General features: G+C 28.0%; 2 protein-coding genes across 2 annotated transcripts; one reads left to right on the top strand and one right to left on the bottom strand.

The window, feature by feature from the left end:
- Positions 1 to 7,986: 7,986 nt before the first annotated feature.
- On the bottom strand, positions 7,987 to 114,141 carry P5CS (Delta[1]-pyrroline-5-carboxylate synthase). Its single transcript, XM_065503402.1, has 12 exons — positions 113,789 to 114,141; positions 80,790 to 80,960; positions 75,031 to 75,174; positions 70,931 to 71,038; positions 70,594 to 70,761; positions 69,121 to 69,309; positions 52,672 to 52,864; positions 47,120 to 47,361; positions 21,908 to 22,165; positions 21,610 to 21,835; positions 12,346 to 12,624; positions 7,987 to 8,334 (listed from the first exon to the last, which is right to left on the bottom strand). Exons 1-12 carry the CDS (start codon positions 113,891 to 113,893, stop codon positions 8,075 to 8,077), a joined length of 2,343 nt encoding a protein of 780 aa, XP_065359474.1. The 5' UTR covers positions 113,894 to 114,141; the 3' UTR covers positions 7,987 to 8,074.
- On the top strand, positions 107,439 to 109,578 carry LOC135954361 (succinate dehydrogenase [ubiquinone] flavoprotein subunit, mitochondrial-like). Its single transcript, XM_065504504.1, has one exon. It carries the CDS (start codon positions 107,445 to 107,447, stop codon positions 109,440 to 109,442), a length of 1,998 nt encoding a protein of 665 aa, XP_065360576.1. The 5' UTR covers positions 107,439 to 107,444; the 3' UTR covers positions 109,443 to 109,578.
- Positions 114,142 to 127,424: the final 13,283 nt, after the last annotated feature.

Here is a 127,424-nt window from a genome sequence, read left to right on the forward strand (position 1 = left end):
AAACGTTATAATGAATAAGGGTGTTTTTATTTTGTTAATTTTTAAAATGTTTATCACATAAAAAGACATGGGTTTTCATGTAGCAATTCCGTTTTGATGGAGTCCATGCTATAGGACCATATAGCATGGAAATACTCATAGGTTTTAGTTTAGTATTTTTTAACGAAACATACTTTTGTTTGAAAGACATGAATTTTACCTTTTAAACAGAAAAATATTTCTGAACATCGCACAGTGGGTTCAATGGTGCCTAAAGTGGCGATTAATTCACAGAAGCCGTAAAATATTATACTTTTTTATTGATGAGTTATTATAAGCACATAAAAATACAGAATTTAAAAAAAAGTTAATTTTGAAAGTATATAATTTCTTAGTAATGAATAATCATAAATACATAAAAACACAGCATTTTAAAAAGTGTTAACCCGTTAAGCGCATTATTGTTTTTTAAAAAAAAAAAAAACCTTAGCTCACAATTAATGCTGTAACTTTGGAATGGAAAGCGATAAATTATTAAATAAAATTGGAAATTAAAGCATACTTAATGTGCTATTAAAAAATTTAAATAATAAATTTATGATGTGTATTTATATTAGTATAAATTTAATTTAAAATCCAATTTTTGTTTTACACAAAATTTTATAAAACTACAAACTTTTTAAAAAAAAGTCACAAAAGAGAATATTATAATTTTTTAGTAAGGAAGAATCATAAATACATAAAAACACAACTTAAAAAAATGGAAGAAAACATTTTTTTAACCTGTTTTGTTTCAGCATATGTTTTTTTAGCAACAGGAGTTCTTTCACTATAACTTAAATAAGTAAAAAACCTCAATAAACCCGCACTATTTTTTTTGGATATATAAGCTGAAATGTCATATTTTAAGAAGATTTAATGAAATTTACCCGATCTCGCCCTGAACTTTTTTAAACTTAATCTATATATCGAAAAACCCCCAATAATGGAGCACTTTAAAAAAAAAAAACATAAAAATATTTGTAAAACATTTATCTGAACAATAAATATTTATTTATGTTCTCAAATACCTGAAGTTGATGGTTCAATTTTAATATTTCTATTTTTAACAGACTTAACAAAAAATATAAGCTCTCGAAATATCAAAATTTTAAATTTTTACCACAGCTCTCAAAATTTATAAAAAATTATTTGACTTTGACCGCTCACCGCCACTAAAGTAAGTTACTCACAACTGTAGGATTTGTAGCGCGATTAGAAGCCAAAATATCAAAAATCCCGGAATAACCAGGGATTTATACAAAACAAATCGGGATTTGTTAAACCCGAAAAATCCCAACTTTTTTGTTCACAAATCCCGGGATTCTATATTTGGTAAACCCAAAAAATCTTGGGATTTTCGGTATTGGCATACCTAATTTTAATATATGTGCCCTTGTTATATTTATTTGTATGTAAAAATTTTAAAATTCACTAATTATTTTAATAAGGCTGCAGGTAAGATAACTTTTAATTGTATAAAATTAAAATTCGTTATGGTTTATGAAGTTTTATTATTTGGAAAAAAGCAAATAAACGAGAACGAAACTTGAAATCGCAAACATGCTTTATGAATTTATGATTAACTAATTCAAGTTTTTGAATTTGTTAATTAATAATGGAACATAAAATTGTTCATGATGGAAGCGCATCTAGAAGTTCAAGAAAAACGCTTATTTTGTAAGAATGTATGTATACTAAAATTGTTTGTTTTAACATTCACATTTTTTGAATATTCAATGACATAAGAGTAAAAATAAGTATGAGTCCAAATATTTGTTTGGTATACCCTACACATTTAACCCACCCACTAATATTTGACATAAATATAAAAATCGGATTTACGTGCATAAATGTTTTACAGATGTCGGTATGGAGATAAAACTTATAGTGTCCAATAACATCATGACACACCAAACAGTTTCTTTGAATAAGCACTTTTACGCTTTTGATCGGATCACAATAGCCACAGCCCCCATATAGGACATTCCCAAAAAATAAAGACAAATACATTAAATTAGAATACAGGTTAATATTTGTTTCACCTTGAGCATGGAACTATAGAGATTAAACTTGACACAACAATTTTCTTTTTACATTATAATCATAAAATATTTAGGGTATCATATAGTCGCACTTCTCGACTCTCTTACTTGCTTCAATTAGAAAGATAAGACAAAATATGCAATGCGCATCAAACACATTTCTAAAGAATGTCATTGTATTATTAAGTAGCAAAATTATAAATACAAGATTCATACAAAATGAAAATCCAACTAAGAGAACACTTCAACTTCTAAATTTTATTCCTCCGTTGTACCCTCACAAATGAAAATAATTTATTGAAATGATAGAAAATGTCATCAAGAACTTCAACACTTGTATTCTGGAGAATTCTTATTAATGACATAGCTTTATTAATTTATCAAAAATGTCCAACGAAATTTATTAAATACAAACTTTGTATATAAGTACATAATCATAAATATATGAGTTTCAAAAATGTTGTGCTGAAAAATATATTTTAATTTCACTTAGAAACTTTGTTTATACTATAATGGAGAAAGTTTTAAAACTTTGTGTGTGTAACTTTGTTGCACCCAATAGGAATAGAAAGACATTTTTTTTTAATAAATAGTTATTATCCGATATCTGGCGAACTATAACAGAGAGCCTCAAAACTTTGCATGATTTAGTTTGCTACCATTGTAAATACAAAACAAGTAAGAGTACTTTATTCGACTGTGCCGGATCTTAAATACGCTCCACTTAAATATACCATATAGACTAATTAATAATCTATCCGAATCACTCATTTTGATGTAAAATGGCATCGATTTGTTAGAGCATATTTTATTGATAATGCATATTTTGTTATATTTTACTTCAAATTGCATATTTATATGCATATTATGTTAATTTGTAATAAAATAAAAATATGTATTATTTCTTGTCGTTAATGGGTAATATATTGGACAATATTGTTATAGAAATAAAGAAGTGGCCACTTAAAATCCGTACGGATTAAAGCCAGCATAACTTTTAAATGAAACAACGTATGTTAACATTTTATACATGAAATGAAAGGTAATTTATTAAGCTTTAAAAAAAATATAACTGTAGGTTTATGTGTCTTTATTGCGAATAAATTTTCTGGCTTTTCTTCTTATGCCTCCCATTAATAGCTGCACAACTTTTCTTCCCACTTCTACCGTTATTCCAACATATTTATTGCACTTTGTTCTCATCAAAATCTGGTTATTTACTGTACCTGCACTCTTTTCCAATTTACGTTTAACAATTGCCCAATATATTTCGATTGGACGAAGATTTGGGCAAATGGTTTAATTTATGTGTTTTGGTATAACATCAATATTATTCTCATTATACCACTTCATAGTTGTATTTGAGTAATGACAACTTGTCACTGAGTAATGACAAAATGGCTAAAACTTTGTATCAGATGTGTGATGTCTTATAAATCACAGCAATCGCTTTTCCAAACTCTCTTTTAATATATAATTCTGAAAATTCTTTAAAAACATTTCTGAAAATCTTGATTCTTCAAACCGTAGCCGGATTGCCTGCCAAATTAATATTTTTGTTCAATTTCAACAAGATCGGTCGAGATCTCTCTGAGTTAGAGGGGGTCAAAATTTGACATTTTGGCCAAGCAGGTGTTTTTTCTTATCCATGTAACTTACATATTACCTATTGTTCTTAGCAAAATGTGTCCCAAATAGTTAATATATATTAGGGTGGCCCTTAATAAACGAAAGTTGGATTTTGGCCATTCTCACCCTCCAGTTTGGTGAACATTAGTAAAAAAAATCATCGTGAAAAAATTTTATGTAAATCGGTTGGGGTTAAGACGTGCCTCAAGCCCTCTGAAGTTTTGAGATTCATTTACAAGGGGATAAAATGCATTTTTTTCAGTTTTTGTAAAAATGTTGCCATTAAAATTTTTTTTTTACAATTTAATATAAAAGAATCGAAATGTGTACGTAATTGTCGTTCTAATGAGACATAAAAACATAAATTGGTCAAAAAATGTTAAGGTTATTAAAAATTCGCCAGGCCATTAACGTGTCTCAGGCAACTAGAACAAGAAAGGTAGGAACAAAATTAACATATAAATATTAAAATTAAAGCTCATTTTTACTTAAACTATGTCCATAATTACTTGTATATGAGTTTTTGCCTTAGTAGGATAGCGCTAACCTATTCTTAGGTATGAACAAAACTCCATTTTCAAATTTTTAAAAATTTTGTTAAACAAATTTCAGAATTTTTTGATCATCTCATTGGGATTTATTAAGAATATAATAGGGAATAAAAATGTGAAAAAATTATGAAAATATCTCTTATAGTTTTTCCGTACCTGCGATTTAAATTTTGAAATTTTCAAGAAAAACAGAGAGCCTCAAAACTTTGCATGATTTAGTTTGCTACCATTGTAAATACAAAACAAGTAAGAGTACTTTATTCGACTGTGCCGGATCTTAAATACGCTCCACTTAAATATACCATATACATATGTAGACTAATTAATAATCTATCCGAATCACTCATTTTGATGTAAAATGGCATCGATTTGTTAGAGCATATTTTATTGATAATGCATATTTTGTTATATTTTACTTCAAATTGCATATTTATATGCATATTATGTTAATTTGTAATAAAATAAAAATATGTATTATTTCTTGTCGTTAATGGGTAATATATTGGACAATATTGTTATAGAAATAAAGAAGTGGCCACTTAAAATCCGTACGGATTAAAGCCAGCATAACTTTTAAATGAAACAACGTATGTTAACATTTTATACATGAAATGAAAGGTAATTTATTAAGCTTTAAAAAAAATATAACTGTAGGTTTATGTGTCTTTATTGCGAATAAATTTTCTGGCTTTTCTTCTTATGCCTCCCATTAATAGCTGCACAACTTTTCTTCCCACTTCTACCGTTATTCCAACATATTTATTGCACTTTGTTCTCATCAAAATCTGGTTATTTACTGTACCTGCACTCTTTTCCAATTTACGTTTAACAATTGCCCAATATATTTCGATTGGACGAAGATTTGGGCAAATGGTTTAATTTATGTGTTTTGGTATAACATCAATATTATTCTCATTATACCACTTCATAGTTGTATTTGAGTAATGACAACTTGTCACTGAGTAATGACAAAATGGCTAAAACTTTGTATCAGATGTGTGATGTCTTATAAATCACAGCAATCGCTTTTCCAAACTCTCTTTTAATATATAATTCTGAAAATTCTTTAAAAACATTTCTGAAAATCTTGATTCTTCAAACCGTAGCCGGATTGCCTGCCAAATTAATATTTTTGTTCAATTCGAACATTTCGAAATCTTTCCAAGAGAAATTCCAAATATTGAAAAATTTGACCTTTGACCTTCACGATTTAAGGGTTAGCGTTTTCCGATTTTATTAAAAGTTCCAGAGTATATTTAGAATTATCTGGACTATAATATTCTGAATAAGTTTTGCTTAAAATTCATAAGACTAAGGAAATAGAGCTCAGTCGCCTAAAATTTGCCAAATAATTGGTTTTTCTCGAAAATTTCAAAATTTAAATCGCAGATACGGAAAATATAAGAGATACTTTCTATAAGAGATAATATAAGAGATAATATTCATTTTTATTCCCTATTATATTCTTAATAAATCCCAATGAGATGATCAATAAATTCTGAAATTTTTAAAAAGTTGAAAATGGAATTTTGAAACTGCCGTTAAAAAAAATTTATTTTTTTGTTCATACCTAAGAATAGGTTAGCGCTATCCTACTAAGGCAAAAACTCATATACAAGTAAATATGGACATAGTTTAAGTAAAAATGAGCTTTAATTTTAATATTTATCAAAATTTCTGTTTTTTATGTCTCATTTACGTACACATTTCGATTCTTTTAAATTAAATTGCAAAAGTAATTTTTTAATGGCAAAATTTTTACAAAAACTGAAAAAAATGCATTTTTTCCCCTTGTAAATGCATCTCAAAACTTCAGAGGGCTTGCGGCACGTCTTAACCCCAATCGATTTACCTAAAAATTTTTCACGATGATTTTTTTACTAATGTTCACCAAACTGGAGGGTGAGAATGGCCAAAATCCAACTTTCGTTTATTAAGGGCCACCCTAATATATATAGGTCTGTCTTCAATCTTTCGAAAAAAAATATTTATAAAAAATAAAACATTTTTAATATTTTTTTTCTGAAATCAAAAACTTTTTTGACTTTTTTTTAAATGCAACTCAAGACATGCAATTTTTGACTTCTTTTTTTGCCAAATCGAACTTTTTTTTTTTTTTTTGCTCAAAAAAAAACTTAGGTCCATTCCTTTAAAATATTTTTGATCGCTTAGTGGGATGCGAGTGGGATATCTATCAAAATAAATGTTTTAACACAAAAATTTTATATCTTGAGTTACAAAACATTTATTTTGATATATGTATATCCCACTCGTATCCCGCTAAGCGACCAAACCCATCTTAAAGGAATAGACCTAAGCTTTCTTTATAAAAAAAATCTAAAAAGTTTCTGATTTTGCCAAAAAAATTGTATATCTTGAGTTACCCACTAAGCGACCAAATAGGACTTAAAGGAAAACAATTATCCCACTCGTATCCCACTAACCGACCAAAAGGGTCTTCAAGAAAAATATATAAACTTTTGTTTGAGTTAAAAATCAAAAATGGTCCATTTGAAAATAAAAAACCAACAAAGTTTTTGATTTTGCAAAAAAAGTAAAAAATTGTTTACTTAATTTTATAACCCTCAATCGATTCTCATTATCCGTCAAATTTTGATTAGTTAGTTTTAACTATCAAAGATCCATCGAAGTCAAATCTATTTTAAGGGCCGGTATACATAATTGGTCATAGCACCCAAATAAGGCCCACTTCCGAAAATCACTCAAAAATATAAATTATTGAAATTTTAAAAGAAAAATGTTTTTGCTCTTTTACTTAGTGTAGGGTCGGGTTTGACCGACCATACTTTCTTACTTGTTTTTTCAGGAGATGGTTTGTAAAGAAAAATTCAAAAATTCGGGGTAAAACTCGGTAATTTTTTTTTCAGCCCAGTCAACTGTAATAAAAAAGCTACCTAAAGTATGCAGTACAAATTTATATATTTTATTTGCAAATAAATAAGAACAGGCAGGTGTATGTGGGTTGGGGAAACTTGAAGAGCTAACATTAGTAAATGCCACCGGGCGAAGCCGGGGCAGTCAACTAGTTACAATATAAAATAAAATTAATCATCCATCCAGAATGAAATCATTTGCAACGACGGGTATACAAAACCTAATGAATTCAAGTATTTACATCAAGTGTAATTCTCTATGAAAACCATAATTTGAAAATTTAGCAAAAATTCAAAATTATTAACAAAAAGGGCAACATTTATTAAAACAATATGACAAGAAATACAAAGATAAAATATTGTGTATATTATTTAGGGTAACAATACACAAGTATCGTTTGATGGTGCTTAATGAAAATGTACAAAATGTTCGAAGTATAAAACATTTTGTAATTTTATTTTCTTATATCTTTGTGTGTCTTAAAAAGATCAAGATACCAGTACAAGTAGAACAATTTAATAAATAAGTAAACCTTAATCAAAGGTGCCCCCAAAGTAATTTTTTTAACAAAAGGGTTTATGTTCCAAAAGTATACAAGGGAACACAACTTGTTAAAAGCTCATGGAAAGTTGTGAACTATTTTTATGAATTTTTTGTTATGTTAAAAAGAAAAGAATATTAAATTAAAATTAAAAAGATGTGCAATCACCCAAGTATTAAAAAGAGCCAACAAAAATATTTTTAATATGTTTGATGTCTTTTGAAAGGCAGTAGGAAATCTTAATAATACTTGTTTTAATTTATAAATAACAAATGTTAATATGAAAATAAAACATGTAAACCAAAAATTTATTTTATAAAAAATCAATTTATTTGCGTATATTTAGGTTATTATAATATAAAAGTTCAAAAAGTTACAGATTTAATTGTCATCACTCAAATGGGCATCGTTTCATGCAGCCAAACACTTTTACCACCCTCTCCAAAATCAGCTGCTGTATGATCTTCACCTCTCAAAATCCATTTGGTAGTCAGCAGTCCTTCTACGCCAACTGGTCCTCTAGCATGGATGCGGGCAGTTGAAATACCGACTTCAGCACCTAAACCAAAACGGAAGCCATCAGCGAAACGTGAGCTGGCGTTATGGAATACACAAGCACTGTCAACCGAATTTAAAAAGTGTTGAGCGGAGGATTCTGTTAATAAAAATATAAAAGAAATGTGATGAATATTAATAAAGTTTTAATAAATTATTTCTAGGTTTTTAACAGTAATTTAATGTGCTTGTATAAAATTACAAAAAAAATCTCTAATTTCGATAAACACCATTTGTTAATCATCAAAGATTAAAACTATATTCGCATAAAATGTATCTAAACTGAGGGTATGTAGAAAGCTTTTCAATAGAGCAAAATGGGATACTTTCAAAAAGGAAAACACAAGGAAAAAAAACGAACTGTGGGTGTGGTTCTGCAGAGATTTAGAAAGAACAACAAAAAGCAACATAATTTTTTGTGATGATCTTGGCCTCTTGGTTTATGTCATCGAAAGCTGAAAGAATCCGAGAATTTAATCTAGTGAAGTTAGCTATTGATATAATCATGGATCAACTCCAACGTAATACGGTCGAAATGAATTATCAAAAGTATTTAACTTTGACAACACCTTGTTGGTTTACAAGAAATATGAGCAATCGGTGATGAATGGACGATGCACAGTGGTATAGAAAAAAAGAGGGAAATAAATCTGTAACTTCTAAACGGCTAGTCTGAAAAGTACTTTTATTCTTTTTAAGTTATCTTAAAAACTTCTAAGAGGATGTATAAAGAGTTTGTGAGTTAAAATTTTTAATACCGAGGGGACGAGATCCATTCAAAATACGCCTATTTTGTATGTAAAATTCAAATTTATGGCAAAAATTCTCAAATCGCATATTCGATATCAAAATATAGTAACCGATTTTAGATGGCCCAATATGTTTTTAATTGTGTTGTAAAGGGTTCCGATAACCCTGACCCTGGTATGGATATTAGAGACAAAAAACTAAAAGTTACCATTTTTGGAATTTTTCACCACTTTTTTGGGAATTGCGGGATTGCTGCTAATAAATTTCAATTTTTTTTTTATTTTTCCATTTTAAATAGAAAAATCTACATACCTGTGAAATTTCATTAAAAACTAGAAAAATGGAGAAAATCGGGAAATATTTGGCACCGCGGTCATCAAAAAACTGAAGTAGTGGGTGGGTAAAAATGTTAAAAATTTAATATTCAAATGCGAATATCTCCTAAGAAGCTATAAGAGATAATTGTTAGCTACGAGAATGTTTTATGTAGTTCTCGACAAGAAGATTCTATATATCGCACTCGTTCAACAATACTGTATTAACTCAAAATTTTAAAATGTTCAGTAGAGGGCAAAAACTGTTTGTGATTACATTTAAAGAGAATTTGAAAATCCGAATACATAATTTTTTTGTATTATTTTATCAACTAAAAATACAACCAAAGTTAAATAAAACAATTTGATAATTTTTAACTTGAATAAAGGCTCAATTCAAAATAATACATTTTTTTATGAAAATATACGATGTATTTCTATTTAAATTTTTGTATTAACTCAAAATAATACCTTTTTGTTGATACAAGGCAGTCACTAATTATCATGAAAATGGTCTCAAATGTGGTTTTCGAGATGAAAGAGTAATCGGAATACGTTGAAATTTTTACAGTAGATAGATATTGATGTTGTTAGTTGATTTCTTGCAAAATGTTAATTTTTGCGATATGTAATTTTTTTGAAATCGGAACACAAACGAAGAAATAGGATCGTTTTTAAAATTGAACATACCCGAGGTCTCCTACTTTGAGGTCTGCACAGTGGGGCAGAATCGAAATTTTTTGAAAATAAATCTGGCATTTCTAAACGGCTGGTCCGCTATGGGGGCTCAAAATTGTTCCTAATATTTGCGATCCTATTAAAATTTTAATACAAATTTTAGTTTTAGAAACTCTATAAATATTTAATATGTAATAAAATCTTCATTTATTAACGACACTCAATGAAATTTTCAACGTTTTTAAGTTTTTCATTCTAAATAACAAAAAGTAAAAAAAACTTGTCAAAAGGTCAAAGGGAATACCGCAATTTCTAAAAATTGGAGCAAAAATTCCAAAAATGGTATTTTTTACAATTTTGCCCATATGGTCCACATTTCCTTCGGGGCTGGGAAAATACTTTAGGGATAAATAGGGAACACATCAGGATTTCCAAAGCCGCTTTCCGTTTTCTGATCCCAGCTTTGGGATTTTAGAACATGTGGGCCAAATTTGAAATTTTGATAAAAAATAGGTCAATTTTCGAAGGACGTAGAGCCGACATGTTCGAAAAATGGGACATGGTTTTTATACAAAAATGTTCTGCGTAAATAAACTTTATAGAAAAACATAAAATTGTTATATAGAGTTAATTCACCTTTTTGTCCAAAAAAACAGAAAAATCTACTGTTTTTTTAATTTTTAAATTGAAAATCGGTTATTTTTGGATTCGTAATCGATATTGCTCTGAAATCTATTGTATGTTATTGGTAATTTAGTTGTCTAACTAACAACAAAAATTCGAGTCCATTCGGTCCAAAAGTGCGCCCTATATTTTTAAAAAAGCAGACCAAGGTATGGCAAAATTTTAAAATTTCAATTTTTAAATGCCTATAACTAGGAAATTATAACAGACAAATAGCACACGCAAGCATGTTTTTTCAAGATCTAGCCGAGCGCTTTCCAAAAATATAAAATTATTTGAAATCGGATGGGAAACAAAAAATGCACGTGTTTAAAAATTTTACATGTCTAAGGACCTGAGTGCCTCACAGTTGAAAATAATTTGATAAGTGGACAATTAATAAGGTTTACAAGTGGTCGAACAAATTTGAAAAATCTGTTTGGCGCAAGGTTATGTGTAAAATATTCCTCAATAAATAAGTTTTATATTGATTGCTCTTATATGTATTACTGTGAGTTTAGAATATACTTATGACCACACTGTGTTACCAAAATTGGCTTATGTTTAAATAACATTTTTAATGTTGTTCACTTGCTAATAATCCTTACTTAAACAAGAAATAACATTGATAATAAAATTCCACATGCACGCCTATTGACATTAAAATTTTACTTGCAAAGACTCAACATTGTATATGACCAGTATCACAAGTTACCGGTACATTTTCATGTAACTGATAGTGCCACATTCCATTTTCCAAAGAGTTTGCAAACATGGACAAGCTGTAAATGAATGTGTGATGATTGGTTGCAGTTTTAATACGGATGAATAAATTGCAATTGAAAATACAATTTGTATCCATTCGTCTATTAATTTTCAATTTGTAACCATATTGAGTATGTAAGTTTCAAATTTGTTGGGCGTGTATTTGTGCTACAATTTCTAATATAACCCAGCAGTTTAGCAAGCAGTAAATGTATTCCTACAGTAATACAGTAATTTTCACAAATTTCTAGTGCTGTGAATTTAACACTTTTAGTGTTAGCACTTTTTTCCACCAAATGAGACCCCCATTTGAGAACCGGATCTTTAGGGGTCCGTATAAAGGTTCTAAGGGGATTGCGAAGAATTCAGGAAACATTATGCTTAAACACTTTATTCTAATTCATTTCCCCATTTTAATTTGTCAGTAAATAATTTTGACAATTTTGATTTATATCTGTCAAAATTATTAATTTCGAAAACTTTGATTTATATATGGGCATTTCATGTCAAGTGAACCAACTTTTGAAATCCATATCTTCCGGTTAGTTATTCAGATACAATTTTTCAACAAGATCGGTCGAGAACTCTCTGAGTTAGAGGGGGTCAAAATTTGACATTTTGGCCAAGCAGGTGTTTTTTCTTATCCGTGTAACTTATTACCTATTGGTAACCTGTGGACCAGGTCTCAGACAGTCGTTTTGTATTCTATATAGAGTCAATTGACTTTCACCTAACTAGTTGCGTAGCTATTTGTGTAACAAGTGGTGACCCTAAATGATAAGCTAAGTCAATAGTTCTAGGCAATCACCTAGTACTGCTGGGATACTATAAATATTATACTGACAGATACTTTATGTCCGTATGTATGTACGTGTGTTTGAATAGGTCTTGTGTGGCTATACATACTAAATTTATAGTTAGTTGTGTTCATCTGTACTCACCATTCTCTGTAACAATAACATCCGTATGACCACTGCCAAATGTGTGTATATGATTAATGGCATCGTCCAGGTCTTTAACGATTTCAATGCAACACTCTAATGCTCCATATTCGTGCTTAAGGCTCTTGGCAGCTGGGGGACCAAAGGTAAGTTTTTGATTAAGTTTTGGTCCCGAATAAATCTTGACCCCTTCATGTTTCAGCATGTTGCACACATCGCTGAAAATGTCGCCGCTCATTAAATCCTCATGAATGAGTAGAGTTTCCATGGCGTTGCAAGCTAAAATGATTCACGAATAAGTGCATTAATAATTTTCACTGCAAAAGTTAGACAAATGTTTATGTAGTAGTTTAACGTATGAATATATGTATGTATTTATGTATGTACATTAGGGTGGCCCCAAAAAATAATTGCGAATTTTACCATATAAAATAAAAGTTTAATTCATTAACATACTGTTTCTCAAAAATTTGGTGGATAAAAATTTCCTTTTTTAAGGTTTTTATAAATTTGTTTCTTATTTCTCGAACAGGAAACGTATGCAATATTGGTGTGAAATGTTGAAAGTATTTTAGTTAAATTAAAATGTTTGTTTTATATTAACGGAAATCTTATGAATATCTTATTCGCATATTTTTATATCCATATTATGATTGTATTGAGCATATAGTTAACATCAGATCGGAAAAGATATAGATTTCGAAAAATTTAAATAAATTTTTAACTGATTTTCGAAAAAATAATTCCATGTCAAAATTTTAAAATAATTAAGTTACAAAAGTTTGAATATTTTTATATAAAGGGAATATAAAAATGCCTTTTCATCCTTTGATCCTGCACACCAAATACTCAACCCAGGACAAATATTTTAAGAAATGGGCTCTTCTTATTTTTCCTCCATGCTAACTGGAACATCCTAATGTACATATGTTAGAATGAAGGAAGATTTGTGTGTTTGTGTAAAAATTGCAATCATAAAACTCTACTTAATATTTCTGGTAAGGGCATATATGATGCGTATGAGTGTAGGTGGTATGATTACCCTGCGTTTTAAAAGGTGAGCTTTGCTCTAGCAATAATGTGCTTCATGTCGAACCTTAATACTATGATCGTTTCTATTTACTTTTGTAATCTAAAGTTAAACTGAAAGGTTTTAATTGGGTCTCTCTACATTTCTTTTCACCTATAAAATCACTAGTTTGATTTCTACATTAAGCGCTGGATAAAACTCTGCATGTAAAATTCGCCAGTTAAAGTCTTGACAGTTGATTATAGGGTTACCAGTGGTAAAACATTCACAACGCTGCAGGGTAGGTGAAACAAAAAATGGTGAACGTGTTTGATAAAATAATTGCAACACTCATACAAACTTAAATGCATTCTTAACTTGTTCATGTTAGTCGTACACACCTAAAGTAAACATAGTATACTAACTATGTAGAGAATTTATCTCCAAGTAAACTACACATATCCCGAAACTCGTTCCACAATCTCTTGTTTGAAACAAAGTATACTACTTAAGTGTACACAGTATGTAAAGAAAGTATGTATATTGATAATATTCTGAATTAGTTGCATAATAATTTTTAAAAAAGTAGACTATATTTCCGTGTCCTTTTCGTTCTTTACAATTAGAAATGTTTCATGAATAGCTGCGAAATGCTTATTTTGCATATCATGAATCACAAACAAATAGACTATCGATTTTATCATATTTGGTAAACATATACTCTTTTGGAGATTTTCATATTTTTTTTTAATTTTGAAAATCCTTCGATTTTTAATTTTGGCAAAATGACAAAAATAGTCAGCGTTGTCACACATAAAATATTGTAATACTAATTTTATTAAAAACTACCAAAACATGTCAAATCATAAATATTTGAGAAATTCTATATCGATTCGTTCTCAAAATTAATAGTTAACTTAAAAGGGTTAAATAATTAATGCGTTATAGAATTTTAATGTTGGTCCAATTGAACCGAAGAGATTGCTGATCATATCATACACACAGAAAAAAGATTCGTTGAAATTCGCTTGCAGTTATTAATAGCCCAATTCACAGTCTTGTGCAAATGGCCTTGCATCATTGTATATACTTTGAATTTTTACTTTACTAACATTGCATAAATTTGCAATACAAATGCACAATATTGTGAATACCGCTAATATGTAATTGTTTTCATGGATAAACTTAAAAATGTGCACCCTATCAAATTTAGATTCCAACAATTGTTAAGTTAGTTAATTATTGTGGTTTGTGTCAAATTCAGCATACATGTTAATATCCAAATATGTATGTATAAGTATTTGACAAATTGGGTGTTCTGAACCGACAGGAAATTGCATTCGGAAATAAATACAAATACTAGAGTGTCCAAAAAAACCGGCAAATTTAACCGAAAAAGTGTGTTTTTGAAAAACCCGGTTTTTACTTTTGTCTTTTAAAAAAACCGGGTAACCGGTTTCGGGTTCTGTCTTCAAAAAAAAAACGGTTAACTGGTTTATATTAAATTTTTATTCAATATGAAAAACGTCTACTTAGATTTATTTTTATTTGTGGACGCTAATAGGAAATATGTTAGGAATTGTGTACTAAATTATCGGAAATTTAATATTTTTGATTCTTCAGGCTCTATCTTTATGCAATTATTTTATGTAAAATAAAACAATATTTATAAAAATGTTATTAAAGTTTTTCAAAAATATGTTTAAATGAGCTTTAGAAAATATATTTCATTAAAACCGGTTAACCGTCTTACAAAAACCGTTTTCTCAAAAAACGGAAAAGTTAAAGAAAACTGAAACCGGTCGTGTTTAAAAATATGAAAAAACTGGTTGACCGGTTTTCAGTTTCGGTTTTGGATACTCTAACAAATACATAGGGGCAATTCCACGAGAATGACAACCACGACTGAAAAAACTTGCGATGTAATATAATTTCGTTCAAGCTATTTGTCTATTTTTCAAAAATATTTATTTCAATTTATATTTATTTATTGAAAAATATGACAAAAATGTTTTTTATTGAATTTTTGCATATATACAAATTTTTCGAATTGAAATTAAATTTTTATTTATGAATAGTTTATAATGAAATTTCACAGTTATTCAGATTTTTTTTTTAAAATAGAAAAAAAAATTGAATTTTGAAATTTATTATAATTCCCAAAAAAGTGATGAAAAAATCCAAAAATGGAAATTTTTAATTTTTGGCTATAATATCCATACCAGGGTCGGGGTTATTGAAACCATTTACAAAATAATTAGAAACATATTGGGCCACCTATATTCGGTTACTATATTTTGATATCGAATATGCGATTTTAGAATTTTTGCCCTAAACTGTAATTGTATATAAATAAAAAATGTTTTTTGAATGAACCTGGTCCCCTCGGTAACAACAATTTTTAATTTGTTTTTTTCATTTAGAATATTTTATGAAAATTTAGCTTTCAGAAAGTATAAATTCCTTATACATCCTCTTAGAATTTTTTGCGATAACTTAAAAAGAAAAATAGTTATTTTTTCCCAAAATATTAGCGAAAAATCGCTTTTTAAAATTTTTTAAATTCAAATGCAAATAACTTTGTACTTAGTCATTATTTTTAAACAAATCTTTTTCCATTTGGCACATACATATGTATGTTGTTAGTCCAATAAAGGAAAACTGGAGAAAATCGGGGAATATTTGATATGGATACGCTGTTATCAAAAAAACTGGATTGGGGTGGGTAAAAATATAGTGCTCAATGAGAAGATTCTATATGTGTAATTTTTGAAATCGGAACACAAACCAAGAAATAGGATCGTTTTAAAAATGTAACATACCCGAGGTTTCCCAATTTGATTATCCTTGGTCGCGCTCCTAGTGGGCCCATGAGGTCCATGTTCAAAACTTAAACTCGACAACACTTCTTCTTTACGCATGTAAAATTTCATTCAAACCAATCTAACCATTTAAAAGTTACAGATTTATTTTCCTTTTTTTTCTATACCACTATGTGTCGCTTACGATAAAATTCGTTTACTGTAAAATGTAAACATTGACTTACGATAAAATCTTGTACCCTATAATTTAGAAGTTATTAACAATTTTGATATTCTGAGAACCCTAAAACATCAGTCGGTCTATAAAATTTTAATTTTTGCAATAAAAAAATAGAAAATGTCGCTTACGATAATTTGGCGCTAAGGGCTCGTAATGGAACATAAAGACCAAATTATTTTTCATTTACTTTTATTTTTGCAAAATATGTTCCACTCACGTACGATATGTATAACAATGACGGTAGTTTGTACCAGGGTAAATTTAATACCAATTTGAGGTCAATATCGTTCGAAGTATTGTGCCTGTATTAATGTTGTGTTCCTTCGCTTTTGGTTTGATGTTTTAACAAAAATTAATCTTCTCGATGGTGGGTAGTAAACTAACCACCAAACCGCAAAGAGTTAAAGTATTAAAATTAATTTTTATATACTTTTGTGACGCACTGTATTTAAGTATGTATGTATGGTAGAGTTTGTAATAAGTAATTGTGTTTGTATCAATAACAATTTCTCTTAAAACTTTGTTGAAAATTGTTAGTTTTTTATTTCACACAAAAACAGCATTCATTCAAAACAGGTGGTAGAACTTTAGCAACATAAACGTAAAATTGCACGCCGTATATATAAAAAGAAATATGCTTGAAAATTGCAAAATAAAGCTCCCTAATGTATGGATGAGATAAATTCATACGAATTTTCAGATTCCCATTAACATATTCCCACATTCTCATACAACTCGTAAATTTATATTTTTTTTTACAAAAATATGGTTATAATGAAAGTTAAACAATTTGACTACACCATTTGCAATATTATCTGAAAGCAATAATTCTGATTAGTATTAAAGAAGAAGCAAAAATCAAATTGGAAATGTTTAGTAATTTCCCATTGATACTACAATAGAATACATCTTGTGGAAAAGGTCTAGCATCATTGCAAATGCTAAATTTTACAATAATCCAATAACAAAATACATACAAAAACCTATACAATTTTGCATTTGCAATGATGCAAGACCATTTTCATAAGATTGTGAATACCACTAATATTTAATTCTGTTTTTGGGTAAATGAAGCAACTCCATATGTTGATGTTCAAGTAATATAACCATTATTTAAAATAAATAATAATTTTCAATACTTCCTTAAAACTGGATCATTTCATTGGGAAAATTGTGCAATGCTTTGTATTTGCGGACGTTATCGCGGACCGTCATAAATGTTTTTACTGACCTCCTTTTGGGTACAATTGATATAATGATATTGAAAGTAATTTTACTCTAACATTTCATTGTTTAGTTGTATATATATTCCTGATATATAAGGACCTTACTTAATAAACATGCTAAGATTCGTTTCAGAAACGGTGTTTTAACAATCTAACTTTTTGGAATGTGTACGAGTATATTAGGGAGGCCCTTATTAAACTTTTTTTCAGATTTTCGGTGCTTCCAAAAAAATTTAAACCAAATGGTGAAAATTTAAACATTTGGAAGATCAACGCAATATTTAAATAAAATTAAAAAATAATGTGAAAAAAAATCTAGACAAAAAAAGCTTTTGTATTTCATTTACTTATAGATGTTCAAATATAAACATTTTCTGGCAGCATTAACGCATTATTACTTGACACCGACAAAAATCATAAAATTCCATGTATATCTGAAATACCAAATTTTACATTTTCAAACATTTTTTTAAACGAAATTTCAAAAACTTAAAAAAATTATGTTCGATTCTGATAACTGCTAAATGAGAATAAAATTAATTTTTAATTTCTAAAACATTTTAACCCTTTTATATCAAGAGTCAAATGTGTTCAAGACAGCAAAGTTATGCTAGCAATATACGTTAGATTAATCGTATTATAAATGGAACAAGTATGACACTAGTTAGGTGTATCATGTTTTCGTACTAACGAAGTATGAAAATCAAAAATTTTCGAAATTTATTTCTTCAACAGCATATTCATATACAGTGGTGGCCAGGAATTTAAGACAAAAATTGTTTGCTAAATTCCATGTGATTGTCAATTATTTTTTCAAATATTTCCACAAATATGTATGCATGAGGACTGTTTTAACACACAAGTGTGTTTTATTCGACTGTGTCAATTCATACATATTCACCATGAACACATAAAATTTTTCTACAACTTGACCAAAAAAATTTGTTTTTAAATAAACATATTTTCTCACATTTATATCATTATAATTTTATTATTATAAAATATTCGGACCAAATTTCGTATTTTTAGTTCCATTAGTTTCGGTCATATCATGTTATTAACAGCGGATGTTCGCTGAGGTGGGTCAACGTATTTCCACATATCTTTGTCCATATATGTTTTACCGATTTTTCCAAACATTTTTCAGAAACTAGAAACATTAATAATAAATTTCATACCCTTAGAGATCCTTTTATTTTGGCTCTATCGCACTTAAAATTCAGTCGATGAAAAAAATTGAAGTATTTATCTTAAATTGGTGGCCACCACTGTATGTATGTTATTTTGTGACACATTTTAAATAATTTATAAAATGCCCACATAGCATATAGGGCTATTCAAATATGAAGAGTTTTTGAGGATCGGTGATTATTTACTCAAACCAAAAATTTTGTTTAAAAATTGGACAAGTTTGGATAGGGCTGGTGGGGACACTGTCCGCTTAAGTGAGTCAAATTTTGCTTTGTACGTTTTTGCATTAAGTTCTCTTTCCAGATCATAAAAAATGTATATAGTCCCGAAGAAAATTTGTTTTCTATAAAAGATAAAATATGTGGACTTTTTTGGGGAAAAAAATTAAAAAACACACGCATACAAAGTTGAAATATATAAAAAAGATGCTTCAACTTTGGATGCGTGTAACTTTTTATAGGGACGAAATAATTGTTATCAGGTTTATTTTATTTTCTTTAAAATTTTATCGCAAATATACGTCATATATAAAAAACAAATTTCGACCTTCAATAGGCTCATCATATATAAAATACGAAAAAAAGATCGAGCCAAATTTAAAAAAAATTAAACTTAAATATATCTTGAATATAACCTATCTGTAGGCATATTTTTTTGTATTTTTCTCAATTTAAATTTCAGCTCATTCGAATCATAAATGGCTTTTTGGCGATTTTTTTTTAAATGTGAGATTTTGAGGGTCCACCCACTGATCCCCATTCCGAACACCTCAGCCGAGTAAATAATACAGCACAACATAGAAGTGTGGACTGGATCATACTATTTTAATAAAAAAATTTGTGTTTTAGCGTCAAAAAATAGTAAAAACAAAAATTGTTAAGGTACAAAGTGATATTTATGTCCTATTTAGAGTGACTAGACACATTCAGAATGCATTGATATGTTTACAAGAGTTATTCAACGTTACCGTAGCTACAAATATTGTTAGTGAAAAATTAGGAGTCCCTGGAAGTTATTCTAAAAAAAGTAAAAAAAAAAAATAAATTTTCTTCCTATATTTAAAAAAAAGCTATTTTTTGGGAAAAAATGTTAACTAAATTTGATTGGTGAACTCTTAGCTATATTATTGCCATATAAGGTTAAGCGCTATCACTAAGTCTGAATTAGCTGTTGGTCAAAAACTGATGACACCATTTTTTTAAGGCCCACCGATTTTCAGAATCTTTTGGGACCTATAAAAAAAATTGGTCACCAAAATGGACAAATTGAGTCACCAAAATGGACAAACGAGTAGAGTCGAACTTATACTGCCATGATGGTGTGTTTTTTGTACTGTTGCACTGTGTAATATGTTAAAATAATTTGTTTACCTTTTAAAGTACAAAAAAATATCGTGCAGTTAAGGGTTAATTTTTTTAAATATCTGTTTGCTAGCTAATACGTATTACAAAAAAATAATTTTTGAACTTGATATTGTCATTATTACATAATTTTACAATATTTATAGTATAATTTGCATGTATTCGAAATTGCTTTCAGCTTTATATTTGACTTCGGGTTAATATGGGTTAAAGATGTCCAAGTAAAAATGTATATTATTTTTGTAATAGTCAAGGGTTAATAGATTTAAAGTTTTTAGTATTTTCTAGTTTAGAGGTGTAACTTTGCTGTAATGGAAAATTTTTACCCCAGTTGTAAAGAGATTTGAACTGTCCTAGAAATTTAAAATTACGATCTCATAAATTAGCAACCCAAAGAATTGGATTTTTTTGCAAGATTATATTTTTAGATGACTAAGAGCCAACTTTAAATATTAATTATATTTAAGTTCTATTTAAATACGAAATTTTTTTTTTTAAATGATACTTAAATACGTTGGCCATTTAAATTCTATTTAAGTTTCTTAAACTACCATATGTTATTGACAGCTGACTTTTGTTGTCTGTTTTTTTACTCTATTGTAACGCTGTAATTTTTTACAGCATCTAGCAAAAACTACACTTCCGATACAGGAAAATTGGGGTTTCTTTTGTGCATTTTCCTACCAATCATTTTAATTGGGCAAAATGTATCAATTTTTGTTTTGGTTGAACAGCTGTTTTATGCAAAACTATCGATAATTTGTTGATATTTAGTAGCGCTATCATAATTTTATCTTATTTAAATAAAAACAAATTATATTGTACTGAAAAACTCAACCTGTATTTCATTTTAAGTAAATATTAACTAAATAAAATTAACTAATAATGATCGAAAATGGGTATAGTTCAATATATAGGGTGGCCCCTAATGTACACATACATATGTACAGAGTATTTGTTGAAGAAAAGTTGACAACTTTTGTGGTTTGTGAAAATTGTTTGAAGTGTTTTGTTGCTTCCATTAAATTGCAATAATTCATTAAAAAACGAGTGTAGTTATCATAAAAGTTTTGAGTGAATAATAAAATTCAAAATATGTATATGTATGAGAGAGAATTTTAATTAGAGAGATGATATGAAAGAAAAACATTAAATCAAGATAATCAAGTAAGTAAGTATACAATGAAAGCAGCGTAAAAAGAAGCACAACACAAATGTGGTAAAATACAGAATCCGTACGAAAAATGTTTATCTTATGTCCCCTAACTTTGGAATTTTTCAATTACTTTAGTTGAATATCGAAAATAAATAATAAAAAAAACGAAGTATGTATGTATGGATGTGTGTGTGTACAAATAAATATTTGTGTTATTGTTGTTGAAGTTTTTGTTATTATTCTTGTAAACAATTTCAATTTCCGATTTATTTCCATTACCTGCAGGATAATCACATTTGGCATCACGGGCTATTTTTAAGGCTTTTTGTATGTCAGCATCCTTATCGATGAATACATGACATACACCCTCAGCGTGTCCCAACACCGGAATATGCACTGATTGTTCTTGAATGTTGCGCACCAAATCAGAAGAACCCCGTGGTATAATCAAATCAATATGATCTTCCATTGACAACAAATCACTGATTTCTTCGCGTGTCGAAACCTGTTAAATAATTGTTAGTTTATTATATTATTGGTTCGAAAAATTCTAGAAAAAAATAATCAAAAAACATACCAAAGATACGGACTTCTCAGCGCCTACAGTTTTTAGAGATTCTTTCACCAATTCCATAAGAGCCTTGTTGCTGTTAGCTGCTTCCTTGCCACCTTTTAAGAGCAAACCGTTAGCCGATGCCATGGCTAGGGCTGCAACCTGTGGCAATGAATCTGGTCTTGACTCAAAAATTACCAATAACACTCCAATGGGAACAGTGACTTGAGTTAAATCTAAGTTTTGTGCTAAACGGGTGCGTCTTAATACACGACCAACATTCTGTAAAAATAATTTAGAAATAGAATTGTTAAGATGAAAATACATACAAATGGAATTAGCTGCAAAATAAATTGTAATTAAAAGATTCATCTTATATAGTAAAATATTAGAAATAACTGAATGAAGCTTGTTTCATGCTTATGCGAATATTAAAAGAAAAGTTTCAAATTATGCCATCGTACCCGAATATGTAATTATACAAAATTTCCCAATAAAAGTTTTCATTGGGTAGTTGAACCAGAAAAATCCAACTTTTGATTAAAACATAAAACTTTTCCCTTAGTAAAATTTCTAATATATATTACTAGTAAAAACATATGTATGTAGGTATTAGTTTATTTTATTTTTTTGATATTTATAAAGTACAATTTACTTTTTTTCTTTATTAATACCCATCGTATTGTTAGCATTATAAATTGTGCATTGAAAAGTAAATAAATTTAAATTCAAATATTTTTTAGTTATTAAAATATATTTGTATGTATGTATCTGAATTAGAAAGTTTAATTTTCTTTTCCATTCATTAAATTGTCCAACAAATCCAATTAAAGATTTGTTGACTTAAAGTTTTTCATTCATCATTTTGTGACTTTTTCATAAATATCATATTTTTATAAATCAATTGTAATTTTTTTGTTAGAAATTTATAATGAAATTTACTTACTTCACTTAACTGATGTAATGACTAAAGTTAAAGTTTTACCCCCTGAACAATCTACATACACACCCTATTATTTTTACAAAATATACTCAAAATCTTTATAAAGTACGAGTATATACTCGTACATGTATATGTAAATATAAATTTATACACTGAATAAAATGGAACTTTAAAAATCAGGGTTGGAAAATAACTTTATACATCGGGGTTAGAATATTTGTACTAAAAAAATTATAATAATAGTTGTTTAAAAGCAGTTGTGTTTTGAGCTTAATTTCAAAAACAAATATTACAAATGGGATTAATGAGAAATAACTGTTACTCCAATTTATTCAAGCATGTAGTATATTTTTGATTCTAATAAATGCTACATTACTATTTAAAATAATTTTTAACGTTTGTATCTTAATGCAATTTAGAAAATAAAGTTTTTGGTCACAAATTGGTCAATTTCAGATATTCAGATATTTTTCAATATTTATATTATAATTTGTATGAATTGTAAATTGCTTTAAAAACTGTACACATATCCCTCGATTTACACGGTAGATGCGTTCCTGAAAAAATCGTGTAAATCGAAATCAAAAATTATGGTATGAGAAACCGTGTAAATCGAAAAAGACCCAAATACGAATAAATTTAAAATTTTGTTTATAAAATTCATTTATTTTAAAGTAAAGTATACATTGTAGTTAAAGCATATAATAAAACAAAATAAATGGAACTAAAAAAAAACATGTCAGTTCATTAAAAAAACTATTTCAAATACATTTCTATTATTTATAATATGTATCAGTCATAACTTTCAATCAATTCTTTATATTGTCTTCCACTACAGATCTTTTAGAAGGCGATATATCACTTTCCTCACTATATAATTTTTCATGGGTTTCTGGTTCGATAGTTATTAAATTGGACATAACATCAGTTCAGATAACATCAGTAGAGATTTGGAAATATAATTTGTAATTAAAACATGTGTTGATTTATTGTTTAAGTCCTTATAAACCTACTTAAAGCCCCTATAAATAGCCCTGTGAAATGTATCTCTGGAATGCGAGGGTTCTTCACTAATATTTTTGTTGTCAGTGCTACTGATTCCGTAACTCCTTCATCGGAATCTTGTCGATTGTTTCGGTAATCATATTTATTAAATCATCATCTATTTTTTTTATTTATTATCAATTCTTCAATATCACCTGCACAAAAGTCCTCCCAATTTATGTGACAATTCCAAGGATTGACAATTTTTCCAATAGATAAATATTTTTGATAATTATAAATACATATGTATTATGTAAATATTTTTGATAACTTACTGTAAATCGAGGGATAGGTGTATTTATGAATTTAGGTTATTATGGGTTAAAGAAGTCCAAGTAAATACATTATAATACAGAAATTATTCACAATAAACAAATTTATTTAATTTATATATTTCAATAATTTTTATTGTAGAGGTCTAAATTAATTAAAGCATATGGGCAATTCCACGAGAATGACGACCACGACTGAAAAAACAAAAACCTTTGTAACTTTTTTTCAGGATGATTTGAATAGGAGAACATTTTAAGGGTAAAAATAATAGTTTAAACTGACTATATTTAATTTTTTTAATTTAATTGGTATGTTTTAGGCTAAAATTGCTGCGAAAACTAAGCGACCAATTAGCATGTAGTATGAAATGAATTTGACTCTGATTTTTTTTGCTATGTATTATCAAATGGTTTATTGAAACCGAATATATATTTTCTATTTATTTTTGTAGTTTTTATATGTATATATTTACAGAATATATCGACCCCTTAGCGCCAAATTATCGTAAGCGACATTTTCAAAATATATAGAATAAAAAGAGGGAAATTGATCTAAATGGTTAGCCCGGTAAAAATGAAATTTAACATGCACACAGAGGAAGTGTGGGTGCGCACAGTTCTCAAATTAGCACACTTCGGGTACGTTAAATTTTTAAAACGATCCTATTTCTTCGTTTGTGTTTCGATATCAAAAAAATTACATATCTCCGTCGAGCACTACAAAAAACCTAGTCATTTGCATTTGAAAATTAAATTTTAACATTTTTACCCAGTCTACTTTAAATATTTCCACATATTCTCCATTTTTCCTTTGTTGGACAAACAAGAAATGTAAGTGTCAAATAATAAAATAATAAAAGAATTGTTTAAAAATACTGACCTAGTTCAAAGTTACTTTTTTGGGTACTGCGGTATTACTGATAACAAATTTAAAAATATGTTTTTATATTATCATTTTTAATAGGAAAATCTATATAAATGTAAAATTTCATTAAAAATATTCATAAGTAAAAATTTAATTTCAATTTGAAAATTTTGTATCTTTGCAAAAACTCAATAGATAGCAATTTTTGTAATTTTTTTCAAAAAAGTATTCCATGAATTTTTTGAATGTCAAAAGCCATATATGTATATTTTTGAAAAGTAGACAAAATTGTCTATCTATTGATATATAACATGTCTATCTTATTTTTTTCGTGGAAAATTAATTAGGGAAAACATTGTTATTTTCATTCATATTAAAAAATTTGGAGACTTAAGGAAGTTGTGTGAAAAAGAAATAATCCCTCAAATATGTATATTATCAGGAGCATGTTAATATAAAAAGTGATGATAAAATTGAGGACACGCTTGCAGAAAGCTACAAAGATGCTGGGATTTGATAAATGTATTTTAACTCGTCGAATGTAACTAACTACTTACTACATGTAACTACTTTTAACTTAATAATTTATATTTTTTGAATTCATTAATATTTAATTGAAATAAACAAATTCAAAACATAAATACATATATATTGAATCAAACTTATTATCGCTTCAAACCAAAATAAACAAGAACAATTTAAATATCGTAAGCGTAAGTCTTGTTCAAAAAAGTAGTAGTATAAAAATATATATCGTAAACGCCATAATTAATGCACAATGCAAACAAACTATAATTTTGTTGCTGCCGTTAAATAGGTTGTACGAAATTATAATATATCGCATCAAAACATTTTTAATTCTATGTATAAATTTCAAAATAATCAAATAAAATCTTCTCCTGTAAAATTTGTGTTTTGTCGCTTACAATAATTTGGCGATAAGGATTCGATATATTGTTTTATTATAAGAGAAAAATCTGTCACTTACGGTATGTCACGTACGATATTGGATTTTATTTACTATAAAATCATCCAAAGATTGTTTTTATTTAAATATGATGGATTGCAAAGGAAAAATATTAGGTTTAGTGTATGAAATTAAATGACAACATAACGCATCTGACGATTCGCATATTTCTACATGTATCTCAAAATTACTTCCCTTTTATGTCTCTTATTTCGCTCGATATTTTGGACAACAATGTTTCGAAAGAACTTATTTGTATAGTTTTAAAATATAGTACCCTCTGAATGAAACATAAAGACCAAATTATTTTTCAGATACTCTCATATTTGCTAAATCTATTCTACTCTATAGCGTACAAATGTCATGTACGTTGACATGGAACTGCCCATATACATCACGTTTAAGCTAATACATTTTAAACTGAAAATAAAATGTTTAAGGACATAGTAAAAATACACCAATAGTTACTAACTATCCTCTAAATAATCTTCTTTGTTTTCTCAGTAAATTTTGGATTTAAATGAGTTTTCAGTGATCGTTAGACTTAAGCCCTTCCATAATTTCAAAAAAACATTTAATTTGGATTTTAATGCTACTGAAATTTTAAGTTACACGGATGTCTTTATTTATTTCGCTAAGTGTATTTTGCTTTTATACGTACATACATTTTGAATGCAACTTTTACAAATAACATTTATTTTTCTAAAAGTATGTAAATACCTTAAATTCTGTTTTTTCGTTCGTACTACTAAAAAATGAAATATTACTCAAAAGGTAAAGTTTAGCATGTACTAGCATCGTTTAACAAGTATTTTCTTTTTAATTTTTGCTACTTGATTCATTTTTTTGTATTTTCTGTATTATTCTTCAAACAATAAGTTATAATTTTTGAATTGCAAACGAACATATACATAGATCGAAATGCCATTAGTTGTAGTAGCAGTAGTATGTGTTTGTACATTCAATGTTGAAGAAATGCAGATTATAAAAGGATTTTTTAGTTCTTTAATAAATTCTGATACATCATAGAAGAATTAATTAAGCATACATTTTTAATTCTTTGGAAAATCTTAACAAAAATATACTATTGCCAAGAAATTAAAATGTATATAGGTAACAGTTTTGCAGAGAATTTGTTACATATTGCAATTATATGAATACTTATGACTATACAAATTACACTATGCTACAGAATATTAAAAATCAAAAGTTATTGCAGACAAAATTATTGTTAAATTTCTTATCATCATTTCTTATTATCATTTATTAACCGATTTAAAATTCTTAAAATGATATGAAAAAAATCTATAAAAGAAAAATGTTTTTGCTCATCATACTTTCTATATTACATGAATTCTAAAAATATTTATCGCTTTCAGCCAGTTTCAGACCGAACTATATAGAACTATCTTCAAAATTGCGATCCTTACTTTGTGCACAAGGTTTACATGGACAGCCAGCCTGGCGGACGGACGGACGGTCATCGTTTAATCGACTCAGAAAGTGATTCTGCATCTGTCGGTATACTTTAAGGTGGGTGTTAGATTAATATTTTTGGGCGTTACAAACATCTGCACAAACGCATAATACCCTCCCCACGTATAATCAACGGTTTTAAAATGTTTGCAATGGGCCCTCCGTCAATACCTTTTGATAGTTCTAAATAAAAAATAAAATACAGTTTTACACGATGCATATCCACGACTCGTGAAAAAATTAATTTTTCCAAATTCTCGTTATCGCCTGCGTAATTATATCAGTTCTTTACTGTTTAACTCTGTTAAGGTGGCCAGAAAATGTTAAATCACCAAAATGTTTGCTTCAAAATTTAGGACGTTATAACTTTCTACCGGATGGCAATTGAGTAATAAAGCATATAACTGTATTATTCCTCCATATCTGCTGAACCGATCGCTTATACAACACTAAATTCAAAAGTTGATATTTGTGTTCAAACAAATTAAAAAACATTTGTACGTTTCTAATTTGAAAGTAAATATCATCTATTTTTCGAAAAATTGTATGGGGGCTAGGAGAAATTTTGAACCGATTCCATAATTTTCAACCAGGTTTGTTTTTTTTTTTTCAAAGGAGTAATTTTTGTAAACTTCATAGTATTATCTTCAATAAATTTAAAGCAAATAGCAAACAAAATTGTGAACAATATTAAATTTGTTTTAGGCTGCTCTCATAAATATCTTAGTTATATAGATATCCAAACCAAATTCAGCAAAACTAAGTTCTATATAAATTTTGTGATGATCGGTGCAAAATTAGTCATAGCTACCATATAGGCCCATGTCCGAAAAACACTTTAACTAGCATAAATCTCTTAAAAAAAATATTGGTATTCTAATAAAACTCAACACAAATAATTTATATATGTATATACGAAATTCATGTCACTAAATTTTATAACGATCGGTAATTAGTCATAGCTCACATATAATGCCTACTTCCGAAAATCATTTAATGAGTATAGATTTCTTAAAAATGTTGGTATTCAAATAAAATTCAACAAAAATATGTTTCATATATACGGAAGTCATGCCACCTAATTTTATTGCAATTGGTCCATAATTAGATTGGTGTAGGGTATCATATGGTCGGGCTTGACCGACTATACTTTCTTACTTGTTTTTAATAAATAATTGTTCGCTGTAATGCAGTGTTATTGCATGATTATGCTTGCATTATATGATTATGATTACATTTTAAATATTAAAATACTTATTATGAATTGACAAAAGAATATTTAATCTCAAAACTAATGACAAATTGAATTAATTTCCTCTGTAAGAAAAATATTATGCAAAATTGCTCTATGATTACAATTACGTAACATGTACATTCGAGTAGCCCTTAAATTTGATTTTTGGAATTTGGGATGCTAACAAAGTAATCGTTTAAATATTATATGAGGAACATTTTAATTAATTTTAATATTTTATTTAAAATAAAAATTAAAAATTTAAAGAAATTTTAAATTAAAAATAGTTTGAAATTAAAATACAAATTACTATTGACATATTTGGGGACCATTTTAAAATTACCCAAATTGCTAGAATGCAATTTTCGCAGCAGCAAAATCGTAAAAATTCGATTAAAAAATCATCCTAATGTACAAATACATATATTGTTTTCTTTATGATAGACTTTAGATTATGAAACTAAAGCCATAATCGAGTTTTAAATGTATCAATTGGTTTTAAAAAAATTGTTTTATGTAAATTTTGTTTTATATACCTTTGATTCATTTACAAAATCTATATGTATATATACATATATATATATATTAGAGTGACAATCAGTTGTATGGAAAAAAATTTTTGTTAAAATTTTGAAGAGTGCCGGGTGGAATATTGTGACACTAGGCCTAAATGTTAAGTGCTGAAAATTTGAGCCAAATCGGGCAACGATTTCTGGACGCGCATCGAGATCAAAGTTCAGATATATGCAAAATTTTACTGTTAATATGGAATAAATAGGTGAAACTCGTTAACTTTCTGCATTGTTTTCAAGAAATATATAGATTTATTTATATTAATGAATATTACATTAAAAAAAAAATTTTGGAAATTAACCCTGTATCTCCTTTGGTTCAAAATGACCCAAAAACTGTATTATCGCCAAAATTAGAGAAAAATGCAAATTTTTCAGTTTTTGAAAAAATTTTGCTACTAAATAAATACTTTTGCAATTGAATGCAAAATAATCGAAATATGCACGTAATTATCGTTGTAATGAAATATAAATGACAAAATTTGATTAAAAAATGTTAAAGTTATTACAAATTCGCCAGACCATTACCGTGTTTCAGGCCAATTGAACAAAAAATTTAGAAAAAAAATTTAGATATTTCGAGAAAAATTAAAATAAAAGCTCATTTTTACTTAAAATATGTCCATATTTACTTGTATATAAGTTTTTGTCTTCGTAGGATACCGTTAACCTATTCGCAGGTATGGCCAAAAAAAATAATTTTTTCAACGGCTGTTTCAAAACTCCATTTTCAAATTTTTAAAAATTTTGTTAAACAAATTTCAGATTTTTTCGATTATCACATTGGGCTTTATTGAGATCAAAATAGGGAACAAATATGAAAAAATTATGTCAATACCTCTTACAGTTTTTCCGTACCTGCGATTGAAATTTTGCGTTTTTCAAGAAAAACTAATTTTTTGTCCATATTTAGGCGAATGAGTCCAATTTCCTTACTGTTATAAATTTTAAGTAAAACCTCTTCATAATATTATAGTCTTTGTAATTTTAAATATATTCTGAAAGTTTTACTGAAATCGGAAAACGATAACCTTTGAATCGTGAAGGTCAAAGGTCAAATTTTTCAATATTTGGAATTTCTTATGAAAAGATAGCGAAATGTTACATATTTTTGGGCCGATTTTCATAAAACTTGAGGAAAATATATATTGGGGTCTAGCATTTACAACAACAGTGCAAAAATGAATTTTAACCTTTAAGAGGACTTGGGGTCAAAATGGTTGTGGTTTTCTTGATTTTAAAAGTTGAGAATAATTTGGACCCCAAGTGCTGCTAAGGGTTAATTTCCATTTTTGTGCTGTTATTTTAAATTCTGGACTTTATGTTATATTTTCCTCAAGTTTCATGAAAATCGGCCCAAAAATATGTAACATTTCGCTATCTTTTCATTAGAAATTCCAAATATTGAAAAATTTGACCTTTGACCTTCACGATTCAAAGGTAATCGTTTTCCGATTTTAGTAAAACTTTCAAAACATATTTAAAATTATAAGGACTATAATATTATGAATAGGTTTTACTTAAAATTTATAACAGTAAGGAAATTGGACTCATTCGCCTAAATATGGACAAAAAATTAGTTTTTCTTGAAAAACGCAAAATTTCAATCGCAGGTACGGAAAAACTGTAAGAGGTATTGACATAATTTTTTCATATTTTTATTCCCTATTTTGATCTCAATAAACCCAATGTGATGATCGAAAAAATCTGAAATTTGTTTAACAAAATTTTTAAAAATTTGAAAATGGAGTTTTGAAACAGCCGTTAAAAAAAAATATTTTTTTTGACCATACCTGCGAATAGGTTAACGATATCCTACGAAGACAAAAACTTATATACAAGTAAATATGGACATATTTTAAGTAAAAATGAGCTTTTATTTTAATTTTTCTCGAAATATATTAATTTTTTTTTCCTAAATTTTTTGTTCAAGTGGCCTGAAACACGTTAATGGTCTGGCGAATTTGTAATAACTTTAACATTTTTTAACCAAATTTTGTCACTTATATCTCATTACAACGATAATTACGTACACATTTCGATTCTTTTGCATTCAATTGCAAAAGTATTTATTTAGTAGCAAAATTTTTAAAATATCTGGAAAATTTGCATTTTTTCCGAATTTTGGCGATAATACAGTTTTTGGGTCATTTTGACACAAAGGAGATGCAGGGTTAACTTCCAAAAAAAATTTTTTAATGTAATATTCATTAATATAAATAAATCTATACATTTCTAGAAAACAATGCAGAAATTTAACGAGTTTCACCTATTTATCCCATATAAATAGTATAATTTTGCATATATCTGAACTTTGACCTCGATGCGCGTCCAGAAATCGTTGGCCGATTTGGCTCAAATTTTCAGCACTTAACATTTAGGCCTAGTGTCACAATATTCCACCCGGCACTCTTTGAAATCTAAAAAAAAAATCGGCTGTCACTCTAATATATATATATATATATATATATATATATATATATATATATATATATATATAAATGGATGTTGATATGTGGGTATGTATGTATGTGTGTATGTATGTTCCGAATGAACTCAAAAACGGCTGGACCGATTTTGATGAAATTTTCGGGAATCTTCAGAATTCCCTAGCGGGTAACAGATTTTGAATTTTCGATCTGCGGGCGGAGGGGCGTGGCAAAATCAAATTTTTACATTATACGGCTAATATTATCTTCAGGACCGATTCAGAATAGCCCAGCGGGCAACACTGTAAAGTTATATTTTTGATATTCAGTCAGTTGGCGGAGAGGTGTTTAAAAATCAAATTTTGACATTATACCGCTAATACCATTATATATAAAAACAGCTGTGTGTGTATATTCCATATGGACTCAAAAACAATTGGATCGATTTTGATATAATTTTTACGGAATATTCAGAAAAGCTAGCAGGTAACACTGTAAAGTCAGATTTTTGACGGAATGGCTTGGCAAAATCAAATTTTTATATTACACCGCTAATGACATAAAAAAATATAATTTTATAATTGTTGATCATCAATTCTTATAGATAGTTTATTTAGTTTCTTATATACAAGCTTACAAGGTCAGTGTTGTTGTTAAAAAAAATAGGAAAAAAAATTTTCGCACCAAAAAAAATTTGTTGACCAAAAAAATATTTTTCAATTCGAGAAATACATACATAATTCTTTTTTTATTTCCAACGTTCACACAATGGCAATTTTCATTTCGTTGGTTAACATCATTCTAAAAATAAATGATTTGTAAAAAAGGAATACATTCCAACACATGTCCGGTACTATAGAAATTATTTTATATTATCAATCGATGATAAACAATTTTGTTTACTCTTGCAATCATTGCTCCCGCTTCCCAATGACGATACGAAGTTCCTTCGTATTTATTTCACTGGAAATGATGTGTGTACATTTGATGCAATACCATTCTGCCGAAACTTTCTCAAAACAATTGTCGGACATCGGAAATGAAAAAGTTCCAATTGATCCCTCCACAAATGAGATTTCATTCCCGGACTTCTGCCAAATGTAAATGAAATTTCAAGACGTTGTCGACAAAGTATTCCCAAGTCTTACAAGCAACTACAACAATTCGGATTGGCTGTGGGAACACGCAATTTTGGAACCAACAAATTATGATGTTAACAAGCTCAATAAGCAAATATAATTAAAACTTGTGAATTGACCAATTATTTAAAAAGTATTATTATTTCATTAAAAATTTATTATTGAAATTTTAATTGGAAGTGCATTTAACGAACCGTTTTTTTTAAATTATTGAATAAATTCTTTTCGAGTACTGTTCAAATAACAGTGTAAATATATGCGTTACAAAAAGTTTTCTAACACTCTTTTTTTTAACAATATTAAGGAATTTAGAAGCAATTTTATACTTAGCAAATTGCGAAATTACAAAACTTTGCATAGCAACGCTTTACAAGTACTTAAATCCTTAGAGGAACTTAATGAAAATATTTAAGAAAATAAGATTACATTGACTTACTACATAAAATAATTTAACACATACAATTTAATACACTGTCAATGGCTGTCAGTGTTATAATAAAATACGAATTAAGTTAATACAACTAAAAATATAACATAATATTTCCCCGAACCAAACATATTTAAGAATAATAATAAGTACGAAGTGGTCAAATATTGTTCAATAGTAGTTGAAACAGCTAAAATCAAAATAACCCAACAAAAAATAAATTTTAAAATACGAAAATATTTTAAAATAGCATCAATATTATAGTTCGACGTTTAACAAATGTAATAATATTTTAGTTCTGCCCCTGCACAGTGGGGCAGAATCAAAATTTTTAGGAAATAAATCTGGAATTTCTAAACGGTTGGGATAAAATTTGATGTGAGCGTAGCGCCAATAGCGCCGCTCCAGGGGCATGTAAAATTTTTAAACAAGTGACACGTGATTAAATATTTTACATGTCGAATGTACCCTACTTTGAGACCCCATATCGCCAGCCCCGACTACGTTCACTTCAAATTTTATCCCGATCTCACCAGCTGTTTAGAAATGGCAAATTTATTTCCAAAAAAATTTGATTCTGCCCCACTGTGACCTGTACGATATAACCACAAAAATCATCTTTATGTTTCTCGCAATTCATTTCAAAATGCCGCTTCCTAAATATATAAAAATATCAATTTATACTTTCTATGAACTCTTGTTATTTTAATATGTTCTTACTGTGTTCACAAGAAAATTTAAATAAATAGAGTTGCACTATTATTTTATGCAGGGGCACCACCAAATAATATATCACCAAAATTATTTATGGGATTATACAATTTCATTTGAAAATATTTTGAATGAACTCATATAACGTCAAAATGTTCTGCGGCTTTAAATAAAGTAAAATATTTTTCACAATAGGGACGAATCGAAAAATTTCGATAAAAAATTTATTTTGGACCTTTACTTTTCGGATTTTGATAATATTTAGTTTCATATTGTTTAATATACCTGAACTAAAACTGCTAATAATTTTATAACTATTAGCCAGTTTTAAAGTTAATGAATCGTAGTTTTATTCTAGAAATCCATTTCTCATCAAAACAGGACATACCATAAAAAATTATCCTTATTCAAAGGATATCACAAAAAAGATATCTTCCATTTTTCAATAATTTTACTTAACATGAGCCATTGCTTAATTAAACCATATATAAAATTCAGAATGGGATCATGGAAGGTTCTCGAGATAATTTAAAATTACTGATATATTTAACAAAATGAATAATATTTAAATTGCTGCGAATATTTTTATAACTAGTTGATCAGTTTTTATAAACTTAGTCGTATATTAATCCTTGAAAGTCGTGAGAAATGCTGTCAAACTATGCATAAAATATTTGTAATGAAATATTTGCGAAATAATTTCGCAAAAGCAGTGATCTGTTCTTTTTGCGAAAAAATGTGAAATAATCTGGCAACCTTATTTTTCAACTACGAAATAACATAAGGAGCACTTTAAAACCAACAGGAGCACATCAAATTTTTCTCATGAAAAAACCATAATTTTTCGCAAATATGAACAGAGTAGAACAGACGCTTCATGTTGGTAAAAACATGATAATGGTATTCTAAGGATGTCATAAGAACAATAATACTCTTGCAAGCTACATAGAATATTTTCTACAAACATTTTACTTAAGATGTATGTATGAATATTTTTACTCAATATATAAAATACAGTGAGGACTCGATTATCCGTGATTCGATTAACCGTTTTTTTCGATTATCTTTAAACAATCAATTTGTGAAAAATGTGAATAAAACGAAAAAGGGGAATTCCCTCTATTGCATACGATGATTCGGAAGCATATACAAAAGTAGATTTTGCTGTTTATGAATGGTTCCGGAAGGAAAGATTTAAAGGAACTCCTATTTCTGGATTAACAGCGAAGAAGAGGTTAAAATATTTCACTAAAAATTAAATAAAAAAGCGACATTGTATTCACAAACTTAATGCAGCAGGAGAAAATTATGCAGCTGATTATATAGCTGCTACAATTTTCGTGGAAAAATTAAATGAATTCATATCAATGAAAAAACTCACCAATGCACTATAGTTCAAAGTATCACTTTTTCCGTGCGAAATTAATAACTATTAAAGTATTCTACTGTTTGATACTAAAATTGGACCATAGGTAGAAATACTTATATTTTCAACAAATTTAAGAAAAAATTAACCCTCTGTCGACCCATCAGGAGAAAAATAAAGTAAATTCATTGCTTTTGATCAGAAAAAAAATTATTTCATATTAGTTTTCAGTCAATTTAGTTGAATCAGTAATTCATTTTGTAAACACATTTGATTCAAAATATTAATTGAAGAATCAAATAAAACTTCGCACAGTGGTATATAAAAAAAGAGGGAAATAAATCTGTAATTTCTAAGTCCTTAGTTAGATTTTAATAAAATTTGACATGCGCAAAGAAGAAGTGTTGACGAGTTTAAATTTTGAATTTTGACCGCATGGGCCCACCAGGGGTGCGACCAGGGGTCCCCCCAGGGGTGCGGGTATGTTCAATTTTTAAAACGATCCTGTTTCTTCGTCTGTGTTTTCTATCATCTGCTTCGAATGTATTAATAGCTTGTGTGCTGTGGATGTCATTGGTAACCTAAGATACAAATCTGAAAGCATATATCACCATTAAGCCATATAGTGTTTTCATTTCGAAAATTATCTTCCTTTCTTCTTCATTTTTGACATTTTACTTTTAAGTAATCGTAGACAAAATGGCGGACTTTTTCATCCAATAATTTCTTACAGCCCTTAGTAATAACAGGAGCACTAATTTTCTTCACAATATATTTAATAATAGCATCATACTTTGTGTCTTTTGGGCGTTATTTTAGCCAAATTTCAAAAAGTTAATTTTTTTTATAGCACAGTAACCTAGAAAAAATTAAATTACTCAGAATGCGCAGTATGAGATAAAGTGAAATGAATTCACAACATTTCAGTATATTTACTTATTTTAATTTCAAGTTTAACAAACGTTAACATTTTTTTAAAAGCTTCTATAAAGTTAAAGTTTTGTAATCAAAACAAATTACTTTAAGGTTATGTTTAAAAATTGTAATTTTTAATATAAAGGGAAATAGTTTCCAAATATTTAGGAAAGCAAAATTAAGTACTTAGACGTCTCGTTGTTTTCCATTTTAAACATTATTTAAATTATTCACACACTTCCCACAATTAACGGTTAAAAGTTACAATATAATATTGATACTATTCAAAATTTTTTAAAAATGTATCGAAACTTTGACTTTGAAGGCATGCTGTCAAGCCGTATTTTGTATTTTACAAGAACCAATTGCGAATTTGTTTGCATTGGAGTTTTAGTAACAGGTTGACAATAAAAAATAATGAATAATAACAACTTCGAAATTGGAATTTCGCACGGAAAAAGTGATACTTTGAACTATAGTGCAATGAGAAAATGGAGATTAAACAGACATTTTTGAAATTGTTTACGTGAGAGCAGTTTGCCTTAATGCTGAAAACGTTATTGTGAAAGTTTGTCCACAAATTGGATGATATTGATCCAACTGATGGATCAGGGTGCAATATAGAGCCGTAAATATCATTATCGAAAAACTATATGTATTAAAAAACTATTTAAAATTGGTACTCAATTAACCGGGAAAATTGATTATCCAGAATGGTCCCGACCATTACAGATAATCGAGGTCTCACTGTATGTTACAATATTTTCATTTATTTGGATATTCTTCGAAAGATTAGGACATTTTTACTAAATTTTTATTATCTCGAGATCCCCTTTTTGTTCCACACAGAATTTTGTATGTGTTGTTAACCATCCAATGCAAAGTGGGGCAGAATCAACATTTTTTTGAAAATAAATCTGGCATTTATAAACGGCTGGTCCGATCGGTATAAAATTTGACGCCGGTGTGGCCCTGCAAATGCTCCATGGGCTGCGCTACGGCGGCTCTCAATCCGATTTTTTGAAATCGGATTTTTGTGCGAAAAAAGTGACACACTTAACTTTTTTTTTAAGAACATATAATAATTTTATATAATTTTTTATTTTTGGAACATGTTCGGAATCTGAACTATTTTTTTTGACAAGTTTTGTTTATACTTTGTTATTTAGAATGACAAGTTTCCTCCCATTATCAGTTATGACGATTCTCTTCTGATATTTTTCGATATTATTAAAATGCATACAAATGCCAATTAATAATCAGATTATGCAATCTAAAAATAAATTAATCTAACTTTAAACCACTTTGATGTATTGACATTATAGATGCTAAACGGGGAATCCCGTTCCCGAAAATCCAGGGGGTTTTCGGGATTTTCTAAATCCCGAAGCCCGGGATTTTTTAATTTTAAATCACGGGGTTTTCGGGATTTTCCAAATCCCGTTTTTCATTAATAAATAGGGGAAATTGTAATTTTTGTGTGAATTTTTCATTCATTTTGACATTCTACATGCCCGAATATCGCAAAGTGATGTTCAGCAAAGTTGTTAAGCTCAACTCCTGCTATAATATAGTTAATAAAGGAAAACGGTATTTTTGGTTTTCGTTGAGTGGGGCTCTAGAAAATCAATTCTTCAACTTTTTTTGTAAGTTATCTACAAAACTCAATTTAAGTCCTCTTCAAATGAAATTGATTTTATCTCAGATGAGGAGGTCGAACAAAATTAAAATATTTCGATTGCTAAAAGGCTAAAAGATATTATTAATAAATGAAAAAACCCCAAATAACAATAAAGAAACCAAATTATAATGTAGATTTTCAACTTGCAAAAGAACAAGAGGAAAATACTTGCAGATTTGTTATAAGTATTTGCAAATGAATTGGACAATGTGAAAGATGTTTTTCGGAAGCAGCATATGTCGAAAACAAAATTCGTTCCAGAATGGCAGATGAAACCATAGATGCAATAGTATTCTTAAGAAGCTATTTAAAATAAATACTTTTTTATACTAAAGTACGGTTTTTCACCAGTATGTCGATTTTTTTCACGAAAAATCGTATAGCAGAAACGCATTCTACGGAAAATTCTAAGAAGAAACCTAGGTCTAAAATCAAATCCTATCGAATTTCGTCTTTTATCCAATGATATTGCAGTATATATATATTTTTTTAATAGTTTTTTTTATTGGATAAAAGACGAAATGCGCAAGGTAGGATTTGATTTTAGACTTATGGTTTCTTAGGGATAATTTCTTAGAATTTTGCGTAGATTGCGTTTCTGCTATACGATTTTTTAAGTTTTGATCGTCCATACAAATCGAACCGGCCTAATGTACATACTTTATTGTTATTTCTTCTTATATAATGTACTCATGCAAGTATTTTATGCTTTTTAGTGTCTAATAAAAATTAATTGCTAAATAAAAAATTTACTTTCAATTGTAAAGACATAATTATGTACGTTTCTTTCTTATAATTTTCGGGATTTTAGATTTCCCGAAAATCCCGAAACCCCGGGTCGGGATTCTTTACCAAATCCCGAACGCCGGGATTTTTAAAAATCAGTCCCGATTATCATCTCTAATTGACATACACAACGTCAGAAAATATCATATTTTGTTATCAAAACAGTGAGTTATTTATGAATAATAAGAAGAAAGTTGTTGCTGGCTGTGTATTGAGAAAATAAATTGGGAGAATTCCGAAAAATCTAATTAAAATTTGTTCAAGTAAATAAAGATCAAATTTCTTAAATGATCCATTTTTTTATGTTTTCCTACGCAGGTATTTTTTATCTGCTATTTGTACCTTATTTGCTAGTTTATGCGGCCATCGACGATCCAAAAACAACATTCGTAGATTAAACATAATTTAATGTTCAAGTCATAAACCCGCCCTTGGAATTGTTACTTACTTAAAAATGTAAGCCAATTCTATCAAATTTTGTTATCTGGAATCATAAATTTGTTTGATTGATGCTAAATTTAACAAATCGTTAAATTTTGATTTCATTTACATAACTTTTCGACGAAGAGCATCTAACATTATGCTAAGCTGAAATCTAAAATCAGTTTTAACGATTGTCATACATTTTTAAAATTCCTCATATACTCCCTAAGCGAAGTATATAAAACGTTTATTTATGTACTTTGTACAAGTACACCCACATATCCATACATAACTGATATACAAATTTAAATTCAGGACTGACAAAGTTAATATTTATACATAACTCTGGACAAGGGTATGTATGGCAAAGTTATTTTAATAAAGATTGTTCATGTTATTGATATTAACGCTTAATAACTCGAATGAATAAAGGCACAAGATAAAAAACATACTACCAAGTTGTAAAAAAATAACTTATTTTTTCTTAGTATTATGAACATTTCCCCAACTTATGTCCATTGTTCGACAAAAGTTTATAATAAGGATGAGAAATGAACGATAAAAACCACTGGCCACAAAAAAATAAACAGATAAAAATCAACCAAATGTCACTTTAGTCAATCTAAATGTTAATAATTGCAAAAATATTAAGTAAACTATTGATACAATAGTTCAATTCTATCTTACTAAATCACATTTGCCCAAAACATAAAATCACAAAGGCATCTGAGAGCATAAATTCGTAGTATAATACATCCATAAATTTAAATACCCTGCAGTCCATGGCACATGTACCCAATAACTTTCGAATATCTATCTAAAGGAGTAGAATAACAGTGCATAGTGTTTCCAAAGTAGAACAGAAACCTGCTCTACTTTGAGAAAAAATAATAACTATTAATAACTATCATATCAAATTCGTTCATAATTAAAACAAGCAAGTCAAGCCCCCCCGACCATATAATAACTGAGTAATTGAGCAAAAACATATTTCTGTTAAAACTTCAAGAATTTATATTCGTGGGTGATTGTCGAAAGTGCGTCTTATATGGAAGCTGACGGACGGACATTTTCTAATCGACTCAGAAAGTGATTATGATCGGTATACTTAAAGATGGGCGTAGACTGATATTTTTGGGCATTAAAAACATCAGCACAAATTTATTTCGAATGAGCTAAAAAAATTAAATGCATTAATTTTGCTCAAAAATTTAATTAATTCATCATGATTTTAAAATTCTACATTACATTTGATTCAAATAAAGAATTTAATTAAAATTTCAATGAATTCATCGACGATTAAAAGAAAAGCAATTGTAGTTAATTTCTCACAGAAGTCGTTAGCAGTAAAAACAGAATACGTTTGTGCAGATGACTGGAAAATATCCACAAATATAACATATATTAAATAAGTCTTTATATCACAACTTCAAAGTAATGCAGACGAATGTTGTAGTCATTGAAAAGTAGAATCAGCCTTATCATGTAAGGCGTAGTCGTTTTACGACAACGACAGTTTCGTACTAGATTAATGAAACAGGTTGAATAATTTCTTTAATCTATTACGAAACTGTCGTTATCGTAAAACGACTACGCCTTACATGATAAGGCTGATTATTCAGTAATTGAAAGTTATTACCAGGGAAACCGGAAATATGCTCTAAAAAAAGCGTTTTAGGCGCTTTAAATATGCAGTAAATACTTTAAAATATGCTCTAAAAATTTAAAAAATATATAAAAACAAACTTTTACATAATTTGTAACCAAAAAAAAATTACTTAAATTTTCAAATAAAAATCGTTGTATATTGGATTTGAAAACATTTTTATACATAGAAAATGTTCTTTCGACATCAATTGATGTTACAGGAGCAAATTTAAAAGATAATATTTCTTTAACACTTAGAACGGTTAAGTTTGAATTAGAACTAAAATTTGATATTTAGATGGAGCTATTATTAAAATAGTGCTTATTTTATATTAAAACAAGTAAGAGAGCTATATTCGGCTGTGCCGTATCTTATATACCCTTAACCTAATTATACTTCAAAATAAAAAATTTAAATATTTTTAGGTGAACAAAAATTTTTTTTCAGTTTTTTAATTTTTTGGAAAAAAATTTTTTTTTTTTTATTTGAACATTTTTTTCAGTTTTTTTATTTTTTGGATAAAAAAATTTCTGTTTTTTAAATCTATTTTTCAATTTTGAATTTTAAACAAAGGAAGTAAAAACCTGTAACACAACAGCGAAAAATAAGTAAGACAAAATTTGTTTTTGATAAACTCAAAATATGCTATTAATCAGTAAAATATGCTCTAAAAACGCAAAATATGATATAAATATGCTCTTAAAACAAATATTTGCAAAAATATGTATTTAAGGGTAAAATATGCAAAAATATGCACTAACAAATCGATGCCAAAATTCTTAAATAGTTCTGAAACGTGTAAATATCTTATCCATGTGCTCATTAGACGCACCAGAAAAAACATGCATTTGCATATTTTGGTTTCCCTGGCTATTACCAAGTTTTTGAGTAACATTTTATTTAATAATCGGATTGTAATTTTTTTTATCTAAACTGAATTACAATGAAAGTCAATAATAAAATGAATTCATTAAAATTTTAATTCAATTAATTTTATGATAGAATAAATGCCTTCATAAATGTTTAATTCATAATGAATTCATTAACTTTATTTAATTTTTTGAGAAAAATTAATGCATTCCAAAAATTATAATGCATTGTCTGTGTGGTTCGAAGTTTAATTAAAAAATGAATAATTCGTTTACAGATCTAATACATAGTTTGTGTTAAGTTGGCATTTCCTATGTTTTAAACTGCAGGGTACATATTAATCCATGTTTGTATAGGTGTTTATATGAATGAATATGCAATATTGTATATTTAAACTGGTCAATACACATCCATACATTTTTTAAATAGAATATTCTATTACTATAAATCAGAATTGCCTACTTAATAGTAATAGAATACACTAAGGTCTGAAAAATATTGATTTATAGGATTTTAGGATTCATAATCGTTAAAGGAATAAGAAAAATAATTTGATGAAATATTGTTTAAATGATATTTACTTGATATAATGCATTATATATCCGTTGTGCAATCTATAGAAATAAGGAAAATTTAAGTCGTTATGACATTACTGATTTCAAACAACGTATCTGAGAGAAGTTTTTTCTCGTTATATCAAAAATAAATATAAATAAAATCCGAATTCTCAATAACATAAGTACGAAGTATGTTTTCAAATGTATATAAAGACTCTTAGACATATCTACGTTTTACAGGATGAAATTACTGAGTGCAAACTGGGTGATATTCTAAGGATCACGAGGGGAATCTGTTGTTTCTTTTTAAAAATCTATTTTCGTTTTTTTAATTATCTACCTGTCCTTAAAAAAAAATTTGATTTGGATGGGCCTTAATTACTTCTCATACAATATTTGATAAAAAAATTGAACAACAAAAACATTGACCTTTCAATCTAACATTGACTTCCAAATTATATATAGAGCTTTTCAAAAATAAATTTTCATTAACATTGACCAATTTTTATTTTTCACGCATTTACGTAAGCCTTCTTTCAGAAACATTTACGAACCCGAAGAATTGTTTTCAATAAGAAAATAACATGAAGACCTTTTGGGAAAAATCATTATATATAAACTTTATTTATTTTTTATTTAAGCTTGAGGTCACTTTCTTATAAATAATTATATTTATTTATTTTCAATATTTCGCTACTCTTTGTGTAGCATCATCAGGAAAATAGTTTAATAAATTAATTATAATAACAAATTGTTTTTTCAATATTTCAATAAAAATTGTCAAAATGAAAAAATTTTAAATATATCAAAACAAAAGATAGAATACATAAGTTAGATATGTCGAATGTAGTTTATAAAATTCCATGCAATGGAAACAATAATGAAACATGTAATAAAGTTTATATAGGTACAACAAAAAATAAACTTAAAACTAGAATAGCAGGACACAAATCAAATCAAAAATACAGAGACATTTCATCACAAAAAACAGCATTATCATCACATTGTGCTAATTTGAATCACTATCCTGACTTTGAAAATATATTAGTTTTGAATACAGAAAATAATTATAAACGTCGTTATATGTTAGAAATGTTACAAATTATAAATGTACCAACAAATCTAAGAATTAATTTTAAGGCGGATACAGATAATGTTGCTCAAAACTACAGACACTTAGTTTATAAAAACAGAAACAGAAGTTAAATATTTTTTGTTCTAAATATTTTTTGAATATTTTTTGTTTGTGTAATATTTAAAATTTTTTCATTTTGACAATTTTTATTGAAATATTGAAAAAACAATTTGTTATTATAATTAATTTATTAAACTATTTTCCTGATGATGCTACACAAAGAGTAGCGAAATATTGAAAATAAATAAATATAATTATTTATAAGAAAGTGACCTCAAGCTTAAATAAAAAATAAATAAAATTAATAATAAAAAAGGTCGAAAAATTAGACATTATCATAATTATATATAAACCTTATTTTAGACGTTTCTAATTTTTTCCTTTCTATAGCAACCATACAACTGTACAAAACGTTTTTGTATTGTATTTTATTTTAAATTTTATCAGAAATATAACTTTTGCGATTCAAAAAAAAAAAAAAAGTTTTGCCAACATAGATGTTTTTGTAGACATTTTCAAGTAATATTTAAGTATGTAAATATAAAATTTCTGGACATTCGGATAAGAACTTAATTTTTGGTTATTTTTCTTATTTCTATTATTTTACTTTCTGAGTCGATTTACAGATGTCCGTTCGTCTGTCTTGCTATCTGTTCATGTAAATTTGTGCGTCAAGTACAGATCGCAATTATAAAGATATTTTTATAAAATTATCTTAGAAGAAAACATATAGTTGTACATGTTTAACCATTTTGAAATTTTTTCAAGTTCTTAAACAAATGTATATGATTGCGGTAATCAAAATATGTTTAAGTTAGCATTCATATAATTGTAGCAATAAAATATATTATTGTAGTAATTAAGTATATGTTTGTGGCAACCATTTTTATTATGTATTACTTCACCATATTGTGTTTTTCTCGGAATATGGTTATCATACAACATATTATGATATAATGACTCATCATGAACATGATTGCCATAAACATATATTTATTTACTACAATCATATATATAATTGCTACAATTATATAAATTATAACTTGATATTATGATTAGTGCAATCATATACATAATTACAGTAACCATACTATAGTTAAATCTTGTAGAAATATTGAAATGGTTATGGTAAAACAATATTTTTTCTCTGGGTAGAGTATTAGATGATTTTAATTGAGTTTTGTAAGATAGCTATCGAAAAATATTATGAAAAACTGATTTTCCAAGGTCCCACTTTATTGACTACAGTGGTGGCCAGCTAATTAGGGACAAAATTGTTTGCTAAATTCCATGTAATTCTCAATTAATTTTTCAAATATTTCAATAAATATATTTGCAAAAGGAATGTTGTAACACACAAGTGTGTTTTATTCAGCAGTGTCAATGCATACATATTTACCACGAACAAATAAAGCTTTTCTACAACTTGACCAAAATTTTATTTTTTAAGTAAACATATTTCCTAACTTTTATATAATTATATTTTTGCATTATTAGAATATATTCAGACCCAATTTCGTATTTTTAACTACATATGTTTCGGCCATATCATGTTATTAACAGCGGATGCTCACAGAGGCGGATCAACATATTTCCACATATTTTTGTCCATGGCGTAATGATTATAAGGTGTATGCGTTACGGCAACAAATACAACAATACAAAAACAAATAACTTTTATAGTGTCAAAAACAACTGACATAATGTATACAAACTACAGCAAAAAAAATTTTGACAAGATTGAAGTTGTAAACAAACTCGAGCAAAAAAATAATCAGCTGTTTGATTAATGTCACCTTGTATATCATTACACCATGTTTTTGTCTATATATGTATATTGTACCGATTTTTCCAAATATTTTTGAGCAACTAAAAATAGTAACACAAAATTTTATATCCCTAGGTCCTTTTTTTTGACACTTTCGCACTTAAAATTCAGTAAATACAAACAATTCAAATATTTGGCCCTAAATAGCTGGACTCCACTGTATGTTGTAGCCGGCGTTGAGCTTAACAACTTTACCTCCGCCGATCACTGACCCCTACCATATCACAGCTCCCATATAAGGCCAACTTCCTAAAATAACTTTAATGTGAATAAATCTCTTAAAAATGTTGGTATCAATATTCAACAGAAATAAGTTTGGCTCATTTACTCATTGAAGGGTCGGGATTGACAGAGTATACTTTCTTACTAGTTTTGTTTGCTTTTATTGTTTTTAAAAAGCATAATACTAAAATATTTCCAATGTGTGTGTATTTTCAGTTTGTCAAATAATTTTTTTCAAAATCAAGTTTTTCCCCGAATGTCATGATAATTGACTAATCGAATCTGGCAACCCTAGCTTTTATATACACATGTATATCGAGCCCTAACAGTGAAAACATCTTAAGTCCATAATAACAAAATTTACAGCATATAAATATATAGGCGAAATGGACTTAATATAATATTGATTTTATTATAAAATTGTAACGGTACTTGGTACAACTATTAAATTTCAACAGATTATACCAACGAACCTATATTATCGGTTTGCATTAAAACAAATATCGGATATATTGTTGGATAAGATATTTTCGATGTTAGGGTCGATACGATTTCAAACAGACTGGCACCAAATATATTAAGGCACACAATACTAGTACTAATGAATAGAACACCATCATACTATTATCCCAAGCTTAAGTGTATTTCATTGTAGTTTAGTTTAGTTTTGTTGTTAGTTGTTGTAGTACTTCAGCCTAGACACTGTCAATACATACATACTAAATATATTTTTGCAAAAGAACTGTAAATGAATGAATTATATTTGATTTTAATTTACCATGCAATAAACAAAATTAAATGCATTAATTTTACCTAATTCACCATGAAGATCTGAATTAAAAAATGTTGAATTCATTCAAAATTAATGCATTAAAAAATTGCAAATTCATTGACTGATTCATGTAAAAACTAATCACTCTTTTACAGCTCCATTTAGAATAACATATGCTAAGTACAGGCTCGGAACCTGGTGGAGGGGGTGGGATATTATATTAGAGGAATTTTCCCACTTCAAAAAAAGTAAAAAAGAAAAATGTAAAATAAATTTTACTTTACTGAACAAATCCCCTTCAAATGGTTGACCGGGATCCGTGCCTTACTAATTATGTATATCCATGTATATTGAACATTACAATAAAAAACAGTGCATTAAAGCATTTTATTGAAACAAAATAAATAGGGTTTAGTATAAAATGTTAAGAACCTAACACAAAAATAATACAAACTTGTCATTATATATTTATATTACTATATACTTTGAAATAGTTGTTATTCTCAAAACAAATGGAAGCTTAAAAGATACAACGAATATGAAGTAATAATAACATATGTATATGAAAACATTACTTTTAGCAATATTTTATATTTGATCTAATGGTATTTTCTTTTGCTAAATATATAGATATCGTATTTGTGATAAATTCAAATTCGTAAATTCATAGAACATTATCCAAAGCAAGATAAATTCCTTAAACTCTTGGAAATTTGTGTTTGTTCTTTAGTCAAATTATACTTATTAAAAAATATCAGTTTTATTGGCTATTTTCTGCAACGCAAAATTAGTCGCCTATTTGTTTTACTTCACGTTTATTATCCTTCTTAAATAAAACTTAAAAGAGTTTTCGAAAAACTTAAATTAATCTCTTACCAGTTTACGTTTTAGGAAAACAATGTTTGGACAACTAAGTAAAAAGAAGAAATAAAAACTTTAACTTGTAGCACTTACTTTATGACTTGCATCCGCAATCTGTTTTAAACCAACTGACAAATTTCTCAATTTGCCTGCGTTTAGGGACAAACGTGACAACAATGGTTTGGCCAAACCATTTCGTTGCGCTTCAGCTAGATCCTTGGCGTTGGCCTCCAATATATACTCTTCCCGGCTTACTAATAAATCAGCCAATGTGTTAACAGCACTGGCTCGTTGCTCTGGTGACAATGCTTGCAACTGACGGCTGCCAATGCGTGCTGCAATAGCAAACCAAAAATCCAAACAACAACACACAGTACAGCACAGTAGTTGTTGTGTGTAACAAAATATTGTTGATAAAGAAGTTCAATATGAAAATAAAAAAAAACAAAAACAAAAGTTTATAACTATTTAGGTTAGACATGATAAATGTAATGCTGATTTTGCACTTAAGATGATATACACTGATAAACTTTCCAAGCTTCAATGATTAACTATTATAAAGGAGAATAGGATAGATAGTACATGATAAAGTTTAATAAAGTGCCTTAAATTATTCTATATTTAGAAAGAAAAGCAATATGCACTCTTGTCCCTTAGAGCATTCAATTAAATCATTTTTATACCCTACACCACCATAGTGCGGAGGGTATAATGCGTTTGTGCAGATGTTTATAACGCCCTAAGTCGAATAAACGATATCCGTCCGTCTGGCTGACCATGTAAATCTTGTGTAAAATTTGGTATCTACATATATTTGTTTGTACCTAAAATCACTTTAACGAGCACAAATCGCTTAAAAATGTTGACATTCACATCAACTTCAACAGAAATAAGTATCATATAGACGTAAATCAGACGACCTAATTCGAACGGTCTATAATTAGCCATAGCTCCCATATAAGGCCAACTTCCGAAATTCATTAATGAAAGTAAATTATTGAATTAAAAAAAATTTACACATTTACTCTTGTACATTTTCATACTTGTTTAAAAATGTTTTTCATTCTTATTTTATTCTTTTTAGATCTCTGAATATTTCGAATTTAAATTCGAATTTTCAAACATATTTTACTATTCTGATACTATATTGAAAATTATTTAAAATTAATGAAATTATGATTTTTTTACATTTCTAGTTCGTAATTGGCCTCAAATTAAATTTAAAGTGTTTTTGTTTGGAATCCTCATGATTTAGAGATTTAACGAACATTAGATCGTATTTTCGAACATATTATTGTATTGTCATCAGGTTTATACATCATCTTGAGATTGAGTTTTGACTAGGGTTTTTAATTTCCCGACCTTTTTTAATGCCAGGGAATGGGGAAGTTTTTTCTACATTTCCGGGTACCCGGCTATTCCCGAAATATATAATGATACTGTAAATTAGGAATATTATAGCCAAATTTCATATATAAACTCAGTGTTATAATTACTAAATATCAGACCTTCGAACTAATTAATAAAATTTGAGCTTAATTCACTAAAATCTTAATTCGTAATTAATGAATGTCAGCCTTTCATTCCATAAATCCATTTCTAATATTTAATTTTTTAGATTCATTCCAAAGCCTTTGTTTAAACTGAATTTTAAAGTTAATTAATAACAGAATTTATTCAAACCTTGAATGATTATATTTTTGTTAAATCAATTCATTTCCAAAATTAATTGAAAAAATTGTCTTAATTTTAAGCCTTTTTGTACTAGATTTGAATCGAAGAACAATTTAATCATTTAATAAATTTTTGAAGCTATTTTGTTATGGATTTGAAGAAAAAATTTAAAGATATTGGAATGATTCAATAAGAAACAAACTCTATAAATAATAAATTCACTTTTTAAATTTTCATACGAAAAACCCCAACTAAATAATAATAATGAGCGGTCTATTATTGCCGAGATATAAGCAAAAAACTGTAAAAAACTTTTCACTGTTTTGATCAATTTTACAAGAACTGGTTTGAAATTCAGTTACAAAATTTGGTCTAAACACAAAAACTAACATAGCAAGTTACAATGAAATAATTTTTATTTAATTCTAATAAGTATAAATAAATAAAGCATAATTTATAATTCACAAATCTATATTTACTGAAATCACAAATTTGTTTAATTTGTTTCTTTAAAAACATTTCGTAACTTAGTTTATAATATTTTATTTCAAATTGTTTCTTTAGGTTAATTATTTACGATTTTATATTTATCCAATTTCTAGAACATTGTTATTTTAAATATTTATATTTATAATTGAAACTTTCCAATATAGCAAAGTTAGAACTAAAACATAAAAATTGTTGTACTCTACTGAAGCGTGACAATTATAAAACTAATATTTTTATTTACATCTTTAACCCATATTAACCAGAAATTAAAAAAATACTATTGATGAAATGAAACTATAAACTAAAATTAATATTTTTAGTAATATCAGTAGCATTTATATCGATTTTTATAAATGAAGTTTAACATTATAATTGTCTAATTGATATGCCAAATTCCTTTAACCTTCACTGGGTCTTCGGCCAAATTTAACCCATTTTGAAATTAAAATTTAATTTGTTCTAAAAGTAATTGGTTGATATTTTTGATTTTTATTTAATTTCAAATGTCAACAATTATGTTAGGTTTTTAGATCGTTTTAGATCGTTGACCCGAAGATCGTTAACGTCAGTAGATTTGAAGATCCTATGAATAAAATCAGTATTAAACAAATATTTTATTTGTTTAATAAGTCCAAAAGAAAAAAGAAATAATTTTTTATTTAATTTAACAGAAAAAAATAAATAATCTTTAAATTAATATTAGAAACTAGGCTCCGAAATATATTTTAAAGAAATAATTTTACTAATTTGTGACTTTGGAAGCATCGAAAATCTAAAAAATTACAAATACTGGTTATTCTTGTAAACATAAATAAACAGGCAGTGTCGTGTGTGGTGAACCTCCAATTAAACGATGTCCGGGAAAAAATTAATAAATTATAAAAAAAATATAATTTGCTCATTTACTCAGCTGTACTTTCTTATTTAGTTTATATTACTGCGATTGTTGTAGCGAAGCTCAAGGGTTAAGATAGTATATTATTAAGTCGAAATATATTTACTTACATCATATATTATACGCACATTTAAAAAAAAATAAAAAAATAATAAAGTTCAAGACAACATTTACACATGTTAAATACATACATATATAAATATTTGAAAATAGTTAAGGCAACTTAAAATTGAATACAAAATATTTGTTCTTTTAATTTTTACTAAAACATATTCACACAAAGTGCGGAGGTGAACTAAAAGTAAATAACAGGCGAAACAGCAAAATGTGCACAATTAAAATACTTTAACATCGAAACTTTATGGAAATGCTGTACGCTATTGACTCACGAAACAATGTTACTAAAGTCACCAACTGAAAATGAAATTTCGAACTAACATTTTGACGGGAAAAATAAAACTCCTCAAATGAGTTTTTTTATGACGGCTATTTAAAACTCTAAGAGTTTCATGCGAACTTTTATTTTTATGTTGAAAAATAACTGTTAACTGTGGAGTTGAGATATTTTTTTTAATATCACCATAGATTATGAATGAGCACGTCAATACGAATCTATTGGTATATAATAGTTGACTCTAATATAGAGAGTTTTTGATTTAAAATTTTCTGGATAAACGTTATTTAGGGTAATTATGAATTAATGAAACGAAAAACTTTTTTTTAGGTTTGAAAATGTTTCATTTTACAAATAGAGACCATAAAATTGCGATCAGATATTAAGAATTTGTAGAAAAAAATTAACCATTTACCATTTTTAGAGGGTGATTTAGAACATACAATTTGTTATTTGACTGGATAGTAGGGTGGTCTATTGTACAGACATCAAAAGTGGACAGTTTTCTAGTTAAACCTCACTTATTCACCCGAAAATAATTCAATTAAACTTCAAGTCACATTGCACAACATAAAATACAACAAGTACTTGCATCCCAACATAAATGAATATTTTAACAATATTCAAATACAAAGCCATGCTCTTGCAGTCTTTATACATACATACATCCATAAGCACATACACATATACAAGGGTATTCAAATTATTCGATTTTTCTCTTGTTCGAATAAAACGAGTAATTCGAATAAGAGATTTGAACTTGTTTGATTAATGAAAAACCACAAATAACGTTAAAGTAAACAATCCAAGTATTGATAATGTTAAAAAAGATTCGAAAACAAAGTCCATCATTAAATTTTCATCAGAAATATTCTGCTCAGATTCCCTCCCGAACATTCTACAAAACAATTGACTAACAACCACAATAGTTTTGGAGATATTTTTTAAAAAAATTGAGCTAGTTGGACATGATCCTGAATTCAAATTCAATATAAACTTTTTTTGGTCGTTGATTAATTCGGGTTTTAAAATGAGTAACTAATTCTTTAGTAAATGAATTACTCACTTTTTATATATTATTTATAACAAATTGTAGTATACCCTCAAGTTCAACGTTGCCGAATCTTTGCTTAATCAAGTGGTCTTAGGGAATTACACAAATCTGTCCAAAGTTTGATATCATTGTCAGTGATCGCGACTAATTTTATCATGGCGTTCGTCTACTTCTTCGTATTCATTACACGGCCGCCCTGTCATGTTTAGACCCTAAAATTTCTGTTTCGAAATCAATTCTAAAATCATTCAGTCTTTTTTTTATTAAATAACAAATATTTTATTCCCTACCTTATATTTTCATTGGTTCAAGTCCTAAGTTAAAAATTTTGAAAGACTTCTTTTTAAGAATTGTAACTTCTTACTGTAATATTTATATATTTATAAAAGGAGCTATCTTTAGCTATTTATCGAATTTTAGAAAGAATTAAATTTTTGTAAGTCTATATTACATATTTAAATTTGGAATTATGAAAAATAGTAATTTTTAAATTGTTCTACTAATTATTCGTAAGAAATTATTCGATTAATTGAACCATCATTACTCGAATGAATACCCTAATATAAACACATGTATGTACAACACAGTGTAAAGAGTACGGTATGTATATTAGGGTGGACCGTATTTTGCTTTCCCGGTCTAAAATGTTACTCCGCCATCTAAAAATCAAATGCTGAACATTTGAGAGAAATCGGATAACGTTTGAAGGTTACACATTTCATTTGAAGTTTAGACCTTGGGAACATCGATAATTAAAAAATAAGGGCCACCCTAATTTATATTTACACATATCCCTACGTGGCTACATAGTTCTATGAAATACAATATTAGAATTAACAACAGCAAAACACTGGAGACTTGTCGCTCAATGGAAATTCAAAACAGAAACAACAACAATGAACTGCATGTCAAAATACAAATACCAAAAACTGGAAAAACGAAACGACCGTCCGACAGAACGAAAAAGTGGACAAGTTACACACAGCTTCATCATGCATTCATTTCAGTAATGCAGCAGCACCAGTTCATTGTGCTCTCAACCGTAACACATCATAGTGTCTTGGACACAAACATTCCAGCTTTCTATATAAAATGTAAGGGGAAAAAATCGACAAGCACAAAATGAAACTTGCACTTACCATTTTCCGCAAGTTCTTCCACAGGAGTGGTGTAGCCCTCAGTTGACTCCGTAAAGAATGTTCCAACTTTTCTACCGCCAATTATAGTTTTAATAGCCTTCTCTTGCATGCCATTACAAATAACAACACTGACACCACGATCCAGTGCCCAAGTAGCAGCCTTAACTTTTGAGTCCATACCACCAGTACCAACCTAAACCAAAAAATAAGAAAAAATAAAAAATACCATGAAAGTACTAGGTTGAAACTAAGATGAAAATAAAATATACATTTTTATATGTAGGCTAATTGAAAATTAAACGAATTATTTTATTTATAACTGCTATATTGTTGCCAAAATTTTTCTGTAAGCTTTAATACAGATTTTCATCTTAGCTTGTGACAAGATAATTTCACATTTTATTGAAATTAAGATTTTCTTAATTTCAAAATAATTAATATACACCCACAAATTTTAAATATCCAAGCTCAAAAATTTACATATCAAGAGAGTATATGCTAACATTCCCGACTATATGATATCCTACACTGGCAAAAGAAAATAGTATATAGTAACTTAGCATAGTTGTTAGATTTATTTCAATACTCTATTAGAAAACAAATGTCATTTATTGTTATGATAAATATTTGTCAAGTATAGACAGGGGCTTATTCATACCAAATTTTATTTATTAAGTTTTTAGTTTGATGATATTATATTGAAATAAATACATTGAATATTTCTGTTAATTTAAAAACATTTATACTATGCTTGTTTATACATATATTATTTCGTAGAAAAACAATAGAAACTAGATAAATATCATGATGGAAAAAAATGTTTGTGCTACAGTGATTAAAATTAATTAAAAAAGAGTATAACTAATTTTTGGGTAAAATTTAAACCTTTTTTAAGATATTGCAATGAACAGCATTCTAAAATTAGACGGCGGTCCCGTTCGATATACTTCACTTACGTATTTCCAAAGCAAACAAAAATACCATGAAATATCAATCTAAAATTTGACTCATATATTTTTAAGAGCAAAAGTGTAATGAAAAAAAGGTAGTTCTAAATTATTTTCTTTTTGGTTTGTGCACAAGTGCTCTACGTTTTACAGTGGGGGAACTGAAAAAAAAGTGGAAATAAATCTGTAACTTCTAAACGGATAGCCGGATTTTAATAATGGCTATAGAGGAGGTGTGAATAAGTTTAAGTTTTGAATTTGAGCTTAAAACACCAAGGGGGTGCCGAACCACAATGCCCCAAAGTGGAGCATCTAGGGTATATCAAAAATTGGTATTTTGTGGTATTTTTTAGTTTTTTGTTGACGGTACCGAAGTTCGGGCTATAAATTCCCTTTGCAAAATATATAAGAACATATTGGGGCATAGAAAAGATGTTTTAATTTTTTGAAAGCAACTATGCGATTAGAGAAAATGTTGTCTATATTTGAAATTTATATAAAACACTGTTCTGTTTCGGAAGGCTCAGGCCCACACAGTAATACCAATTTTTATATTATTTTGTTTTCATAAAAATATAAACATATTAATCATATTTGGATACATTATGAGCAAAACACAGACTAAGGTAGGTAAAAAACTAATATTAATTTTCAAATGCGAAAAACTAGTAGACTAAAAGAGATATAATATCATTGTTTTTTTGTAGATCTCTTCTAGTAGATTTCATATATGGACAATTCCATGTCATCGTACGTGACATTTGTACGCCTATATAGTGGAATAGATTTTGCAAAAATAAGAGTATCTGAAAAATATATTTTAAAAACATAATAAGTTCTTTCGAAATATTATTAACCAAAATATCGAGTGAAATAAAGTTATATCGTACGTGACTAGTGTTTATAAAAAACCGACTTTTTAAAAAACCGGTTTGTCGGTTAACCGAAAATTGGGCTCTTTTAGAAAACCGGTTTTTCGGTTAACCGACATCGAAAAAACCGGTTAAACCGGTTAACCGTCATATATATGTAGAAAACATAAAATGTCCAATACGTATATACAGCTTTAAAATTTGTAGTTTTTAGTAGTCAGGAATGGTTAATATTAAATAACTATAAATATACAAAAGTGGTAAGTCCATTTTATTTTGTAAAAATTTCAAAATTATTATCTCAGTCAAATGGAATTAAGTATAAATATGTTACTAAATATATAATATACTTGTTTTAATTATTGGTTTATTCATTAAATTTTTCTGATATGGAACAGAAAATGTCCCAAAAAAGGACCTATAAGATGCAAACGCACTTCTTCTTAGCTGTGATATATGTGTCTTTATAAATCATACCAAATAATTAATAAAACTCCATTATCAGATTTCAAAATATTTCAAATTATGGATTTTGAAACGTTGTTATTTCTGAAAAGGACTTTGTACACTAAGCTAACGAAATGAATAATAAAATAAAATTTTAAGAACAAAACACACTAATGAAGTCAAATTGATTGAAAGAAGGTTGCACATCAAATTCAACTTGACGTTTGGTAAAATCATCACTAGTTTTTAATGAATCATTATTAAGATTTTGCTAAACTTCTAGAATTCTGCGGAATTTAATTTTTATAGTTTGATTATGTACAATTTATTCTGAAAAAGTTTTTAAGTAAACTCATCGTCCTCTACTATTTAGAATCATTGTAATTCTTAAAAATATCAATCTAAATAGGTTTATATTGTAAATCAGCAGTTTAGGTTTCAAATCAGACCAATAATGTTTGTACAATGAATATAAAAAATGCACAAAACCATGAGATTTCTTAATTTTAAACCTAAATTTTAAAAACCGGTTAACCGAGTGATAAAAACCGGATAAACCGGTTAACCGAAAATCAACATTTTAAATTAACCGGTTCGCAAAAAACCGAGATTTCGAAGAAAAACCGGTTTTTCGGTTAACCGGTTAACCGGTTTATAAACACTATACGTGACATAAAACGGAAGTAATTTTGAGGTACATGTAGAAATATGCGAAAATTTCCGTACACTAAATCAAATATTTTTCCTTTACAATCCGTAATATTTAAATAAAAACTATCTTTGGATGATTTTATAATAAATAAAATGTAATATCGTATGTGACATACCGTACGTGACAGATTTTTCTCATATAGTAAAACAATATATATTCTGCAAATATATGTATACAAAAACTAAAAAAATAAATAGAAAATATATATTCGGTGTCATTAAACAATTTGATAATAGCAAAAAAACAATTACACAGAAAAAAGAAATTCATAATTGGAATGAATTTTGTAATAAATATTATTAATCGAACTTGACTTTTTTTTCCCAAACTTTTTTCATTCAGATTAAGAACATGTTCATAAATATTATAAATTTGTTCATGCCGGAATTTTTTTCATTTTTTGCATAAATTTAATAATATTTTATAATAAATTGCATTATAATGGCATTATCTAATGAATTAATGTAAAAATATTTGCTTAGTAGCCAATATTTTAAGATAAATAAGCAATATCTGAAACTTAAAAAATATCATTGAACATAATAAAATATCCATAAAAATTAAGCATATCATCCCCTTAAAAAAATGTAATCAATTTCGCGCATATTTGCTCATTTTGTGGCTGAAAATCATAAAAATAAATAAAAAAAAAATTTCCAAGGAAAATTTCAAACATTTTTCAAAAACAAAAAAAAATTTAAATGAAATTGAAATTATATTTTTCAAGCCTTCTAGATTTAATTTGATAATATAAAATATGAAAAATCTTAATATTTAAGAAATTATTTATAAATGTTATGAATTGAAATCAATGAAATCAAATCATAATATTTATGTTGAAACTTTTTTCTGTGTAGAGTGAAATTCATTTCATACTACATGCTAATTGGGAGCTTAGTTTTCGCTGCAATCTTAGCCTAAAACATAACAAGTAAAATTAAAAAATTAAATATTGTCAGTCTAAACTATTATTTTTGACCTTAAAATGTTGCTATAAGCTGTAAATACTTTCATATAATATTTTAGTGTTTTCTCCTATTCAAATCATCTTTAAAAAAGTTTTAGGGGTTTTTGTTTTTTCAGTCGTCAATATAACCTATCCCCTAATATAGTAACTACTTAATTTTAAAATTCAAATATATAGAAATCTTCTTAATTAAAAGTCTTTAAATACCTAAAAATCATATAATAAATTTACATGTATATTTAATGTTATAAAAGTATTTCAGCACATCATTGGGAAACTTAATTTTGCTGGTATGAAAAGCTATTGTATTAAGAGAACAATTTCAATAATTAATAAAGTTCCAATTTCCTTTAAGTTACTTATTAATATTGCCACATAATGTGTCAAGAGGTGTGAGTATTGGGAACATATTAATACTAAAATAATACATATTGTAAAATAAAACTTTTAATGGTACGTGTGTTAGGATCGCCTCATTTATATGGCCAACAAAGTTACCGATGTTCCTTCCTATCTATACATACAATTACATTGTAGCTTGTTTAATGAAACAATTCTATCTTGAGCATCATTCAAATTTACTTTAAATTCTGGTACAAAATTTCCCAGCAAATCAATCCATAACGGACTTTTTCTAATTAAATATATGTTTGAGACTTTTATACGGATATAGTTCTAATTCATCCAGAATAATTATTTTTTTAAAAATCTAAAACTTTTGAACAAATTAAAAAAAAAACTACAACCAATATTTTAAGATATTTTATTTTAGGATAAGCTAAACTTTAATCTTATTTACTTATGGCCAGCCTAATATTTGTTACTTGGTATCTCTCTGTATCTATAACTATATTGTAATTTCTCACCCATTGTATAAACTTTGTATGCCCCTATACATTGAGTAATTTACAAAAATGTAATCCCCTACAAATTATGGTTGATTCAATATAGGATACTAATTTCAAAATATTTGTTCTTGGATTGACCGTTGTATAGATTTATTTCTAAAAATAAAATAATGTGTCCTTGATGTATAAATTAAGGTGACATTTGTTTGGAATTTTTTGTATTTTCGATACTCCCAAGGTGTAAAATTGTTGAGGGACTGCAACCTGTTCTAATAACAAACATAACGTACAATTACAGTGATGCCAAATACAAGCTTTTCTTCTCCTTTCACCACCTTTCCTTCTTCAATATAACTCCTTTCCAAAGAAAGTAACACAATTAATATATAGCCATTAAATTCGATTCTAATAAATTCTAAATGAGATTTGACAACTAAAATTTTAATAGTAATACTTATAATCGTTCAGCATAAGAAATTTTGTTTTTAGTCACAAATTTTCTAACATTATTTTTTAAACAAATACTTCGTAGCCTCTTTTCTGATATTAAATTTCAGATTGTTTTTACGCTTTTATATTTGGGCTCAAAATTATCCCAAAAACCAAAAATTATTAAAAATAAATTTATTTCTAAATATACATTTTTGTGCTCGTACTTTACTGAATAGTTAATATTAATAACAAATATTATATGTTTTTACTTTAGTCAGAAATACTGTTCAAATCAATTTCGAATACATACATATTTGCTCAAATTTGCAGCATCGAAAAAGTGCAAAATTTCCAATTTGATGAAACACTTCCTCCACACTTCCACACTTTCGAATACATACATATTTGCTCAAATTTGCAGCATCGAAAAAGTGCAAAAATTCTAATTTGATGAAACACGTCCTCCCCCACCTTATTTTATTAAAAAAGTTGGTTAAAAGCATTCTATTGCATTCAGTTTTCAAAATTTTCCTAGGGATCTTGGATTTGAGTATTCAAAAACCGATGTCGGAAATCGGTTAGTCTGTTTTTTCTGTTTGAAAAAACTGACCGTTTTCGAATATTTGATATTTTCGAATTATTCGGCAGGCAGGTTTTTTGTATCGGTTAACCGTTTTTACAATTAAGAATGTTTTTTAATTTTATTTTTCAAAAATAACAAATTTGTCTAACTTTTTGTACCTTTTTTCTTAACAAAAATCTGGGTTTGTTGGTAAATGTTATGGTGTTACTTACTTTCCTTACCTTTCCAACTATTAATATGAAGTGGAGTAAGCCACCTTTTGGTATTCAAAAGCAGATGAAACTGAACAAATTGTTTCCGACGATTTTCTACAAAAGATTTCTCAATTTTACTCGAAAAATAAAATTCAAATTCTTATGAATGCCGTTACATCGATTAATGCCGAAATTGCTATCTAAATACCCACGCACAGTGACTTAGAAACTTTTTTTTGGAAATAATTTGGTATCTTGGGAACTATTGGAGATATTGTTACGAAATTTCACATGGTTTGAGCAGAGGTAATATCGAGTTTACTTACGTTTGTTCAGCTTCCTAGTGATACTGGGGCCAGTGCGTAGCCCCTCAAACATTTGCTCGATCTTTTTATGTTTTTTTAGATATGGCTGGCCTACGGAGGATCGAATCACATATCAGCTATATTGACGAAAAAATTCAAAATAAAAAAAAACGTACTAAGAGTTATCTGTTCCCTATAAAAAGTTATACGCATCCAAAGTTGGAACTTGTGAGAAGGGCCGTATTTTTTACTTTTTTTCCCAAAAAACCCATATATTTTTTCTTTTGTAGAAAAAATTTTTCTTCGGAACTATATAGAATTTTTATATGATCCGGAAAGATAATTTGCCTCACTTTAGCGGACATATCACCCCCAGACCTATCCAAACTTGGCAAATTTTTTAAAAAAAATTTCGGTTTGAGTAAAAAAATTCGAAAAAGGCAAAGCACGGATGCACAAAAAAGCTCCATATGTTTCTAAAATACTTAATAGGTGTTTTTACTATTACACGGTAAAAAACTCAGTTTTTTTTAACACATTTTGCCAGTTTTAGGAATTTCGGTATTTGAGAATAAAAAATGTCAAAAATGCTAATTCCATTGATTTAAGGAAATTTGAGTCTATATTGGTTCCAAATTCAAATTTTACATTAAGTCAAATTTTATATTTTTATTCGTCGAAAATCACCATATTATATTTTTTTAGTTTTTAAGGTAAATGAAGTCCCAAAATTTTACAAAATTATTCAACTTTACTTTTAATTTTAATTATTAATTTAATTTTATTTTATTAAATATTAATCCTGAAGTCATAATGTTTTCATCAGTATCAAATACTTTTATAAAAAGCCTTTATTTACTCCTCAGAAGTTCCACAAACCTTGCCCCCTTTAACAAATTTGTACGTTTTTTCATACAATGCCGCCATATATAAAAATCATAAAAAGATCGAGCAAAATTAAAAAAAATAATTCAATAAACCTGAATATCTCTTTAACTAATAGAGATAACCTTTATTTAAAATTGCAGCTCATTCGGATAATAAATGGATTTTTGGCGATTTTTTTAATAAATTTGAGATCCGAGGAGACCAATTTTGAGGGGTACGCACTGGCCCCCATTATCGCTAGGAAGCTGAACAAACGTAATTTAACTCGAAAACACCTCAGCTCAAATCGTGTGAAGTTTCGTAACAATATCTCCAGTAGTTTCTAAGATACCGAATTATTTCCAAAAAAAAGTTTCTAAACCATTATGCCATGCCATGAAGTCATACCTGTTGCCTAGGCATTTGGACCTACCCAGGTCAGTATACTTTTTTAAAATAGAGGAAATCTCAAGCTAAAAGAGCCCAAAAGGGTTTTCTGAGTCATTTTCCAGAGCCATTTATAATCAGATATTTTGAATTTTTAAAATTGCTGAGGTTTGATCCGCTAATTCCCCGCCAAGACATAACTTTATATAATAAGGTAATTATTTCTTTATCAGCGCTAGTTAGAATTTTACTAAAACACCTATATTTTTGGGTATTTTTCTACCTATCCGGAGTTAATGGGTTAATATCTAAATTGTTGACAAATAAACCAAATTTAATTTTTTTTATATCATTAAAAGAATATCATTAAATATTTGGACATATTCCAAACTATGTGATATATTTGCTAAATGTACCTACTGAAACCCTGTCCTATGATATCTATATTTTATGAAGTTCTTTTAGATGAAATAGTAGTAAAAGGACTTGATATCACTAGGTCTAATATCAAATCAAAGTTCATTTCTAGGACTAAACATTTTCACTGTATATTATTAAATAGATCAAACTTCATTTTGAGGAGGTGACTGAAATTACGATTTGATTTTGTGTGAAAGTCGAGCCGCACCGAGGTGTATGGGAAAAATATACTACACTATAGAAAAAGTCATGTAGTGGTGCTGTGTCCAAAGGTGTTCCCGTAACATTCACAAGTACATACGACATGTAATACTTACATGTTTCTCAAGCATTTATTATACAAACTTTAATGTAAAATAATACATGTCACGCCACATGAACACTTTTATTAAGATGTCTAGGTGCATGTGTCGGTGTTGTTGTGAAATGTAAAAAAAACATGTAAAACATTTTGAAAATGGGTTATAAAAAGGCTATTGTTGGTCAACACTGATGGTGTTGTGAGTTTAAATTTGTTTTAAAATGTAAAAACATTTTTTCATAAACTGCCTCAAGCAATTATAACAGAACTTTGCGTTTATTTAATTTAACAAATTGATTACTGCAATGATTTTGTTGAAGGACTTAGTGAAGTTTGTATAAAGCAAAATATTTACAAAGAAATATGTAATATTTTTGTATGATGATCACACTCTTGGATTGAATAAAAATAAATGGTTATTAACAGCTCTGCGATTTTCATGCAAGTTATTGTTTTTAGTCAGTAACTTATTTATGAATCAAAAAATTCAAAAAATAAAGATTGCATTGAGTTCTTTTTTTAAGTTATGTTTGTAGTTATTTGTATCAGTGATACATTAGACTGTGCCGAATCTTAAGTACTATTCATCTATAATTAGAACTACATATATTTTTTAGCAAAATACATCATAATAATGGTTATTACAAACATATACATGTTTACTGCAACCATATATATGATTGATACAATCATGTGAATCATTGTAAATAAATCATATTATGGTTACCACAATCATATAAATGATTACTGTGACTATAATATTGTTAAAATAAATTTTAAAAATGTTGAAATGGTTACATAAAATATGCACAACTATATTTTTTTTCTGCTTGTGCAGACTGTCGCACATTGGGTTCGATGGTACACAAAGTGGCGATTAATTCATAGAAATCGTAGTTTTAAAATATAATATTTTTTTAGTGATGAGTTATTATAAGCACACAAAAACACAGCTTTTTAGAAAAAAAATTTTAAAAATAATTTTTTAACCCTTTAAGCGCAATATTGTTTTTTGGAAAAAAAAGACCTTTGTTCAGAATTTATGCAGTAACTTTGGAATGGAAAGCGATAAATTATTGAATAAAATTGAAAATTAAAGCATACTTAATGTGCTATTAAAAAATTAAAAATAATAAATTTATTATATGTATGTATTTACATATAAAAGATTTACTTTTAATAGATTTAATACTAACAATAATCGCTTGAATTGTAAAAATTTCCAATCTTTTCACTTTTTTTAGAAACAGCAATAATTTGCTAACTTTGATCGCTCACTGAAAAGAAAGTAAACAACTTAGTTGATTGATTTTTACATCTAGTGATGTAGAATTTTATCTACGTTTACCCTATACCAAAATTTATTATAAAAACTTTATTTCTAAATTTCAATTAATCGCCACTTTTATACCATTTGAACCCAACGTGTGTCGGTACGAAATCTAAAAATATTTATTAGCACTACTAGCGAAAACGTTTATATATAATCATCTTTTGTTTAAGACTGACCAATTATACCTATATAAATTAATTTATAATGTAATACAATAATAACCTTCTGTACTATTTGGGTGTCACGTTCTGTTAAACCAACTCAAATCGAAATATTCCTTACAACTAAATCAGTACCGCATAAATAATTTAATTTTCAATTCCAACTCGGTTAGAAGAACATACAAATATATTATTACTATATTTCATTACTATCAAAAATATACTAAATACTTAGCAGCACAGTATACTTGAGCTTGTGCTTTTTCATTTGCATGAACAAAAAGTAAAATATTTTAATATTATTTAGTTATTCTCCCCTAAGCGCAATATACTGCTACTAAACTCGTGCAATGCTTATTTAAGGATTGTTGAATTTATTTGTCCATTGGCAGTCAAGCTTTTATTGTGCTGGACACATTTCTTTTGTGGACTTCTAGTTGATTTTCCTTTCATTTCCATTCATGTCGCCGCATTCAAAAGAAAAACAAAATAAAATATTTACGTAGTAAAATCATGATTAAATGAAAATTCGTACAAGTTCTTCTTAATTAACTATAAAATACTGTTGCCACTAGTTATAAAGAAAGACTGTTTTGCATTTATTATTCGTACTTTCTTAAATAACTTTCATTGTCGATGTGTTATACATTTTGAAAAATGTACGGCAATTCTTGGAAACAATTCAGATATCAACAGAATATACAGGCCTGTCACACATTTTGTTCGGAATGGTTACAGTTTCGTAGTTTTTATTCCGATCGATTTCGTTTTAGGTTCTTCAGATTTCGTGAAACTTATTAATTCAAAAAATATTTAATAATTCTATATTTTCGATTTTAATTTGACAATTTTTTTAATTTTAAAACAAAAGTGAAATTTTTGGTACAGAAACTGATTAAAAATTTTAAATAAATAAATAATTACAAAGAAATATCAATTCCACTTTGAAAACTGAAAGTGGTTTCATTCCGAAAGAAATTTTCGTTTTACTTTTTCTGAAGAAGCAAAATGCGGAATTAATTCCACTTTCGATCGGAATGGAATTCTGTGATAGGCCTGATAGTATGTATATGAGTAAAACTGTAGCAAATTACAATATCCTGTTGTCGAAATTGAATTTGCTTAATGCACGATCAAGATCTATTAAAAAGTACATAGAAATTTACAAATTTTACAAACTTTCCGCCAAATAGTACTACCGCAATTATTTATAGGCTTTAATAAAAATGTTCAAAATCTAGAATAATGGTACTACGATATAAGATTATCAAAATTCAACATTTCCCAAGCAATATTAATGATGTGCCAGCATATTGTACTGTGCAAGTTTAATAATCCTAGTAATTGTTAGAACATTAAACGAAACATATTTGGTGTTTATTAATGCGTAAGGGAGAGTCTTTATGGGTCGTCATAACTTAAAATGACATTAAGTAACTAATTTGGGTGAAATATAATTTTGCTTAAAAAATTCAAATGGGACCATAAATCTTCATAGCCATCAAAAAAAATGTATTTTCTCGTTACATCTCTTTTAATTTATTCATTTTGTTGCTGTTGTTTGGTTTTTGATTTCTTTATGAACATGAATGAAAAGGGCCAACTATCGTTGACCGCAAAATTAAGTTATACAAAATTTGTGTGTTTTTTGTGATAAAATTAAAGAAGCAGAACAAAAATCGTATAATAGATTCTAAGCAAGACGGATGTTTGGGTTATTGCGTTTTTCTAACAAAATTATTTATATTTTGCTGGAATATTGTTTGTGAAACTGTTTAGATTTTATTATAATAAGGATAATATTTTTTTATTTTTTGTATTTCAAATTGAATATTTATAGACAAACAATATAATTTTAATGGCGTTCAATATTGACATTGTCATTTATCTGTTTCCTCGTTTAATAGGCAAAAGTTAAAAAAAGTTTTTTTTTTAAGTGAATGCCAATATCTTATTTTTATATACTCATCGCCAAAGGCATACAAATTTATTAAAGTAGATAGGGAACTTAGTGTTCAGAACCCAAGTCTGTTTTCAAAAACTTAATTCATGAAAATATATTTGGTTATTGTATCACGCATATGTACGGAAATAGATTATTTTTTTCAATCCTTAATTTCTATATATTTCCTGCATAGCAACTTTTTGAAGATAACTTAGATACATGTTATAATAGTTTAAAATATTGCATTACATCAAATCTTTCTGATTTTAAATCTGAACTATTTATCGGCCATGTTCTGAAAAACGCAGCTTTTTCAAATTGCTTACGGTTTGAAAAACGCATTTTAGCATGTTCTGAAAACCATTCGATTTGCTGGCGTTTTGCTATGAAAACTATGAAAACATATGTTTTATCGTAACAAAACATAAACAAACAAATAAATTTAAAAAAGCTGTTTTGTGTTTTTTTACTGAGGTTTGAAAACTCCAAATTTTTATCGTTTTCGTTTGTCAGATTTGGCGTTTTGAAATCGATAACGCAATTTTAAAAAACCAGTTTTTTGGTTAACAGGCTTCGAAAAAAACGGTTAACCGATTATTTTATAAATTTAAACAATACATTTTTATATGTAGAAAACATAAAATGTCCAATAAATTTTTTAATAGTCAGGAATGGTTAATATCACAGGGCTACACTACACAATTTTGATGTTTCGTGGTTCCAGTAGTACAAATATGGTCCAAATTTTAAATTCTATGAAGAGGTTTTTTATAAAATATTTAATGATTACTCAAAAACGGTTTGTCCAATATTATTAATGTAAACTTAGAAAAATTTTAATTTACATATTCCTTAATCCGTTTATATATTTCGTTATAATCGGCTCTGTAGATTTGGAGTTATAATAACAAATTTAAGCAAAAACTATATTTTTAAAGGTTATGAAAATCTCAACTATTCTAAGTTTATTTTAATAACATCGGACTAACCCTTTTTCTGTTATCATTAATTATGTGGAGAAATGTCTAAAAAATTTATAATTTTACTTAAAAATTTTAAAAAAGATCTATCCATAGAATTGAAAATGTTTACCATTTTTGTACTAAGGTAGCCATGATTGTTAGTCAAGCCCTTTTTTGCTGTTGACCTGAGTATTTAATAACTTTAAATATGCAAAAGTGCTAAATCCATTTCATTTTGTAAAAATGTTAAAATTATTATTTTAGTCAAATGGAATTGAATATAACTATGTTACTAAATAAATAATACATGTTTTAACTTGTTGTTTATTCATTAAATTTCAACCAAAAAGTGTAAATCATAAATTTTTAAATTAATTATTTGTTAAATTTTTAATTTTTTATTACCTCGACTTTCTGATATAAAACAGAAAATGTTCCAAATCCCAAAAACAGAGCTGTGATTACTTGTCATAACCATAAAAAATAAGTAATAAAACTGCATTAACAGATTTCAAAAATATTTAAAAAATAATGGATTTTAGAACGTCTATTGTCTCTCCTGTAATAATTCTGAAAAGTAACTAATCACGTTTGTACACAAAGCTAACGAAATGATTAATAAAATTAAATTTTAAGAACAAAACATGCTAATGAAGTAAAATTTATTGATAGAATGTATGAACATCGAAGATATGTACATCGAATTCAATTTACCGGTTGGTGAAATCATCACTAGGTTTTTAATGAATCATTACACTATGCACGAAATTGACACTTTTTTTCTGTCAAGAATGGCACATAGTGGCTTAAATTAATTCGGGTACGCCGAATTCGGTGGTACTAACCGTTTTTTAGGTTAGCTTGTATTTTCGAAATGTACCGTTATTTCCAAAATGGAGGAGGTTGCACAACATATATTTGCGTAACTCAAAAACGTTTTAGTTATTGAATAAACTGAAAAAACGAAATTCCGCAATGAAATTACCTTCAAGTATAGCCTAACATGTTTACAATCTTCGCAGTCGTTTTAGAAATATAAATTTTTGGAAAAATTATTTTTTTAGAAAAATTTCGAAATTTTTCGTTCTTAAAACGGCATTAAAGATTGAAAAATTAATATACGCTCTTAATTTAGTTTACAGATTTAGAAAACGAAGTTCCAAATAAAACGAGCTCTAAATAATTAAAATCTGTGCACAACTTTTCATTCTATTCACAAAAAATAATACAAATATCCCTAATATTTTATCAAAATACATAACTCATATTAATTAGCTACATCGTGCAGTGCAGAGTTGTATAGAAAGAATAGAGGAAAATAAATTTAAACCCTTTAAACATGTGCAAAGAAGTGTTGGCGAGTGTAAGGTTTGAATTTTGACCGCATGAGTCCAACAGAGGTGCAGCCAGGGGTCCCCAAAGTAGGACTCGCGTATGATCAATTTTTAAAACGATAATATTTCTTCGTTTGTGTTCCGATTTCAAAAAGCTTATACATATAGAATCTCCTTATCGGGCACTACAAAAAACCTCATCGTGGCTATGAAAATTAAATTATCAACATTTTTACCCACCATACTCCAGTTTTTTGATAACAGCAGGTCCAAATATTTCCCGATTTTCTCCATTTTTCTTTTATTGGACTAACTACAAATGTATATGTCAAACAAAAAAATAATTGTTTACAAATCGTGACTACCTCCAAAGTTATATTCATTTGAATTTAAAAATTTAGAGCGTATATTCATTTCCAATTTTGAATGCCGTTTTAAAACCAAAAATTTCGAAATTGTTCTAAAAAAAGATTAAAAACATGTTAAGCCTTACTTTCAGTTTGTTCAATAAACTAAACTGTTTTTGAGTTACGCGAATATATATTGTCCAACTCCTCCATTTTCGAAATAACGGTATTTCTCGAAAATACGAGCTAACCTAAAAAACGGTTAGCACCACTGAATTCAGCGTACCCGAATTAGTTTAACCCACCGGGTGCCCGGTTTGACAGTTTTTTCAACTGGCACAGTGTTATAATGTGGAATTTAATTTAAATTTGCAAAGTTTTAAGAATGTATGAAGTATCGATGGGAATACAGGAGTATAATTGTTATAATTATTTTATATTTATCATACGCATACGTGATCAATATGATAAAATTATGGAGTTTCCAAAAACCGATTGGTTGCGGTTATCTTCAATTTACAAGAAACATTTGATAATATACCAAAAGTTATATGAAATGCGTTGCTCTTATATTGAAAACTTGTAGAGAATCATTAAATTACATTTTAATATAATTATTTGACAAATGATATTAAAGGGTATTTTTAAACGCTTCCTATCATTTAATTAAATTAAACAAAACAATGATTGTGTGAGAGATCATCGTAATTTTATCTTATTCATGGAATATTACTTGCAAATATCCGTCGCTGCTTCACTGGGTAGCAAACATCCGAAATATCCAATTTTCCATGACATTCAAGCATAAATCAGGCTTAATTTGAACAATGGCATGGGTTTTGAGGGCCGCTATGGTTTGTGGCTTATTCACATAGACTTGTGTTATAAGAAAAACCCAGATGAAAAAAATCTAACAGTTTGAAAAGATTTGAAGTATTAATTTCATAATATACTATGTATTTGTATTAAAGTAATAGCCTCTGATGTAGAAGTATGCTGCGTTTTGTATGCGATGCTTATTTGGAAACATTCCAATGAAGAATTTTAGCAATTCATTTGCAAATACATATTGATACTATCTTATGAGAAATAAACTTATAATTTCATCGTGAGCGCCAGAAAATATCATATTTTTGTTATTTATCAAATAATTATATTAAAAATTTAATTTAATGGTTCTCTAAGAGTTTTCAATATATTTCATAGCATTTTTGCACATTATCAAATGTTTCTAGTATCTAAAAAACTAAACCTGTCGGTTTTAAATTTTTAAAAACCGATTCTGTGGTTTTTAATTTTTTCGGTATTGGAAACTCTTATTTATCACATTGACAACGAATGCATATGATTAATATATGATAATTATAACAAGTATACTCGTATATACGCATACGATATTTAATACAATTTCAAAATGTTTGTGATATTAATGTAAATTTATCATAATTTATGGCAAATTTTGTGACGAATGGTCTATAATTATGCAGGCCTTACAAGCGTACTGCTGCAAATCTGAGACTCATGATACATTTTCTTTAATCCTTTAATAAAAATTGCTTGAAGAGAATAACTACTCCTTCCGAACAGTAACACTTTAATGTTAAAAATAAAAGTAGAAAAAATTGTTTGTTCCTTTTTTAAATAGAATTAAATAAAAATGTTTTTATTTATTTACGAATCCAGCTAGATTGAATAATAAAAAATAAAATCGTTCGTTTGATTTTATTTAATAAGACAAAAACAGATTGAATGAAATTTTACAAGCACCTGTACATATGTATGCATCGCGATGAATGATTTTATGTATAAATATATACATTGAGTAAATGTGGCATTTTGTGAATTCTACGCGGTAGACTCATTTATTTAATACACTGCTGCACTGAGATAAGTTTTAAACATCGAGTTGTGTAATCAGCAAGAGAACGTGCAGCAAGAATAAATATGAAGGAAAAGTGAACAGACAGACGGACAGATAGAGGGACAAAGAAAACAAGAAAGAAATGCACTACATATAGATGGATACAGTAAAAGTTTCAACTATTAAAGTTTGTTGATTATATGTTTGTAGGTATATTTGCTTACCTTAGATTTTTTGCCAAACTCGATGAGACGACTGTCGTTAGATGTGTACGTGTGCATTAATTTGGCGCCATCTTCCCACGGTGGCTTATTGTAAATACCATCGACATCCGACATTAAAATGAGCAAATCCGCTTGCACTTCTGCAGCCAACATGGCAGACAAACTATCGTTATCTTTTATGGCAATTCCCTAAATACAAAAAGAAAATACACGTAAAAGAAATTGAATTTAAACACATACTAAAATATATACATATTCACCTAAAATGCAAAATAACGTATCATCAAAAAATTCGAAATTGATTTTATTATTGATTATGATTCACTACATCGTATTACATATGTACATTTGTACAAAATTTTAAACTTTTACTATCAAAAATAACCACTTTATAACCAAAATTCAAAACGAAGTATCATCAAGTGCACGATTTTCTCAAACAAAATAACGTATAGGTTTGGTAGTTTCCTAATATTTTTTAATAAATTTGTTGGAATTGAATTAATTGAAATAATTAAAATATAAAAAAAAATAAAAAATAAAAAAATATTTAAATCAAAAAATATAAAGGTTATTAATTTCAAAAAAAGGAAAATTACACTCTAATTTTTTTACACTTTTACACAACAAAAACATGAACAAAATTCCACAAAAAAATTATTTTTTTTGGATTTTTTTTCTTGTGTTTAGTGTGTAAAAGTCTAAAAAAATCAGAGTGTAATTTTCCATTTTTTTGAAATGAATACCCTCATAATTTACCTTAAATTTTTATTTTTTCATACAAATTTATATTGATGATACGTTATTTTGGTTTTAGAAAACAAAAATTCAAAATAACGTAAGACACACAGCATAAAATGTGCTTTGAAAAAATTTGTTTGTTTTATAAAATATATTCCTAGTGTCTTTGTAATTCAGATTTGAAAATTGTGTTTCAATATCTCAGGTAGTTTTATTTTTATATCGTTTTTTGCTTCTCCTATAAACTTATGAAAAGTGATGTTACGTTATATTGCATTTTAGGTAACGACATATACATATGACTACAACATATAAAACATGCAAGAATACGTGCATGTAATTACACCTATATACCAATATACAGTATGTGAAAAAAATCGTTTAACAAAAAAAACTAAATTTATATTTCTTTACTTTAAATGTTCTGTATTGTTTTTTGCTAAAACTAAATTACATTTACAAATTGAAAAATTCCCAAAAAAAAAACACTTTATATAGTATAACAGAGACAATACTGACTTTAATTTGCTTATAAATCTTTTATTAGATTCAGATTAAATAAGAAAAAATTTTAAAATATTTCTAAAATAGAATTCAATTGATTTGCTTGACATACTGTATATAAATATTACCAATTAATGCACACAGACCCACTTAACCAAGATTTGTAAAGAAGTAGTAACATTAACTTAAATGTCTACGTGGTAGACAGAGTAAACTTCATATACATACCTTTTTAGAACCCGCGGGAAGATCATCATCTACAATGAACATTGGTGGCGAGACTGCATCGTTTGTATTTATAATTGGTACAATGTTAAGGCTAATTAATTCAGATAGAGTACAAAACAAATTGCTACGTGTCTCTTCGTTATAAAAATCTGGTTTCGTAACAAGAACCTGTAAATAACAGCAAAAGATGACAAATAAATAAATAGAGTAACAACATCAGTAGCAGGACATGAAAGACAAAAAAAATGCTAAAAAATATTGTATAAAAAAATGATGTTGTTATTTAACATTGGATTTGACATCAATGTTTTTATAGCTCTTCATTTTATTTCATTACCTGTGCTATTTTAACACCATACTGTGCAAACATGGCATCATACAACGACATCAGACCAGACTGTCCTACAGCAGCTGCTGCTCTTGGATCCAATAGAAATCCGTCTTCCTATGAATATTAAAATTGATTTATTTGCCCTAAGAATATACAATTTATTAGGGTTATAACTTTTAGCTATTTCTGCAAATTTCCAAAATACAATAGACGGGCCTTGTATCTTTAGAAATAATGCATTCTTTTTTTGCAATGGTAAAACAAAATTCACGCGATTAAAAGCGATGATGTTTTGTACAAATATTATTTTTTTTAATTAGGTAAACTAATAATATTTTCCAAACTATGTACATTAGAGTGCTCCAAGATTGTATGGACGAAAAAAATTTTCTAGGTACAGGCCGTGCCCCACTAGAATTGTTCTATGCATTGTAGAAACACGTTGTGTAAAATATTAGGATGATATGATAATGTTAACTGGTAGCGCAACGACGTTGAAGTTTTGAGGTGCATTTACAAGGGGGAAAAATAAAATTTTTTCAGTTTTTGTAAAAATGTTCCCATTAAATAATTATGTTTGCAAATTAATTTAAAAGAATCGAAATGTGTACGTAATTGTCGTTCTAATAAGATATAAATGACAAAAATTGGCAAAAACTCATATACAAGTATATATGGATATATTTTAAGTAAAAATAAGCTTGTATTTTAATATTTCTCAAAATACCCAGCAAAAACATTTCTTACAAATAAGCCGAAAAATAAGGGGAATTTGACGATTCAACTACTTATTTTTCTACTGTAAGAACTCATTATTTTTGTTCGCGATGTCCCAAAAGTAATCCTTTATATTTTGGCCAGAAATAAGTTGTTTTGTTAGTAGAGTTATTTATAGAATTTTTATTTACACCAAAAAATAAAAATAAAAAAAAATAAGTCGCAGACCCGATTCGAACCTGCAACCTTCTGTTTGGTAGTCTGCCGTTGTGCTCACTACACCACTGCTTAGTTATTTCATTGTGCATCAAATAATGGTTTTCACACAGTAATGCAATATTCTTTTCTGTTTTTCTAAAAATAAACATGTAATAAAAAAAAAATGGGCAAATTGAAAAAAAGTAACAGTTTTTTGTTTTGTTTATTTATTTTGTTTTTTTTAGACTTTACTACTTAAAAAGTAAGTTATTAAAAAAGACATTATTAAAAAGACATTGTAGCATTTGTAAGCGAAGTTTTTGCTGGGTATGTTAATTTTGTTCCTTCATTTCTTGTTCTAGTGGCCTGATACACGTTAATGGCCTGGCGATTTTTTAATAAATTTAACATTTTTTAACCATTTTTTTCGATTCTTTTAAATTAATTTGCTAAAGTAATTATTTAATGACAGAATTTTTACAAAAACAGAAAAAATTGCATCTTCAGCGTCGTTGCGCCACCAGTTTACGTTAGCCTATCATCCTAATATTTTACACAACGTGTTTCTACTATACATAAAAAAATTCTAGTGGGGGGACTGTCAAAATTTGCCATTTTATTATTAGAAAATTTAAAACCGATCGGTTTCAGTTTTTTTCGATTTTGTGATAGTTTATTTTTTATTAAGTATTATAGCAAGGCGTATTAACAAGGTGAGTGCATAAAATCAGCTGTTTCTTAATTCGCTGTGGTTTTATGTACACTATATGTCAAACTTTGTTTATGTTTACATTTGTTATTGTAAATAACATAGTAATATTTTAATTCGCCTTGATTTTGACATTTACCGTACATTTTAACAAAAACAAATTGCCTGTTGTTTTTGCATTGTTGTATTTGTTGCCGGGACGCACTCACCTTGTTAATACGCCTTGTATTATAGAAACAAAATCAGTAGATAATATTGGAAATGCTATACAAATTTATAATTCAATCTTTTTATAACGATGGACCTAGAAACACAAAATTTTGCAGTGCGAATTCAAAAGGGATAATTAATTGTACTATTTCATTATTGTAATGGTACTTTTTGAATATAAAAAATTATATAAATAGTCACTTGAAGTTTTATTGTCAGGAAATACTCGTATGATCAAATGAGTGTGTGTCCTTTTTTATTAAAAGGTTTCCTTAGCAGCCTGCTTCATCATCTGACGCAATTTAAAAACTGTAAAGAAATCTAAAGATATTTTTTTCACACAAATAAATAGTTTCCTTTTCATTTCTAACTTTTGAATTTTTCTACTGAAAACCGAAGATTAATTTTCGGTTTCGGTTTTAGGACTTTGAAAACCGCGGTTTAGGTTTCGGTTAAAACCGAACACGAAACTCTAGTATATATTACATGGCCATTTTATTTTAACATCTTTAATAGAAAATCATAACTAACATTTCTTCGTAAAATTTTTATTGAATCGCGATATCATAGCATATTTTAGATAAGAGATGCTTTAATTAAATATTTTGCTGCAAGTTATTTAGCATATTGTCGTCTTTTATAGTCTCTTAAATTTAATATCATTTACAGCTACAATAATTCCACACCCAAATTTGGATGACATGAGATTTTATTGTATAATTTCAGTTTTTGACACCCTCTTATATTTCTTAAAATTGTCTTTACAATATTTTACGATATTGTTATATTTTTCTAGTTTTAGCTAAAATCTAATATCTATTTCCTAATTAGTAATAAATTCTTATTGTGAGCAGAGAAGCAAGCCGTATCGGCTTGTAATTTTCCATTTTTTTGAAATGAATACCCTTAACTTGGTTTTTGATTTATTTATTTTGTAATTAATTTTTAATAAATAAAAATATTTTTATTTAAAGTAGCTTTTTTGGGTATTTATAAAAAGTAGGAATACTGTTGAGACAAATTGACATGAAAATATTTTATATTTTGCTTAAAAGGCTAACTTTATATTGTTTGAATTCGGCTAAGCCGGTAGAAAACTCGGCGTAGAGCCGGCTAGCCGCCGAAAATTGTTGCTCATAAGCCGCCGCCGAAATTTTTGAATCGGCTTGTTTCTCTGATTGTGAGTTGTTTTGAAGATCTTTGTGTTAAAATGCCGAAAGGAACAGAATTTAATATTTCTGAGAGAAAAAATATATGACTATACATTTTTACTTTTCCTGTCGACATTTTTAACACAAATAGTCTCACTACCGCTCCTAAAGTATTACTACGTACAATTGAAAAACACATAACTCGTATCTGTTTAACAGGAATTATTCAAAAATTTTGGATTAAGAAAAGAATTAAAGCATTTTAGAATTAGCTTTCGGTGCGTGAAGTTGATTTCAAAAATAGGTTTCTAAATTTTTTTTTATTTTTGCGGCCCTAAAAAAGTTATATCCCTAATATATATTTGTATGTAACGATGACGCCATTAACACATATGCATTAGACCAGCTTAAAACCCAAACAAAATAATAATGTGTTTTCACCCCCATAAAATTAAGTTTCATCCTTTCAGAATATTATTTAACAGATTTTTGTAGTTTTTTTTTATTACTTTCAAATTACTCCAGATGTACTATATAGCATTTTGGTATCATAAAAAAAGTCCCTGAGATACGTATGTATTTTTGAATTATCACACAGAATTAATCAACCAGAAGGGAAAATTAACAAATAAAAAAGACAGGTTAAATCGAAAAACCATTAATTTTTTTTATTTTCTATGCTTATAAGGTTTCATCTAAAACAAGTGCCAAACATCGGATAACGTTTAGATGTTGCACATTTTATTCGAATTTTTGGATCAAAGTAGCAATATTTCCAATCAAAAATCGTAAACTGTTAAAATTTGCATTTTCAATACTCTTTAAACATTTATTAGAATTCCTTTCAAAAATTTTGAAAATATAAAATTGAGAAATTAAGATATGCATGACATTTTATGATTTCGTGTTTTAATAACGCTTGTACAAAAAGAAAAAGAGGCAACTGTTAGGCTTAGAATATAAATACCCAATGTGGTATCTTATAATAATCCAATCTTAATTTTTAGGGGGTGACTGGGGTAATTTTAATTCATGAGCTGGTATAATAAACTTGAATACACGTGTTGGACGTTTAACTATATGTGAAACATGAGAATGCTTTTGTGTTTTCTAACTATTACCGCTTTCGAATGATCCTTGGGCGAGAGTGTCTCCCTCATCGACAATGACATTAGCAATTCCTGTGCCAGCTTTTGCTTACCAAATGCCACTGCACCACTGGTAACCATCATCACTTCACGACCTTCTAAATGACATTCTGCCACCTGCAAAAAAGATATTTATTTATACATTGATGATATATATTTAAGTAAGTTTGTAAGTTGTTATTCGCATTTACTAAGGTGGTTATTAAAAGTAATTAATATGAACGTTGTAATTATACGTTAAATAATAAGGTTCACGTTAAACTTTAATATGTATTGAAATATTTGAGAACATATGAGGAGCCGCAGAACAAAATGTACTTTTTTGCATCTTTTCAAAAATTGTTTTTTTGGTATTTTTATAATATTTGGGTTGAAATCTTCCAGAAACAATCAAGTCAGCAAATTTGTTTTAATTTTTTTACTAAGTAAATGGGTTCTAAAAAATTTGTGTTTAACAAAACGTACAGCACTAGTATAAAACGAAAAAATAAATATTATTTAATTTCAATGTGAAATTTGTTTATATATTAGATCAGGATTAAAAGCATTCATTTAAAATGTAATCGTTAAAAAACGCATAAAAAACATACTTTTAAATTTTGTTTTGAACAAAACGTATTTTTTTTCTTTATTTTTTAACAAAAGATTCTTTTTCCGATATTAAAATGATTTTATATCAAACATCCATAAAATTTAATGTGTTGACTTATGGCAGTTAGATGTATCTATTGGTAATTAAGAAACTTGTTACCATTTCCAGGTTAATGCAGTTTTTTAAGGGGGCGAAATAAATAAAAGTCATTTTCCCAAAAATTTTAAATGTGCGAAAAAGTACCTTTTGTTCTGCGGCTCTTCATATGTATGTATATTAATAGCATGCTTTTAAATTATTATTTTTTCTAAACTTTTCTTAATTAAATTTCAACACAATTAAATTAAAACTAATTTAAATTTGGATAATATGCTGTAAAGTTCCACATTTAACATCTAAATGGGTAATTTGACAGATTTTTTATGATTGGCGTCCCACACCCCATGTTTTGATTTCATTCCGAAGAAAACGCCTAACATTAATGCACATTTTATCTGTTCTTGCAGTTTTTTAAAAGCCTTCATTCCCATACAACAATTTTATTAAAATATTTGAAACTGCTTCTCTAAATATGTTTCAAATTTGTAAGAAGAGTATATTACTTCACGAGGTGTTTAATGATAATGCAAAATTAGTGCACTACTTTCCATATTATCTAGTGGTAACTAAATATTAATACATTGCTTTGATAAGCAAAAGCATTAAAGTTAGTGATTATTCAATAAACTTTCATTGTCAATGCATTAGCCAATTTAATGCATTTGTGCCATTCCTGAACAATATTCTAATTTCAATATTCGTGATTTAATCAATCTAAAAATTTCACGTAATATAATAAAAAATTATTTAAATTCAACATTATTTTCCATTATTAAATTTGTTTAAAACTATCAACAATTATAATTATTAATGAAAATTTTATCTGAAGTTGACACATAATTTACTGCACTAAATTGCTTTTGCTCATTTATTTCGAAATCGATACTTAGAAACCAATTAAGTTTATTTAATTTGTTATGTTATTGTTACATTACAAAAATTTTAATTTTGTACAAAATATGTGGTAAAATTTCATAGTGATATGAAATGAATAATTTCATTGAGAGTGCAATGAAGATGAATGTAACATTTTTATTTAAATTGTTTAAAGAATAAAAAATGTGAGGGTACCGTGAAATAACTCCCCACGAAAAAATGAAATAACACCCAACAAATTTTTCATACAACTTGGGAATTATTTCATTATGAAACAACTCCTAACGCATAGGAAGTTATTTCATAATTTTTAGCTGGGAGTTATTTCATAATGCAATAACTGCCAATGAAACAACTCCCAATGAAATTTTTGTTGGGTTTTATTTCATTTTATTATGAGAATTAGGAACTATTTCACTGTATAGGGAGTTATTTCATTTTTGTTAGGTTCTACTTTGCAAAAGCAAAATCTTAACAAGTGGCCGTCAATGCAAAAAACTTTTCTATGCGAAGAAAGTTATTGATACACCCCAGAGGAGGAAACCTTAGCGCCCGGCCAAAGGTCGGCAATGCCAAAAAAATTTCTATGCGAAGCCAGTTTTTTATACACCCCAGAGGGGTGTATAAAAAACTGTATTGTATTGCTGTATTGTATTGCTACGCCATAGGCACGCAATACAAAAAATGTTTGGTAAGCGAAGAATAATTTCACTTTTGTAGTTCTTTATTTCATTGGGAGTTAGATTGCACTAATAAATTGCTTCGGATTTGGAATTATTTCATTTCTATTGGGATTTATTTCATTGGGAGTTATTTCGCTTTTTTGGGACTAATTTTTTTAAAATTATGAAACCGCCGATTATTGGGAGTAATTTCATTTCACACTTTGGCAGTTATTTCATTTTTCAAGTTTGGGAATTATTTCATTTTTGATGAGAATTATTTCATAGGGAGTTATTTAATTTGGGAGCTATTTCACGGTACCAAATGTGAGGTATTTAATCATCAAATTCATTATTATATTGTAGATCTTACTGGAAATACCCAAGTCATTCATTTAAAAAAACGTTTGGCGAAATAATTTATGAACAACTGGTTGATCTTCTAAGCAAAGATCGAAATATTTAGATTTTTTGGCCAAAACAGTTTTTTATGTTTTTCCAGTATTTTTTTTAGATTTCAATCAATAATTTTTAAATTACAAGAGTCAACTCATTATTTCACATCTTTAAAAACGTTTATATTCCTCATTATTTTTAATTTTAATTAAGAAAATATTTAACTTATTTCTAATGTCTAAAAATTGTTATTAATTCTAATTCAAATATGTGATATTGTAAGTAACGAGACGCTTCTTGAGAGTTTTATTTAAAAGTTTTAATTTGCTTTCCAGAAACATAGTTTCAAACAGTTTATGAATTGTTTAGTACAGCATGTATCAACATGGATTGTTTTTTTAGCATTTCCATCATGTTGCTGAGGGTGTTTGTGAAATTGGATTAAATGAACAAGTGTTTCAACTGAAGTTTCTAGTCTATTTAAATTAAACACAGGCGATTGATTTGTTGTTTCCAGAATTAAAATTTTGGTTGAAACTATTTATGGGTTCTGAGCACTGTCTTCAGAACGTTAGCGTGAGAACCATAATTATTTATTTGTTGCAGAGTTTGTGGATAATTTGTAACCGGAAAGTTTGGTATAGGGATAATTTTTATTTTCAGTGCCAGGGAACACATAACTATGAAATATACTGGACACCCTCAGTATGGTTTCCACACTTGCATTATGGATTCCGCCGCAATTACTACATTTATTTTCCCTTGAGACAACTCTAGATTTATGCCCGATAAAGTTCTATATCGAAGTACATTTTTATGGAGTCTAGGTGAAATAATGGACTAATTTCAACAGGTTCTGTCCGTATACTCATTACCAAATTTTATCGAAATATCTTCAAAATTACGACACATCGTTAAAAGGATTCTAAGTTGATCGGTAGAGGCTATTGATGTTGGGCGTTACAAACATCAACATTAGTGTTTATAAAAAACCGACTTTTTAAAAAACCGGTTTGTCTGTTAACCGAAAATTGGCCTTTTTTAAAAACCCGGTTTTTCGGTTAACCGACATCGAAAAAACCGGTTAAACCGGTTAACCGTCATATATGTGTAGAAAACATAAACTGTCCAATAAAGTATACACAACTTTAAAATTTTTAGTTTTTAGTAGCCAGGAATAATTGTTAATATTAAATTACTATAAATATACAAAAGTGCTAAGTCCATTTTATTTTGTAAAAATTTCAAAATTATTATCTCAGTCAAATTGAATTGTTTTAATTATTGTTTTTTCATTAAATTTCAACCAAAAAAGGTAAAATTAATTAAAGATTTGATAATTTTGAAATTTATTATCACCTCGACTTTTTCATATGAAACAGAAAATGTTAAGTCCCAAAAAAGGAACTATAAGATGCAAAAGCACTTCTTCTTAGCTGTGATTATTTGTTATTATAAATCATACCAAATAACTAATAAAACTCCATTATCAGATTTCAAATCATGGATTTTAATATTTCTGAAAAGGACTTTGTACACTAAGCTAACGAAATGATTAATAAAGTAAAATTTTAAGAACAAAACACACGAATGAAGTCAAATTTATTGAAAGAAGGTATGTACATCAAATTCAATTTAACGTTTCGTAAAATCATCACAAAATTTATAATGAATCATTATTAAAATTTAGTTTAACTTGTAGAATTATGCGGAATTTAATTTTTAATAATTTCAATATGTGCAATTTATTCTGAAAAAGTTTTTGAGTAAACTCATCGTCCTCTACTATTTAGAATAATTATAATTTTTAAAAATATTAATCTAAAGAGGTTTGTATTGTAAATCAGCCGTATAGGTTTCAAATCAGACCGAATGTTTGATATAATGTGTACACAATGAATATAAAAAATGAACAAAAACATTAGATTTATTAATTTAAGTCCCAAATTTTAAAAACCGGTTAACCGAGTGATAAAAACCGGATAAACCTGTTAACCGAAAATTAACATTTTAAATTAACCGGTTCGGAAAAACCGAGATTTCAAAGAAAAACCGGGTTTTCGGTTAACCGGTTATCCGGTTTATAAACACTAATCAACATAGACGCATAATACTCTTACTACTATGGTGATGTAGGTTATAACAAAAAAGCGAGTTTTTTTATTGAAAAACTACTAAAAGTGCCTTAGCTTTTCCTTACAAATCAACAACTATTTTCAACAGATTTTGATGAAAACTACTGCAAATACAACTTATATGATGGATAAAAGTAAATGTCAAAACTAAAAAAAAAAAACAAAATTTAATATTTCGCAAATGTACACAACAAAATTTAATAATAAAATTACCAAGTGCCCACCATGCATTTAAATTTTTATAGCGTTTTATATTTTTTCTCCTTACGAATCATTTATACGATATTTCTAGTTTTATTAAAAATGTTGGTAAATATTTCCTGATGAACTGGCGCATAGAAACTAGCTTATCTCCCCAACAATACATTTTAATAAAGTTATTTAAATTAAACTCGGATACCAACACGTTACAATTTTACCCAAAACTATTTTTGTAATCCCGTAAACCAATTTTAATAGAATACAAATAATATTTATGAAAAATATACAAGTTATGTAAATTTAATTAAAAATATTGTTATTAAATGCTTTCAAAAATAAAAAAAAGTGCAAAATTTTATCCATTAAATAAAAATGTATATATAAGAATAACCAGTAAGTTAAAACGATTTGGTTTTTCCAAAATGAATTAGTTTTTGTTTTGGTTAAATGCCATATAAAAATATCAAATCACCCAAAATAATGTTAAAAGCGAGAAAAAAAAAACCAAAAAAAAAAAAATAAAGACGAAAATTTAGCCATTAATTATTGAGAAAATGTTATGAAAATTGTTTCCATTTTTCAGTGGCCAAAATAAATTACATAAATAATTGTGTTAAATTACCGACAAAGCATAAAATAAGAATGAGCATAAAAATAAAACACTTAATAAATTCTTAAATACTTCATAAATTAATCGCTGCGATTACTCGCAACGCAATGGGACTAATATTGCTTGTGTTTTGTAGCGTAATAATGATAACGTTCACTAACCTGCTCAACAATGGAAGCTAGACGACCAAGGGCAAGACCATGATTGTCTTCTCGTGTGATAACAGCACTACCCAGCTTCACAACCAAACGTCGGGCATATTTCAGCTGACTCCTCTCAGAGAATGTGGCTTGTTTGCGTTCAAGACTGAGACGTTTTTCAGGTGGCGTAATCTACAAAAAAAAAGATAAACAAATTATGAAAAAGAACAAACAAATAAACGTTTATAGCTAAATTTAATGGAATAATCATAAGTATGTACATGATGGTAGATGTAGAAAAAAGTACATATTTTCAATCTATTTACATTTTTGCTTTAATACTCTGCGTTGTTTGAGCTTGTAAAATGGACATGACCATTATTTGAAAAGAAATTTTCATCTGTGGCAAAGAATAGCCATGCCAACGTACATAAATAAATCTACAATATTTACATAGTAAAATGGTTTTTAATGCTGTATTTCATTTCATTTTAATGACTGTGTGGTTAAGTTGAGTGGAAACAACGACCAACATTCACTCACCACTCACTCCAACACCTGGACTCACGAACAGGCACAATACTCTTCAAGAACCACAAAAATAAATCCATACGGGTGCAAATATTTTAAAGGTATATTAAATAAAATGAAAAAAGAAATAATGACAATGGTTTAACGCTTATTTATTACCTTGAATAATGAAAAGTTTCTATGTAATAGCAAAACAGAGGATTAAAAGATTTTGCGGAACAACAGCAATCATGTACTTTTGCAAAGAATATTAAAAGTAAATTCTTCATGGATTTAATAAATACTTAAGCACTGAAAACAGATTGCGTGGAAAACGGTTTCAATTATCAGCTTTAATTAAAAATAACTTGTATTTTATTGATATTATTAAACATATTTTAGTGCAACAGAATTTCTATACATATTTATGATACTCGAAGTTAAATCATAACTACATATTATACTTTCAACAAGAGATTATTTAGTAAATTATACTACTAAAATCGTGAGAGAGACAACCGTATTTATTATCTGTATGAATTTTGTCCTAAATTTTGGTGATTGTAACAATTTACAAAATTCGAATAAGAGCAAAAGAAAACTGAATTCGAGATCTTAATTAATGTTTAATAAGTAAAATATATCAAAAACATGAAGTATTATTTTAAACAAAATTCGGAGCAAGTTAAAATTTCAGTACAAGGTCCCTTTTCACACGTTCCCGTACTAAACACATCTAAATCTCAATAGAAACTAAACTATTGGTCGGATTCTAGATAAAATATTGGTCGGATTCTAGATAAAATAGAATACATGTGGGGAGCGGGTATACTTCCCATGGACCATCAAGGAGTAATTTCAGTTTGAAAATGAAAATGGTCCCCAGGGACCTTCTCACCCGACGGAGGTTTTTGTATTTTAATATAAAATATAAAAATTTTCTGATATCACCAACCCATTATGCATAACTCAAATACCAAATTTTACATCCTCTATAAAAATATACCTGATAGTACTGTCACAATATCATCTATATACTCTCCTCCAAGGCTTAATATTAATCGAGATCAGTTTCCTAATTACTTTTCGACATTAGGTCTAAGATTTGTAGCAGCTGGCGATTACAATACCAAACATATATACTGGGGTTATCGCCTTACTATGCCTAGACGGAGACAACAATTGGAAGCAATATCGTACTAGATGTTATAGACTAGATGTTATATATAGTGACCTCAATAAAATTCTAGATCTAATAGACTTCGCTAGGACCCCAGTAACCCCATTTTGGATCTCTCATCAGATCACTTAACTACATTATTCGCACTACAAAAACTTCCAAGCCAATTTGAGAACCAAAGTACTTGTTTCCCTATCAAGTTCCCAAATTGGTTAAAGTTCAAAATGTATGTCAGTTCACACTTGCCACCAAAAATTTTATTGAAAATTACCACGACGTGCAATCCAGGGTTAATATTTTTACTGATACTTTGATCAATACTGGTAAAATATCTATACCTATAGTCTCCTTGGGAAGTTACAGATATTTAAAATGTCCTCTTATAAGAAAAGGGTGCTCAGACCTACATAAATGGCAGAAATCACGTTCTCCGAGTCTGAAGTTTCACTTAACCAATGTCTGCAAAACTAACACCCTACTAAGAAAAAAGAATATAGTCTATGGAAATGTCCTATCGCATACAAAACCCCTATACGTCTCCAAACCGGTGAATGGGCGAAGAACAACACTAAATGGTGGAAACATTTCAAAAATTCTAACAAAAACAAAACACATGTAAAATGTACACTCTTGTACTCACATACAATTTTCTGAAAATAAGCGAACTCACTTAATTTTAAATAAATTCGAAAATAATCCATTGCTTTTTATGATCGATATCTCATTTTGTTCCTATTACATGTGGCTTTGCGATAAAGCAATAAATCTAAACAATTTCTGCCGTTTTCGATTTTTTATGATTATTAAAAAAAAAAAACACGTATCTGTATATATGAAAATGGGGAAAACGTTTTCAACATTCAATCAATCGAAAGAAGAACATTAACTACTCAATTTTATGTACATATATCAAAAAAAGTAAAATTTTGTGAAAATGAGCGAATTCACTTAATTGTGAATAAATTCGAAAAGAATCATTCGATTTTTATCTTCGATATCTCATTTTGTTGCTATTAAACGCTGCTTTGCGACAAAGTAATAAACCTGAACTGCCGTTTTCGATTTTTCATGAGTTTTTTAAAACACAAAAATTTGCTATTTTCACTTAAAAAATATATTTTTTGCTTCAATTTGTTATTATAACTACGAAACTATTGGGCCGATTAAATTGTACCATATTTGTTCTTCTGGAACCACAATCCATCAAAATTGTGTAGTGGTTTAAAAAGCGTCTAAATTCTGTTGCCCTGTGTTATAAGACAAAAATGAATGATCAAGTAATTTTCTGATTTCCTTGTATGGGGACAGGTGTTTCCCATTTTACTTTATGCCTAGTCGTGATATATTAGGACATTATGACAATATGACTGATAAGAGACCTTGTGAATTGACCAAATATATATTGATGGTGGGTAATTGAAAAACTGAATACTAGTAAAAAGCAGAAAATAGATTCACAGAGGATAGCTAAAATAAAAATTACATTCAAAATTTGAAAATTTGACACTTACTAAATACAATCTTTCAAGCAAACTCCCCATCAAATGTACCTTTATTTAAATATAACAGCCAATAGTTGCAAATAATTAAAACTTGATAACTTAAACAAATTTTGAGTTCATTCGTTGTTTAATAAAATAAATTATTGCAAAAGTTTTTGCTTTTTTAAAGTTAACAAAAATAAATTTATTTCCATTTATCATTGTAATATGTTTATTGTACATATTTATAAATGAATTTGTTACACAAATAAATATGTGTGCAACAACTACCTATTAACTTACAATTTATTGTAATTAAAATGTAAATAAATTTAATTTTTTATTATGAAAACACAGACTGTATTTATTTATGGCCATTAAAGTTGAATAGAAAATCATTCATGATAAAATTTATGACTGAAGCAGACAGACATGAACACAGTTTAATAAATGTCTGTAGGTTATTTAAAAAAAAAAATCGTAATGACACACTCAAGTGCTTCGGAAAGAAAAGCTAATTAACAGTGTTAATTTAGTATAAACATTAGGGTTGTCCCGTTTATATGGAAAAATGTAGTTCGGTTTTACAAAATGTTAGTCATAGGACTATTCGTTGGTGAGATGAATCAAAGGAAAGGAAAAATTCATTTTTTTTATATTTTTCCTATTTTCTTTCAAATACATTTGAATACATTGAATACATTTGAATACATTTTCGCAAAAGTTTTTTTCTATTTTTCGAAATTTGTATTACTATTTCGATACTTAACTAGCTGTTCCTATATGAATTTCATCTCAATCAAATACTTATTACATGTTCAACAGCTACGCAATATTGGTATTCAAATACAAAACCTTTTCAAGACCTTTCAAACGGTGTATAATACTTTATGTTTTCATTTTAAAAAACTAAATCTCCTAGTATTAACTAAAATGCGTATTTTTCAAAAGTAAATTTCAGATTAAGATTTTGAAAATTTTGGTTAAAATTTAAACTAAAATGAAAATTCCAATTCGACTATTCCTATAATGTCTATAGGATGGGCCTTTCATATTATACCAAAACTTCATATTATATAATTGGAAAAAATACTAAGAAAGTAAAAAAAAAATCCTTTGATTCATCCTTCTCACCAACGCCACAGTGGATTAAATAAGGTGTTTGCATCTCATAAATGATTTTTGCAAATGATTGAAATTAATCATAAAACAAGTATCGTAAAGTTATTATTATATTTCCAGAAATTATAGTTATTCTGTCATCAGAAGTATTCGATAAATGCGACAGAACACACAACTTTCTACTTTAAAGATTTGGAGATTTGAAATTATACCATATTCAAGGGCGTATTTTTAATATTTATAATTATTTTTTTTAGAATTTTTATACCTTGTTGCAAAGTGTATCGTGTCCAGATTCTATCTTTGTAACGAATTTAGTATATCGTTAGCTTAGTACGCAAACGTAACAAGTCCACTTTTGATTGAAATTAAGATTTTGATGCAGAAAGATAGTAAAACATAAGATACATATTTTGCAATAAAAAAAATTTCGTTATTTTGTTTCTAACGGATGATTTTTCAGTGATACGCAAAAGTGCTAAGTCCACAAAAATAAAATAATAATAAGTAAACGTGCTAAGTCCAGCAATAAACATTGAATATGCTATTTAAATCTACTTTTTCAAAACTATTTGCTATAATACTTTGAATATTAACATTTTTCGATGTAATCACTATAGTGTAGAGATGAGCGATATTTCCATACCACTGTGATTGAAAATCACTGTGATTGAAAAATCACTGGTAACAACAGTTACTGAATATTGCAAGTAACAGGTACATTTAAGTCGTTCTTTTATATTTTTCAACATTCACTGGTAACGTTTTAGAAAAATCACTGGAACAACTGTAGTAACAGGTACTTTAAATATCGTTCTTTTACATTTTTCAACATACTGTTAAATGTCGTTCTTTTATATTATTCAACATTCACTGGTAACGTTTAAAAAAAAATCACTGCTAACAAATGGAGAAAGTAACAGGTACATATTTTAATGTCGTTCTTTTACGTATTTCAACAAACTGTTAAATGTCGTTCTTTATATTTTTCAACATTCACTGGAAACAACAGTTAGAGCATATTTTTAGGCGCATAATTTTATATATCTCCAATACAGTGTATCAAATAAAATGTTAAGTAACATATCAGTTAGTTAGCTTAATTTTGTTATTTTCCTATGTTTTTGGTTAACATAAGAACAGATTTAAGAATGAAAATAATACATAATGATTCTTCTTAACATAAGTATTATTTTGCTTAACATAAACCAAATGTGATCGCAGTCAGTGTTTAAAAGAACAGTGATTTATAAATCACGTTCACTGAGAACGACGTTCTTAAAAAATCACGGGATCGCTCATCTCTACTATAGTGTGGTTACACAATTCACTGTAAAATAAAAAAAAAAACAATTTAGAAGAATGGAAAAAAATGCCGCAGAAGACTTGCAATTTTTAAAAACCACTCTACCAAAGGATTATCATCAATTTTATAACGATTTACCACACGAATAATTTATTTTTTATGTTTAATATTACAAAAGTATAAGATTTTGAGTTATTTTCCTATACAGCAACGAAATAAGACTGTTTTTTGTTATGTATTTAAATAATATAAAATAATAAAATCAATTTGTAAAATACAAAATCATCAAAATCAAAGGAGCAAAGTCCCAAAAATGGCATCAGTTTCTAAAGTCATTTCAATTATTTTATTTTTTCAACTGATACTTAAAGCCAACAGATCATAGGAGAGAACTGCGTTTACAGATCTAAAAAATAATGAAAGCAAAAAAAGATAGAACGTTTTTTATCTCTCCTGTAAAATTAAAAAAATGGGACTTGGCAAGTTTGCGTACTAAGCTAACGATATATTGTTAGCAGATTTGAAATTTATTAATTTAAAATATATAATTTTTTTTAGCTTACCTACGCAAATTTGACTATGATTTTAACTATTGGCGCCGTTTGACGCCGATCTAGTTTTAACATAGAATTAAAGTCTAATCTATTATCTAAAAGACATATCAAAACTAGCTGCCTTTTGGTGCCTATAAACAAATGGCATGCTAAAATGTTGAGCAAATCAGAAATTTAAGAAAAAAAATTATCAACTTTTTTTGATTTAAGTTGCTTTTGATCCGAAAATTACCAAAATTTTCCACTGTTCAACGGCTAGAGTTACGACAAAGATTTTAAGACATTGTGTTTTGTAAACACCCTAATATGCATACATACAATACAACAGAAGTTATATAATTGGACAATTCACAAGGTCCCTTATTGTCATAATGTCCTTATATTTCACAATGGTTTTTATTGTTTTTAAAGCAAAAAATGTCCTAAAATAATACTACTCTGTATTCTAAGTTTATTGTGTTATCGTAACCAACCAGCAGAGACCTGCGCCGAATGCCTAAGAGTCGGTTAAGCCGAGCTGCCGAGTCGTGATATATTAGGACAATATTACTGATAAGAGACCTTGTGAATTGACCTAATATTTTCCATAATTAAAACATATTAATTTTAAAACACCATTAAATTATCATTCATTTAGTATTCAGTACTTATCAAATTTATGGTACTTATTTTGTTTTTTTAATTTGTTAATAATTTTTACAAATATGAGTATAATAGAACCATTTAAATTATGACAGGTTCTTATAAGATAAATATTAAACTTTTTGATTAAAAGTTTATACTAGGAACCATGGAATAAATATAAATAGAAGCGCTACTACCATAAAAAATGTAATTCATGGAATAACAAAATAAATATTAATCATATATGTTTTGTTTTCGATTTTATCTCTAAACTTCGTCTCTAGTTTAACTCTATGCTAAGAATATTAACCGGTTGTCAGATGTAAATACACATTTGTTATTCGTTTAAACAAATGTAGATACTCGAATATATTTGATCATCCTTTCTATAATAGAATTGAAATTGATATTAAAAAGAAGCTTTAAAAGTACTTTTAATAAACCATATATGAAAGTATTTAATTTAAAATACATAAGTAACATTGTTAACTGGCCATATAAAAATACAGAACATTTTAAAGCATTTTTCCATTGAAAAATAAATGAAATTGATTTGTTATGACGACAAAATAATGAAAAAATTACTCAAAAATCAATGGGTTGTAATAGAAACCATTGATACGTCAAACATTAATACCTCTTATACATTTTGCTTGTGTTGTCTATTTGTATCTATTTATAGTACATATATCAATGAATACCTATAAATACTTATGTTGGTCCTTTTACTAAATCGTAAGGATAGGTAAAAATATATTTTTAAAAAAAGTCAACAGTTCTGTAAGAAATACTCGTACATTAGCAGTATTACTTACAGAACTGTTTGCATAATTTAGAGGGATAAAACTACATATTCAAAGATTTTGTAGAGGCTATTTAACAAAATTGGTCCCACATATTTAACGATTTTTTTATTCAGCAACATTTTTGAACAATAATCTTTTGTTGTTAGCTAAACGATTATCGACAAAATCGACAATTGTCAGCAGTTCTGCTGAAATGTGTCTTCTTTGGCAACATTATTTTTTTATCAATATTAAACAATAGCTATGTATATGAAGCATATATGTATTAATAATAATTGTGTGCGAAATTTTAGGTTACTAATCTTTCACCTCTTAAAGTTATAATCATTATAAGTTAAAAAATTATAAATATGCTTTGACAATTAGAAGAGTTATTTCATTAAATTTATATCTGTATCACAGTTTGTACAGTTACGCTGGTTGCTGGGATAGTCTCAGCGTAGACCAGGGACGTTTTTATTTGTCTTAAGACGGAGAATAACTAAAATATAGAGTTTTCTTAAAACTTTATAAGCCGTATAACTTCATTAACTATATTTTACACAGATACACAAAACAAATAATGAGTAACGCCAAATGGTTGGGTGGTGGTCTCCGGCAACAAGCAAGTTAGTCAGTCGTGAAGAGATCTAATTTTAATACAAAACCTTTGTAGATAGTAATTTACTTTTGTTTATTACGAATTCTCTTTAATATATATTTATTTAAAATTTCTCTAAAAAGTTAAAAATGTTCACGGTGCAACGTGTCGGATGATAGTCAATGATTACTTACTGTGACACGTATACGATATGTAGTACAAAATTTAACATGAAGTGTACAAAGAAATCCTTCATAACGGCTGATTGAAAATTTGAAAATCGTAGTTTACAGAAAATAAAAAAAATAATACACACAATATCGATGAAATGTGGGAGGGACACTGTGAGGGTTGGAAAATTTTAGCACGAGTTTTAAATCTTCAGAAAATGAAAGCTAACTTGTACAATGCTTACGGGGACGCGCATTGTCGAACTTTCAAAAATAAACATATAGACATTTCTGGAATATCATAGACTTACAAAAGGTCACAGAGACAATAAGTATATTTTCCATATGCCTAGAAATATACATCCTGGCGATTCAATTGGTTCCCAAGTTATTGATAAAAAGTTAAAGTACTGTATTCGGATGGGTTGAATCATTAAAATCCTTTATCCGAGAATATATGAATGTATATTGCAAATTTACTAATCCGATTCATTATAAAAATTAGAAAATTTATTTGTTGTTTTCAATATAAAATACGAAAGAATATGTTCATTCGCATTTGGTGAAACAGGCAATTTATTTTCTTGTCCAGTTAATAATAAAAACAAATAAAATATATAAAAAAACGGAAGAACTAATATAAAATGTTCATAGCTACTTAGCAAAATTAGAGCGCGTAAGTAGTCCGTTAGCAAATCATATGCACGAAAAATCCAAATAAGTTATTAAAAGAAAAAATCCACATGATATTGTTTAATTTTCCCCGCTTCACACAGCATGTGTCCAAATCCAACCAATTTATAAAAATATAAATAAACGAAACGCACCTATATTTTGTTTCCAAAAACAAATAAAGATGCTTATAAGAATCTTACAATTAAATGTAAATATAATCAGATTTCAATCTAAATACATACATACCTTCAATGTAAATATATTTTTGCAAAATAAAAATATTTAATATAATTTAAAATAAGTTATGTTTAAATTTAGAATTTTTTAGAAATCAAAGCTTGAATTCTGTTATTTTTCGATTCGCATTAAACTATATTTTAATTTCAGCAAAAATATTTATTGGAATTTGATTAAATTGTTCTTATTTTTCCAATTGGGAAGAAATCTAGAAAGCTTTTTGATAACTATTTATAACTTTTTGTTTCTGAAAAATAACTGAAATTTTCTTGGAACAAATATAATTTTTTAAATTTTTATGATTTTAAGATAAACAATTAGGATGTAATTAAAGTGAAAACATTTGCATTACAATATGTTATTGATTTCTTATTTAGGCAAATTATAAAAGAAAATATCAATAATAAAATTCATAAAGCAAAAAAATAAAAAAAAGTAACAAAACATAAACTACTTCATGTACATATGTACGAATTGAAACCTTAAACAGTTTTGAGAACAAAAGTACATTTCATTTTATGGAGAAATTTATTCCAGATATCAAATTATAACTGTTCGTAAAGAAATACAACAACGTAGTTATTTAGGGAGTTTATTTAATTTTAAGAATTACTGAAATAGTACAATTTATAAAAATTATCAAATCAATGCAAGAAGTCATTACTGATCGAAGCCGGTTTTATTACAACAAACAATTTAAAAACTAGGGACTTAGTTTATACCTCGAAATCGACCAGTAGGATTTCAACATATTTTTTTAGTGTTATATTCAGAAAGTTAAAAAAAATGTATATCAAAGTTTTTTTTTCGTTTTTTTAAAAATTGTATTAAATCAATTATTTATATAGCTGAAACCTTATTGTCATGCTGGCAACATTTTTTTTAATATTTCCCTCTCTTTCTTATTGTAAATTAATACTATTCTTCGAAAAACTTCTAATTTAAAAATAATTTGTATGAATATTAATTATTCGTTAGAACATGCAAAGTTAAATGAAGGCAAAAACAAAAAATTCAAAAGCAAATCTATGTAAAATGGCATCTATGCAAAATATTCAAAACCACACATCGATTTTTGATTGATAGAGAATCCGTGTAAATGTCTATTTATTAAGAAACACATTGAAAATTAAACACGTGTACATATACATGTAGTATGTGCATAGAAATATGTGAAAGAACCTAAATATAACAGCAGTTCTGGGTGGATATACCGAATTAGGGATTTTATTGTCAAATATTGCCACCACTGGTTACATAAGTTAGGCGCTAGTTATTTGAACCTACAGAGATTATAAAGAGGCTTTCTAATAGCTGGTCCATAGTAATCAACGCATGGAAATTTTGATACAGGTAATATATAGTCAGTTACCTGCTAACCACATAACTGTTTATTTGGACTAAAGCTATGCTCCCAGTACTCTATTAAATAATATAGACCGACTGTAGATTACTTGGCGTAAGTGAAATAACTAGTCTCTAAAGAATAATACAAAATTGACAAGGTGTAGTAAATCGATAATATTGCAATGTATGCATTATATTGAGTAAATTGAACATAATTATCCGGACCATAAATGTTACATTGAAATATCCATAAGAATTTGTACAAAACTCTGAAAAGTTTTACTAATTTTCGCAAAGCAAGCGCTACGATTTATTGTTATTCCCTGATACCTTATTCGGTTTTTTTATTGATCGATAAAGATAAGAATTCGCCATATAAATGCTCTGTGTGTAAATTGATTTATTTATAAAACACACATGAAAAGTTGTTTATACAAGTAAGGAACCATTTATGGTAAAATCCAAGAAAATTTTAATATTTTAATTTGCCCTGCTAGGCTATCTTCATAAAAAACGTTATTGCCCATTCCAGTTTTTTGCAAATTATTGTTATTGACGCTTGATGGCAAAATGTTTATAACAAGATTAAAATACATAATTAGAAATAAAGCATGAAACAGTTTAAAGGTTAATGTAATTTAAAGTGAACATTTCTTATCAAAATTTAATATTTATGCGATTTTGCAAAAAATTTTAGCTCCGTTTTTGATACCAAAGTTTAATTCACAATAAATAAATTAATAAATCAGTTTATGCATTTTCAATTTGGTAAACAATTCTTAATATTATTCAGCATTATGAACTAATTTGAGTGACAAAATCTATAATTACACTATGCACGAAATTGACACTTTTTTGTCTGTCAAGACGGTCACCCAGCGGCTTAAACTAATTCGGGTACGCTGAATTCAGTGGTGCTAACCATTTTTTTAAGTTAGCTCGAGATATACCATTATTTAAAAAATGGAGGAGGTTGCACAACATACATATATTAGCGTAATACTATGTTCACATTTGCAGAGTTAATCATCTCAAACGTGATTAAGCTCTAATCACTTCAAAATCGAGATGATTATCCATACATTTAAATGATTTGTTAATCACTTCAAATTGACATGATTAAATCTTAATCACTTCATTAATCACGTAGGATCAACTGAACATACCTCAAACTGATGATGATGTAGCATCGGCCACCTTTTAGTGTAGTACCGATAAATAAATTTTGACAGAAGTTTTCTCTTTTTTCCCTAAAAAACCTTAAATAATTCATCAATGTTCACAATTTCATTATAAAAAAGTTTAAAATAATTTGCTAATATCTTTAATAAAGTATTTATTTCCATATTTAATGCCTTAAAGAAATATAAATTTGTTTGTTGTTTTTTTATTTGTCAACTTAATCATTTTAGTGTCAACTTAATCATCTCAAATATAATGTGAACGGCTTTGATTAACTTAATCAAAATTTTGCTTAAACGCGTTTAAAAGCCCAAGTGTGAAAATAGCATAACTCAAAAACAGTTTAGTTTATTGAATAAACTGAAAAAAAAAAAAATATTTTTTAGAAAAATTTCGAAATTTTTAGCTTGAAAAATGCATATACGATCTTAATTTTTATTACACGTTTAGAAAACGAAGTTCCAAATAAAATAAGCTCTGAATAATTAAATTCTGTCCACAACTTTTCATTTTATTCACAAAAAATAATACAAATATCCCTAATATTTTATCAAAATACATAACTCGTAGTAATTAGCTACATCGTGCAGTGCACACAGGTATAGACAAAAAAGAGGGAAATAAATCTAAACCCTTAGTCCGATTTGAATGAAATTTGACATGTGCAAAGAAGAAGTGTTGACGAATTTAAGGTTTGAATTTTGACCGCATGAGTCTACCAGAGATGCGGCCAGGGGTCCTCAAAGTAGGACTCGGGTATGATAAATTTTTAAAACGATCCTCTTTCTTCGTTTGTGTTCCGATTTCAAAAAAAAACTTACACCCATAGAATCTCCTCATCGAGCACTACAAAAAAAACCTCATCGTGGCTATCAGCCATCTCTTATAGCTTCGCAGATATTTGCATTTTAAAATTAAATCAACATTTTTACCCATCATACTCCAGTTTTTTTATAACAGCGGGTCCAAATATTTACCGATTTGCTCATTTTTTCTTTTATTGGACTAACTACAAATGTATATGTCGAACAAAAAAAGAATTGCTTACAAATCGTGACTGATTCCAGATTTGAATTTAAAAATTAAGAGCGTATATGCATTGTCCAATTTTTAAAAACCAAAAATTTCGAAATTTTTCTAAAAAAAAAATTTATATTTCTAAAATGACTGCAAAGATTTAAAACATGTCAAGCCTTACTTAAAGGTAATTTTGTTGCGGAGTTTCGGTTTTATCAGTTTTTAAACCGTTTTTGAGTTACGCGAATATATTTTGTGCAACCTCCTCCATTTTCGAAATAATGGTATATCTCAAAAATACGAGCTAACCTAAAAAACGGTTAGCACCACTGAATTCAGCGTACCCGAATTAGCTTAACCCACTGGATGATTTCTATTTTTTAAAAACGTAAACGGTGTAAATACCAAATCCATAAACTTTTATGCGCTATCGCCATTAAAAAAATTCCAAATTTCACCAAAAAATAATCAATTTTACAAAGAATGATTAATTTTCCAAAAAAAAACCAAATCTGCAAAATATTGAAATTCGTTTATTTCGAAATTAATATTGAAAAAAAATCAGTGTAGGCCTTGACCGACCATATTTTTTTTACTTGTTTATAATACGACTTACTTGTTTTTGAAAAATTTCAAACAATTTTGTATAGAAAGAGGTTCTGTTATAGGCTTTCGAAACCGAAAAACTTTAAAGCCTGCTGAAGAACCAGAATTAGATTTTGCAGTTTTTTTAAAGGAAAAGCAATATCTGGATTGTTAGTGAACTAAAAGTCTAAAATATTCCAATCAAAATTAAACAAAAAAAAGGACATTGAATTCACAAAATTAATGCTCCAGGAGAAAAATCTTCAGCTGATAATATGGCTGTCAGTTGTGCCTTGTTTGTAAGTATGGCAACACTAAATGATTAATGATTAATATCGAAAGCTCTAGAATTCGAATATTCTAGTTTGAAGATCATTGTAGAAATAGAGCTTTCTAGATGGTAAGTGAGAACATCAAACAAGTCAGTACATTATAAAACACTGAGTAACTATTTAAACTGTAGTTGCTGTACATTTTAATAAATAAAGAGTTGTTACAAATTTAAACTATTTGTAATCAAAAGTAGCCGGTTTATTTAAAGGAAATAAAAAGGTTTATTTAAAGGAAATAAAATATTTACCACCTTATTCATAATCAAGTTTTAATTTTATAAAATATTTATAAAAAATAAAATATAAAATTAGTTTTATAAACCTTGAATAAATTCAATAATAATATGAAACAGGCCTTAAATAATGTCTAGTTTCAGTGGCACTCAAAGAAACTATAAATAAAATCTAATTAGATTCGAAATATACAATATATACACAGGAAATAATTAATAGTATAAATCGGTTTCATTGAGTGTTAAAAATTTCCGTGATTAGCCCATATGTTTTTATATTGTCTGCCATTGACAAGAGATAGTATTAATATAAACATGCCCTGCTTAATCATGGTTGACTGCACTAACAAATTTTGTTGTTTATTGTTGTTTTACTTTTTCTACAACATCATAACATTTGACTTGTTTTTCAAAAAGCACAACAGAACCTTTTGTGTCACTTCATCCGTGTATGGTCAGAAAAAGTTATGTTTGTTTTGACGCGAAAAAATACATATTCATACATAGCACTTATGTACATATTTATGTATGTATTTGCTGACGTATCTACATTAGGGTGGTTCCATTTGTATGTAGTCAAAACTAGTTGTCGGTGTCCCCTACTGAAATTAAAGATTAGTTTATTTATGATTCCAGTTCTACGAATTTTGGTTTAGTCATTGTTTATCTGATTTAGAGGTCAAATAAAAATAATATATTAAATGTTTTATATGAATTTAAGTAAATATCACACTTGATCAACATGAGGGTATTAACTAAAAATTTTAAATTTTATAAAAGGAGTCTCATTTCGAATTAAAATCACAAAGTAAAACAAATTTTATTAACGAAACAGTTGTCATAATGTCATAATGTCGTAAAATATTTTTTTAGTTAAAACAAATTCTTGTTGTGCAGCAAACAAAAAAAGTGTTATTTTATGATGAACCATAGTTCTAAAAGTCTTATTAGTTTATAACTTTTTTGTTTGAAACCGAACAAAAATTTGTTTAAACTAAAAAAATATTTTATGACATTATAACAATATGACCTAATAGGAGTCCGTTTGAATCCCCCAAGTAAAAACTCAAAATACAACCAAATTTAAATAAAACAATTTTATTATTTTTAACTTTTGAACAAAGGCTCAAATCAAAATAATAAATTTTTATGAAAATATACTATGCATTTCTATTCCAACTTTTGTACTAACTCAAAATAATATCTTTTTGTTGATATAAAAGTATGTAGTCACTACATTATTATGAAAATGGTCTCAAATGTGGTTTTCGATTTAAAGTCGATGTCTTCCGATCGGGATGAAATTTACACCAATGTTAGACCTACTGGATAGTAATTCAGACACAATTTTTATCGGTCAAGAACTCCCTGAGTTAGAGGGGGTCAAAATTTGACATTATGGCCAAACATGTTATTTTTCTCATCCATGTAACTTATTTTTCTTATTGTTCTTAGCAAAATGTTTAGATAGATATTTCTTCAATCTTTCGAAAAAAAAATAAATTTTTTTTTTACAAAATCAAAAACTTTTATGACTTTTCCGAAATGGTCCCTTTTTTCTTAAAATAAAGCTTGGATTTTTCCTTGAAGACCTATTTGGTCGCATAGTGGGATCAAAATTAATGTTTTGTAACTCAAGATATACAATTTTTGATTTTTTTTTTTTTTTTGGAAAATTCGAACTTTTTTCCAAAATGGTCCCTTTTTAAATTTTTTGTGTATGAATTACTATCCAATAGGTCTAACATTGATGTAAATTTCATCCCGATCGGAAGACATCGATTTTAAAAGTTGGTTCATTTGACATGAAATCCCCCATTTATATTTTAAATGTGTAAAATATTTCTTTCAAATTTAAAACAAGAAATTTTTAATTAATTAGAATTTCATGGTTACATACGCTTCAGAAAATTGTATATAACTACAAAACCTCATAACTACATATTTCCATTGTTATCAGTAAATTGCATTAGATTTTTTAGCATTGTCTGGGTATTTATATAAAAAATATAAATTCGAATGAACAGGGCTGCACACTATTTACTTTAATAGGGGCGATAATAATAAAAAACTAAATATTTATAATAACTTAGCTATAATCCAGGTTAGAAAACAATTTCAAAATTAAAAATTTTTCGCCAGATTTGGCCAGCAAAAATTGAGAACATAGTAATTTATACAAAATCTTAAGTATATCACTAACATAGTTCTGCAGATATAGGACAATAAAATGTTGCTTTGTATAGTAACAAAAGATACAAAAAATCATTTTATTTTATAAAAAATCTCATAAAATAATTTAAATCACAAACTTTTCTCATATCACAATGTATATATTTTTAGTATTAATTTATTTATTAAGAGCAAATCTGATCTTTGTAATCTCTAGTACCAAATATTGGCCTCAAATATATGCTGTATATATTTTTTTCTATTGTTGTTTTCTATCTATTGTTTTGTCATGCAGATTGTTTTTTTATTATGTTCATTAGGGTGGCAGTTGAAATATATATTATTCAGGACATAGTATTCTAAATCCGGCAAGTAATAATTTATATGGAGAAGAAAAACAAAATATCCAATTTTACATATTCATTTGCAAGGCCTGACTTTGAGGCATAAGTTAGTAATAACAAATTCGTGCCTAAAAGATTTTAAAGTCAAAATTTGTATATTATATGTCTATGAATTTAGCTTATAAATATATATTTTATATTAAATTCATAACTTGCATTGTTCATGTTTTTTATCATATTTTTATTAAAATGTATAAATTATATTTCATCAGTATCTCTTATAAAAACATTAAAATTTGAGGTTGTCTACTATTAAATTTAAAACGATTTGAACAATATATTTATTCGAAATATATAAAATTAAATTAATTTACATAAATTTATGTAAGTTTAATTTAGTTAATTTACTATAAAATGCTATAGTTATAAGAAGTTGAACAATGTTTATTTACTTACATACAGTAAAATGGTGTAAGTAATTTTATAAACTATAAAAAATATGAAACTTAGTTTAACCCTTAAATGCATGATTTTTACTTTTATTTTTCTATAAATTATCAAATATTTAGCTGATTTTTATTTATTATAAATATTTAGTTTAGCTATAGTTTGTTTTAGAATTTTTTTTAACTGAAACTTTTCGTATTCCATTTGATTTTTCTGAATTAGAATCTGAATTAGTATCAAGGTTATATTCGTATAAAAAAAATTGGAACTGGAATGTAGACAATTGGCAACAATATGCATTAAAGGCTTAACAAGTTTGGATATTTTTGTTATTTAAATTTACAGATAAATTAAAATTGTTGTGAAAATTTGCAAAGACTTTTTTGGTTTTGTTTTGGCATACTGGTAAAAAATGTCTTATTGTTGCCTTTCGTTGCCTTTCGCGTATATTTTTTGAGTAGTCCTTGCACATATGCTCTATACAGATGATCACGTGCATTTTGTCACAGAAGAGTTTTTACGTTTTTGTGGGTTTAAAATGAGGCTATTGGTCTTCCACGTTTTCTTAATTTTTCTTAATCTAGTATTAGTAGACAGATTTCTGAATTTAACCAATCTCTATAATTTTCAAGAAATAAATTACTTTATAAACTTAACTCAATAGGAAAAGGGAATTTTCGATCGGGAAATCCAGGGGTTTCCTCGAAAATTATTGTCGGGAATTCCCGAGAAAAATTTAAATTTAAAAACGGGATATTTTAAATGAATTAATAAAACTTTAATAGATTTAAAAATAAAATAATTGTTTGATGATGGGCTTGCTCCAAATTTAGAAATATTAGTAGAGGTTTTGAACCTTATTAAGACTACAGTAGAAGCATTAAACTGAAAAGAAACCATTTTGCAGGTAAATGGTTTAAATAAATTCTACGATTTCTGAAGAAATTGTCTGTGCAATAAAATGTAAAGTTAATAAACGACATAACAACATAATGAGCTAAATTATAATATACCAAAGACAATGTTAAAAATTTATGGATAGCATATGTATGAACGCCTATTTGACCACAACATTCCCTCATCTGTTCAAAGCGATTTTAAAAACGAATTAGAATATTCAATCAGTATTGAAAAAGAAAACCCAAAACATTTAAAATCAAATGCTGAACATCGTTTTAAGCGGGAATTAGCTTTATTTGAAGGAAGTAGCTATCGGATAAAAAAATTTAGATTGTCATTATAATAAAGCCAAAACCTGTGGATAATTGAAATGACTCAAATTTATAAAATAATTTTCTTTATTACTTATTTTTCTAGTTGCAAAAAAATTCCCGGGAATTCCCGGGTTTTATAAACCTTTTATAAAATTAAAAATTGATTATGAATAATGGGATGCATTTTTTAAACCCCTAAAGATCGAAATGACCACGATAAAATTTAAATTTACAAAATATAAAGTAATTAAATAATTTATAGATTTTCGGTAATTGTTCGAACTTTTTATTTTTTTATATAATTTAGAAGTAAATTTTTATTTAGGCTTAAGTTCATTTTATTATATTCTTTGAATTATTACAAATAAATTATAATAAAATGAACTTAAGCTTAATTAAAAATTTACTTTCAAATTATAATAATTCCACTTTCAAAATACTTTTAAATTTATAATTTTAAAATGCCTAAATTCAAACATACTTATATCAATGAATTAAAAATCTTTGAGTGTATTAGTACATCAAAATTACAAAGTTTTTTAAAATAAGTTTTGCTACCGATCTAAATATATAATTTCCCCGGAATTTAGAAAATTAGGCAAATAGTGTATATGTATTTTATTTAAGAAATATCAGCGTAAATGAACTCACGACAATGATGATTTATCTGGTTTTGTGAAAATAAAGCATTAGATGATTTAAAATACAATTATTTAAATGTTTTCAAAGCTGAATGGTTTAGAGGTAGTTAGTTATTCGATTTAGCTTAAATTTTCTTTTTAACATGTAAGTTTTCCGTCAAATTTCAAATAATCCTCTCGGGATGTTAGAAAATTCTAAATTGATTTTTCATTGCCACCTTAATGTGACAAATAATATTTTTTTTTTTTTGTTTATTTTCAACAGTCCAGAGCAATTATCAATGTTATTGTCTTGTAAGATAAGAACGAAATTAAAAGCAACTAAATGTAAATAAATGTTTTTGTAGAACATCTACTACATACTATAGAGTGTTCTATATTTTTATTTTATTTGTTTTGTACACATTGACTGAGTGCGAGTATTCATAACATTCATTTTTTGATAACGAAGTGTGAAGTTTTATACCACAGAGGAATACACATAGAACGGAAACTTTTACATATACCAGTGTTTTTTATAATATTGTTAAATTTGTTGTTGTAAATTTTTTATTTGGTTTGAACTACAACTTTTTAAATTCTATTTTTAGATTTGAGAAATATTTTTCATATTTTCTTTATAAAAAACCACCCACCAAAAATATGGGGGTATATTGAGTTTGTTATTCTGTTTATTATTGAAATATTAGTCATACATCCAAAAATATTTAAATTCTGGATCCTTTTAAAATTCAAAGACGATCTAGCTAATACCGTTTCGAAATGTTTGGTATTGAAAATAGGCAAAACAAGTTCAGTATAACCAGAAGTATGAAATTAAATGTGAGACAACATTCGAAAAAAAGTTAGCTTCTTTCAAAAATGTTATGATAATTTCTTTAAATATTGCAAATAATACCATGTAATTTTGCACATATTGTTCATATTATAAAATAAGAAGCTCCGTTGAAAGTGGTAAGAATTGGTACATGATTTTTCCTATAATAAATTTCTTCCCGGAATATGGCTCTATGGTATATAAATGCGTATTGAATAGCATTATCCATACATAATTTTGGAAAAATAATTTCCATTTAAAAAGAACTAACAAAACGATAAAGTCCACTTCCTAAAATAACTTAAATACGCATAAATCACATATAAATTACACACAAATAATCCTAATATATCATTGATTCCACCGTACATCATAAACAAATTTACCTTGGGTCTTCCAATTTTAAGAGTATGTGTCATTTGGACATTTCCATTTTTATTTCTTTAAATTTCGAAAAACTCGTTTCGCGATTTAAATTTTTCGAAATATTAAAAAAATGTAGGTATTATATTGGTATTATGAGTCTTTAACTATTGGATTTTACTGATTTAAGATGTATTGGAAAGATAATTATATCCAGTTTGTAATACATAATTAGAAAAAAAAATAAATTTAAAAAATTCATTCAGATGGAAATTCAAAACTTGTAAATTTTTTAAATTAATCTTAAAACAACTAAATAATTTTTTTATACGACTGAAGGTCATACTGTTTTTATACCCACCATTAAAAAAGATGTAACACATAATAATAAATATCTTTCTACCCACTATAGTGAGGATCAGTCCATAATATGAAAATTTGTACATAGCATGGGGAAAATGTTTTCAATATTCAATCAATCAAATGAAGAACATTAACTACTCAATTTTATGTATATCAAACAAAAAAGTTAAATTTTGTGAAACTGAGCGAATTCACTTAATTGTGAATAAATTCGAAAATAATCCTTTCTTCGATATCTCATTTTGTTGCTAATATACGCGGCTTTACGACAAAGTAATAAACCTGAACAAGTTTTTTTTTCTTGGACCAGCACTCAGGGGATGACCCCTACTCATGCAAAGCATTGTGCTGGAACTAGGAAAATAGGTTATGGGAGGGAGGACAGAGGGAGTAGTGTTTGTGGACATTTGATTTGAATTTTCCTATATTGAATATGACAGGAAAGACTTCAGGAGAAAGCTTATTCCACATACGGACAGTACGGCTAAAGAACGAATTTTCCCTGTAAAAAACTACGGGTTTCGAAAACAAGTTCCCTAATTTCAGCAGAGCACATACCATTGTAGTATCGGTAGAACAGTGAAATACAACCCACATTGCGACGATGTTCCAGTGAGTCAATTGAGCTGGATACCCTACTGTCACCGATAAGCATCTTCGCCCTCTCCTGTACGCGGTCGAGTAACTCCAAAATAGACTTCGAAGCACCTACATGAGAGTTGTATTCCATTTTAGGTCGGATATAAGTGGTGTAAATAGTAAGGAGATCAGATGGAGTGAAGTATTTCTTACACCGTTTTAGAAAACCAAGGCACTTGAATGCTTCTTTCGACACTCGAAAAATGTGTTTTGTCCAGCGGACATCGCACTGAATACTCATGCCTAGAACATCAAGAGTTTCTGATTCCTTAATATTTACACCACCCATAAAAAAAGTTTTGCCGTTTTCGATTTTTCATGAGTTTTTTAAAACACAAAAATTTGCTATTTTCACGTAAAAAATATATTTTTTGCTTCAATTTGTTATTATAACTCCGAAACTACTGAGCCGATTGAAACCCGGATTAAAGGTTATGTAAATTTGAACTTTTTTATGTTTACTTCAATAATATCGGACTAACCGTTTTTGAGTTATCATAAATTATGTGGAGAAACATTTAAAAAAATTCACAATTTTAGAAAAAACAAATTTAAAAAATCTATCCATAGAATTTAAAAATTTTACCATTTTTGTACTACTGGAACCACAATACATCAAAATTGTGAAGTGCTTTAAAAAGCCTCTAAAATTTTTTCGATTTTATTGCCCTGTGTAATTTAGGAAATGTTTTGGTTTTCCTTATTTTTTCATAGCAAATAATCTTTGAATAAAGACGGTAGCGTTCCATATAAAAATCCAAAATATATTATAGTGTTCATGTCACGATGACACTTTTTGTCATAGAACCTGCATCAATAATGAAATTATTTAAAAGTAATACCTATTGGAATTATTTTGAAAATGCCTTATCGATGTTGTTTTTTAAAGCAGAATCTCAAACACATTACAACACATGTTTATAAAAAATACTCAAAAATATTATAGAAAAGTATATTTCCTTTGCATTTTAAAGTAGCGTTAGTGATTTGAATTTAAAACTAAAATATTTGCAACTAAACATAACTAAATTCAAATTTCAAAGATAAAGTTTTTAACACTTTTGAATAAAACGAAATAAATATCTAGCAGACGAAAAGACAAAGCAAAACTTCAATATACATATCTTTTTACCAACTAATACAAACTAAAACTTCCTTAAGGTTATAAGGTTCCTTAAGGTTATAAAAAGATAAAGCATTTCATGCAAGTACATTTATATACATTTTTTTTTATACTATTAAAAAAAAGAACAAAGAAATACCGTACTGATGAAAGTTTACAATCAATGAAATTGCAATATAAAATGAAAAGAAACCTTCTAAAAAAATCAGCAAAAAATTTTAGGAAATTGATTTGCTTATCACTTGAATAAAAGAAACAAATAATAAAATATAAAAATGTTATGGTAACATCTAAAAAACTTTGCAAACCTCACAAGAAAGTATGGTATGCAAGTAAAAAGTGTTTATTTACTTCAACATCACTGAGTTCATAGAAAAAAGACCTACAAGTTTATTATTGTCAAATCTATCAAAAACAAAATAAGTACATTAAATTAAATATGTATGTAAGTACCTATATACTATTATTTCAAAAGTCGGTCATAAATAATATTTAATTGGATTATTCAGTAGTACTTTTGGGTTTAAAATGTATGTATATTCATTAGAGAGCCTCTTTTTTGAACTAGTGGCAGGATTATTGCAGAATATTTTCGAACTAAATCTTTTGTTTATTATTGAGATATTAATACTTAAGGAATTGATTCAGAAACACGACGGAAAACAATTTTTAAATTTTTGGTAAAAAAACATTCAAAAATTATTTTAAAACTGAGTGATTTTCATACAAAAATAGTTAGAACGGTTTTCCGGTCATATTTTTGAATCAGGCCCTTAAACTCAAGCTGTGTTGTTTTTTTTTTATTTGAAAAAAAGGAGAAAACCATTACCGTTTTTGTAAGCATTAATAATATACATATTTATTAATGCTTACAAAAACGAATTGGGATTTATTTTAAGATCCCATTGCTATCCATTAAACAAATTTTGGATTTTAGATCCCCAAAGGAATCCTTTATCAATTCTGTCGCTAATAAATACAGTGCTATTTCATTTCAAGATTTGTTTTATTATCGTTATGTAAAATAATTTACCCAAAAAAGCATTTTGACTAGAATTCAAGTTTAAATCAAGTGTAATTCAAGTCTTGAAATATAGTCAAGTAATTGAATTACAGTTGTATTTCAATAGCATTCTCCAGTAAATAGGAAACATAAATTCAAGCCATATGTGTTTTGTATTCAAGTCAAAGCTTTTGCATTCAAGTCAAATTCCAACAAAATGTTAAAATGCTTGAGTTTTTGGGGCTTTGGTGCTTATTGAGTAAATATTAGGGACATAGTTAATTTCTGGTTTGAAGGTTAAGCTCGATTCGCTGGGGCTTATTTTAATTAGAACATTTAGAGTTTTAGATCATAATGAATTAAGCCCCTCTTTTTCGGCTTTAATTCATTTTCGGTTTGGGGACCAGTTCATAGCTCCAAATGTTTGTCATGATCAGCGAAACAATCATGCAAATGCATTTTCCTGTACGTCCTGTGGAGCCTTGAGTACTGTATTTATCCCTTTCAGACAATTTTTTGATATTTGACATCGATTTGTTAGTGAATATTTTTCCCTCAAGATCATATTTGGCATTTATTAGTTTTAACAGCATATTATTTACATATTTGGAATTTTGCAGCATATTTGCAATTTTCATAATATATTTTGTAATTTTGAGTAAATTTGTTTGCATTTTTCTAATTTTATATTTATTATTTTAAATATTTCTTCATCCATTTTTTCAGTAAGAAATATTTTTAAATGCCTCAACTATAAACACACTATTTGTATTGCTTATATTTAAATTGAATAAAATAAATTTCCAATACAACACAATATATAGATGTAACTAGGTCAAAAATACTTTAAAAAAATAGAAATTTGCTTTCAGGAAAAATTGCAATAACTAGTGTTTCATAGATATAAACGCATTTAAGTAGAAAAAAAATAAAACGAAATAAATTTATATCGGATACAAACATCCTTATTCTTAAGAAACTGAAATTAGCTTTGGATTTCTTCATTTGTTAGTCTCTAATTATGGCAAACTAAATATTATTATTGCCAATTTTCTAGAAAAACTTAGCGGAATAACATGGAATTAATATCCAAAAAAATCTTTTCAGTAGTTAGTTAATACTAAATACATATTGTTTAATCTTTAACTTTAATACGTATTAATCGAAACCACTCTCAAATATATAGATTTTTATGGATTGGTGCAGTTTATTGCTGAAATACCAGTTTTATGTTGTTTTAGTTTTTCAAAAAATATAGTAACTTGCAACAAGTACCTTTCAAAACTTAATTAAAGTGGTTAAATCAGTTTTAGTATCTACATTTTGATATAATCCTTTCCACAATTTAAAACTCAAACGACAGGAGTCAAAAATAAAATAGTATTTATAAAATATGAAAATCCTTAATTGCGTAAATTAACAACAATTAATAGATTACATTAATTTATAAAATAAACGTATTTATTTTCTTCTAATAAAATTGTAGATAGGTCTTTTGTAAATTGTTTTCATATTTATTCAAACCATTCTCTAGTACTTAAGTAAACATTTCGGTCATTTGCAACAGATGGTCATAAATCAAAATATAACTAAATACCCTTTATTTTGGATTTGGGAGATATTTGACATGATTGATATTGGAAAACGATTTGAAGTGTTTATATATGCATAAATATCTAGGTCAGATTATATTTTTTCCAACACTTGACTTGAGTAAACGCAGAACTTCGAATTAATTAAATTTAAGCTTAATTCTCCAAAATCATAAAATTTAAAATACAAAAATACTTTACCCTATAAGCTTTTAAATTATGCTTGAGCACCCATGAAAATAAGGAAAAAACTTTTTTGGGACACACTAATATACATAACAAAACATTTCAGCAATTCATTTATGATTACATTTTTTTTTTAATTCAATCTAATAAAAATTGAATTAAAATATTTTTTCTTCGTTAAGTTTAGTTTTTGTTTAGCTTTTAATCATTTACAAAATTAATTGACAAATATCATGATATAATAAGCAAGGTGAGATCATTTCAACAACAAACACAATATTTCTTGCTGACAAGTGCATAGGTTTTGTCCAAATTGAATTTGTCAAATAAAAAATAAACAAATTTTATTTTAATATCTTTTAGATTTTACTAATGGGATGTTTATTTTTTAAGTTCAATTTTATTGATACTCACCTGATTATTTTTTATCTTTTATTTCTTATTTTTTTTTTAGCAAAATTTTGCTTCAAAATGTTGCTTTTCAGAATTAAAGAGATTTAAATTTTTGTTAGAATTTTTAAATTTTATATTTTTTTGTGTCAACAAACAATATAAATAATCTTTGACAAAACCTTTACCAATGTAAACAAAAAGCATTTGTTATTTTTGCATATTAACTAAAAAACGGCAGTTAAATTTAAATTATATTTGAAAAAGAACAACGGTTTAATAGTGCTTTATCCAAATTTCATTATATGAAATCTTTTTATTCACATTTTCATTCATAAAATAAAATTTATTATTTTTTCAAAATAAATTCAGTTTGACAAAACACAAGTACTTTTATAATAGATAAATAAAAATCAGTTGTGTTGTTGATTTCACCTTACTTAGTGCATCCTGGACAAATATTGTCTAAAGACTTTTTATAATAGATAATAAAGTTATAATTATTGAAATAACTTAAAACTTTCACTGTCATTTTACTCTAAACGATGTTTTTTGAGTTATGAGTGTCTTGTCGCAATTGAGCGATTTGTGTAAGAATTGTATTCGCATTTTTATTTGCCTGTTCTTGCGCACACCATTTGTATGATACAAATGCATTCAACTTCAGTAAAATACTTTTTTAACACGACATTTCTTAAATTTTGCACTCAAAGAAATAACGAAAGAAGAAACCATTTAACATTCAAGAGGCGTGAAGAGTTTAAAAGTATTTTCAGTTTTCTATCATGCGACCAATTTATCGTAATGGGATTTAAAAGAAAAATAAAAACAGGTTAGTATTTTTTAACCGAAATATTCAGACAGTTTAAATTAAAATTACAAATAAATCACGCTCATAATATTCATATACTTGGTCAGACAAAAGTATTAAGTTGTAAAAACTACAAAATGTCAGTACTATTGACAAGGAGTTGATTTTGTAAGGGAGCTATGAACAATGATGAACCGAGAAACCGAGTGTGAAATATATTTATCTCTCTTTTTAAACCACAACCCTTTGATTCATGTTTTGTGATATATTTTTTGTATTATCAAGGCGTATTAACAAGGTGAGTGCATAAAATCAGCTGTTTCTTAATTCGCTGTGGTTTTATGTACACTATATGTCAAACATTATTTATGTTTACATTTGTTATTGTAAATAACATAGTAATATTTTAATTCGCCTTGATTTTGACATTTAACGTACATTTTAACAAAAACAAATTGCCTGTTGTTTTTGCATTGTTGTATTTGTTGCCGGGACGCACTCACCTTGTTAATACGCCTTGTGTATTATGATATATTTTGTGCTTCAAAAAACGTCACCAATTTGTCATATTCAATTTATATTCCAGATTTTGTTTTAGCTTTTAAAAACAATTCATGTTTATAATAAAAAATGTTGTTCGCCAAAAAAGCAACAGCCACTCAAATGTGCTTACGTGGAAAGCCTTTTCTTCCTGCAATAAAGACGAAGTCAGATATTCTACTACGAAAACGACTTCTAACATCAAAATCTAGCGGAACTGGCAAAGAAGGCGCTAAAAAGAAAGATTTATGGAAAGACTATCCAATGATCGACTATAGCTTTGATGCGATTGTCGTTGGTGCCGGCGGGGCTGGTTTACGAGCGGCTTTGGGCTTGGCAAAAAACGGTTTTAAGACAGCTGTGGTAACTAAAATCTTTCCCACACGTTCGCATACTGTGGCAGCCCAAGGAGGTATTAATGCTGCTTTAGGCAATATGGAAGATGATGACTGGCGTTATCATTTTTACGATACGGTTAAAGGATCAGATTGGCTGGGCGATCAAGATGCTATTCATTTCATGTGCAGAGCTGCTCCTCAAGCTGTTATGGAGTTGGAAAATTGGGGAATGCCTTTCTCACGCACAACTGATGGCAAAATTTATCAACGTGCTTTTGGCGGTCAAACCCTTGAATATGGTAAAGGCGGTATGGCACACAGAGCATGTGCTGTTAGTGATCGTACTGGCCATGCCCTAATTCATACACTATATGGCCAGTCGCTTTCTTTTGATTGTCAATATTTTGTAGAATGTTTCGCATTGGATTTGCTATTCGAAAATTGCAAGTGTTGTGGCATTATTGCTTGGAATCTTGAAAATGGCTTGATATATCGGTTTCGTGCTCCGAACACCGTTATTGCTACAGGCGGCAGTGGCCGCACATACTTTTCAACAACAGATGGTCACACCTGTACTGGAGATGGTACGGCAATGATAGCACGAAAAGGCTTGCCACTACAGGACATGGAGTTTGTACAGTTTCATCCCACTGGTATATACGGAGCCGGTTGTCTTATAACAGAAGGCGTTCGAGGAGAAGGCGGATTTTTTCTGAATTCTAAAGGAGAGCGTTTCATGGAACGATATGCGCCAAAGGCGAAAGATCTGGCTTCGCGCGATGTAGTAGCACGCGCCATGACTCTCGAGGTATTGAACGGAAATGGTTGTGGAACTGAAAAAGATCATGTTCACTTGCAACTACACCATTTGCCTCAAGATGTTATTCTTAAAAGACTTCCTGGCATAGTAGTAACTGCGAAAATATTTGCTAATGTCGATGTTCTTAAAGAACCAGTTCCGGTATTACCTACAGTACATTACAATATGGGTGGTATTCCAACCAATTTTAAAGGTCAAGTAATCAGTATTGATGACAACGGTAATGACATTATTATACCTGGCCTGTATGCATGCGGGGAATGCTCTTGTGCATCTGTGCATGGAGCCAATCGGCTTGGAGCTAATTCACTTTTGGATTTGCTGGTCTTTGGCAAAGCTTGTGCAGATACTATTGCTGAGAATAATACACCCGGTGAACCACTGCCTCCACTAAAACAAACAACAGGCGAAGATTCAATAGCCAAGTTGGATAATTTGCGACACAGTAAAGGTAGTATACCACCAGCCATAATACGCTCCAAAATGCAAAAGATCATGACCAAGCATGCAGCTGTTTTTCGCGAAGCTAAACTATTGGTAGAAGGTTGTAATCTAATTCAAGAAACCTACAAGGAATTCCGTGATGTTAAAGTTGTGGATAGAAGTATGATTTGGAATACGGATCTAATGGAAACACTTGAGCTACAAAACCTTCTAACTAATGCCATAGCAACTGTCACTTCAATGGAACATCGCAAAGAATCCAGAGGTGCTCATTCCCGCGAAGATTTTAAAGTTCGCATTGATGAATACGATTATAGCAAAGATATTGTGGGTCAAGAGAAAAAACATTTGGATCAACACTGGCGCAAACATTTACTTATTTGGTGTGATGGTGCCGGAAAGACCACCATCAAATATAGACCAGTTATTGATAATGTGCTCGATGATTCGGTCGATCCTTTACCTCCAGCACCAAGAACCTATTAATAATATCGTTTGTGATTTCCATAGCAGTTAATTATATTTATTTGTTTAATATGATATTTGTTTGTTACTATTTATTGTTTTTTTAACTGTATAACTTAAATTTTGGGAACAATTTCAAGAAAATTAAATACACATTCTATCCATTAACAATGCACTCGAAAAAAATATTTAATATTAGGATACTTTTCACTTATTGTGCTAAAAATAAGTTTCGCTAAATGAAATGTGATTCCGCTTTTCCATAGCATGATTTTTAGAATCTCGCTTTTTGGCACTTGGTCACGTTATGCATAACCAATTACTAGTAAAATTGCTAGTGAATGCTTGTCGTTCTATGGCATGACCAAAAAAGAAAAACAGTTTTTCTTGTTTTTTTCTTTTTTAATTTGTTTGCGTCAAATTCGTAATTGCACCTTTTGTTTATGCTCAGGAATTCACCGCGGAAGAAGAATACTTTGACTTTTCTATTAATGTTCATAGCTCACAGTAGGAGATAAATGTTTAAAAATACACCAAAATTATTACTGGAGCAAAAGTGAACAACTTACTCTTTGACGTCATGACCCCATTCATTGCATAGAAGTAGTTTGGTAATGATTGGCATACAATCTAGTAGTAAGTACATATGAAATTATTTAAAAACTTCAGAATTAATTCATAATAAATTTCATTCAAACCTTGACTTATTAATTCAAATTGAATCGAATTTGAGATAAATAGAACGAGGGTGTGTATAAGTTTGCGATTTTTTCCCGGCTCTTAACTGAAAGATCAACACTTCTCCTGTCAACAGGCATTAGTCAGTTGACTCCTGTCAAAATTTTTACAAGCTGCGTCATTTAGTTAGTGTTTGACACCCATTGATAGCAGACTTGAGGTGAAATTGGAAAAAAAGTGAATTTCGATTGATCACTAAGGATTATTTTTTGCCGAAAAAAACATCACTCAAATAAAGGCTAAGCTTGCTAAATACTATGGGAACTCTGCACCATCAATTTTAGTCGACCGTTCTGGACGCCCAGTTGAGGTCTCTACATACGAAATAATTGAAACAAATCACAATATAGTGTTGGCCATAGGCATCTCACATGGCTCTGTGGTTTCAATTTTGAATGTTCACTTCGGTATGAGAAAGCTTTCCGCAAGAGGGCTGCGCGTGTGCTCACAATCGGGTGAACAAAAGGGTACACACATGTGCAGGTTCCATGACAAAAAGCTATGAATAAGGCTACGAAATTCTCCCTCATCCGCCCTATTCTCCGGATTTACGAGTTACTATTTCTTATTTCCAAACCTGAAGAAATGTCTCAAAAAATTCCTATTATGATGATCTCGATAAATTTTATTTTTTGGAAGGGATAAACAAATTGAATAAACTTTGGACGAAGTGCATAGAGCTCAAAGAAGACTATGTTGAGAAAAAAAATAATTTGTTAACCAAAAAATCTGTGTTTGACCCATCCTCGTATAACTTAGTCAATAATTATATAGCAGTTATTATTATAGTGAATACCGTTACGAAATTGCATTATCAATTTTAATTTAACGGTATGTTATTCTGCTTGCAACATTCATTGTGTTTATCAAGATTTATATCGGTAGAAACGTCTTCTTATATCGGTAGGAACATCTTATAAATACGACGTTATTAAAATAGTTTTTAAGTATGACATTAACTGTGAAGATGCTTTATAAGCTCTGGGTTCACTGTAGAAATAGATAATGCAGGAATTTGCTAGATGATGGCGCGTTGTATATAAATAGTAACAGTGAGTTTATCAAAAGCACTGTTTGACTTAACATCAAACTTTATTACCAGTGCGTTTTTAAAGCGAAGAATATAATAATTTTAATTAATACAAATTTTTAAACTATTTGGCGCTTTTATTTGCAATTTAAAATGTAACAATACAAACAAAATGTAAATTAAATGCATCTGAATATCAGTACTGTTTGCTATAATTTTTCTGTAAATTTCTTTATAAACAAAAAAAAAATAACTTTTAGCAGTTCCCCATGATAAATTTAAAAACATTATTATCTGTTACAAATGCATGTTAAAAGCAACATCCAAATCGATCCAAGCCAGGCCGATATAATATATAAATGGCCTTGCCAATGAGAAATTTGGATCGGCAAAGAGCTAATTCGGAAAAAATATTTTATAACTCGACTTTTTGAAGAAAACAAGAACATATTTAATATATAAGATACAAATTCATAAATTTAACATAACTACACTTCAACTATGTGTATCCATGAGAAGTTTTATTAAACTCGGAATAGTAATTTTTAAATTGTTTTTTTTATTTGTCATAGTAAATTCGACATGAATGTACTGATATACATACATAGATGAACTGTAGGATTTTTAAATATTATTTTTTTTTTATATAAGACATCACAAACAAATAGACCTTGGGTCTTCTAATTTTGATTATATTCGTTAAACACATGTCCTTTAAAGTAATTTCCATTTTAAATTTTTTTAATTTCGAAAAACGCGCGAGTTATTTTGGATCTTTAAATATTAATATCTTATGAAGCAGATGTCGGATTTTATTGATTTAAGATGCAGAAAGATAATAATGTCCTCTGTAGAAAGCATATTGAAAAAATATTTGTTTTAATTGTTAAAGTGACAAACATCAAGTCCAAAAGTGCACCTGACAATTTCATTTGCAAATAGTAGAGTGTTTTGTCAATTTTAAACAAGATTAAATGCATATCTGAAAAAAATTAAATTTAAGGAGGAGAAAATTACCAAAAGTGCATCTAAATATTAAGAACAAATATTTTTTTTTTTATTCGACCCCTTACTAACTCAACATTGCAAAGTCAACATAGAACAAATTTGATGTTTCTTCATTTTTTAAATTCTACGTTCTTTAACAAAAATACTGTCAAAATTTGGTTTCGATCGGCCAACAGCATACACATGAAAATTAAAAAACCTCCTTCCAAAATGTAGTAGGTACACTTAACATACTATATATAGTATGGAACTTTTTGAATTGTTTTGAATACTAAGTCTACATAGCATTTTATGGGAGGTATTTATTGTTCTATATCTGCTTAGCATGGACGGTGTTCTATTTTTCGTTACAGTAACTATAATTATAGTTACTGTAATAGGAGGGTTGGTATTCTGAAAATATCAAAATACTGTATATAAATGTATTAAGTAAGAGTACCGAATCTTGTTCTGATATAGAGCTTATATGGGGGTACGATCAATTATGGACCGATCCTCACAAAAGTTGGTAGAAAAATATAGGTTCATATAAAATTTGTTTATGTTCAATTTCATAGCGATATTAATTATTATTAACATTAAGACAAGTATGAAGAAATTTTATAAGGGGGGGGGGCTTGTACGGGAACTAGGGACAATGCTGCTCGATTTTTGCCATACTTTACAGTATAATTTCAGAGTACCTTCTTTTGAGCCCTCCTATCGTGTCAGTATCGCCAGTATTACGATTATAAGTTGTATTATCTTGTTACTGTTTCAAAAGGAGCTTTATAAGGAATTAATTTTTAATTTTTTATCGAAATTAAATTTCGTGACAGGGGAATTTGAGTCATTTAAGTTTTTGTTTTATAAAGAATAAATAAATCCGACTACAGCTTCAAAAAATAAGAATATTTAAAGTTACAGTCCGTTTAAATGATCTTAATTTAAAAAATAAAATTAATGTAATTTTTTTATGGCAATTTTTTTAAATTTTAAAGAATATTTTCCGAATATGGTCAAAATCGGAAGATTCAAGATTAAAAAATTTTATTTTTCTATACTCTTTGGTGGAGTTCATCATCAATTAAATATTATCGAATTAATTTCAACAACTTATTGTATTCAAGCTGACGATTGTAATTTCAATACAAAAAAGTGTATTTAAATAAACAAAATCATTGATTAAACCATATTCCATATGTAATTCTTTCAGCTATTACAGAAATAAATCCAAATACACAGCAAAAACTTGGCAGTGTCTTGTAATTGCACAATAACTTTCTTCATACCATCTGGATTACTGTGAAGTTGTTTAGTAATAGCGAACATAATCGGATATATAAGTACTTGTTAAATAAATTCAGAATTAAATCATAATATAATATTCAAATCCTAAATACAAACATTTTAATATTTTTTATTTTAATATTTCTACGAGTTATTAAGAACACAATTAAGCATGAATGTTAGTAATTTTGAATGATATGGTGTAGGGTGTTATAGGTTACAGTTGACTAAACCGCTTTAGTGCAGTAAGTGTTTTCATGTTTTTTTTTTTTTCATTTTCTTTGTTCATTTTCTATTCTTATCGCTATATAACATTTCTTACAGGTTGTCGTGGTGATTGAATACTGGCTGCTCTCCAAATATTTGTTGTATAAGATGTTTTTATAGCATTCGATATTTGAAAACTTTTCCTCAATATTACATTCATTTTGTCAAAAATTACTTTAAATCTTTGGTATTGTTATGACAAGGCAACAAAGTTGTTTAACGTTTAAGAAATTGAACGAAAAAATCAATTTAAAATGAATTAAAAAAAAAATACTAAGCCAACGCACAAAAATGATTACAATAGCACTGCACTGGACTTTTTTTTTTGTTAAGGATTTTCTTTTCTATGCTGGTGTTTCAACGATTCATTCCGCACATCACTTTTAAACTGAATCAAATAAAACTGAACAGTTTAACAAATCGTTTAAAACTAAAGCGCCTCTGTCCAGCACTAAGGCCATTGCTGTGTAGGGAGCTAGCTCATCATTTTACTGATAATGAAAAATTCAAAGTGCGAGTACATACATGCATATCGTCGTCATATTATAAATATGTAAATGTTTATATGAGTTTAAGTGTGTTTTCTTGAGATTTTTGTTGTTGTTCGTAATTAAATTATAAAGATACAACAAGAAATAAGTACATTAATCTATATAAGTACGTTTGTGCTACATACAAATATATTTCTCTATGTACATGTGAAATGCAAGTGATTATTTTGTTTTTATTAAATTAGACAGCTTGTTATCAATTACAAACATTAAACAAATAGTTTTTATAAAAAAAATAATAATAAAGTTTTTGTTTTTCTGCGTACTCACAATATTTTATACGTAATACACAAACACTGGTATTCCAATAAAAGACATATTCGATGTCTAAAAATTGAGTTTTAAGATACAAGCATTTAAAGTTTTTGAAGATATATCGCAAACTGTATGAATAATTAGAACCTCGAGTCTTCTTGTGTTTTCATTACAATTTGTTTCTTATAATAAATTTTGAAAATTTGTAGTAGATTATATATTTAGTTCATACACAGATTGATTAAGCATTCATCTTAAGTAGTATATCAACTAAAGTGGGTCGATCTCCATACAAAAAAGTAAAGCCAATCACCCCCTAGGATTAAAAATTAGTTGAAGACGTTTCCAGAAATGAAAAAATTATTTGTATGCCACGGCTCAAAAAACGCCCTTTTTGTTTTTTGTATATTGAACCGATCAAAATATATGACATGCAATTGTTCTTGGCCCTTTCATAGTCGATAGTGTGCTGAACTATTAATCTGAGGGTTGAGGGTTCGATTCTCGCCAGAGACTCTGGGTGTATCTGCAGACAAGCAAAATGCTTCGCAGTTTGTGTTTGTTTTGGTAAAAAAAAAATAATATAGATTTATAGACTTGACTTCCGGTATATCGGTTCCTTCCCCACTAATGTACATAAATGCATTTGAAAAAATCAAGATCAATTAATTTTATAAAACACATTTCAATTATTCCTTTTAAATTTCAATTTGCTGTAAGTCAATATTGTTAATTTCCCTGTTTTAAATAAATATTTTACTAGTTTTTGCACACAGAAAATACTTTTGATTATGATAAGTGAATTTATTTCTAATCAAATGTTTTACTCTAAATGTTTTACCGAATATTTCTGTTGTGGCTTAAAAATTGTTGTTGGGCTGACATAAAATCGGTTACTTAAATAAAATACTATTTAAAAACTATTTTTTGTTGCTAGTATAGAAAAAATCTATGGAGATAATTGAATTGTATAGAAAATCCCGAAATTTCCTAACTAAATATTCCGTGAAACCGGATTATATAAACTTAATGAAAACAATTAAGAAAGTATGGTCGGTCAAACTAAATAAATGAGCAAAACCATTTTTTATACCCTACACCACCATAGTGGGGAGGGTATTATGCGTTTGTGCAGATGTTTGTAACGCCCAAAAATATTAGTCTAACACCCACCTTAAAGTATACCGATCGACTTAGAATCACTTTCTGAGTCGAATAAACGATGTCCGTCCGTCCGTCCGTCCGTCTGGTTGGCTGGCTGGCTGTCCATGTAAACCTTGTGCGCAGAGTACAGGTCGCAATTTTGAAGATATGTCGATCAAATTTGGTACATATTACTTTTTCGGCCCAAGGATCAACCCTATTGAAACTGACTGAAATCGGTCCATTATTTCACCAAGCCCCCATACAAATGTCCTTCCGAAATTGGACTTTATCGGTCATAAATGTTTAATTTATCTATGTATCTACACAAATTTCGCTCCAAATAAGTTTTATATATACAAAATTCATGTCACCAAATTTTGTAAGGATCGGTCCATAATTAGTCATAGCTCCCATATAGACCCGCTTCCGAAAATCACTTTAACGTGCATAAATCGCTTAAAAATGTTGGTATACACACAAAATTCAACATAATTAACTTTAATATAGACATAAATCACACGACCTAATTTTATGGCGATCGGTTCATAATTGGTCATAGCCCCCATATAAGGCCCACTTCCGAAAATCACTCAAAAATATAAATTATTGATATTTTAAAAGAAAAATATTTTTACTCATTTACTTGGTGTAGGGTATTATATGGTCGGGCTTGACCGACCATACTTTCTTACTTGTTTTTTTTTAAATTTCAACAATTTATAAGGCGGTGTAGGGTATAATTACAAATGAAAACAATAGCTTTGAAAAATATATTACAAAAATGGTGTAACATTTTGTCTCTGGCCTTTTATAATATTTGCTTTGGCTGATAACTTTGAACAAAAATAATTATTAAATTTATATTCTTGAGAGTATTCTAATTCATAAAAGTATCGGATTTTTTAATACTGATTATAGAAATTTAAATATTTAAATTTGACAAGGTAAAAAATTTCGTTTATATGTACGGTTTTAACCGAAACCAAGCCATAAAACCGAAAACAGAAAATTATTCTTCCGTTTTTGCTTTTAAAATATTTTCCGTAGAAAAATTCAAAATTTAGAAATGAAAAACAAACGTTTCATCCACTGATTCACCTAATTTCTCTAAAAACAAGACTTTACATTGATATCTTTAGATTTCTTTAAATTTGTACTTCAACTAGGCTAAGAAACCTTTTAATAAAGAATGACACAAACTCATTAATCATATAATACCCCACAACAAGTATATGATTATAAACAGTTTTCTTTTGATATGAAACTTATTTGTATTGAATCTTATTTGAATACCATCATTTTTAAGATATTTATGCTCGATAAAGTGATTTTCGGAAGTGGGCCTTTTATAGGAGCTATGACTAATTACACAGGCAACAGTGAAAAAAAACACACGATCATGACTATATAGGTTCGAATCTACTACCAAAGGGTAGTAAAACCCTATACTCAGTTTGTCCATTTTGGTGACCGATTTTTTTTTATGGGCCCCCAAAGTTTCTGAAATTCAGTTGGGCCTTTAAAAAAGGTGTCATCAGTTTTTGGTTAACAGCTAATTCAGACTTTGTGATACGGCATAACTTTATATGGTAATAATATAGCTAAGATTCCGCCAAATAAATTTTGTTACAATTTTTTTTCCAAAAAGTAGCCTTTTCGTGCACTTTTGTTGAAAAAATATAGGAAGAAAAAATTTGTTTTTTACTTTTTTTAGAATAACTTCCAGGGTCTCCTAATTTTTCACTAACAATATTTAGCAAAGTTGTAGCTACGGTAAAGTTGAACAACTATTGAGAACATATCAATGCATTCTGAACGTGTCTAGTCACTCTCTAGATCACTTTGTACCTTAACAATTTTCGTTTTTACTATTTTTTTACGCTAAAACAAAGATTTTTTGTTAAAATAGTATGATGAAGTCCACACTGAGTGGACCCTCAATGTCACACATTTAAAAAAAATCGCCAAAAAGCCATTTATGTTCCGAATGAGCTGAAATTTAAAATGTAGATAGTCCTTGAGAAGATCTACAAAAATATGCTTTTATCTGTAGGTATCTCTTTTAGTTCAAGAGATATTTTTTTTTAAATTTTGCTCGATATTTTTTTGTATTTTATAAATGATGGGCCTACGAAAGGTCGAAATTTTTTTGCGATACATTCTAAAGAAAATAAAACAAACCTGATAACAATTATTTTGTCTCTATAAAAAGTTACACACATCCAAATTTGAAGCATCTTTTTATATATTTCAACTTTGTATGCGTGTGTTTTTTAAGTTTTTTCGCAAAAAGTCCCCATATTTTTTCTTTTATAAAAAACTAATTTTCTTCGTGGCTATATACATTTTATTATGATCTGGAAAGAAAATTTAATGCAAAATCGTATAAAGTAAAATTTGACTAACTTAAGCGGACAAACTTGGCCAATTTTGAAACAAAATTTTAGGTTTGAGTAAAAAATTCTAAAAACGCAAAGCACCGAACTCGTCATATTTGTATAGCCCTATATGTTGTTTAAATATATACAAAACGTTTTTACTATCCCACTGTAAATAACGTAAAACTGGGCTATTTTCTAAAAAAACTCAGTTTTTGGAACACATTTTCCCCGTTTTAGGAATTTCTGTTTTTGAATTTTTAGTGATGCCATTGACTTAAGAACATTTAGATCTATATTACTTCCAAATTTTATTGTGATGACTGTAACTGTTCAAATTTTACATTAATTCAAAATTTTTATTTTTCTTGATGGAAAATCACCATTTTAAAATATTGTTAGTTTTTAAGGTAAATGACGTCCGAAAAAACACAAAATTAATTCATTTCACTAAAATGTCAATCTCCAAGTCCAATATGGTTTCCACCGATATCAATAACTTGTATAAAAAGCTTATATTTACTCTTCAGAAGCTCCACAAACCGTGTCCACTTTAAAAAATTTTAATGATTTTTCAAGATTGGATAAAGTGATGCGCCCGGATCATACCGATAATGATTTGCCCATTCTTAGTTATTCCAGCACAATAGAGAAGTATACACTCGAACATACATTTTTAACAAAACAATTTTGTTTTAGTGTCAAAAAATTGTAAAAAATTAAAATTTTTAAGCTACAAAGTGATTTTTGACAGCTATTTAGAATGCCTAGATATGTTCGGATTGCACTAATATGTTCACAAGAGTTATTCAGATTTACCGTAGCTACAAATTGTTATTGAAAAAATAGGAGTCCCTGGAAGTTATTCTAAAAAAAGTAAAGTGCACAAAAAAGCTATTTTTTGGAAAAAAAATTTTAACTAAATTTATTTGGCGGACTCTTAGCTATATTATTGCGATATAATGTTAAGCCGTATCACAAAGTCTGAATTAGCTGTTAACCAAAAACTGATGACACCTTTTTTAGAGGCCACACTGATTTTCAGAAACTTTGGGGGCCCATAAAAAAAAAGTGGACAAACTGAGTATAGGGTTTTACTACCCTTTGTAGAGTCGAACCTATACTGTCATGATCTTGTGTTTTTCCAAAAGTATTCATTTGTTGCATAGTGTTATGGACCGATCATCACAAAATTTGGTGGGATGATTTGCTTATATATGAAACATATTTGTGTTGAATTTTATTTCAATACTACCATATTTCAGAGATTTATGAACATTAATGAAATTTTCGAGAATGTGGCTTACATACTAGAGTGCTATCAGAATCTAAAATATTAAGCTTCAGACAAAACGTATTTCTACAAATATATATCGGCGCACAGTGGTATGAGAAAAAAAAGAGATAAATAATTCTGTAATTTCTAAACCCTTAGTTCGATTTGAATGAAATTTGACATGCGCAAAGAAGAAGTTTTGTCGAGTTTAAATTTTGAATTTTAATCGCATAGGCCCACCAGGGGTTCGGCCATTGTTCCCCAAATTAGGACACGGGTATGTTAAATTTTTAAAACGATCATATTTCTTCGTCAGAGTTCTGAATTTACACATATAGAATCTCCTAATCGAGAACACCAAAAATCTCGTCGTAGCTATAAATTTTATTATACTAACAACAAATGTATATGTCAAACAAAAAAAGAATTGTTTAAAAATCGTGACTGACTCAAAAGTTATATGACGATTTTTTGCTCGTTTTTGCGAAAAAAGTACTTTTATCTCTTTAAGTTATCTAAAAAATTTCTAAAAAGTTATATTTGGAATTTATAATTTTTGAAAAGCTAACTTTATATTAAATATTTTAAATGAAAACAAATATGAAAATCGATGGGACCAGGTCCACCCAAAAAACGCCTATTTTTTTATCTAAAATTCAACTTTAGGGCAAAAATTCTCAAATCTCATACTCGATATCAAAATGTAGTTGTTAGTCTAATAAAAGAAAAATTGGGAAATAGGGTGGGTAAAAATGTTGAAAATTTAATTTTATAAGAGAAAATTGATAGCTACGGCGAGGTTTTTTGTTGTGCTCGATGAGGAGATTCTATATGTGTAAGTTTTTTGAAATCAGAACTCAGACGAAGAAATAGGATCGTTTTAAAATTTGAACATACCCGAGGTGTCCTACTTTGGGGAACAATGGCCGTACCCCTGGTGGTCAAAATTCAAAACTTAAACTCGATAACATTTTTTCTTTGCGCATGTCAAATTTCATTCAAATCGGACTAAGGGTTTAGAAGTTATAGATTTATTTCCCTCTTTTTTTTCTCATACCACTGTGCGGCGGGCACGGTCAAAATTTGCCATTTAACTTTATTTAATTTAATTTGCAAAAGATTTTTACTTGAAAATTATGAAATGTCCGTGTCTGTTGTAATACATAAACCACTAGTTTGTGTAAACATTTTGGAGAATCCCAGTTTTCACAAACTGTATATTTTCATAATAAATGATGCTTACACCATGCCGCCTGTAATAAAACAGAAATGATATTTTGTGGACAGTAATTGGGAACTTTTAATTCCCCGTTTTTTTAAAAAATTCCTAATATCGGCGGTATCTTGACTAATATATAATAACATCCTACTCTAATTAGCTGTTTCTAATTAATTAGACTCTAACTAAATCAAATAATAAACTTCAATCAAATAATTCTCTGTAGCCATATATTTGTATAAAATCAAAATAAAAATTTAATTTTATAAGCACTAAGGCTATTTTCTATTAATACTCGTACTAAATTTGTTCTTATCAAAAAGGTCATAAGAACTGTATTTAGCATTTTGTGTCGCAGTGTCTTCTGTGCACAATGGGTTCTATTGCAAAATAAATGGTAATAAATATGAAACTTTTAAACTACTGGTAAGATTTCTTTGAAACTTGGAACGTCAATAGAGAGATGTTGCACTTTCAGAATATGGGTGAATTCCAAAATGTATGTATGCAATGCAACATTAAAAAGTCGAGCGATTCTTAGCGCAACCGTGTAAACTTTGATAATGTTAAGTTTGTTTTTAAATTTTAACTACGAGTTTGCATGCTTTGTCTTGATAAAGATATGACTGCTTGCATACATACATTTTAGAATTCATCATAAGTTTCAAATACATGTGAAAACATTCATTTATTTATATGAATATAGGAACGATTTCTGAATGTTGTTGAATTTCGCTGATGCACAGCAATGTAGGTTGTGAGATTGTTATCATATACCTTTGAATTCAAATAACACAATAGATTTTGAAATAGCTCATGTAGTAATTGTATTGTTTCACTGTCTGTTAAAATCACATATAGTCCAGATTAATATAACCTAAGAAGTTTGCTATCATGTGACAATACCGAGCACCTTATTATCTACGATTATCAAATTCATTGCTTAGCATTGTGGTTCCAATCCCATATCTAGCTGTACAAACTTTAAAAATGTGTCAGAATAAAGCGCAATATACATATTTATATACATATGTTTTATAATAGCTACCAACTTGTTCACATACAGTAAGGGTCCTCATGTAAACGCTTAAATGCCTCGAAAACTGTGCAATCTGTGCATTTTTACACTCTCGCAAATGAACTGTCAAAAAATGTATGGAAAATCGTTTGCACAACTCCGATATGTTTGCGCGACAATTTAGACTCGCAAACTTGAATTTATTTGATGAATCAGCAGCTGCTTTTGTTTACTTTTATTTATAAGAAATAAAAATCAAATAAAATATAAACATTTTGTGCATGTGAAAATTGTGTAACTTTGGAACAGAATGATTGTATTAAATGGCATTGTGTATGAACATATTAACTAACAGCTAGAATATAAACAAAATCTTCCAAACTATATATACCACCATTTGTTCCAAAGATTTAATTTTCATTCAACATTTCTAGAATTTAAAATTATACAATTTAAAAAACTTTTTTTAAAGCTTTTGTTGAATTTATTTTTATTTGACATTTTTATCAAATAGAGAGAAATTTAATGTATAAACTTGCACAACATTTAAGAGGTGGGTTCATGAAACACGTCGCGCAAATTTGCACAATTGAACAAATGGGAAACTTAAGCGTTTAAATGAGTACCCTTAATGTAAAATAGTTAAGTATTTTCGGAGTTAAAATAACAAATTTTGTATGTGAAAATACCAAAAACTCATAAAAAATTTAAAACGGCAGAAATTGTTCAGGTTTATTACTTTATCGCGAAGCCACATATAATAGCAACAAAATGAGATATGGAATATAAAAAGCGATTGATTATTTTCTAATTTATTCACAATTAAGTGAATTCATTCATTTTCACAAAATTTTAGTTTTTAGCTTGATATATGTACAAAAGTTGAGTAGTTAATGTTCTTGTTTCGAATGATTGAATTTCAAAAACATTTTTTTAAGTTTACTTTACTAATATCGGACTAACCGTTTTTGGGTAATCATTAATTATGTGGAGAAACGTCTAAAAAAAAATCACAATTTTAATTAAAAATTTAATAAAAAAAATTCTCCATTGAATTTAAAATGTGAACCTTATTTGTACTACTGAAACTACACTACATTAAAATTGTGTAGTGGTTTAAAAAGCCTCTATAATTTTTTGGATTTTGTTGCCCTGTGTAATAGATTTTCAAAAATAAAAATCTAATGATTGTGCTTATCTCTTAAGGCAACTTAATGGGAATGTTTGCTTACAATTTTTAATTGGTTTGGCATTTTTTGTTTTGTACTTTGGACATGAGAGTGTTTTCTACAGACAGACTGACAATCGGACATAGCTTAATAAACTTAGTTTTTTATAAGGATCCCAAGAAAAAATATGCTTTGTTGCTTCTCAGATGAATATGCCTGGACTTATAAACGAAATGAAAATCTTACATATACAGTACAAGCTCGATTTCCGCAAAAGTTAAAAAGTTGCACTTATAAAGACTGTAACTAGTGTTGAAAAAATTGTGTTGTGATTACTATTGTAAAAGTGTTATTAAAAATTATATAATAATGAAAACTGAACCCTTGCGTAATATTTTTGTAAGCTTGGGAATATAACCAAATAATATTTGTACTCGTTTTTCATTTGTACTTAATTTTTCAGAAATTTATTTATAAATTATTTATTAAGTTTTATTATTTTAATAATTATTTTTTAAAAGTTTTAAACTTTTTAAAACACTTCACTCTTTGAACAAAACACTAAGACTAAAAACTTCAACAAATAATACTAAATGCACGCACGCGTCATACAACGAGACATCATTCTCAACAACACTTACTAAACTATTGCGTACATATGTCATTTTCAATCATATTTGTTAAATTGTCAACATTTTGTCTTATGATAAGCTTGTTCTACAATTTAGTTACACTTTGCTTATGAAATGGTCGGTTGCAAACTATTATTTGGATAAATTCACTAGCTGGAGCAGATTCAAAATTTTTTGCAAATAAATCTGGCATTTCTAAACGGCATTGAGTTTCTAAAACTAAACTTTGTATCAAAATTTTAATAGGACTGCAAATATTAGGAACAATTTGATCCACATTTATTTCAAAATATTTTTTTTTTGTTTAGATAAGCTAATTTTTGGTCTTCCATAAAAAAATTCAAATTAATATCTCAATTAGATTCAAAACTATGCCACTTTAAAACTCCGTCCTTCAAAAATACGGCAATTTTTCACAATAATTTATACAAACTTTTAGTATGAAAAAGTGCAATATTTTTGAAGGACGATGTATTATAGTGGCTTATTTTTGAATCTAATTGAGACCAAAAATTAACTTATCTAAATTAAGCATAAAATTGTTCCTTAATTTTTTCAATCCTATTAAAATTTTGATACAAAGTTTATGTAATAAAATCTTTATTTATTAACAAAATTCAATTAAATTTTCGAAGGTTTTTAAATATGTCATTCTAAATACCAAAGAGTAAAAAAACTTATCAAAAGGTCAAAGGGAATCCCACAATTCCTAAAAATTGGATCGGAAATCCCAAAAATGTTTTTTTTACAATTTTGCTCAAAGGGTCCACATTTCTTTCGTGGCTGTGAAAATACTTTGGGGATAAAGAGGAAACACATCAAGGTTTCCAAAGCTGCTTACCGTTTTTTGATCTCAGGTTTTGGATTTTAGAACATGTGGCCCAAAAAATTTAAATTGTGATAAAAGGGTCCATTTTATTAATATAAACTCAAATGCACCTTATCTACGCCCAAGTCAAATTTTATCCCGATCGGACCAGTCGTTTAGAAATGCCAGATTTATATCCAAAAAATGTTTGATTATGCCCCACTGTAGAGTGGTAATTGTATATAAGATTATAATTCCGTTTGTATTTTCCTTATTCTGTATCCTTATAACAGGAATTTTAAATTTCGAACAAAATATTAAAAAAACAAGTATGTAAAGTAACAGACTGCCAAATTTTGTTGTTATAAACAACTGTGGCAAATTAATGATTTGAATTAAAAGTTTTCATAAATTAATTTTGTACTTTAAAATGCATCAATACAAACATGCATGAATTGTCTATTCTAAGAATAATGCCTGCATTCCTGGCATTTATGTTTATTTTGCATTCAATTGCATCAAATGTATTTTGTGTTATAAATTTGATTACTATTTGCATTAGTTTGATTGTATGTTCTACAAATAAAATGTTATTTGGTGAATGGGAATCCTAGTATGTATGAAGTTTTTACAAAATGCAATTGGACTTTGACCAGTGATCAAAAGCTATAAGGATTTCTGTAATGCAATATTACTTTAATACTTTAATTGCTAAACAAACATGTCAGAAAGTATGGTCGGCCATGTCCGACCATATTATACCTTACATGAGTTGTTAGCATTATGTTATCATTTATTTAATTAAATATATAGTAATTTTGAACATAAGTCTATAACGAACTTGTAAACCATACACACATCTTAACCCACATATTCGCAAACGATAATTGTTGGAAGGCTTACTCTTCGATTCCAAATTTTCCAATTGTAATTTAAAGTGTTTCACTATAGTTTTAGATTTGCCAAGTTTCAAATTCAAAATCTAAAACGAATGTAATCTTCCTTAAAACTATGTAAATATAGTAATTTATTACTTTTAATCTAAAAAAAGTAATCTTTAAATATATGAAATTCAATAATTTCGTATAAAATAAAAATTCAGCTTAGACTTGCTCAGAAATTTACTGTATGAAGTCTTTCAATGATAACTTGTATGTAATAAACCAACATGTTATATTGTTTTCTTGGAACAAATATGACAAAACTTTATTTGTATTACCTTTTTGTCCTTTAATCCAGCTTATCAAGGAACAAAATATTAAAACAAACAATTTTAGATATCTATCTTTCTTTTTGAGCCATCCTAATGTACAAATACAATTTGTATTCGCAGTATCAGATGCCAGTTCACATGAAAAATATCCGATTATTATTAAGGAATTTTCATCAAAGTAATAAATAAAAAAATTCAATTCAATATACAAGTGCAATGTGCAGACATGAATAATATTTTGTTTATAAATATGAGTTTGACTATATACAAATATGTATTAATGTATGTCATTTTATGTACATAGCGCAATGTATATTAGGATGACTTTACTAAATTAACAGATATTCCTAATGAAAGTTTATTTCATTTAATAACGAACTTCGAAACATCTCAATTGGACAAGCTAATCCTAAAACACTGAAATTGTAATTTTGAATAATTTATTTTATAAAGAGATTTTAATTCGTGGGCATCCTAATGTAAAAATAATAAATATATTACACATGTAAATGTATCGAATTAAGGGTTTTTGATTTTCCGGAAACTGGCGCTTAATAAAAAATTTCCTGAGATTTACCATTTCGACCTAAATGAATCAATATGTTATTGTAATTAACTGCACTAATTGAAATTCAGTTAAATAAACAAAATAATAGATGCAAAATTTACGCTTCTGGGGCACTGAAAATCCGCGTGTAACCCACGAAGAGCCATTACTCACGCTCAAAGTCACTGTATGGTATGCGTTTTTCGCTGGAGGAGTCATCGGACCTTTTTTCTTCGAATACGTAGCGGGCAAACGGTTACTGTGAATGGTGAGCGCTACAGATCAATGATTAACGAGTTCTTTTTGCCGCAACTTGATGAATTGGGATTGGAAAACATGTGGTTCCAAAAGGACGGTGCAACGGCACACACTGCACGTGCCACAACCGATATGCTGAGGTATACATTTCCCGGGCGCCTAATCTCCCGCCTAATCTCTCAAGATTGCCTGATTTGACCGCTCAAGACTTCTTTTTGTGGGGCTTTTTGAAGTCGCGGGTTTATGTCAACAAGCCTCAGACTCTTGCAGCTCTTAAAGACAATATCCGTCAAGAATGTGAGGACCTATCGCCGGAAGTTTTGGCCAAAGTGATGGAAAATGCCATAAAAAGGGCTCAAATGACAATCAACTGCGGCGGCGGCCAATTACATGACATCATATTCTCGACTTGATGTAAAAAATTAAAAGAACAAATAAAAATAATCCACAAGAAGAATCAAAGTTTTTCATTTTTTTTTAATTACAGCCAAAAAACATCGAAAGTTTACTTTTGCGCCACCTTGTACAAGGTCCATATGAAAACGCATTTTTTAAAATTTTTTTTTTTTTTTGATTTATTATTATTTACTAATTATACATGTATAATGAATGTTAGAAAAAAATGTTCTTTTCACACGTTCCCGTACTAAACTCATTTTAATCTCAATAGAAACTAAAATATTGGTCTGATCGCTATGATTTCTTTTTAAACGATTCTAGATAAAATTTGCTTGGAATACATGTTGGGGGCGGATATACTTCCCATGGACCATCAAGGAGTAATTTCAGTTTGAAAATGAAAAAGGTCCCCAAGGACTTTCTCACCCGCCGGAGGGTTAATCAAAATTACATAAAAAATCGATCGCAATTTTTGGGTGGCCAGCTTTAACAGAGTCGACCACGGACGCCTCCATAACAGGTGCGGATCCTGGTTAACCATTTGGGGGGGTTTGTTAAATTTGTTTTAGATTTTGCTTTTGTTTTTTCCCTTTTTTATATGAAAACGTTTCGGATTTGGGTGGAAAATTCCTATTTCATCCCTCATGGATCCGCGCCTGCTCCATAATGAATTCCACTTGCATCCAGATTTTCTAGATATTTATTCAAATATTCCATTTTTCGAATTTCCAAGAGCTTTTTAAGGCTTTTTGTGAAATCTTTTAGCTTCGATTGGAGTTGGGTGGATCTGTGCCATTGATACTCTCTTCGAACTTTTCTTTT

This window comes from Calliphora vicina, chromosome 3 (genome assembly GCF_958450345.1).
Source record: "Calliphora vicina chromosome 3, idCalVici1.1, whole genome shotgun sequence".
In the NCBI taxonomy this organism is placed as follows: domain Eukaryota; kingdom Metazoa; phylum Arthropoda; class Insecta; order Diptera; family Calliphoridae; genus Calliphora; species Calliphora vicina.

Excerpts from the sequence above, each read along its gene's own strand:
- LOC135954361 (XM_065504504.1), top strand. The coding sequence starts at position 107,445 with ATGTTGTTCGCCAAAAAAGCAACAGCCACTCAAATGTGCTTACGTGGA.
- P5CS (XM_065503402.1), bottom strand. The coding sequence starts at position 113,893 with ATGAATGTAATATTGAGGAAAAGTTTTCAAATATCGAATGCTATAAAA. Across the intron at positions 70,762-70,930 it reads ATGGTGTTAAAATAGCACAG|GTTCTTGTTACGAAACCAGA; the intron begins GTAATGAAATAA and ends TGTTATTTACAG. Across the intron at positions 21,836-21,907 it reads CTGAGAAGTCCGTATCTTTG|GTTTCGACACGCGAAGAAAT; the intron begins GTATGTTTTTTG and ends ATTATTTAACAG.